The 133,093-nt window shown below is 48.4% G+C and overlaps 5 protein-coding genes across 7 annotated transcripts in view; all 5 read left to right on the plus strand.

Moving 5' to 3' along the window:
• The first annotated feature begins 8,636 nt into the window (after positions 1–8,636).
• On the plus strand, positions 8,637–23,778 carry mknk2b (MAPK interacting serine/threonine kinase 2b). Its single transcript, XM_035412442.1, is given in 15 exon segments — positions 8,637–8,745; positions 9,850–10,061; positions 10,630–10,720; positions 11,189–11,290; positions 11,580–11,677; positions 15,505–15,584; positions 16,238–16,311; positions 16,454–16,558; positions 16,982–17,037; positions 17,575–17,670; positions 21,888–22,082; positions 22,546–22,710; positions 22,825–22,865; positions 23,440–23,527; positions 23,529–23,778. Coding segments are annotated over 14 exon segments (1,434 nt in total). The 5' UTR covers positions 8,637–8,745; positions 9,850–10,010; the 3' UTR covers positions 23,721–23,778.
• Positions 23,779–33,726: 9,948 nt separating this feature from the next.
• Positions 33,727–51,589, plus strand: rexo1 (REX1, RNA exonuclease 1 homolog). Its single transcript, XM_035415610.1, has 16 exons — positions 33,727–34,102; positions 35,735–38,097; positions 38,754–38,855; positions 40,703–40,934; positions 41,859–42,016; positions 42,663–42,800; positions 43,117–43,240; positions 43,625–43,750; positions 44,447–44,584; positions 45,080–45,193; positions 45,673–45,746; positions 46,547–46,657; positions 46,844–46,959; positions 47,731–47,869; positions 48,334–48,454; positions 49,148–51,589. The coding sequence occupies exons 1-16, from the start codon at positions 33,916–33,918 to the stop codon at positions 49,234–49,236; spliced, it is 4,332 nt and encodes a 1,443-aa protein (XP_035271501.1). The 5' UTR covers positions 33,727–33,915; the 3' UTR covers positions 49,237–51,589.
• Positions 51,590–60,861: 9,272 nt separating this feature from the next.
• Positions 60,862–64,735, plus strand: zgc:101100 (uncharacterized protein LOC445169 homolog). Its single transcript, XM_035413264.1, has 4 exons — positions 60,862–61,084; positions 61,710–61,910; positions 63,383–63,558; positions 64,268–64,735. Exons 2-4 carry the CDS (start codon positions 61,733–61,735, stop codon positions 64,733–64,735), a joined length of 822 nt encoding a protein of 273 aa, XP_035269155.1. The 5' UTR covers positions 60,862–61,084; positions 61,710–61,732.
• A 3,227-nt stretch (positions 64,736–67,962) lies between these two features.
• On the plus strand, positions 67,963–116,959 carry csnk1g2b (casein kinase 1, gamma 2b). Of its 2 annotated transcripts, XM_035413777.1 has the most exons (12): positions 67,963–68,140; positions 81,055–81,973; positions 97,367–97,436; positions 105,136–105,284; positions 106,881–107,115; positions 108,254–108,339; positions 109,565–109,649; positions 110,148–110,296; positions 110,735–110,818; positions 112,963–113,064; positions 114,577–114,683; positions 115,700–116,959. In XM_035413777.1, the coding sequence occupies exons 2-12, from the start codon at positions 81,749–81,751 to the stop codon at positions 115,752–115,754; spliced, it is 1,347 nt and encodes a 448-aa protein (XP_035269668.1). In that variant the 5' UTR covers positions 67,963–68,140; positions 81,055–81,748; the 3' UTR covers positions 115,755–116,959. The 2 variants fall into 2 exon arrangements, with proteins under 2 accessions (XP_035269668.1, XP_035269669.1); XM_035413778.1 differs by lacking the exon at positions 112,963–113,064 and having other exon boundaries at positions 67,971–68,140.
• Positions 116,960–119,889: 2,930 nt separating this feature from the next.
• The window catches only part of mfsd12b (major facilitator superfamily domain containing 12b), a 17,725-nt gene continuing 4,521 nt past the window's right edge, over positions 119,890–133,093 (plus strand). Inside the window, exons 1-8 of one of the 2 annotated variants that reach the window (XM_035413776.1) lie at positions 119,890–120,899; positions 122,937–123,147; positions 127,792–127,921; positions 128,705–128,908; positions 129,428–129,520; positions 129,642–129,734; positions 130,928–131,098; positions 132,340–132,431. In XM_035413776.1, coding sequence (XP_035269667.1) covers positions 120,632–120,899; positions 122,937–123,147; positions 127,792–127,921; positions 128,705–128,908; positions 129,428–129,520; positions 129,642–129,734; positions 130,928–131,098; positions 132,340–132,431 — 1,262 coding nt within the window. In that variant the 5' untranslated portion in view covers positions 119,890–120,631. Of the gene's footprint in view, positions 120,900–122,936; positions 123,148–127,791; positions 127,922–128,704; positions 128,909–129,427; positions 129,521–129,641; positions 129,735–130,927; positions 131,099–132,336; positions 132,432–133,093 lie in introns of both variants that reach the window. The other variant, XM_035413775.1, reaches the window with a different exon arrangement.

Consider the following 133,093-nt stretch of genomic DNA (forward strand, 5'->3'; position numbering starts at 1 on the left):
CCTGCCCCTGTGTGCCATTCCTCTCTCTCCCGCCTCAAGTCCTTCGATATATTTTTTTGCTTTTCTTTTTTTTTTCTTTTTTAAATATATATTTGTTTGTTTTATTATTTTGAAAATTCCTAATTCCTGCCGCTTTGATTCTCTCTCCCATTCATTTGTCCTTGTCATCCTTTTTATTGACTGCACATTTTATAAGTTAATAAAGTTGATTTTCTGTTGCCTCTGTGTGCTGCAGGGGTGCATAACGAGCTCTGATTTGTCCTGGGGGTTTCATTCTAACCTAGTGCTCTTAATTACTGAATTAGTCGTTAGATCGGATAACTTGAGCTGTAGCAGAAGACTACAGGAGGCCCCTCTGTGGAAACATTTTACAGTGGTCCAGTTGTAGAAGTGAACCAGCATTGGTGCATACAGATGTTTAGAGGATTGAGCCTGATTAATCGTTTGAAACAAAAACCATAAGCGTGTTGCACACCAGACCTCCAGGAGTGGGGAGATGGCTTGGCTTGCCGGAGTTCACGAAAACATATTGAACAAAACTGCGCATACATTGACAATCCACTAGTTGGCGCAATTAGCACAGCTGTCTGCACTTAACTTCTTGAAGAGCAGGGTTTTTAAAAAATGTTTTAAGTGTTCTAGAACTCCAGCAGTGATTGTTACATCAGCACTGGAATGTTCAGTTAAGAACATTCTAATGCCTTATTTGTGACCTCACGCCTTAAAGGGTTAAGAAGGCTCCGGGGTTGGGGAATAATTCGCCTGAAGTGGGACGCTGCTGGAATGTACACCAATATGCAGGAGAGGGAATTTATGCACAATAATGCATTCCTTTCAGTGTGCCGGGTAAGGCGGCGAGGGCAAAAGAACATCTTGTGACTGCGGCATTCTGGGTTAATGTTTCGAATTGCGCCTGGTTATGAAACAAATTGGCTGATTGGCTGAACTGAATGAGGATTTGTACAGTACGGGAGAGCACAATGCTGCCGTTGTCAAAGCGGTGATGCAACACATAGTCGCCGGGCTTCCGGTGTGAAATCTGGATATTGTCCTGGATTCCAGGACTGTGATGTCTGTCCTGCAGGTTGCGTCTGTGCTCCCAGGAGGGGTAGCGTGCCCCCCTTAAAGCCCTCTGTATGTGGGCCAGTGACTCCCCAAAATAATTTGGACTAAGGAATGCATGAGAAGTCATTTATAATACAGCAATCGGTGTAAAATAATGGAGTGTCTTGTGTTAACTTGAACGCTTCAAAATTGCATTACTTTCTATAATCACCGATGTTTTGCTCGCCCACATGAGCACACGTGTTCTTTCACATTTATGTTCAGCTATGGAGAATTATGACCTGCGATTTGTCCGACCTACGATGATAGCTTTTCCAGCGCCGATCTGCAGTGTCGGAATGTGCCGTTGGAGTCGGCGGCAGTTACTGTCATTCCTTTTGATGTGCAGCAGCAGCTGATGTCATTCAGACGGAATGTGACTCAAACGCTCAGTGATTCAGTTTATCAGTCGAATGTGCAAAACCTGGTGTCCGGTCATCGCGCTGTTTAACTGCAGCTGCTATTGAAGATTCTTCTTCTGCAATCTTATTACAGACAGTGTTTAGCTGTAGCACTAATATACATGTGTTTTTTTGTTTGTTGTTTTTTCAGAACTTGTCTTGCAAATGTAAGGCACTCTTTTGGCATTAGTGAAGAATGGTTAACTGAATTAAACTATTTTACACATTTATTCTGTTCTCTGACAGTGGTCGTGTGGAATAGGTTTGTGACTCACTAAATTATAACTGATGCGGTCACATAGATCTGTTTGTATGCATTGTTGTATGATATTTTCCCTGAGAAGTTGTGTCCTGTAGGTAATAATGTCAGCATATTAAACAATGCTGATGTTAACCCAATGTTCAATGTAAGTGAAGCGAAATTGTTGAGGAAACTAAGCACATGAGGTTTTCCAATGAATTTTTCATAAGAATTCTTATGAAAATAAATTTGAAAAACACCTGAAGAATTGTGAGGAAAATTAATTTACCTTTTACTGTAGATTTGGCATCACACTTTTGAGACAGAGTCACAGAAGTGCCCCCTGCTGGTTGCAGAAATCAACACCATGTGATTTATTCCTGGCATTTGAGTTGTGTAGTTTTTGTGAGTTCCTAAGGCTTTTGTGAGTTCCTAAGGCTCAGAAACTCCCTGTCTACCTCACAACGCTTCTCAGATGGATAATTACTGGTCGTTAGACTGTGTCTCAAAACTTGCTTATTCTTGGAATTTTGCATGTCTCCCAGACCTACTGAGAACAGCTTTCAGTTTTTAATGGGCCATATTCTTGGAAGGACTGGCAGAATAACCTGAAACTGGACCTTATAACTCCAGGGGGTAATTCCAAGACTGTATTTACAAGCAGTGTTGGGAAAACTTCTCCAAAAGTGTAGCTGTACTTCACGCTGAAAGTACTTGAACTTCCGCCAAGCTATCCAGAAGAAAAATGTAGACTACAAAACTGCAATTTCTCAAAAATGAACGTAGGTCAAATGACTTTGTAAAGAACTTTATCTCTCAAAAAAAGAGAGCGATAAATATAATGTTCCCCAGACCTTACATGCGTGAGAGCAATGCCTTCTTTTTGCACATGGGGAGAACCACTATGCATACTCAATAGTAGGCACTGATTTGTACACAATACTGGACACCAAGCCAGTTCTAGTGCCTAGTCTTCTGACTTAAGCATACTCTCAGCCACAGTTTAAGGTCAACTCCCGTTTGATCTGAAAACTTTTATTTTGATTAATTTGGGCTACTCATACAACGTGTATACTCAGTTAGTACTAGGCAAATACGCTGATTTCGGACACGGCACTGATGAGGACTGATCACACGACCAGTCAGGCGTCGGAGAGCTCATTCCAGACCAGGCGCGCGGAAGCGATCCATGAAATGTGCGATATTTGTGAGAGGAAGGAGAGAATGCTGTGAGAAGCTGTTAGCACGTGCGAATAACGCATTTGGCGGCCCTCGTGGGGCGAGGCTTACAATCGAGGGCAACAAGAACTATTTCACACGCATCTCCACACTACGAAAAAAAAAAAAGTAACGACAGGTCAGCCGAAGCTATTAAGGGCAATGCAAAAGTTTCGTACATCGTCCTCCACACTGGCACGAGCTGGGGAGGATCAACGGACAGCCAAGAGCAGTCTGTGTACCCCATTAATGAGCCTTAATACTGAATTTGGTGTGAATTTACTGACGTGAAAAGGTCGTCGTTTGGTGTCATGTTTGGGATGGCTAAGGCCCTTGTACAGTGAAAAGGATTCAACCACACCAAATTAGGCAGTGCTCTTAAGGTGTTTGAAAAGTTGTTTGCTCTTAGACAAAATATAGCTGAACACTACCTCCATGTAGAATCTGAAGTAGGCCTGCCTACAGTCTATCATGCATATGTAGCAACAACAAAAGTGTATTTACATCAAGAAAATAAATGAAATCATATTATAGGTCTAAACAGGTGTAATTTTTTTCACAAAAATAATGAGACCTATCATAAAAGTAGACTATATGATCAATTGCTTAAATCTGCGTCATCCAGTTCAACACGGACAAGCGAGATAGGGATATCGGCTTATGGTAACAAGCTGTTCAACTTTTAAAGAAAAAATATTTTGACTTATTTTCTGAAATTACATTAACGCTTACATGATGGTTTTGTTCATTAAAACTATTTGGTGCCTGCTCTAGTTCATAAGACTGTTACTGGTTTTTAACACCAGTAGTACGCACTACACCCCCATCCCATCCCCCGAGGCCGGAACCCTCCCCTTCCCACCTTGACGCCTGGTGGTACGTGAGGCAGCTGCAGCGCGTGCTGACTGCGAGCGACAATCGTACCGCATCAAAGAACGCTCGCTAGCATTCGAAACGACTGGACGTGAGTCATCAAGAGGACGGCTCGCGTCGCTGCACCGTAGAAGCCTAAAATGCGTCCAACATTTTTAAGAGTTATTGTACAATGTAGAGGTGCCATGTTTGGGATCTAAAATTCCATTGAAACACGGCGTACCGTTCGAAGAGCTGTACCTCAAATAATTTGTCCCGAGTATAGGCGGGAATGCAAACAATGTGACACGTGATTGGTCCTGAACCATTGCACTGTAGAGAAGGAAAAGAATCATCGACAATTCCTCAAGCGATCATTTTCTGTAAGATACATCTGTGCACGGAAAATAAAGAATTTGCAGTGTTGATCTTTTTACCCCCGCACATCCCAGCAGTAACTATTTTCGACCGTTAACCTAAATCCCGATAAATCTGTGTAAAGCGTGTTGTTTTCTATCGGGGCTGACCATCTCAGTGGACTGCGTTAGGAAATCCAAGAACTTAAGTTTCTTTGCCAGCTGTTACAGAAGTCTGAAGTACTAAAATTAATTCTGTAATCTTTTAACAATTTCCCTATTGCCACAAAGGACCCCTTGTTACATTTACCCAAACCTTGGACTTATGTTTTGTAAAATTCCATTGGCAAAAAATAAAATAAATAAATAAATAAATAAAACTGGAAGTAGCCTTATGTAACATGGGCTGACACAAATTGCACAATCTCTGATGCAATTATGAGCGTGAATGCAATCTTTCACACACTGGCTATACCAGAATATGCAGAAAGTGATTGCTTGACTTGATTTGTGTTATATTTTTGAAAGCATGACACAATACAATTTCTAGTGTTTCTGCATTACAAAGCTTTGTTTTTAACACCTCTGAATTGAGATATCTATGCCCGCTTATCCTGAGCAAGGTCGGGGGGTGGGGGGGTGGGAGGGGGGGTGGTGTGCTGGTGCCTATCCCAGCATGCATTGGGTGAGAGGCAGGAATTAATTCAGATATGATGGTGGTAAATGGTGAAAGCTCATAATGGAGGTATGAGAACATGCATTAATATACAACTAGATAAATATGTAGTTGTCAGTTGTTATACTCCACACTATACATGCTGCTAACAGGAGAATGCCATAGTTTTTTTTTTTTTGTTCACTCACAGTAAAATGTCCAGTATTACAACAAGAACTGTTAAGAGTGTAATTAATACTGAAAATTCTACTGTGTATATTAACACCAGTGTGTAGAAACTGCCAATCTCTTCACAATGAAAGGAATTTACCTTGAGCCAAGCTACCCTAAATGCAAAACTACAATTACTCAAAAAAAAAAAATGCAGTTCAAACTACTTTGTAAAAGAATTATCAAAATGTTATCTTTGTCACATTCCCCAGACAGGATGCTCGTGTGAGCAATGCCTTCTTTTTGCAACCACTATACAGCTTGGTGTGAGAACCACTATACAGCTCGGTGGGGAGAACCACTATACAGCTCGGTGTGAGAACCACTATACAGCTCAGTGTGAGAACCACTATACAGCTCAGTGTCAGAACCACTATACAGCTCAGTGTCAGAACCACTATACAGCTCGGTGGGGAGAAATGGTGGTCTTGTGTCGTGAAAAGCTTGGTGGGCAGCCTCCCACCTTGGTGCGATCTTCGGAAGGCAATTGTCGGAATGGTTATTAGTGTCTAATGAAGATCAGTAATATTCTGCATGTGACAGGTGAGACCACAGGGGGAATATGTTCTAAGAAACAGAGGTATGTTTTACCTCTAAACCATAGTAGCAAGTTTTTTTTGTTTTTTAGTTTTTTTTTTCTTCCAGGAACTCACTTGCCGAGAAGCTTGAAGTGGTAAATGTGTGTGTAAATCTGTGACATGTGAACGTGAAAGCTGACTCTAGGGAATGCGTGTGGTCCAGATGCGTCTGAATAGCTTAAGTGATCTTTGCACATACACACACCCCTTTTGCATACTCGGGCATGCAAAACACGGTTCATGCACGTGTACACATGTGCACACACATGCACGAAAACACTGACAGCGTGGGTTACTATGATTGGGCAACCGAAATTGGGGAGAAAAAGGGAAGAAAACCATAAAAAAAGTAGTTGTTGCATCATGTGGAGATTGCGAGCTTTAGTAGTAAGCAGCACTTTGTGTAATGTTTGCCTGCGCCTAAACACCTCTGCTTATGGGCCAGAAAATATCATTAAGACATTATGCCCTTTAACCACAGCCAATAAGAGAACTTATTCACTAGACCAGGGGTGTCCAATCTTATCCAGAAATGGCCGATGTGCAGGTTTTTGTTGTAGCCCAGCACTAAAACACCCGATTCAACTGCTTAACTTCTCGTGGTCTTGAATCAGGACCTTGATAAGTAAAATCTTAGCGCCAGGCTAAAACAAAAATCCTGCACAACACCCCTGCATCAGACCACCAGAAGTTCAGGTTCAAAAAGAGAAGGTGGGAGATTGGGTAGGCCAAATACGTTTCAACATTTCAGCACTGGGTTGGGCAGTGCTTTCGCAACCAAATGTCAGTACACTGAAACACCGTCAGCAGAACCTGAAAAGGCAAGTTTCAGCACCTCGGCATTTTTTTTTTTTTTTTTTTTTGCTAAATCCACGCAGAAACCACAGCAGTAATATGAGCATCTTTCATTCAAATAGGATCATCTTATTTTTCTTCCCACGTTCCCTTGTCATCTGCCTGTAACGAAATAACTAAATAAATAAATATCCCTGCTGCCCTGGGTAAAATCTGGGTGGAAAAATTGCTTCCAATAGAATGTGCTGAGCTTGGCTTCAGTCAGGACACGGAGAAAGGCGACTGCTTCCATCTATTTTTTCCCTTCTGGGACCGCAACGTCATCAAAGGGAGTTATTTCATTAACGCGGTCGTGTGAAATAGTACTTCATGACTTGTGCGTCGCATACTCAGGAGTTTAAAAAAGTCACAGGACAATCATCGGGCCATGGTGCTGTGAAATGAAGCTTTCCTGAGGGGAAAGTGCTTGCTGTTTTCTACCCCTTTTCTCTTAACGGTTTAACTCAAATTTTTCTCGTGTTCACCTGTATGTATTAATCTCTTGTGCAAAGATCATGGCTGGCTTCCTGCTGACAGCACGCCACCCTTAAAGCATTGGCCTTGAGCGTATCCTCGTCTGTAGAAAGGAGTTTTGAGAAATCTGTCTCGGGGTCGATCTGTTCCTCTCCCAGGCTGTTAAAAGACCACAGCAAATAGCACACCCACTCGAGCTGCAGGTTACTTTTGTAATTACATTGCAGGAAAATATGAATATGTATGTACAAGTTATATATTCGGAAGCAGGGGATGTTGGCTTAAGGTTTTCAGCTGGATGTGGAAAGGTTAAAAATATATAATAATAATTGTACAAACACGTCAGATACAATGGTATTGGGAATTTTGTCTCCAGAGGGTTTTAAAAAGTTACCAAAACCTTCATGAACAAGATTTATTCTATGAAATGTTTCATAGAAAGTTATAATATAATATAATATAATATAATATAATATAATATAATATAATATAATATAATATAGCATGTCCAGGGTGTATTCCTACCTCTCGCCCAATGCATGCTGGGATACTCCAGCACCCCCCATGACCCTAACCAGGATAAGCGGCTATAGATAATGTAAAATAATATAATATAATATAATATATAATTAAGTCTTTCTTTGTCTGTCTGACAATGGCCATCACATGTTTTGCAGAGCACAGAAAACGTTATTTGACTAGTGCTTTCGATCAGCAGAATCTACAAAGGCACTATTCAAATGGCCAGCCTGAAGGTAACTACAGTCCTCTTACGGCTGGCCCCATCAATCATTTAGGAGTCCGGCTTTCATCAGGGGGTACTTCAAAGTACTGCAGGCAATCCCTGGCCAAGCTTCATTAACAACAACTATATATAGCTTTCGGCTAATATATATATATAAAAAGAAATCTTAAAAAAAAAATTATATATAGCAACTTAAAACTTATAAGGTGGTCCCCTGGATGCCTTTGAGGCTGGGTGGGGGTCTCTGGATCAGAAAAAGTTGAAATCTCCAGATTTAGAAACAATATGAAAATACATTCTGCATACGTATTAAAACTGTGATGATGCCCAAGTCTATGTCAGCACAGTGCATAGTGTGTAACAGAATAATGAAAACTAACACTCGTGTTCTTCCGTATAAGAGAATCTGCTAAGTGTTTAATGTTTAATGTAATGTCAAGTAACTAAGAATAATGAACAAAGGCTATGCACATTTTAATAATATCTCAGTGGTTTTGTGCAAATTTACATTAATTTATACATTAATTTATAAATATCTGGAAGTATACATCACTATTTTAGAAATAGATAGCAAATGTTTGCTCGGTGCCCATTTGCTCGTTGTTTTAAATGGGTCCCTCGGTGAAAAGAATTGTTCACAAAACAGCATAATAGCATTATATATGGTGTCTTCTGAATCACTTTATTCAAATGTAACGTTAGTTTAAAAAAAAAATTGCTTTTCTTTTCGCTTTCTCAGTCGAGCGAACAAAGATAACTGATTCGTTTTGTTTTTCTTTTTTCCACACAGAACCAACCCCTAACCATACGCCATAACCCACGTGATGAGATATCCGAAACACTTGGATGTTTTGGAGCCGAGTTTACGGTCATGGAGGCGGGCCCAAAGGGAGAGGTAGGCGGGGAAAAGGACAGAGATTATATAAAGGTCTCCCATAGCTCTGGAGCTGCTCCCTCGAACAATAGTTACCCGTCGGACTTTCCCACGCCAACTGCAGCTTCTGAAGCAGTGGGTTCAAACGGCGCTAAGGCTGGAGATTCAAGGATAGCAACGGGGTAAGCAGCTAAGTTACATTTTCTTAAGGCTAGCTATATATACGCGAATCGGGCCAAGCCAACGTCTCGCTATTTATGTCTGGGGTAAACTGCAACGTAGATTCGATGTAGTGCTAATTTGCTGATGTTGGCTAGCTGCTTGCTTGGCAACTTTGCCTTGCTGACACTAGCTGATTCGCAGTATGATTGTTGACTAACGTTAACTGTTTATTTTCAAAGGAATACCTTGTTGGTATAGTTCCCAATTAAATAGCGCGTTGTCTCCCAAACAATACTCAGGAAACATACACACTTAAAATGATAGTTTAGCGTGAGGTAGCTTGCTGATTGGCTGTTTGTAGTTTATACATAGAAACGATTTCGATGTATGATAGGTAGACTAACTAGTCTATATTTATATACGCGTATGTATATATACTTATACGCTTGACATTAGACACATGGACAGCTGCATTTCTGAGCTTAACGTTGTCTAATGGCTAACTATTGTTGGCTTTTTTGTATTATTATTAGCACGTAGCGCTTGCTAACTAGCCTGCTTGCTTTGCGTCATGTGTAGTCCATAGCTATTATGCTAAAGCTAGCTAGTTAGCGTTAGTGAACCACTCGCAGCACAGCTAGCGATGACGTTAAGGCCATGGTACACGTTTTAACCGTGGCTAAATAGGTTCTACTGCCAACGTTGGTGGTGAATTGCACTTTTCGATAAATTGTTGGGATTGTTTTTTTCTGTAGTCTAGATCGGACCCAAAACACGCCTTTGTAAAAATCGTCTCTCAGCTGTCCAAAATGCAAAGGCTCATAATCATACCAGTAAACTCGCTGAGCAGTTTCAGTCGGTAGCGTACGTTTTACTGGCTGATCTTGCCAATGGGGTTAAAAATTAGATCCAAATTTTTAACGGTTGTAGTTGGACATGTCCTGACAAGGCCCTGTTGCATTCACTCATTCAAGTCATTGTGTACCTGACGTCATTGTTTTTTTTTTCCGTATTTGTCAACTTGGGATGTTTCTGTCCAGCGGACTGCGCTGTTTTAGCAAACTTATTTGTTAACATTTATCGTACAGTTTTCTAGAAAGTAACCTTTCCCCTCGTAATTTCAGGGGTCCCGTTTAACACCTCGAACATTCGTCGTCCGGACGTCATCGGGAGCGGTTCTGCTTCTTCGAGATAATTGCATTTTGTCCCGGAGCAAGTGCCGTTTTTGTCACCCACGCCGTCTTCGCCGCTGCACACCCGCCCACCCGTCACGCAAAGCTTAAAAATGGTGCAGAATAAGATCGCCGAGGTCACGGGATTCCATCGCTCGTTCAAGGTAAGCATTCGTTTGCAAGCTTACCTGATTGTGCTCGCTTTGAACTAATGCATGGCATGTGCATAACGGGTCGTTGCGTTTCCTTATGTAGATGACTTGTGAGATGGCTTCGGAATATACTTGCTTGCCAGCGATACAGTTTCATCTCAGAATATACCGGGACACTAGCCCAGTTGGAGTGCCTGGATTTGTGAAATGCGAGAAGGAAATCTCCACAAGCACAATTTATTTTTGTGGCAGTGACATTTCAGTTTACGGGCTTTTGTATTGCATATGTACTTGCAACAGGACATTCGTTTACTCATATGGCCTTAAGCATTTCTGGAACTTCTAATTTATTGTCTAATACTTATGAATAAAATGAGTACATTTTTTAAAGAGTGGTGAGTTGTTTTGAACCCCATGGAAGTCTTTGCGCACGTGTTTCATTGAATCCTGTGTTGATACTCTAGAGGAGAAAGTGTTATAACTGCTTCAGGGCATTTGCAGTGACTTTTATTGTTGCTTTGAAATGGACTTGTGTAATTTTTTGGTGGTAATTTGTACTTGTGTTTACCTGTTTGTTTAGGGTCAGAACCCTTTTGAATCCGATGACTTCTCTAAAACAGACTCTCGTCTCCTTGATCCAACCTTCCGTTTTGACTGCCCCACGCGACCAGGTGAGAGCTCTTTTGCGTTTTGCTTTCAGTGTTTCGCTCTCTTGTCTAGCGGAGTTTCGCCAACGTTTTATCCTTTGAAGATGCGACATGCGAGTTGCGAGTTCGCGCGGCGCCCGGCACAGTTCACCGGAAGCGTTCGCGACCGTTGGTGTGTCTTGCCGTCTGCGCGTGGGGTGATGCGAGGAGCTCGCGGTTCACAGTTCAGCCAGGATTGAGGACTCGATCTGGCATATGTCGCCTGTCACCCACCCCCCACCGTGAGCCTTTGAAGGAGGTGTGCTGAAAGGAGGATTAGCCCGCCGCACAGACTCTGTAGCCTTTTTGTCTGTCGGAGTGGCCCGGAGTAATGACCCGGTTCTCCGCCAGCAGGTTTTCCCCCGGCTTGCTTTTTATAGCAGAGCCTCATAGCGCAGCTGCTCCTGGCCACTGGGCCTGTAAACGTCTGACTGACTTTTCTTTATGTGTCAGACATGCCGTCCAGCCAGCCTATCGACATCCCAGACGCCAAAAAGAGAAACAAGAAGAAGAAGAGGTGCCGGGCGACAGACAGCTTTTCGGGGCGGTTCGAGGGTGAGTCTGGGCCTTGAACCTCCCGCCTGGCACCTCACACTCCCACGTTTAGTGGAGCTGATCTTTCTAGCCATTGAGAAGTACTGTACGGGAGCCAGTTCTCGTCAACGTGTTTGCTGCTTTGATTTTATTGGCTGTTGCGGTCCCTGCTGGTTTTTAATTACTGTTGTACTAGTTCATACTACGGTAGATTTATTATGCCGCACATTTATTTCGCCCCTTAAGTGAAACCGGCTGTGGTATCTGTAGAAAACTCATTTTGGCTTATACATTTTTTTTTATTTTTTAGATGTTTACCGGCTGCAGGAGGAGATTCTAGGAGAAGGGGCTTATGCCAGAGTCCAGACCTGTGTTAACCTCATCACCAACAAGGAGTATGCAGTCAAGGTAAGGTTCACTCCTGTGGTGAAGGTTCCTCTCCTTTTTAAGAGTTCTTCAGTAAAGACCTCGAGGTGAACGAAGTTTGCCGGGGGCTGACGACGCCAAGGGTAATGCAGACCCATGATGTGGCTCAGGTCCGAAATGGCAGGTGACTCGTGTTGCACCCCCCCCCCCCCCCCCACCGCTGCTGCCGTCTGGGTCTAAACTTGTAACTGGTGTGGAGGCACTACATTCCGTTATGTGGTGCACAGTATTCTGGCCTTGTGGTCGTGATTTGTGAACTGAAGAATGTGGGGTTGGCGTGGGGGGGGGCGGGGGAGAGAAGAGTTGTATTGTCATGCTCTTCATCTGTCCGTGCCAGACTGATATTTTTATCAAAATTCTTTGGTGTAACGATTCAATCATCTTCCAAAGCAAACACACGATGAACCTGAAATCTGTAGGGTGTGTATCTTCACGCACACGCACACACACACACACACACACTTGTTTATTGCAGACCTTCAACAGTCGTATGTGTTCTGCGAGCTTCAGACGACAGCTCTTGTTGTCGTTCTGTGGCGCGTGTGCGTGTGCGTGCGCGCTAGCTCAGCAGAGAAACTTCCTCTTAAGTTTTTAAAAAATTTTTTTATTATTATTATTATTTTGTGTTCCTGGTTGGTTCCCCCAAAGCACTGGCCAATCAGAGCTGAGAGCTGATGTCCTTCCCCCCCCCCCCCCCCCCTTCTCCCTTTTTGGACAGTGAGGCATCTAGTAGCAGGTACATGGTGTACTGGCAGCTGTACCAAAAACATGAAGCGAAACCAGCGAAAGTTGGTGGGTGGGGGGAGGGTAATATCCTACAGTGTTTTTACACATTTGTTTTATTCTCTTTTTGGTACTTGCTCTGTGTGCAGTTTTTTCTCCCAGTGGGGTGAAGAGGAGGACACACAGATTTGTGTATTTTGTTTCAGATTTTGTTTTGGATTTTTCTCTTGCCTCATTTTATGTGGCTTCACGCAATTCTTGTGAAACTGTTTTGTTTCTTTCCCCCCCACACAATTTTTTTTGTTTTTTTTTGTTTTTTTGGATGGTGGCAGAAATTGCATTACAGCTCTTTCATGAAAGATTTCTAAAAATAAATGGCTGTTGGGCTGCCATCGCGTTCACTGGAACACGAGAGGAGTGAGTGAGCGGGGTTACGGTCGACTGTAAGCAGTTGGCACCCGCCTGCTGTTTGGCTGCACGTGCCCTTGCCTCTGTTGGCTTAGGGGTCACGTGGTGCCATTTTATTTTTCTTTCTACATTTCCAGTCAAGCTCTCCTGATTTCATTAACCTTCCGTGTTTTTTTCCCCACACGTGCGGGATGTTGTTGGTGATAACACGGTCTGGCTAGAGGCCTGAGATTAGCTTCTGCACTTTCTGGCTCTTTATCTCGCAACGGTGGAATTTTGGAAGTCTGTCTGTCCCTCGCTGCCCTTCCAGAGTTCCCCTGGTTTGGTTACCCTGTGGGGGGGGGGGGGCTGCTTTCCCACAGGGCTGGGCTGTGTGGGACTGTGGTCGGGTGGGGGGGCGGGGCCTGGGTGCTGACTCCGATGGGTCAGTTTGGGTTGTGAGGGGGCTTAGCCCACAGGCCAGATGTCTCTCTCTCTCTCTCTCTCTCTCCCTCCCCCAGCAGGTGGGTCAGGGGGAAAGGGGAGGCTGGAGGGAGGGGGGCGGGGGGGTTGTCACAATAGGAGTTAAAGGTGGTGGGGGGGTGACTTGCCGGCCCCATGTCTGGGGTCGGGGGAGGTGGGGGGCTGTGCATACTGATCATAGCTCCAGTGATTTAAAGACCCTGACTGATTTACAGACCTGCAGTGTGAGTCAGTTGGGGCCTCCCTGTGTCCACACCCCTCACCCACACTGCCCCCCCCCCTCCCCTTCCCCCCAGCCTTCTTTTCAAGCCCAAGTAAGCTGCAGTGGAGATTTATATCCACCAGAGATGCAAGATTGCCCCCCGCCCCCCCGCCCCCCTGCCCCCATCCCCATCCTGTACCAAACACCGTTCTGTCTCCGACAGCAGGGCTGTAAAAAAACACCAGAGCAATCTCACTGCTTCCACGAGGGACAGATCTCCTCATGCCCCCCCCCCAATCCTACTGGGCTGTTTGATTTAGAACCTGCTTCTCAGAAAGGGAATTGCACTGTCTCTATAGCAGCCTGGCCTGTGCTTTAACCCTTTATGGTGTGCGATCACAAAACGTGTGATTGTTTGTCCAGTGCTGATGTCACAATCACTACTGGTGAGTGAAAACGGTGGAGTTCTAGAGTGATGACTTTGAATTTTACAGAAACATTCCAAAAAAACCCTACCTAACCTTCAAAGGGCTAATGCTCTGAACGTAACTGAAGGGCCATCGGGGCTCAGGGTGGGGGGGGGGTTGGGGGGGGGATCAGACGTGTTAAGAGGCGCAGGCAGCAGCCGCGGCCGTTAACTGCTGACTTGGGGATGTGGGTGACACGCAGCGGTAGTGCAGACCAGGGACTCGCTCAGTCCCCTGCTGCTGTCAGCTAATCCCTGCTGTGTATTGTGCACTCTTGCTGGGGCCACTGAAAAAGGGCAGCCTAATACAGCTGCTAGGCCGGACAATGTGCTTCTCAGGCCCTGGGGATTTTGTGGGATATGGGACGGGGTGGGGGAGGGGTGTGGGGCGGGGGGGACACACAAACCTCTGAGTTTATTTATTATCCCCCCCCCCCCGTGTGAGTTCACTGCCATGGACTTCCTGGTCCATGCTTGCTCTGGGCGTGTGCACTGAAGGTCTGGTTTTACTCCAGACAGTTTCCCCGCAGGTGACCAATCGCGTGGCTCCTCGTCCTCGCCCTACGCTGAGCTTTGAGATTAGGAGTGTAGATTGCCCCCCCCTTTGCAGCATAAGCTATATTTAGAGGGACCAAGCCTTAATTTTACACCACAGTCCCGTTCTGCTCTAAGGTTGGGTGGGGGTAGGGGGGAGCCTGTTACTGAAGTAGGTCATGCTACTGTTCCTGGAAACCATTTGGGTTGGAAAAGTGTGCCTGGGGGCAGGCTGGGTAGGTGGGGGGGGAGGTGTAATTTCATACCTAACAGGACAGACAAATTTTCTTTTGGTTGAACCTGAAGGTTGACACCCTGTACTCCACCCCCCCCCCCCCAACTCTCCGGCTGTTCTTTGAGGAAATTTGACATTTAAGATTCCTGAAGAGTTAAGGGTCAGAGTCCGACAACAAGCGCTGTCTGCCAGTACAGGCTACTAGCCTCTGTGTTTATGGTTAGCCATTTCATTCACATGCTCTATTATTGATCTGTTCTTGCACACACACACCAGAATGTTTTACTGCAGCAGTTCTGCTTAAGTAAATTAAGGATGATGTCAGTTCAGCTAGCTTGCTCAAGGCCTACCTGTAACCTCTTCAGTTACAAGCCTAGTTCCCTAACCATTGTGCTACCACAGGTGCATTGTGTTTTTTTTATGTGTCTCAGCCTGTGTCTGAGCCTGACGGTGGCCTGTGTGTGTGTGCCTGTGTGTGAGCCTGACTGTGGCCTGTGTGTCTGAGCCTGTGTCTGCACCTGACTGTATCCTGTGTGTCTGAGCCTGTGTCTGAGCCTGTGTCTGCACCTGACTGTATCCTGTGTGTCTGAGCCTGTGTCTGCGCCTGGCTGTGGCCTGTGTGTCTGAGCCTGTGTCTGCGCCTGGCTGTGGCCTGTGTGTCTGCGCCTGTGTCTGCGCCTGTGTCTGCGCCTGTGTCTGCGCCTGTGTCTGAGCCTGACTGTATCCTGTGTGTCTGAGCCTGTGTCTGAGCCTGACCGTATCCTGTGTGTCTGTTTCAGATCATCAGTAAGAGGCCGGGACACAGCCGAAGCCGCGTCTTCAGGGAGGTGGAGATGCTGTACCAGTGCCAGGGTCACAGGTAGGCTAGCTGTGTGCGTGTGCGTGCGCGTGCGCGTGCGCGTGTGTGTCTGGAACATAAGCTATATGCAAAACTGTGAATTAGACCAGGCTAACGACACTCTTGGACCCCACTTGTACAAATGTCTTTCACAGATAAATGCTGACATTAGCATAACTCGAGCAAGTCCATCTAGCCAATAATAATCACAGGCTGTTCCACAGGTTCCAGTCTGGCACATGGGCATTGTTAAACAGTTATTTAAAAAAAAAAAAACAGGTGTATTATGCAGAGCTAAAGTGACTCTCGAGCAACATTTTGTTCCGATAAATATAGTCCAGTCCAGACTCTGAGTTTGGCTGCTAAACTGCATCCCAGTTATAAATAAACACAGGTTGATGAGCGGTGGTGCTAAGTTGGGACCTGGCGAGAGATTTATATCCGTGAGCATGCGACTGAAATGGCGCACAGTAGCGATTGAGAATCCATTCTGTCATACCGCCATCTATGCGGTGCCCCGGCCGCCATCTTTAAAATGGTTCAAACGAAGTGCCGCGTGCCGTCCTGTTTAGTGTCCGTTTGCCCAAAGTAATGTTTACCACGCCGACTGGTGTGTGAATTCATGTCACGCCATGCATTCATTGTTTTTATTTTACTTTTGTGTCTTGCTACAGAAACATCCTGGAACTGGTCGAGTTCTTTGAGGAAGAAGAGAAGTTTTACCTGGTATTCGAGAAGCTGAGAGGAGGTGAGTTTGTCAGGAGATCTCTCTCGCCCTATCAGATGAGCTGTTCATGCGTGTGTGGACGTTTAAGAGGGGCATCGTCCCCACGGATGAAGGAATTGCGGATGTGTTAGCGGGTAACTGTGAACGCGGCTGTCTCTCGCAGGCTCCATTTTGGCTCACATCCACAAGAGACGGCACTTTAACGAGCAGGAGGCCAGCGTGGTGGTGCAGGACATCGCCAGGGCGCTCGACTTCCTGCACAACAAAGGTGAGCTGGACCCCCCCCCCCCCCCCCCCCCCCCCCCCCCCCCCGCACACAGAACGGGCGATGCTGGCTGACTGAGCGGGGCATTGGAGGTGGGGCGGAAGATTTTTAGGTTTATGTGGTCTCACTTTGGTTTTGTTTTTTATTATTTTATTTTTTTTAAGCAGCTAAGAGGACGGCGTCAGAATCTCTGGCTAATGTAGTAGCCGAGCTAAATGTCGCTGGGGTCCGAGCAAAGACTTCTGGGATTGATTGTGCTCAGTTGTGTAGTTGTTCCTTTTGAATCGGCTGCGTTGGGCCCCGTGTGCCCCCCCCCCCCCCCTCACGCCACTGGCAGGGGGCTGTGCCGTAATTCGGAAGGGGGGGGGGAGAGACGGCGTGTTCTGTCTTTCGTCTTTCTCACGTCCTGTTTCCTGTCTTGCGAAGGAATGGCGCACCGAGACCTCAAGCCAGAGAACATCCTGTGTGAGCAGGAGGACCGGGTGAGAGCTCGATTTCCCGTACCTCCGATTGGTTGTGGGTTTGGGTTTCCGGCTGGGGTGCTGTCTGTGTGCCCTTGAGAGAGAGGTTAACTGAAATACCCAGCTGTATGAATTAATTGCATGTGTAAAAAAAAAAAAAATAAAAAAATGCAGTCTTTGTAAATTGCTGTGGATAAGAGTCTGTTTTTTATGGTAGAAATAAAATGTAAAGTTTGTAGGCATTTTGAGTATTCTGTAGGTATTAGCTTCAGTTTCCCGGGTGCCACAGCCTCACCTTACAGTAACACAGAGCTTATCGGCCTCTCTCCGATTGAAGAAAAATGACTAAGCGGGTGTTTCCGTGTAAACGTTCCGTTATCTTATCCTGCGGATAAGTATCGCTGTAAATGGCCGTGAACTTTGGAATGTGTACTACCTTCACGGTGCACTCGTTTGGAGGTGGAATGCTGTGAATGGTGGTTTGTTTTTTTTGTTGTTTTTTTTGTATATGTGCTCGTGTTGCTGACTGTCGAATGTCTCTTTTGCCGCCATTACCAGATCTCGCCTGTGAAGATCTGTGATTTTGACCTGGGCAGCGGCATCAAGCTGAACAGCGACAGCTCTCCCATCTCCACCCCTGAGCTCCTGACCCCGGTGAGTGTGTGTGTGTGTGTGTGTGTGTATGTGTGTGGGCGCAGGCACGTGTGTGCTAATGTGATGGTGATTCACCTTGTATGGTTGACTCATTAATGGGACTTGGGGGCAAATATTATGGGTACCTGAGAGGGTCCTCAGAAGGAGGCGACACTGTGATTACACACTGATTACACACTGATTACACACGGTCAGTCACACACCTTCGCCTGTTCTCTGGCGTGGGTTAGCCAGGCATGTTTTTTTTTTAACAGTGCCGTTCCTTATCGACGCCCACTGGCTCACGCGGTATAGGGCGAGCCCGGGTGGTATCACCCGGAGGACAGCTCTCCGATTGGCCGAAACTCCGCCCGTATCCGGGGGGGTTCAAGGACGTGGCTTTTTCTTTGCGGCGTTCGTCGCGTTCCTCCTCGTGCGGTACGGGAAGGATTCCGGAATTCCAGTCAAGGCGTCTCACCCCTCGCTCGCTCTCTCTCTCTCTCTCTCTCTCTCTCTCTCTCTCCCTCTCTCGCTCTCTCTCTCTCTCTCTCTCTCTGCTTATCTCCGACTCCTGATCCCGAGGAACTGCGATAGCGGGAGGGGGTTTTTTTTTTTTAATGGTTTTTGCGGTTGTGGGCGCGGGCGGGGTCGTCCGGAGCTTCGGGCTGGTTATTCTGAGACTGGCAGGAGCAGGTGACGCGGACTTGAGCGATCGAGCTCCGGAGGAAAATGGGGGATTTTTTAAACTGGGGGGGGTGAGGTTGGGTGGGGTGGGGTGAGGGGGCCGCTGTGACCCTGCCTGGATTTAGCAGCTGGCTGGAGAGCTATGCTTCGGGGTATTTCTGGGGTGGGAAGTAAAGGGGGCCCAGAGGGCTCACGTGTTTAGTCTGGGGCGGTTTGGGATGCCGGGGGGGGTGGGGGGGGGGGGTGGGGGGGGGCCCACACGCACGTTTGGGTCGTCTTTCTGCACGGCAACAGAACGTGACCTCGGCAACGGAACCGGCCAAAATGCTCTTCCCTAAATTAAGTTTCGGTATTTGGTGAGTGGTCTGCGTGGGGAATTTCGTTGCTGATCCGTGAAAGTACCTAGGTCTTTGAGGTTTTTTTTCTTTTTTAACGTTTCAGGATTAATTTGTCCTGGGATTGTTTTTTTTGTATTGTGCTTTCAGGTGTAACTGGGAGAAAATACGTGTTAACTTCATGAATCGTTTCCATCTGTAGATCTAATGCCCCTCTCCGACCACAGAAAGTCTGACGTCTGCTTACCTGTGCAAAAAAATAAAATAAAATGAATACTTGACAATTGTTTTAGTGAATACTATAACCCTGACGTAGGGGTGTTTCTCTGTGCAGTAGCGCCTTCCAGTTACAATCCTGTTCCTTTATACCGCACAGCCAGTCTCCCAACGGGAACAGGATTGTAACCGGAAGATTGTGGGTTTAATTCCCAGCTCAGACCTCATTGCCCTCGTGTGCTTGGTCAAGGGACCTGAACCGAATCACTGCAGTAAAACATCCAGCGATAAATGTGACTTCCTGTAAACAAAATATAAAATAAGTAATCTTTAAGTTTAAGTGCTGGATAAGATAAGATAAATGGAGACGCTCTTATCCAGTGTGGTCAAAGTTTGGTAACGTGATCAGAGAACGAAAGCTTTTTTATCTTTGAGTTATGGTTTTATTATTATTATTATTATTTAAAAACATGACTCTCAGCCCTTACATCAACATTGGCAGTAACACTGCAGTGTGGCTCGAGCCAGGCTTGTTTGGCTGCCAGTCTCTCGCCGCCCACTCTGTCAGCGAGTTCTGCAAGTCTGCATTTTTCCTTCCCTTCCTCTTTGTTTTCATGTCACAAAGGCTGGCGTTCCAGAGGCCGGAGTCTTCTCCGCACCTCACCTAGCAACTGCGTTCCGATTGGCTGAGGGGGAGGGGCTGACTGGAACTAACCCCTCCCACCCTCTACTCATGTGTCTCTGGGTTTTTAAAAAAAAAAAAAAAAAAATTTTTTTTTTTTTTAAACACAGGATATTTTCTTCTGTTTACATTTCTGTTCTAGCCTGTGGGGCTTGTATTTCTTTGTAAAATGGCTTGTAGTTCCTTGGAAGCCCGTTTAGTGTACACGTGTTGTTGGTGTTAAAGGGTCTTTTGCAGAACCGCTCGTGTTTGTTGGTGGCTTGCTGCTTTTCACAGATCTCACTCCGAGGTGTTTGGGTTTGGGGCGGGGGGGAGGGGCTTCTGAGAAGTGGGTGAACATCCTGCCTGTTTGCTCAGCGGTGTGTGGGTGAGCTGTGGGAACAGCTGTACAGTAGAGCTGCGCGTCGGTGTGTGTGTGCATGTACACGGTGTGTGTGTCTGTGTGTGCGTGGTGTGTGCGCGTGTGGTGTGCGTCTGTGTGTGTGTGTGTGCGCGTGCGGTGTGTGTGTGTGTGTGTGCGCGCATCTCTCTCTCTCTCTCTCTGCGGGGAACTCCGACTCTCTCTGCTGATGCTGCAGGTGTGCTGGGCACAGATCCGGGAATGTGGGGCCTGAGCTCTCTGTGTGTCTCCGGTCACATGAGCCCGTGTGGGCTGCCTGGTCACATGGGGGTGGAAAAGCCCCGGGCTGCGTTTAGCAACGGTCTGTCCCCGTTACCGCCGCGCCGGGCAGGACGGCGCGGGAGACTCGCGCCAGACTGACGCGAGCGCAGACACCGATCCTCAACTCCCTCTCGTCTCCGCAGCAACAGCAGTGTTCTGCAGCCATCGTGATGCCTTTAGGGTTTGAGAGCTGAAACACAACCTTTAACTGCCTAGTTTTCTGTCCTGGACCCTCTGAAGAGTATAGTTCTTATTTTAATTTGAATATATTTTGGAATATATATATATTTATTTTTTTATTTTTTACAGAATTCTTTTTCCAGAATTCAAAGTCTTCTGTGTGGTAGAGCCCCATCACTTTCAGTTACCAGTAGTGGTTGTGACATCAGCCATAGAACGTTCAGTTAAGAACATTCTAAACCACGTTTGTGATGTCACACGTTAGAGGGTTCTAACGTCCTTTGGTCTTTTCTTTTACGTCCTGATTTTTTAGCCTCTGCCATATGTCTGTCTGAGGAGGCCCTGAGTGGATGTGAGCTGAGCTGAGCTGGGTGGGGTGGGGCTGGGTGGCTGGTAGCAGCAGTGTGGAGGTGGGGGGTTGGGAAAGAGGAAGGGGAGGGGAGGGGAGGGGAGGGGAGGGGGGGCCAGCAACAGTGCAGGCTTTGTGCGATTGTCTGAGATTCCTACACTGCGAAATTGCATTACATAAATGTGCAGGGGGGGTGTTGGGGGTGGCGTGGGGGCGGAGCCAAGCGACAGCTGGGCCTGTGGCTGACAATGGAGGCTAGCTGTGCAGACTGAGGGCTGCTGGGGAGAACCGACTCGCTGCTTTTTCTTCTTAAACTTGTTTTAAACCCCTTCTGGAATGTGTCATTTCAGAGGGGGGAGGGGAAAAAAAAGGCTCAGGCTCGCAGTTTATTTAAACCCTGGTAGACGCAGTTATGGCCATGAGTTAGGTTTTTATTTCACTTTTTATTTTGGTATCATGATTGTTTTATCCTGCGCACGTTGCCGGTTATTGGAAGTCCCCTTCGAGATTTGGAAGTTTTTTCGTGATGAAGGGTAACCAAAGACGCTCGCATTTTTGTTGAATTTGCACTTCTCAAACCCCACAGTTTGAGCTTTTCTGGGCTGCGGTGCGACTGCCACAGCTAGTCTCTGGTGTGTAATCGCTGAATTTCTCAAACCCGGGCTGAACCCCCCCCCCCTCCCCTCCTCTCAATAGCTCTAACCGTGACTGTTCTGTGGTGTTTACTCTGGGGCTGAACTGGGATGAACCGGTTTGGGGTCCAGGTTGGACCCCGCGGCGGGCGGGCCGGCGGGTGTGTTCCTGGCGTGCGGGACGCGCTCTGGGGCGCCAGGCGTGTGTTTTGACGCTTGATCCCCCCCCCCCCCCCCCCCGTCCCGGGCGGGGAGGTGCTACTTCGGGCCGTTTTCTGCGAATTCGCGTTCCTGGTCTCCAACGCGTTTTGGCGGCCGCCGTGTGTTTGAGTTGGATCAGACTCTCGCCCGCATTGAGTAACGCCGTTACCCGGCAGCCAGGGGATTATGGGATGGTGGGGCTGTGGGGAGGGCGGTGGGGCATGGGGCTAAGTGCCTGTACATTGGCTGACTTTGTGTTCGTTCTCTCTCTCCTCTCCCCCCCCCCCCCCCCCCCCAGTGCGGCTCGGCGGAGTACATGGCCCCGGAGGTGGTGGAGGCCTTCAGTGAGGAGGCCAGCATGTACGACAAGCGCTGCGACCTGTGGAGTTTGGGGGTGATCCTGTACATCATGCTGAGCGGCTACCCCCCCTTCGTGGGGCGCTGCGGGGGCGACTGCGGCTGGGAGTGGGGGCAGCCCTGCCACGCCTGCCAGGTAGGGCTTCGGTCCCGTCCGAAAACCAGTGCGGGGGGGCGGGGCGGGCGGGGGGGCGGAGGGCGGGGTGCTTTAGCGCACTAGCAAACCCCGCCTTCCGGAACGCTCCGGCACAGACTGGGGCCACAACAGCCCCGCCGGGCTGGAGCTTCACCCAGGGCGGGTCTCAGTCGGCCCGGGACGGGTCTCAGTCCACCCAGGGCGGGTCTCAGTCCACCCGGGACGAAAGCGTCTTACCGTGAGCTAGGAAACGAGAACTAAAACTCAGCACCGTTTGTCTGGAAACATCACATCTGGCATTTACTGTAAAGGGCGCGATGTCCTTTATGTAAACGAGCAGCGTTTGTTTAAAAATGTCTTGCTGGCAGGGTTTAAGTGATGCAGGCTTATTTTAGGGTTCCTTGGGGGGGGTGCACATGCAAGTGTTGTATTTTGAGGCGTTGCGTCCGATCTTCCCCCGCAGAACATGCTGTTCGAGAGCATCCAGGAGGGCAAGTACGAGTTCCCCGAAAAAGACTGGGCGCACATCTCCCCCAGCGCCAAGGACCTCATCTCCAAGCTGCTGGTTCGGGACGCCAAGAACCGCCTGAGCGCGGCCCAGGTGCTGCGGCACCCCTGGGTGCTGGAGGTGAGTTCGGCCGGGACCGTCCCGACCGGGGATGTGTGTGTGTGCCTGTATCGGGCCCTGCTTCACGGGCCGTCCCAGCTAACCCTGTTCCCCTTCCGCCTCTTCTTCTTCCAGGGGGCTCCAAACACCTCCCCAACGTCTATATTGCATCAGAGGTGAGTACGAGCTTTTTGGGATTTGTTAAGTTTGGGGGATGGTCGGGGGTGGGGGGGGGTCACAGATCAATGAAGGCAGTTAGTTTGTCCCAGGGGGTGTGTGTGTGTGTGTGTGTGTGTGTGTGTCTGTCCATTAGCTACTACAGTGCTCTTCTCAACTCAGGAAGCTAGAGCTGGAAAGGGAAGTTCCAGTCGGGATCCTGCAGTCTGATTGGTTCTAGCAGACCGTAGTGACGGTAGTTATGTTGTAGGTCAGAAGCCTGAGTCATCGGCCTCTTACCCGGAGCCCTGCGCGCGTGAGGTCACGCTTCGCCAGAAGCGGCGAATGACCGCTCGTTCGTTAGCGAAGCACGTGCCCGAAATGGGCAGAGCTCGCCCCTCAGCAGAGGCGTAGCCAACCCCAGCCCGGCTAGCGGTGCCGTGAGGGTGTGAGGCTGGTGGTGTATTCAGGGCAGTCTCGTAATGGGAGTCTGATGTGATACAGAGTAACGTTTATAGGGGTGAGTCAGGGGGGGTATATTTGAAACGTGTCCCTTCTCTGCTAACCCCCCCCCCCCCCCCCCGGCTCTCGCAGGAACAGCAGTGTGCGGGACCTGGGCGTGTTCGCGGGGCAGGCGGCCGCCGTGAACCGCGAGCTGGCCGAGCGGGAGGAGCAGGCCAGCGGGGGGGGGGAGCGCGGGGGCGCCCCCGGTGGTCACCGCCGGGTCCTGCTCCTCCGTGCGCCTGTCCCCGCCCTCCGGCTCGCAGCTGGCCAGGCGCAGGCAGCGGAGCAGCCTCCTGAAGGGGGCGCCGGTGTCCGCCTCCGAGCTGCGGCAGCTGCTCGCGCCGCTGGTCATCGTGGGGGACTGCGCCTGAGCCGCCACCGCCGCTGCCGCCAAACCATCGCCTCACGGAGTAACAACCCCCCCGCCCTCATCCCCCTCCCTACCCCCAACCCCCCGCCCTCGTCCCCCTCCCTACCCCCAACCAGCCCGCCAGTCACAAGGCCTGGACCCCCCCTGTACCCCACCCCTCCACCTCTACCCCCCCCATTTGGGCCCTCATCCCCCTCCCTACCCCCAACCCCCCGCCCTCATCCCCCTCCCTACCCCCAACCCCCCACCCTCATCCCCCTCCCTACCCCCAACCAGCCCGGCAGTCACACGCCTGGACCCCCCCTGTACCCCACCCCTCCACCTCTACCCCCCCCCCTGTTTGGGCCCTCATCCTCCTCCCTACCCCCAGCCAGCCCCTGTCTCCCCCCCCCACCCCCCCCATTTGGGCCCTCGTGCTCCTCCCTACCCCCAACCAGCCCAGCAGTCACACGCCTGGACCCCCCCTCTCCACCCCCACCCCCCCTCAGCCTGTCTGTCTGCCTCCTGTTGCTGCAGGTCTACAAAAGCGCATTTGCTTTGACATGCAATGGCAACCGACAGGTCCAGGTTAATGGTTTGTGTCTGGTGGGGGTGTCGGTGGGGGTTGTGGGGGGGTGTAATTTTATTTTGTGCAATTGAAGGGAGTGGGGGGCGGGGGGGAAACGAAGCTCAGACACCAAAGGACTGCCCTGTTTGTGCTGCATCCACATATAACTGGATCCACTGTGAATTTCAAAAAAAACTGAAAACACAAACGCATCAGGAATGTTTTCTTGCTGGTATGTAAATGCCTGAATGCTGCCCCCTATGGGCAGATGCGTACTGGCTTTATGCAATCGCTGCGATGATGAAGGTTATAATTTCAGAACTTACACAGCAGGGAACAGAGGCTGCTGGCAGTGTCCGTTTGCCGTACGGCGATAACTTTTATTATTTTAAATCTTTTGTATTTTTCAAATTTTATTTTGAGTACCCAGTTTGAAAACATGTATCATCTTACAGGAGCTTCTCTTGTTTCCACACAGAGCCTCTCCTTAGACTGGAGAGCAATCGCCTGAGGTACGGCGTGATTAGCCGCGTCGACCGTTCCCATTACCCAATGGGATGGTCTTAAAGTCAATGTGAACGACCACCCCAGCCAATCGCATTGCTGGGCAGCTCCATATTTGGATTGAGCCCGCCTCCCTTACCTTGACGGCTTTATGTGGGGGAACTGGAGGCTCGGGAAGTTCCTGTCGTCTCACCTGGGTGCCCGCGTGCGTCGTCCCGGCAACAAAAGGGGGCCGGGGGCGTAGGTGCCTTGCAGCCTTGGAATTCAAAGCTAGAGACAGTTCCGGGGGGGGGGAGAGGGAGGGGGGCGGCCGGTCGGGTATCGAAAACCAAACGGGGTGAAAGGAAACTGACCTGCATGTGTGTCCTGTAATCGGAGCCAGCCGTTCTCACCGCTGGGGGGGGGGGGGGGGAGGCATTTAGGCATTTGGGCATTTGGGCTCTGTCCTAAGCCCCTGGAGCTGCACATTATTTTACATTTCGTTGAATATTTTTTTAAATTAAGATTAGAATGGCTTTCCCTTTCCAGCCCAGCAGGGCTTTGGCACTTTTTTGGTCCTCCTTCGCCTTGTTTTGGTAAATATTCAAATATTTAGCAAAAATCGGACAAAAAAAAAAGCCAATCTCTAGTGTTTGTTGTTTTTGTTTTAATTTGTAAAAAAATGTAAGTTTCTGTCCCAGCGTTAAGATCCACCCAAGACTCTGGTGTTTGAGTGTGAATCATCATCTTAACAGGTGTCCAACGCCTCCGTTTGTACATTTTGCTTCCTGTCGTACATTTTTTTTTTTTTTTCTCTTCCGTTAACCAGACTAAAACGAGGGGTGGGTTTATTATCTGAAGCCCCGCCCCCTCCTTTGCTGGTACGAATGACATCGTCGGCAATTTGACTGTTGCCAGCCCCTGTAGTGATTTGGCAGGATTGGTGCAACTTTCAAGATTTGTGATTGGCTGGAGCTTGATGTTCTCATTTTTGATGTGGAACTCAAAACATTCCAGTCTGTGGTGAGGCGAGACCAAATCGTGGCATTTGGCCAAATCATAATAATTCTGTGACGTGTGACGTTTAGTCATAATTGAGTCTCAAGGCTAACTGGGCTGGGGGATTCTTCCCGACCATGAAGGTTAATTTATACTGCCCTTTCCTGTGCTGCACATTTTGCAGAAGCTATATAAACAGACATTGTTGCTAGAATTTGCAACCGCATTCATTTGAGGAAGCTGGGGGGGGGAAAAAACTGTTTGACAAAGCAAACTGTGAAACGGGGGAATTGTTCATCCTATATAAAAAAAAAGGAAAAAAAATAGAAAAACATTCCACAAAAACAAAGAAAAAAAAAACTTGTCTTCCAAGGAAAATGTAGCCGTTTGAATATGAAAGAAGTCATCTTTTTAAAGAAAAGTAAAAAAAAAAAAAAAGTTTACTTTTTATGTTTGTGGGTAACTCCAATTCTGACTGTGCCACTGTATGACTGTATGGAGCTTTTATTTAAAAATCTTCATTGTAGAGCGCAGGTGCTGTTCAAGGGGAACACCGGATGTTTCCTTCGATTTTATCTTAAAAGATTTAATTTCTTTTTTTTTTTTTTTAAATATGTTTGCATTCTTGAATTGTGTCCATGTGGTTGTGAAAGTGATATGTTGAGACTATGAGAGGGAGAGAGAGAGAAACTGAGCAAGTGGTTTTTTTAAATTTTTTTAATGATAATGTTGCGCTAGCTGGACAAATGCCAAGGAGGAATAAAAGCTAGTGCGTGTGTTTTTATTATTCTGGGCAAGTAAAGGTTTGGACAGTTTCTTTTTCTCTGGCAAAACGTGCCTCCCAAGAGATTAGAAGAGGGTCTCAACCTATTGCCAAAGAAGAATGTGGGCTGTTTTATTATACGATTGAGCATCTGGTAGGCTAGGCTTGTTTCAGAGTACGTCTTGCTGCGTGGACGCCAGCGTGATTCGTGAACCGTAATCGGGAAGGTGATTTCCAACGGCACCGTTCTCACGCATCCTGTATGTGCGTACTCGGAGGAGAAAAACGAACGGCGTCCTTCTCACCGGTCCGTCTTCACGATGGTGACAGGACGCCGATTGTAATCTTTCTGCAGATGCGTCTTTTGTGGGTTTTTATGTCTTATAGTAAGACTTACTTGAATTACATATGCAGTAGTTTCCTCTCCCTGTGTTTGGGGAAACTAAAACTTGTTCTCAAAAAAAAAAAAAAAAAAAATTTTTTTTTTCAAAACTGAAGCTACACAGAATCAAGGCACAAGAGGGGTTTGGGTGGTCTTTGGTTTTGAAAATACTATTTCATTTTAAGTTCATTAAGTTTTTTTTTTTTTCCCCCACCCCCCAATTTTACCTCACCTGGCCCAGGTGTGCATCCACTGGGGTTCTTAGTGGTGCGGCAAGTAAAAAGATGGCTAGAAGCCACAGAAGTGGCACATCTTCCCTTTACCAATCAGGTTTTTTTTTTTTTTTTTTTTTTGGCCAATGTTGTGGGAACAGGCCAGTTAATTTGTGAAAATTATATGATCTATACCAGACATCTGTGCTTTCCTGCCACACAGCACTGTCAACGGTGTTAGCGTTAGGTATCGGGGAAAAGTAGGGAAGGGTCCACTCTGGCTAAAGGAAAAATCCCAAAACTTGACAAGCCTTTGGTTAACATTTTCTTTTTGTGTGTTGCATCCCTGAGCTGAGAATCTCAGTTGGCCCCTTTTAAAGGTTGCCCCAGTGCACTAGTCCTAGATCATCCAGGAAGTCCACTGGAATGATTTGAAGAGCACTGGTGTTGTGTAAGCAATTGAACTGGAGGGGAGGAATATAGTTTTTTTTTTTTTTTTTTTCATTAATTTAATGTGAATTCTGCCTGTGATACCCGACAGTCTAAAGGCCATTCTTTTTAGAGAGGGTGGGGTCAGCTCCTGCCCTCCCCCTCTCTTTTTTTCCTCCCCAAGCACTGTCAGCCCCGATGCTCCTGTGGGGCAGAATTTTGGAAAATGAAACTTTCTAAAGGCAATGACTTAGAACAAGCACTTTAACTTTACCTTTTGGACTGATGGCAGTTCACTCAGCTAAATTTCATAAGACTGTTGCAGAATTTTGTATTGTTTTTTTTTTTTTCCTTTTTTCTAAAAAACAAATTTAATAAAAATTCTTCAAAAACACACCCATCTGCCTCTTGACGTGTCGTTCTTTTTGAAACCCCTTGGTGTTTGTGTGCCCCCCCCCCCCCCCCCCCCAAAAAAAAACGTGCCCTTCCTGTGGTTGTTCCCGGTGTTTCCGGAGTCAACAGGTGTCTTCACTGAACTTCATCGCGCCTTCCTGCCAGTTCAAATAAACGTGCCATTTTTTTCTCGCCTTTGCCTCAGCATGGTTACGTGCTTGTGATTGGTTGGTTGCCAGTGTCTATTTAAGTATAGCTTGCAATATAGTTTGATTAAATGTGCACAGCAAAGAGTAAATCTTCCTCCAATCAAGGCCTGGCAAACCTCTGAAAGAAGGCGGGAGGGGGGAGGGAGAAGAATTTCTGCTTTTTGTACTTGGTACTGGTACAGTGGAGTTGTAAAAAATCTTGCTGAACGTGTCCTTTTGAATTGGAGCTACTGAGCCGTTTTGCTGAAACGGCAGGCTGATGCAACCCAGTGCAACCTGCAGCCTCAGGGGCTTCGTCGCGGATCCACGGCAGTCTGGAGCGTCATACCTGCGTTTTTCCGCGTGCGCGTGCAAAGCCGAAACTTGCCCCGCGTGACAAATAAACGTTTGAAATGTGGACGCGTTTAGCCGTTAAGACTAACTGCACGCACTTCTGCCGGAGAATTTCTGTTCTAAATATATTGACGGAACGGACAATCGAACGAAGGGAGAAATGAATTCAGAATATTGATGGTGAATTTGGGTGTTTCTTTTCAGTTCACCTCAGTCGTCTGTACGAATTTTACTGCTGTCTGAAAGGTTAAAGTAGGCTATTTACAATAAAGATTTGACTCTGCTCTGGTCCCATGTTGCCTGGTCTCTGGTGACATCACCCATTCTCAGCAGTGGGTGAGCTTTGTTATTCGGCCATTTTATTTCCACACCAATAAATTGCACCGCACGCAATAATACTGTAGAATGTGACTGAGCCGAGAGGATTTCTCTGATGAACGCGACAAAACCGAGACAAGCCGGAACTTAATGTGGTGTTTTGCTCCCTCTGTTGTTTAAAAGCTTGTATAGCTGCTGGAAAGTTGGCACAAATCAAAAAGGACTCCGGGAAGCTCCTCCAGGAAATAAAATCCATGATGCAGGTTAATCTCATAAACCTGACTGAACACCAATAAATCGATACACATAAGCAATTAAATGAGGTGAATGGCACGACTGTATGATGAAAGTAATCTGTTTGCCCTCTAATAACCTGTGTTTCGAGTTAGGCTTAAAAGAAGTACCTATGGCCAGACACAGCCACACAAAAACAAAACCTCATCCACATCCTCTTGCCATTCAAACCCTACGCCTTTTGTGGGCATGCCACTACAATATACTAATGTAGTTCTTGTTCCTTTTTTTAAAAGGTTTGTTTTAACTCTGTACAAATGTTCAAAACCATCACCCATACCTCCTTTTAAAATTTCCCATCAATCACTGACTCATACTTTCATATTCAGAAAATTCCTCTCTGAGTTTTTTCAAAATCCCCTACAATCCCCCAGTCTAGCAACCCGGTCCCTTCCTGTCACAGTTCTGTAGTACTCCTAACTTTCATTCTCCACCGAGGGCTTCAGCAAGGAGAGACAATTATTCGGTTGAGGTGGTTCAAGCATTTCTCAGTTTCTTCCCATTGAACTTGCATGTGAATATTGTCAATAAATACACAGAGTATTTACAAGTGAAGAGGTTCAATCTCAGGGTTACGTCCAGCCATAATATACTAATATAATACCAATAGTACTGAGACAGAGAGTTCTCTCTGTGCAGAGATCATGGAGATCTGGTTTGTTACCTTCTTTCTAGCCAAAATGGTCAGGCTTATAGCTTTTTAACACAGAGTTGTGCACCCCTGCCTTAGATGGTGGACATTCCTGATATAAGCCCCAAGTACTTTTGGTTCATGTGCCCCTGACCAGAGGTGTAAAATCCAGGTTCAAAAAGTAAAAGGATTTTTTTTCCAATCACCTGTATTTGCTCATTAGCACAATCCTTCAACCAGGAGGTAAAACTAATCAGCGAAATCAGCTGGCCCGGTTAATGGGTGGAAGAAACATGTGGCAGGAGTTCTACTTTCTGATCCCTATAGGAACCAGTATCATGAAGCATACTGATGTAGCTGGATAACTGCATTGAGTAAAACCCAGAACTCTCCCAAATCTGGAACATGGACTGAAGTAAAAAGAGCTGTTCCGGGATTTACTCAGTGCAGTCATCCAGCTAATTTGGTAATCTAATTTTATGATACAGGCCCCTGGACTTTCGACCTCTGCCTCTGACCCTACTCTTTTGTGAATAAGATGACTGTAAGGGAGATGACAGTCCCAACTCCGATGCAAGAAACCACGTGGGAATCGGAGATGAGTTTAATGTGCAATGAACTGATGACCAGCACATCCCGTGACTCGACAGAATTAAGTAAAACGTGTGTTGAATTCAGACGCTGATTTGACTATTAACATTATCACAAGTGTATTTGGCTCTATTTATTTTTCATTCAATTCCTGAGTCGAAGAATTATTATGATTTATTTACTGTTTATATCCTTTATATCCGTGTACAAATGTGGGGTTGAGGCCTGGCCAGTGTTTTTCCTCTTTCACTTTATTTATGAACAGCCGGGGACTTCAGCTTTTGATTATTAATCTGATAACCTGCCGCACGTGTAAGTGATTGTATTAACTGATAAAAAAGCACGAGTCAGGCTGCTTTTTCTTCGACATCGAGATGAATGTGTGGTCGCTTTTCCAAATGCTCCAACAGCCAATAATGGTTCGAATTTGCGGTGATGTCGATTTTAATAGTTTGTTATTCCAGATAATCCATAAGGCCATTTGTAAATGCAAATAGGCTGGTAGCTACAAATTCGGAACCGTTTTAATTCGTGGGTTTCGGGGGGGGGAAACATCAAAAGAGCATAGAAAACATGCCGTGTTATAAGTTGAATTAGCTTAACTACAACGATTGTGCGAATCCACTGATCTGCAGTAACGAACTAAGCTGCTATAGTGTTTTGTAACTAACTACTAGGTAGTTTAATTGCTATAGGGCCACGTCTAGTCTAGGCTACTTCGAAGTATGGCGGCAAACGAACGCACCTATTCCAGAATGCCCGAGGCTACATCGGCTCTACGGGTTTGGCCACGTGTCATGCCGGAATCTCACTTGCCTTCAATATTCAGCATCCTCTTTTTGGGGTAAGAATTAAGAAACCGCGAACAATCTGCAGTGTTTTCTCTGATCATTCAAACGGTAGGCTAAACTCATAGGCTGTTGCGGAATTGCTTTAAATTGAAGTTGGCGCTGGACCGCACGTAATTTGCTTGTATGTAATCTGCTCCTTTCCAAATACACCGTTTTGTATTGGTCTTAATTTAATTCGTTCTGGGCGTCACGACGGACATTTGTAGCCTGGACAAACGCGGTCAGTTTTAACTGTAGCCACTAACAAGAAATCTGCATTATGTCCATGAGTGGAATTAAAATGGTCTTACAAAACGGGAACCTTTATGCACTGCCAAAATGACTATGGACGCCATGCGTTCGAGGTTTTTATTTCTGTTAATGCACGTTCTACATTGCCTTAATGGTTTGGGACATCCTAATAAGATTAGTGAAGCCCAAACAGTTGACACATGGAAATGTAACGTAACATCACTTAAATGAGGTTTCCAATAGCGAAGTTGGGAACTGTTAAATAGAAATTTCTGTAATTTCTTCTGGAAATGCGTTAAATTTTCAGCATGTATCCAATTCCGAACTCTTGTCATGTTGGCACCCAACGTAAAGGGATCATGTTGGCCGTTAGTGGACACCAACTGTAAAAGGAGGACATTTGAACGAGTACTAATGTAACTGAAGTTGTGATCATAATTGGGCAATGGTGAATCATTATTTGGTTTATGATGGGGCAAGTTATTGGTCGTCATGTCTCCCTGTTCTATAGAGCAGAGGTTTCCTAACATCAGTCCAGTTTTTCAGTGTCTTTCAATCAGCAGCCAATCAAGGCCTTGACGGAAGTGTGCAGACTTTTTTTTTTTTTTTTTAACCAATCAACTGCTGAGAATAATCACTGGTGCTGAAACGCATGGTATTTGAAAATGCGCCCTGTTTGAACCTGACATCCATTACAAATAGCAGTGTTGAGAAGCCATTTAATCTTATGAATTCTTAAGGCTGATTCAATGATTTTGAAATGTTTTAGTGGTGAAGGGTTTGTGGTGGTTCCATAATGATTGCCTGGATGCCCATAAACAAGGTGAGTGAAGTGTTTAATGCTGTTGAGCAATTGTATACCTTTATTTTTGCCCCATATTAAAGAATTTCTTTCCTGCAGATTTTAATCTTTCAAGAATCCCTTCTGTCCATAGCACTGATGCTAGACCCAAATCCACTCAGATGTGTGGAATATTGTAGAAGGACACCAGAGATGTTCCAAGAGCTCCAAGGATTCCATGTTCTGGGAGAGCAGAAGGCTAGCATTTCAGACTGGTAGACTGGTGCTGTTGCTGCACTTCCTGGTTGTTTGGGGGGGGGGGGGGGGGGAGACTTGTGGCCCTGCATTTTGCTGTGCAACTTTTACATTTCCTTATCACGGTTATCCGTGCCACTAGGGCGGCAGTGTAGTATAATGGATAAGGAGCTGGTCTTGTAACCGAAAGGCTCGATTCCTGGGCAGGACACTGCTGTTGTACCCTTGTGCAAGGTACTTAACCTGCATTGCTTCAGTATATATCCAGCTGTATAAATGGATGCAATGCTATGTAAAATGTTGTACGTTGCTCTGGGTAATGGCGTCTGCTAAATGCCTGTAATGTAATGATTTCAATGTACTTTAGACAAATTTGTGACCATCTATGGAAAGGAAATGGACACTTGGCTCACTGAAGTGAATACATTTTAAATGGATTTAAATGTAATGTTTGAAACCTATATGACGACCCAACATCCACCGCCAGCTTAATCACTAGCAATCTAACTCTTGGAACTGAAGGAAAGAGCTAATTTACTTGTAAAAATTGTGACCAAATGTTGCTTGTGGACAGACCAATGGCCCCCAAAAGGGCTTGAATGGAGTAAGTATTGTGGCAGATGTCTACGATTTGATCTTGGTGTAAACCTCTGTCCAATAAAAACTTCAAAATGTGGCTTCATTTGTCATTCTACCACCCTAGCTACCTGTACACGCTTGGTTCCCTTTCTAACCCGTAGCCTGTGTCATCACTACTTTTGGAAACTTTGAGAATAGTTTTTGGTAAAGGTTACTTGAGCAGCTGTCAGATTTCCTTATCTGTTCAATTTCCATCACACACAGACAATCAGTGCATTGCCATAGTAATTCAACAACACTGCTCCAATGCGCGCAATGGTCATATGACAACAATGACATGCTGAAGTTCCGTCAAATAGACCAAAACTGCACACAGTGCTTCCAGACAATGCATATTTTCAATACAAATGTACTCCGTAGAGCTGAGGCCCATTTCAAAGGAAATAAGCATTTCAATTCTGCTATTACAGCAATAAGTAGCCTAGTTTCCAACGTTTTCTTTTTGACTGAGCTCCTACTCGATGATGTCAAGGCTATACCGCCAAATCTTAAATTGTGTGAAAACACTAGAATGTTCTACTCTACATTACAACACCGTTGTAATCGTTTATTTCGCCAACGGAGTCCGTAGTTTAATATAGGCGAAATTTTGATAACGTACTTGGAACAGGCATCTAGTCTGGGTACCTAATTACGTCATAATTTGCGACAGCTGGGGCCGTCAGCTACTTTTTTTTCTTTACCTCCCATCTGAAACATGGCGACGCTGGGACGCTTGTTATTGTTGTCGTACGTGTAGAAAAGGGTAGACGAAAGCTCCTCGGAACTATTTCAAACCGGGTTACTGATAGAACACGTAGTTCTCGCATCTTTCACTTTTTGTTTCAGCGGTTATGAAAGTGTCCGGCGTGGAGGATGCTGAGATCCACCGGGTTTTTCCGTGGGATTGACTGCCCGTTTTATGCCGAAAACCGTAATGGGAGGACAGACGGAGATGTGTGCAACAGACCCTACTGTCACTTCAGGCACAGCAAACTCAGACGGGCGTCTTGTAGCGCAAACAGTAACCGGAAATCCAAAGAGTCTTGCTCAAAACAAAATGGTGATTTTTCCTTTAAAGTTCATGTGTGTGTTCCCTGCGTCTCAATGCCCGTTTGCAGCGTTCGTTGACCTATTTTTATTGGTAGTTTAGTTTTCTGCAATCTTGGGGAATAAACAATAGCTAGCTAACTACTTTGATGGATGTGTGCAAGGTCTTATTTACTGTAAAAATATTTCGCTTGCGATATAAGACGCTTTAACTAATGCGACCGTTGTTTCAGAATCGCTCATGGTTGCAGTGAGATTTGTGAGTTACTTGCAGCTAATAAAAGTAGTGACACCGTTTGGACTCAAAGTACTGATGGATTGTTTTTATTCGCAGTCTTGGTCCACCTCTGTTTACGATCAGTTCCAGGTCCTGCATTTCTAAGGCCAGCCGTGAATTGATCCTTTAACACTGCCTTTAAATTTTAGATGCCAGAATGTCAGTTGGAGCTTTAAGGAGTCATTTCAGTCACTGTTTCAGCCTGATTCCGCCGAACTACGCAATTTTGAAAAATGTGTCCTGGGTGGGTGGAGTAAGTGTGTCCATTTCGTTTTCATAAAGTATTCGATATGCACAAGAATTTGCACAGCGTAGCTGCACCTGGCTCATGAAAATCGGATAAACCGGTCAATCTAGGCTTTGCAGATCAAATAAATCCAGATTCAGCGATAACATCCTATTTCTAATCTCAAAATGTTTTTCGAAACGTAGTTCAGTGGGTTGTGGAATATAAGAGTTTATGAACAGGCCACCATGTTTCACCGGTTCGTAAAACGTTGGGCTGAAACCAATCTAGCCAATCAGGTGCCAGCAGTGTTCAGTCGTAATTAATCGGGTGAATTTGTGGGCGGCAACAATTTTGGGTTGGATGTCTTGATTGGCATCTACTCAAAGTCGCCGTGACCTCCGAAGAGGTACTCTGATGTTACTATTTGGGCAGGGCCAAATGTAGAAAGTACTTTTCAAACGTCAGGGGAGCACCAAGACGTTTTCTACCAGTTTTTTCTTCTAAATTATATTATTTCAGAAGTGTTGAAATGACGGCATGGATTAAAATGATTTATTATGAAGTAGGCCTGTTTACAGCTAAAACGAAAAAGGAAATAAAACAGATCTCTGATGTAATTATCCTTGAAGTCTTTTTTTTGTCTTCGTTCCAATTCAGGTCTTACTTGACTGTAGAGAGTGATTTTACACAAGTGTGACACGCCCGTTTTCGTGTGTCAGTGAGCAGCGGTTTGAAATGCAGCTCTTACATCGTTGGGACTTATTCCTCAGGGCCAGGTGTAGACCAGACCTCCCAAAAAACATGCAGTGGCACAGATTCCAAAAATGGAGTCCTGAAACCTATACATGTAGCTTCTGGGACAAGTTTACTTCAAAGATGTATATTTCCAAAAGAAAAACCCATTCATCACTTTGACTCAAATTGGGGAATACGTCAACAGGAGTCCAGTGTACAGCGTTTCTGTGTTTATGCATGTAATAGGGTTTTTTCAACTTTAAACAAAAAAAAAAAGTGCCCCTCTCTGTAGTGTTTCTGTGCGATACATTTACCCATTCACTGTTTTGTATTGACTATGTCAAGTAAAAAAAAAGGGAAAGTACGAAACTTGAAAGCAAATGCTGTTTTATTGCTGTTTCTAGAGCTAGCCTATGACCCCTGCAACCCGGAGGTGGTGAGACCGGGAGAGACGAGGAATGGGGAACCCGCGTCAGACCTGTCGAACCCGGCTCCCTTGGACCAGGGCGCCCTGGAGCTGGAACGGGTCAACAGGGCCATTGAGGCCGTGCGCAACGAGGTGGAGCGAGAGCAGAAGAGGCTGTCGCGCATCGGGGACCAAGAGTACGACCCCACCGCCAGCGTCGTCGCCAAGAGGCCCAAGCTGCCCGTCGCCGTGCCCCCCCAGGAGTACAACCCCACCGCCAGCGGCGTCGGCAAAAGGCCCAAGCTGCCTGTCGCCACGCCCCCACAGGAGTACGACCCCAGCGCCGTCGCCGTCACCAAGAGGCCCAAGCTGCCCGTCGCCACGTCCCCCCAGGAGTACAACCCCACCGCCAGCGGCGTCGCCAAGAGGCCCAAGCTGCCCGTCGCCACGCCCCCCCAGGAGTACGACCCCAGCGCCGTCGCCGTCACCAAGAGGCCCAAGCTGCCCGTCGCCGTGCCCCCCCAGGAGTACAACCCCACTGCCAGCGCCGTCACCAAGAGGCCCAAGCTGCCCGTCGCCGTGCCCCCCCAGGAGTACGACCCCAGCGCCGTCGCCGTCACCAAGAGGCCCAAGCTGCCCATCGCCACGTCCCCACTGGAGTACGACCCGGGGAGCTACCAGATGTCCCAGCCCGCCGACTACAACCCCACCCCGCGCTCCAGCAAGTACACCCTGGACTGCGACGGCCAGGGCCCGTCCGCCAGCTCCCTGGAGTACGTGCCCACCGCCGTCACCAAGACGACCGTCAAAAAGTCGGCCCCGCCCGCGCGGACTCCCCGTTCGCCCACTCCCCCGTCCAGCCCTCCGCCCGTCCCCGCCCCAACTTCGTACCTCTCCTCCTCATCCAGGCACAAGTACACGCTGGACAACTCCAAACCGTGCACCGACCTCGAGTACGACCCCCTTTCCAACTACTCGTCCCGGCCCGGGAGCAAGGGATCCAAGGGTGCGGCGGCGGCGGCGGGAAACGCCGGGGCGGGGGGCAGAAAGAGGCTGCTGTCCTCGGGCGCTGGGGGCAAGCAGACCGCGACCGAGGAAGGGTACGTGCCGACTTTTAAGAAGCCCAAACGGCAGGCGGGGGCGCCCGCGGCGGGCGACTCGCAGAAGTACACCGCCAGCTTCTCCGAGTCGGACGACGAGAGCTCTGGGACGGAGTACCGGCCCACCTCCATCAGCCGCCTGCAGCGGAAGAAGGCCGCCGCCGGGTTAGGGGACGGCGGTTTTCGGAAAGGAGGAGAGGGCGCGGCGAAGGAGCGGCGGGCCTCGGAGATCGGGGACGAGGAGGGTCGTTCGCGGGACGACTCGGGAGCCTCCGACGGCTCCGGACCCGGCTCGCTCGACGACCGAACCGCGGCTAAAAAGACCACGGCCCAGAGCGGCCTGAAGAAAGCGAGCGGCGAAGCTTCCAGAAAGAGCGGCGGTCACAAGGAGAAGGGAGGGGACGGGAAAAAGACGGACTCGTCCAAGAAGCCCGGCAAAGAGGAGACCAAGAAGCACGGCAAGACCGAGGGGAGGAAAACGGAGGAGAAGAACAGGGCGAAGGAGAAGAACAGGGCGGAGGAGAAGGGCGTGGACAAGAACAGCAGCAAGGAGGCGAAGAAGGCGAGGAGCGACTCCAAGAAGGACTCTAAAGGCGGGAGGACGGAGAAGCGGAAAGGAGATTCCGGATCCGGGCAGAGGGAGAAAGGGGGAGGAGGAGGCGGAAGTTCCCTCAAGAAGGTCAAGTCTTCGGACAAGCGCGACGGGAAAGAGAGCGCCAAACCCAGGCCGCTGGAGAACGGGAAGCTGGAGAGCGGAGCCGGGGAGAAGGGCAAGAAGCGCCAGGACAGGCCCGATGGCGGTAAGGACCGCCGGGGGAAGGGCGGCGCCAGCGGCGCCGCTGAGGGCAAAGCCAAAAAGGTGGAGAAGAAGCAGAGGTCTCTGACTCACGTGGACCTGTTCGGGGATGAGAGCGCGGAGGAGAAAGAGGCGGAGGAGGAGGAGGAGGAGGAAGACGATGATGATGATGATGAAGGGGATGACGACAGGCAGGGGACGGTCGTGAGGAAGTCGGCGGCCGCTTTCCGCAGGGGAAACTTCGCGAAGAGCAGGAGGAAGGAGTTGACTCCGTCGTCCTCGGACGACAACGACGACGACGACAACGGCGTCGCCTATGACGACTACGGGGACGACGCCGATGCGGACTACAGTCACCTGCAGGTGGACCTGGACTACGAGGAAGACCCCATGGAGGAGTGCCTGCGCATCTTCAACGAGTCCAAAGATGTGAAGACTGAAGACAAGGGGAGGCAGGCCAAGCAGGTACCTTGGTTGACTCTACCGTGGATCTGTACCGCGAGAACCTGGAGTGAGCCGCTGTAGTCCGCTTACTGATCGCAGGGATTCTGTGCTATCAGAATGAGTGTTGGTTCCAGACGGTGCATGTAGGTCCTTTTAATGTAAGCCTGCTAATGAAGTTTAACCTGATAGTGACCTTGGACTTTTCCCATTTGTAGTTCTCTCATGAGTTACTGCATTTTTAAAATCGGATTTAAAAAGTAAAAAAAAAAAAAAAAAAAAACACCATGGATGTCATTCTCCCAGTGCCTCGCATGCAATTGTTTGCCTGTCTTAAATTTCAGACTGGTGTTTGGATGGGTGTGAGGGTACTTGCCGTGAATGTAGTTTGTGTAATATTGTGCCCATAAGATGCTTTGTTTCCCATGCCAATAGTCATAGACCCCGATAAAAAATAGTTAATAGATTTTTTTTTAAATTTTCAACTTGGTTTTTATGGTGTATTTCTATTGGTTTTTACCACCTGGTCCCCAGCTGTCAAGATGTACATTCTTGTGTATTCTTACACATCTTCACCTCTTTGCTTCCCTCTCTTTCTTCTCCTCTTTCCTTTCCTCTCTTTCTTCTCCTCTTTCCTTCCCTCTCTTCCTTTATTTCCTTCTCTCCTTTCCCCCTCCCAGGCCCCTAAAGAGACGGAGGAGGACCCTGGCACAGAGGGCGCTTTGACCACACTCTTCCCTGGGCAGAAGAAGAGAGTCTCGCATTTCATGGCCAAAGGAAATGTGAGTGTGGGGCGATGCTGTGTGAATGGCAGGAAGTGCGCTGCTTGTGATGCGTCACACACGCGTCGCTTCACGGTCCGGTCGCTGCCGCTACCACCGCCAACTTCTCTGAAACATTCAGCCCTGCGTGTCACTGTGTTTGACCACATGCGTGTTTGCGGGTCATGTAAATGACTTGGAACAAATGGTTAAAGAAATACTCACAGGTTTATTACTTTGCTTAACAGATACTTGTTCAAGGTGACTGGCTGGGCCTGGATGCATACATGTGTATATACACACACACACATGCACACCGGTATATACACAAGAGTCAGAACATCTTAAAAAGGGAAGCCAATCTTAATTGAGCACGTACCACCGGAGTGTTGCTGTAGACAGGGAAGCTGTTTGTACACTTGCGCATTTGGCCATGAAGAGAAAATCTCTGACTCAAAACACGATGTCTGTCCGTGCAGGACAGCCCCCAGCTAACACAGAATGTTCTCACAGTGTTGCTGCCATGTTGTGGCAATGTTGTCACGTTGACAAAACATTCCAGTGGCATTGTGAGAACGTTTTGTGTTAGCCCCGGCAGATGGGGGAGGGGGGGTGGGGTGCAGTTTTTGCAAATGCCAGTGGTTCTTCCCTCATGTCTGCACACATTTGCCAGGAATAGTCTGATGATGATGTCTGGGGGAGCAGACACTGTGGGAAAATTGGCCGGTTGAGATCGTTCATTAATTAGGTGGAAATTCTCCCGTCATTCTGCATGTTCTGTTTGGTTAACTTGAACGTGGAGGAAAAGGTCCAGGCTACCTCGTTCCTCACTGAAACAAATGCTACAGAGTAATTGCAGAGATAGGCGGTCAGCTGGTGAGCCTCTCCTCAGAGCATTAAAAGGCTTCATTGTGGTGCTGAGTGGTTATTATGTGATAAAGGAATTCACTTATGACATTTTGCACAGCCCTTTGTCAAATTATGTGCCTACCACAGGCTTAGTGTTTCACAGTGCATGTCCACATACATTGCAAAAGTACAATTACTGTTCAGTGGGTTGCACTTAAATGGCCGTCGTCTTCCGAATCATTACAGTTTGTCTGTTTCTAAATTATTTATACCAGTTGAATGTAGGATAAAGTCGTACATCCTTTTGATATTTTAGATGATCGTTGGATTTAATGTAGAATTTTGGGATATATGCAACAGAATTTCAGATGTATTGTCACATGACTGTAGAAGAACTGCAGAACTGTTTTTCGCAGACTGGTAGCTTCAGTCTATTCAGGTGGCCTCTGATTGCTATGAGCAGGCAGCTGAAGTCATGGCATTGTCTTGCACTCTGCTCAGCCAATGAGGAGCTGCAACAAGGTAAAGCCAGGACATTGTTTCACCACTAGATGGCAGCAAGACGCAGACGACGGTTGACGTACCTTTAAAAGTGCCCGTTTGTGTTCACCTCGAGCCATTTAAATTCAGTTACAGAATGTAAATCATCGATATACAAGGTATTAAAAAAAATCATTAACACACACAACATAACACATCAATGTACAGGAGAACAACAGTCAATGAGAAGGGCCAAAACAAAATTCTACTTCTGCCAACTTTGCAATGTGAGAGCCTCGCAGTCTTGTTCTCTCTTCCCTCCGACGCCACTTTGCTGATCTGAAGTGAGCTCTGATTGGCTGGGAGTGTTTTCTAATGTTGCAGCCCGTGCTCTATAGATGTGGTGACGTTAAGAAGGCGACTTTAGCGTTTTTTTGGACGAAGCCTGTTCGAGCGGGAGTGAGTGGGGCCGAATTTGAGGAATGTTTCGGTGAATGTTTACCCCCCCTCCCCCTGCGCCCCCCCCCCTCGTCTTTCAGGCCGACGCCCCCCCGAAGCCGGTGGTGCGACCGTACCGTCGCCCGACTGCGCAGGAGATCTGCTACCAGCGCATGCAGATCGCGCAGCAGCAGGCTGCGCAGCTGGCCGCCGCGGTCCAGAAGAAGGCCGCCGCCACCGCCGCCGCTGTGACCACGCCCACTTCCAGCTTCCCCGGGGAGAGGAAGAGGGTGGCGCACCGCCCCACCCAATCAGCTCCTGCCCTGAAATCCGGTACGACCCTTTTCCAGGTCCTGGGACGGTGGTGACCAGCCCCTGTATCTGGAGATCTACAGTCCTGTAGGTAGTCACTCCAGCCCTAATTTGGCACACCTGACTCTACTACTTAGCAGCTCAACAGGATCTCTAGCTGTTGAATGAGGTGTGGCTTTGTTTAGGGTTGGAGTGCAAACCTACAGGACAGTAGATCTCCAGGAACAGGGTTGGTTACCACTGTCCTAGAAAATACTTTAAAATCCTGAAAAAAGAAAAAAAAAAAAAGATACTTGGACCGGTACTTCTCTCTAGGGGTTTCGTCATACTTGTTCCTGGTTATGGTTATACACTTTGTTGTACGTCGCTCTGGATAAGAGCGTCTGCCAAATGCCTGTAATGTAATGTAATATTTAAATTATTATGTGAGGGTGTTGGAAGGTGATCAAGTGTTCCGTGGTCCTTAGAATTCTTGAAGAGGGCAGACTGGCGACATGAGAAGAAAGGCGACATGCTGTGCTTCCTGTTTGATGCTACCCCAAATGTCGGTGTGCTGACAGTGCTAACCGTGGTGATAGCTCACTGGTTTACTCATCACACTGAAATATCATTAATGAGTGACGTGCGCCCATTATTCGTGGACACAAAACATTTTGAATCTAATGTCTTAAAGGTGTGTGTCTATAACGCGGCTGCAGGTAGCTTAACGTAGCCCTGATTGTTGCGTCAAAATAAGTCTTTGACAATATGTTTTACCTGAAAAAGTCACTGAAAGATGATTTGAATGGGGGCACTGCCTTTCTGTCTGTCCATCTGTCTGTCCTTCCTCCCTTCCAGCCTTTGGCAGTGCCTGAGCTGGTTCCCGTGCTTCACCATGTAAATGTCTTTTCATGAAAGAGCAGTTTGAGCCGCTTTAGCTGACGTAGTGCTCCTGTGTGCCTGCAGGTGGCGCCGACGCGACGCAGGCCGGCGGTCAGGTGACCCCGCCCAGCCGCGCGGTCTCCTCCCAGCCGTCCGTCAAGGCGCACACGTTCACCGGGATCCTCTCCAAGACCACGTCCACCGTGGCGCAGAAGAGAGTGGCTCACATGCCCACCATGAAGGTGGGGCTCGGCCGTGCACGTGAGCACGTCCACGTGAGCATGTGCACGTCAGCGTGCACGTGAGCACGCGCATGTGCAGCCAGTGGCAGTCCCAGAAAATGCACCCCTGTTCGTCAGTTCTGGGTCCTGTTTCACAAAGTGGTATAACGATTTAGCTAGATAACTGTTCTATTCAAACCAACTCTTCAAACCCTTATGGGCATTTAGTCAATTCACAGATTATCTGAGTGGCTACATATTTAAAAGTTCTGCTCAGATCAGACTTGGAACAAATACAGTTTTTGAATATTTTAAACCTTTAGGGACAGTGAAATCACTGCTTCTCTGTGCAATTGTACAGAGAAGCAATTATTGAGCACATAGTATGGCTCATTGCCAGTATTGTTTATTTTATACAGCCTTCTCTGCTTTGAAGGGCACTGTATGCATTTGGCCCTGTACTGCTTTTTCTGTACAGCCAATCACAGTGATTCAAGTTACTGTGGCTATTTCCTGATTGGCTGTGACCATTTCCTGATTGGCTGTGGCCATTTCCTGATCGGCTGTGTCCATTTCCTGATCGGCTGTGTCCATTTCCTGATTGACTTCTGACCATTTCCTGATTGGCTGTGATCTCTTCCCCCATGTCTCCCTGCTTTGCTCGCAGAGCTCTACTATGAAGCGGCCAATCATTCCCAGCGAATTCGGCGCCAAGGTGCCCACTAACGTGCGCCAGCGGTACCTCAACATCTTCATCGACGAGTGCCTCAAATTCTGCCCCTCCGAAGAGGCCGCCTTCGAGACGGTAAGGGCGCGGTCTGGGCGTTGAGGTTGCTCAGATACAAAAAAACGGGATTTTGCAGACGCTCTTATCCAGAGCGACTTACACAACATTCTACATAGCATATACATTGCATCCTTCTATACAGCTGGGTATATATACTGTAGCAATGCAGGTTAAGTACCTTGCTCAAGGGTAATGCAGCGTTCCTACCCGGGAATCAAACCTGTGACAAGACCATTACCGTCACCCCATTTGCTGAAGTTTGTAAGTGGGGCTGAAGTCTTCCTGACAACTTCAGCGTGCGTGGAGGTTGAGGCGGTGCGTTGTGTCTCTGAAGGCCCTGCAGGAGGAGAAGGTGGTGTACGACCGCAGCAGCAGCAGGAACATCTACCTGAACGTGGCGGTCAACACGCTGAAGAAGCTGCGCAGCAAGAGCGGCTCCAACGCCTCGCCGGCCGCCAGTACGTTACGCTAACACGTTACGCTAACACACAACGCCTCACCCGCCACCAGTACGTTACGCTAGCACGTTACGCTAACACACAATGCCTCACCCACCACCAGTACGTTACGCTAACACGTTACGCTAACACAGAGCCTCGCTCGTCGCCGGTACGTTACGCTAACACGTTACGCTAACACAGAGCCTCGCTCGCTGCCAGTACGTTACGCTAACACGTTACGCTAACACACAACGCCTCACCCGTCGCCGGTACGTTACGCTAACACAGAGCCTCGCTCGTCGCCGGTACGTTACGCTAACACGTTACGCTAACACAGAGCCTCACCCACGGCCAGTACGTTACGCTAACACATTATGCTAATGTCCCCACCCCCCATCACAGAGAGCCCTGCGGTGAGCACCAGTAGGAAGGCCCAATCACACGAGGAGGTTCTTGGGGGGCGTCTAGCGGCCAAGACGAGCTTCACCATCAACCGAGCGGGCAGGCAGAAGGAGGAGGACCTCACCGGTGAGTGACACGCGCTGGCTGCCGTTCATTCGCTGCTGCTCTGTGTAGGTCAGAGAGTGGACCCTACAGACGACGGCCATCAGGGGCATGGTACAACTACTGTACGTCCATCCATTAGCCATACTCTCTTATCCTGGGCATGGTTGCAGGGGGGGTGCTGGAGCCTATCCCAGCATGCATAGGGGCGAGAGGCAGGAATACACCCCTGGACCAGGCGGCCAATCTATCGCAGGGCGCACACCCCATTCACTCACACACTCATACCTAGGGGCCATTTAGAGTCTCCAGTTAGGCTACCTGCATGTCTTTGGACTGTGGGAGGAAACCGGAGTATCGGAGGAACATGCTGAGTCCACTCAGAAAGGCCCCCGTCCGGGATTCGAACCCGGGACCTTCTTGCCATGAGGCCACAGTGCTATCCACTGCTACCTCAAACATCCAAGTAAATATGGAAATATTAAATATGGTTTCCCCAACTCAAACTGGATTTGACTGCCTTTAATCCAGTGATCGGTGGTGTTAATGCATAAGGGCTTTGAATAGCGGTGTGTAATGGTGTGGCTTATGGATAAGAGGCACTCATTAGTGGCTGTGTGCAGGGATACAGTCTGGTGCATTAGCCCAGTGCTGTAAGGCCGTAGTGCAGAAGGGCCTGCTAGCCGAGCTGTGCGCTAACGGCGGCGCGCGTGTTTGCAGGAGCCAGCTTGTACAGGAAGCTGAAGGAGTACGTGATGACCGAGGAGCAGCTGCAGGAGCACAGCTACCCCCGACCGCACCCCGACCGTCCGGGCCGGGCTGTGGTCCACAACGTCCCGGAGAAGAAGAACTTCGACCGTGAGTCTGTTTGCGCACCCTTGTCTTTTTTCGTCTGGGTTCATTGGGGGGTTTCCTGTGTGTCAGGGCTGCCCAACCCTGTTCCTAGAGATCTATCGTCCTGTCGGTTTTCACTCCAACCCTAACAAAGCACACCTCATTCAACAGCTAGAGCAGGGCTGCCGAACCCTGTTCCTAAGGATCTACTGTCCTGTGGGTTTTCATTACAACCCTAACAGTGCCACACCTCACTCAACAGCTAGAGCAGGGCTGCCGAACCCTGTTCCTAAGGATCTACTGTCCTGTGTGTTTTCATTACAACCCTAACAAAGCCACACCTCACTCAACAGCTAGAGTTCCCATTGAGCTAATTAGTCAAATCAGGTGCGCCAGGTTGAAATGAAGACCTGCAGGATGGTAGATCTCCCGGAACTGGGTTTGGCAGCCTTGGTGTGTACTGTAGAGAAGTTTGGCTCTTCCCTACTGACCCCCCCCCCCCCCCGCCCTTCTCCCCAGCGTTCAACAAGGTGTGCTGTCGCTGCGGGGCCGAGTACAAGGTCTCGCCCAACGGGAACTGTGTGAGGAAGGAGGAGTGCAGCCATCACTGGGGCCGCCTGCGTCGGTACAAAGGTGAGTCTCTCATCCGGTTCCGTCCGGTTCAGTTTGGTTCCATCTGGTTTAGTCTGGTTCAGTTCAGTTAATTTCAGTTGTATGGTAGATGGTAATACAGTATGGATGGTAATGCAGTGTGGATGGTAATGCAGTGTGGATAGTAATGCAGTGTGGATGGTAATGCAGTATGGATGGTAATGCAGTGGGAGATGGTAATGTAGTGTGGATGGTAATGCAGTGGTAGATGGTAATGCAGAGGTAGATGATAATGCTGTGTAAATGGTAAAGCAGTGTGGATCGTGATCGAGTGTGGATGGTAGTGCAATATGGATGGTAATGCAGTGTGGATGGTAATGCAGTGGGAGATGGTAATGCAGTGTGGATAGTAATGCAGTGTGGATGGTAATGCAGTGGGAGATGGTAATGTAGTGTGGATGGTAATGCAGTGGGAGATGGTAATGTAGTGTGGATGGTAATGTAGTGTTCTGTGTTCTCAGTTTCAGGGGGCTGGGAGACTCAGTACAACTGCTGTTCTGGAGCAGTGGGTTCTCCGGGTTGCCAGGTTGCTAAGGTAATCCACTCGCCTGTGTCCACACACCTGCCCTGCTTCATTGAATTTCAGTTGATTTCCTGAATTGACTGAATTGAAATATAATTGACCCTGACCCTGAAGATGAATCCAGTGGTCATTTCTTATCCAAGAGAAAATTGGAAACTTTTAAAGCAGTGGTTCCCAACCCTGTTCCTGGAGATCTACCGTCCTGTAGGTTTTCACTCCAACCCCGAACAAAACACACCTCATTCTGATCTGAATGAGCTGCTAATTAGTAGAATCAGATGTGCCAAATTCAAGCTGAAGTGAAAACCTACAGGACAGTAGAGCTCCAGGAACAGGGTTGGGAGCCACTGTTGTAAGTACTGTAATCACACAGTAGGGGGCAGTGTTGCGCTCAGTGTATTACAGTCACTGTAGGTCCGTGACTATGTTTTATTTCTTTATGTCCTCATTTCCGTGTGAGGGGGCAAATGAACAAATTAATACTGTAATTTTCTGAAAAATTGTAAGCACAATTTTGTAAATAAGCAGACATGAGCATTTTCCGCTCACCAATATTTCTGTGCTCATTTATTTCAAGTTTATTTCGGCTAACTTGTTACATTCTTCTTCTTTCTCTGTAGTATTATTTAAATTTTATTTGGATAGCACTTAGAACATTTGGAAGCACACTGGAAACATGAATGGTGTTTTTAATTTTAAAAAAAGTATTATTTATAATCGTTATTATTATTTCAGAGCTTAGTGTAGTCATGTGAGCGCAGCAGCAGTAATTATGAATCCTGAAGGGAAACTGTCTGTCTCCTGTCTCACAGCAACACGTGCAGGACGGTCGTAAGGAGGCCCTGGACAGCTACGTGACGACCTTCGAAAAGCCCCTCCCCCTCGACGGAGACGCTGGCGTCTACGCCCTCGATTGTGAAATGGTCCGTGAGTCCTTTTAGAGTGGAAACACTCGCCCTAAAATCAGCGTTTTTTTAACAGTAATTACAGTCTGTACACCGATGGTACAGTCAAGTGTCTTTCTGCATGTACTGCAGGTCTTTCAGATATGCGTGTGACCCTGGTCTCTCTCTCTCTCCCTCTCTCCCTCTCGCTCTCCCTCACTCCAGTGCTACACAAAGCAGGGTCTGGAGCTGACCAGGGTGACGGTGATCAACTCTGAGCTCAAGGTCATTTACGACACCTTTGTCAAGCCTGAGAGCAAGGTGGTGGATTACAACACGCGGTACGTTGTCTCTGTGTCCTCTCTACAGGACTCTGGAAGAATGTGAATATGAGCAGTGTGGTAGAAACCTGTGGGGAAAACCAGACTGGAGGTGTTGACCAAGATTTTAACATGCGGAGTTTACGTTTAACTTCAACATTTAACATCTCATTTATATCTTTGTCTGTGTGCGTCTTTGTGCGTGTCTGTGTCTGTGTGTGTGCGCGTGTCTGTGCGCGTGTGTGTGCGCGTGTGTGTGCGCGTGTGTATGCGCGTGTGTGTGCGCGTGTGTGTGTGCGTGTGTGTGTGTGTGTATGTGCACATGTGTGTGTGTGTGTCTGGGGCGGCAATGTAGCACAGTGGGTAAGGAACTGGGCTTGTAACCGAAAGGTCATAGGTTCGATTCCTGGATAGGACACTGCTGTTGTACCCTTGAGCAAGGTACTTAACCTGCACTGCTTCAGTATATATCCAGCTGTATAAATGGATACAATGTAAATGCTGTGTAAAAGTAGTGTACGTCGCTCTGGATGTCGGGGGGCGACATAGCTCAGGAGGTAAGACCGCTTGTCTGGCAGTCGGAGGGTTGCCGGTTCAAACCCCGCCCTGGGCATGTTGAAGTGTCCTTGAGCAAGACACCTAACCCCTAACCCCTAACTGCTCTGGCGAATGAGAGGCATCAATTGTAAAGCGCTTTGGATAAAAGCGCTATATAAATGCAGTCCATTTACCATTTACCATTTACCATGGATAAGAGCGTCTGCTAAACGCCTGCGATGTAAACGTCTGCAGATTCTCTGGCGTAACGGAGGAGGATCTGGAGGGCGCTACCATCACCCTGCGGGACGTGCAGGCCGTGCTGCTGAGCATGTTCAGCGCAGACTCCATCCTGATTGGTCACAGCCTGGAGAGCGACCTCTTTGCACTAAAGGTAAGCAGTCAGTTAGGCATTGACCCTGGGGGGGGGGGAGCAGCACCTGCACCTGGACACCTGCCCGATTTTATGGACACGGTCCAAACTGTGGGGTGATGCCAGTTGGGTCAAACGATTATTTGAATAAATGTGTAAGCCTTTCTACAAAGAATTCTGGTGTATTAATTACAAACTGCCAATAAGAGTTTGAACTTTGAACTTCAAAGAGCAGAGCAGCAAAGCTGGGAGTCCATGTTCTCTACAGTATCGGCATATTATTCTCAGGTCTTCTTTTTAAATTCAAACCCAACACAACTGCAATTCTGATATACCTGTAGCAGGTATGCGTGCTGAAAATGTTCCTGGTCTGAAAGTAAACCAACCTGAAGTCTGCCCTAAAGCCCCCCCCCCCCCCCATACTCTCTCTCTCTCTCCCTGTTCTTATCTCTCTCTCCCTCTCCCTGGATCCCCCTCTTCCTCAGCTCATCCACAGCACAGTGGTGGACACGGCTATCGTCTTCCCCCATCGCCTGGGCCTGCCCTATAAGAGAGCCCTGCGCAACCTTATGGCCGACTACCTCAAACGCATCATACAGGACAACGGTGAGGCACTGAGCTCACTGACGCACTGAGCTCACTCTGACACACTGAGCTCACTCTGACACACTGAGCTCACTCTGACACACTGAGCTCACTGACGCACTGAGCTCACTGACGCACTGAGCTCACTCTGACACACTGAGCTCACTGTGACACACTGAGCTCACACTGACACACTGAGCCCTGACACACTGAGCTCTGACACACTGAGCTCACTCTGACACACTGAGCTCACTCTGACGTGAGGAGCTCACTCTGACGCACTGAGCTCACTCTGACACACTGAGCTCACCCTGACGCACTGAGCTCACTGTGACGCACTGAGCTCACTCTGACACACTGAGCCCTGACACACTGAGCTCACTTTTACACACTGAGCTCACTCTGACACACTGAGCTCACTCTGACACACTGAGCTCACTGACACACTGAGCCCTGACACACTGAGCTCACTCTGACACACTGAGCCCTGACGCACTGAGCTCACTCTGACACACTGAGCCCTGACACACTGAGCTCACTCTGACGCACTGAGACTGTGACCATCTCTTCTCATATCCTCTCCTCTCTCCTCCTCTTCCCTTCTCTCCTTCCCTCTCCTCCCCGCTGCCTTCCCCTCCTCTCCTCTCTTCTCTCCTCCTCTCCCCTTCTCTTTTCCCTCTCCTCTCCTCGACCCCCCCTCCTCTCCTCCTGCAGTGGAGGGGCATGACTCTAGTGAGGATGCGAGCGCCTGCATGCAGCTGATGATGTGGAAAATCCGGGAAGACACCAAGGTCAAGAGATGACCTCAGTGCCCCCTAAGCTCCGCCCCCCCCTCCCACCTCTCCTCCTGTACCAGTGCAGAGAGACGGAAAGAGAGCGCAGTGTGGCCGAGCGGGGCCGGGAGGCGTGGCCTAGCGGGGCTGGGAGGCGTGGCCTGCCGGGCTCAGTCTGCCACGCCCTGCCACAGCACTTGAGTTTCACCCGAGTGGAACCATGACGGTGACATGGGGAGAGAGAGGTGGGCAGGGACTGAGAGAGAGGGAGGGAATGAGTGAGAGAGCATGAAAGAGGGAGTGAGTGAAAGGGTGAGAAAGCAAGAAGGAACGATTGAGAGCGAGAGAGTAAGAGCGAGTGAGAGAGAGAGAGTGCGAGGGAGAGTGCGAGAGAGGGAACGAGTGAGAGGGTGAGAGAGAGTGTGAGAGAGGGAACGAATAAGAGAGAGAGAGAGTGTGTGAGAGGGGGAGCGAGAGAGTGGATGAGAGAGAAAATGCGTCCCATCAGGCTGCTGACCAATCCCGGGCCGTTCCAGTCACGCCTGTGATCCCACTTGACCCATGTCATGTGACCTGGTGTGGCCAATCACTGTAGGCTTCTGTTTAAGGAGGGCTTGGATGAAAGAGTGCTTTTTCCGCTCTGTTTATTATTAGGATTATCATCATTATTGTTATAATTTTTTTTTTATCTTCAGCGTTGTTATTGGTGCCTGTTTCTCTTAGTTTCTCAGTCAGCGTGGGTCTCTGTGAGGCAGATGGGCCATGGTGATGTGCCTCCGGTCTCAAATGCACAGCCACAACATGGCGAAACTATGCCAGAGCATTTCTGTTGTTTTGTTTGTATGTTTGTTTGTTTGTTAAGACCCCTGTATCCCTTTGGTGCGAGGGTCTCTCAACAGTATTTTGGGTGTTACTACACTCTCTGAAGAAAGTGTTCCAAAAGGCTGCTCTGCGTCTCCATAGTGGAACCCCCGGTCTAGCTCAAGGGTTCTTTGTCACGCAAGATGGTCCAATCTGGGAGCTTTTGCACTTTTCATATCTACCATAGAGGGTTCCCCTATGGAGACATGCCAAAGAACCCTTTTTTTCCCCCCTAAGAGTTAATACTCCTTTAAATCACATACTTTTCCGTCTGGTCTAGATCATGATAGAAAGCGGTTCTACAGTATTATTTCCTCCTTAGCCATATAGACAAACCCCAGCAGGTGTCGCGGGTGCGACTTATGTCTGGCATTCCCCGTGATTACGGCTGCTGATGATTATTTTCTCCCCGCATTCTTACAGATATAATTACCATCTGTGTTCGACGGACACGGATGAGAATTCTTGGTTTTAATCGGTTTAATTATGATGAAAAGGGGTTCGGTAATACATAGACGTGTTGGTATTGAGGAGTTGAGCATTGGACAAGACTTGAACAGTGGTTATTGTGGGTTTTTTCAGCGTTTTTCATTGTGCCGTTCTCTGGAGACCAGTGAATGACGTCGAACACCCAATGTTATGTCTGACGTCGCGTGCCAGGGTATTGCTGCTGAATACTTGATCGAAGTGTTTTACCCATGTTGCACTAGGGAAAACCTCGCCGTCACTGGGGATGGGGTATGACCGCCTCACTTGAATATTCTTAATAAGCCTGCATTAATTCCCATGGCCCAATATACCGTAGCATCTGAGGAGGCATATCGAAGTCTTTTTATCTTTGTTTCAGTTTAGTAAAAACACTTGTAGGAGGAAACTCCGACCGACGTGTCGGTCTTGTTTGTTTGCAGCACTTGTCGATTCTTCATTTTAATGGTTTAATCACATTAAGGCCTGTTATCAGAAGTGCAGTGCTTTTTCTAGGCAGAATATATTTGTTAGCTTACGCGCGAAGTGACACCGAAACTGTAGCAGAATATGCGGCCACAGACACACGGGGGATTCCTGCGATGGCCTGTCTTACAGAGGTGATATCGCGGGTTTTTCAGCTGAACACTGCGGTGTGACTTGGATCTGTACGGGGCGTTGGGGCGTTGCCTAGGTCCCGGTCTTCTACCGCTTGTCAGCGTCCCTCCGTCTCGTGAATTGCACAGTAATGAGTTGCCCTCATTATTAGTAGAGCAAGTCTAGTCCTTCATTTTTACAGGTGCAGGCGACTCCTTCCTCCTACGAGTAACGACATTTATGCCGTTTCATTTTGATGTTCAATAAAGGCAGGTGTATGATTTGTATTTAATAAATGTTCCCGAGTAACCTGTAAAGTCCATTGTAAAATAGTCACACTAATGATGACAAACGCTCACTATGTAAATATGCTGTAATAAGTTTTTTCTTTTTTGTATGTTTTATTTTCTCTTATATTTTTGTTTCGTTTTTCTATTAAAAACGGAAATGGAGAATAGCATTTCTAAAGTGTTGTTTTTTCGGTGGTAATGAATGATGGAGTTTTAAAGATTCTAAATATTCTCACAGCCGTATGATCTCGCTACTTTGTGGGTGTGTGTGCGCGCGCAGGTACGTGTGCATGTTCTAACTGCTTTCTTCCTACTACTCGGCCATGGTATTTAGTTTAAATCGTCTTTTCTTTGTTAGTTTCTGTATGTGCTACGGTGTCTGAGCGTGTAAAAAAAGAGGAAAATGTTCACAACACTACTTTTCAACAATTGTTTTGTTGAAGCCATGAAAGTTGCAGTGTTTGTCAATCTCCATCTGTTGACCGAGATGCCCTTGAGCTTCTTGCTGAAGTAAAATCATTTAATTTAAATGTTTAATTGTGAGCGCCTCTCCTTTGTTTTGCTGGTAATGTTGAGGCTTTTGGAATCAACTCCTCCTCCGCAGTACCTACAGTTTTGTGTTCGGACAACAAAGACTGCACTAAGTTGGCCGGTATGTGTGTGCGCGCACATCTATCTATCTATCTCTCTTTTGTCTCTCTCTCTCTCTCTCTCTCTCTCTCTCTACATTGTGCTGTTCTTTCGAGCAGGTGTTTAGTCTCGTGATCTGCCTCCTCTCCCAGCAGATGTTTCAATCGTCAAACAAAACAGAACAAAAAAGGACAAAACCGCGGCTCATTATTCCCTCTCTGAAGCGCGGATCCGTGCCTTTGCGCATTGAGCGCGACCCGTCAGCACGCATTTCCCCAGGACGCCCCGCCGACCGCAGGTATTAAAGCGCCGGTTGCCCGGGATCGATACCGGCACAATGTCCAAGGTGGAGAGGGCCGGGAGTATCAAGCGTCTCGGAGATTTTGAGCATGTGGGGCGAAACGGCTTTAGAAGACTTCCTCATTATCAAATTCGATCAGCGGCGCTCCGATCACCTTTGAACTGCCGGGGGTCGCGAGGGGTCGGGGCCACGCACGCGGGAGCAGAGAAAGGACTCCGCACCCCATGCTGGGGTGGTGCAGGAGGGGTGGGGATAACGGGGTACAAATGCGCCCGCCTCCCCCCCCCCCCCCTTCCCCGGCTGAAAAACATCCTCACTGATGCTGTCCTTAGCTCTCCCTGTTGAGATGCTTGCTGTGTTTTATCATTTATTTTATTATATTCCATTATACTATCCATCATGCCATAATGTGTTTGTGAAGTTCTCTGAGAGGTCTGAGAAAGTTAGGTTTAGCAACACGGTTGAAGTTAATTTCAAGCCACATGGTAGATTTGGTTTCATTACGACTTGGCACTAAAGGCACTAAATTGATCAATAAAAGCGATTGATTACAGGTCACCTCACCTATAGCTACTTGGGTCCGAATTGGTTCCTGATTTAACGGTGAAAACAAATGCCATGATTCCCTTGAGCGACACATACGTGCGCACACACTCAAACACACTCTTAGGCATTTTGCAGACACTCTTAGGGAATAATTTATGTGGTACAAAATGGTTTAGCTGTGAAGAGCTAATGCCAAGTCACTAGGGTCAAAACCAATAGTAGCTGTTAATGCATAACTTATGTGGAAATAGTAAATGCATAAACCTACCCTCAAAAAAATGAATAGTTGGATTTACTTAATCAAATCTCATTCAGTATATGTGACTGATTTAGTTTTTGTTCAAGTGCTTAGTGTGTGACAAGTGAAAATTACTTGATCAGTCAAAGTTACATATACTGAGTAAGATTGTGTCCAAACACTGTCCATAAGTAAATCCAACAATTATTATTATTATATAATATTATATTATTATATAAAATGTGTAGAATCATGAAGCTAAGTGCTGCAGTTGGTGTAAGAGGGGCAAACTGACAATGTAGTCCTTCAAGTAGCAGATGTATTTGAGGACACAGTTTCATAGCAGTGGTTGAGCTGGTAAAGCCACAGACACACACACACACACACTTGGCCTTGACCCTATAACCGCAGTCTGGAGCTCAGTGTACAGTCATTAGCCGGGGCCTCTGTCTCTGTCCTGACTTTAAGCCCATCCCCACCGCAAGCCTCTTGTTGGCCAATTAGGCGGCTGATCTCTACTCCGCTTCACACATTGATCGCGGCTCGTGACAGAGGTCCCCTGGTGCGCTGACCTACGCTGGGGGTCTCGGCGGGGGATGGGGGGGGGGGGGAGGGGGGTGTGAGGGTAGAGATAATGTGAGGTTAATTTGTGACTTGGACCCTTGTGGCAAGGGTTGGCATTTTGAAACTGCCTTTCTACTGTACTCAAAAAAAAGGTCTGTGCTTGTAAAATGACCTAAATTTGATCTAATCTGAACTTTAGAGGTGGTGCACAGGCATTTAGAATGGTTTGTATGAAATCATAATGATTACTGGTACTAAAGAATGACGTTTTCATCACCTTTAACACTTATTTTGTTTATTTCAAGTTCACGTGTGTACATGGATATGTCGAGGACACACAGATTCCTGGTGTTGTGAAGTCATTACCTTTGAATTCCTGGCACAGTGCTGGATCCGGTCTGATGTCCTGGGGGTATCTGGGAAATGTAGTGCCGAAACATTCGGTGTGTGAAAATCAACTGTTTGGTACATTGTTAAGAACCAAGAGTGCTCAAAAATAGCAAATAACCTTAGTAGATCATGATAGACCTCGGTAGTGAATGTCCAAAGAATACTTTCAATTCTGAAGAAAAATCTCTTTTCTGTTGTTGAACAAATCAAGACCACTCTCCGGGATGCAGGTATACGTGTGTCACAGACTGAAAGAGAAGACTACACCGGCATAACCGCAGAGTGTTCACCGCAAGATGTAAACCACGAAACGGTCAGGTTAGAGTTTGCTAAAAAGTACATTTTTTAAAAAAACTACAGTGTCCTGGAACAAACTCTTAATGGACAGATGAGATGATCACCTGCCCCAAAGCACCTGCACCTTGATGGCAAGAGACAACCGTGGAGAAGGAAAGGAGCCGCTCGTGACCCAAAGCAAACCAGCTCATCTTCTGAAACAACATGGCGGAGGTAGTGTTGTGACTTGGGCCTGCATGGCTGGCCCTGGAATCTGTCTTCGTGGAAGATGGATGAATTCTGGGGTGCATTTTTTTAAAAATGTTTTAGAAAAAATATAGTATATATATGTGTGTGTGTGTGTGTGTGTGTGTGTGTGTACGTGTATGTATATGTGTGTGTGAGCCCATGGTGCTCTCTGTTCCAGTAGCCAGTGCACTAGAGCTCACAGCAGGAGCCCCAGCTCTCTCTCTCCCTCCCTCTCTCCCTCTCTCTCTCTCCCTGTCCCTCTCCCTCTCCGAAGCTTAGCGGGGCCAGAGCTGACCCCGCTGCTCCCGCTCCCCCCTCTCCTGTGGGTCAGAGGGCAGCCAGCCCCATCGATCTCCCCCAATAAAGAGGTCTTTAGCCCCCTCCCTGCCTTCTAACGCCCCCCCCCCCTTTTCCCCTATCCCGACACAGCAGCCCTGAAAGGCTCCCAATTGTGTTCCCCGTCCCGATCGATCAGGCCAGTGTCCGCGGGGCCTCCCTGAAAAGAGGCTCCACACTGGATAACTGACAACTACAAAGCTCGTCTCTTGACAGGTGCTTGTCAATACAAATTTCCACTATTGATAAGCAATTAAAGACAGAAAAGAGAGAAGGATGGGGAAGGGAGGGGGGGTGAGTGCCTAAGACCTAAACATCTGTTAAACAGGCTCTATAAACAGAACAGATAGGCTACTTTTCAAAAAGAGTAGCGGAGGCCCCCTCTGCCAGAACCCCCCTGCAGCTTCGGCCAATTTAAAGAACATTAAGCAACTTTCAGAGAATGGCAGTTGGAACAGGCTTCTGAATGAAAAGGCCTCTTTTTTTTTCTTTCTTATAAACCAGGGATTTCACCCTCGCACAGAATGACGTGAACTGCAATGTGATGTGGATATGTGTTTTCTAAGTATACCGATAAATACATTTCACAGATTCATATATATAGAAAGATATTGCTAGATCTGAAAGTGGCAATAATTTGTATGTTTTGCCATACATTTTTAAATGCTGCAATACTGATACCTCAGTGATGTTTTATTTCAATGCATGTTTTACTTATGTATTGGCAGCCCAGTTCCAGTTCCAGTTTTTATTTTAATGTATTTTTAAAATCTTATAAATTATCTTTTATGTCTTATAATTCGGGCATGCAGCATGATGGTTAGAGAACTGGGCTTGCTGCTCTAAGGTTGTGGGTGTGGTCCCTAGGTAGGACGCCATATAATGTCATATAAATGGATTGAATGTAAATAATGTAATGTTGTTGCTCTTAATAAGACTATCTGCTAAATGGCAAAAAATATCAAGGTTATATTATCAGTATAAATACTTACTGATTGATAACTCCCTGGTAGGGAGACCATATATTAAAAACTGAAATTGGAAGCCCTGATCCGGCTGGATGCTGAATCAGATCAGCAGGAAAATGAGAGAGATCTGATTCAGAATCAGACTGGTGTTTTTCTTTCTGCACAGGCAGAGCGTGAAATATATTAACTGTCCGTAGACTGGTGTAGATTCATTTGGATGTGACATGTCGGCTGGTAATTAAATTAAAAAACTGAACTGGTAATTCATTGTTTGCTTAGACATTTTGGTTTACTGCCATGCCACAGGTGTTTATATTACCATTTGTCATTTAAAAAAAAGTTTTTAAAAGTCAGCAGACAAAAATTTAAATTGTCTCCCCAGGATGCGGCCAAGGCTAACGTTCTGGTAATCGCTGCAACACTGGGGAGACATAGCTCAGCTCAGAAGGTAAGAGCGGTTGTCTGGCAGTCGGAGGGTTGCCGGTTCGATCCCCTGCCCTGGGCATGTCGAAGTGTCCCTGAGCAAGACACCTAACCCCTAATTGCTCTGGTGAATGCGAGGCATCAATTGTAAAGCGCTTTGGATAAAAGCGCTATATACATGCAGTCCATTTACCATTTACCACTGGGTACGTTTGTGAAGGCCAGCTCTGCAGCCAGGTGTCTCAGTCTTTGGGGAAGGGGTCTTGGACTCCTGTCCTGGATGGGCAGCAGTGTCTGCTGGTCTTCAGTGTGTGTGTGTGTCAGCCCTTAAGTGATTAATACAAGTCACTGATTGGCTAAGGAGTACACATGGCTTGTTCCTATGGCTTCAACTGGCGAGCAGACTGAGATAAAGGACAGAAACCTGCAGACCTCGTGGCTCTTCGGGACCGAAGTTCGACGCCTCTGCGACACCAGAGAGACGATTCTGTGCTTTCTACTGGTAGGGGGTTGGTGGGGGGTGGGGGGTTGGGTGTTGGGGGTTAGAAAAAAGTAAAGCAATCTGTCTTGAGGCTGTTAGGTGGTGTGGGACATCTCCTATTTAGGGCAAAAGCAAAGTGATGCTGTTCTGGGGAGGAGGTGGGGGGGTAAGGGGTGAGGGTTTTGGGGAGGGGCGGTGGTGCAAGCCATGAGATTTTTTTTTTGTGGGGGGAGAAGGGGGGTGGGGGGGGGGGGGTGGTGGTGGTGGCAACACAACCAGCGCCTTTGTGCGTTTCTAATCCCCCCAGCCAACACAGCTTTGGCCAGGTTTCATGATGAAAGTCCCATGAAATAACTACTTCTTTTTTAACCAGTAAATCTCCCCTAATCTCCGCGGGCCGGGGTAGACAAAGACCCCGGGGTTCCAATCCGGGGGCTTTTAATGGGGCTCTGGGGCAGTGCTACAGAGCCTCTTCTAAATGACTTATTTCGGTAGGACACTAATACAGCTTGACAGCCAAGAAACCGAGGGGGCGGGGAACAGAGAGAAAAAAAATTGGGGTGGAAAACAGAAAAACAGAACTTTCCACAATTCTTATTTCTGAGAGGTGTGGTCCGGTCAAATTCACTGGACGACGGGCGATGTGCAGTTTTGGGGGGAGAAAAAAAAGGGGTGGGGAGGGGGGTGGAGGGGGGTGGGGGGGGAGGTAACCATTGTGCACAGTGTGGTTTTCAGAAAGGACTCTAATTTACACAGGCTCACCTGTTGGAGTCCAGGGCTTTTCTGGTTGTAATCTTTTTGATTCTGCTCCCATGGAGAGAAAAGAGAGAGAGAGAGAGGAGAGAAGAGAGAGAGAAGAGAGAGGAGAGAGAGGGAGGAGAGTGAGAGAGAGTGAGAGAGAGAGAGAGGAGAGAAGAGAGAGAGAAGAGAGAAACAGAGGGAGGAGAGAGAGGGAGGAGAGTGAGAGAGAGTGAGAGAGAGGAGAGAGAGAAGAGAGGGGAGAGAGAGAAGAGAGAGCAGAGAGAGAGGGGGGAGAGGAGAGAGAGAGAGAAGAGAGAAACAGAGAGAGGAGAGAGAGGGAGGAGAGTGAGAGAGAGGGAGAGAGAGGAGAGAGAGAAGAGAGAGAGGGAGGACAGACAGGAGAGAGAGAGAGAGGTGGGGGGGGGGGTGTATAATGCATTCACTGAGGTGCTACTAATGCTCCAAAACAATCTTCAATTTCACTCTAATGAACAAAGGCCTCAGTGGAGTTTCACTTTGACCTGAACCCTCCCTCACACACCTGCTTCCAGGTGAGCGCTGGCCTTCACGGGCACTCAATCTGGCTCCGCTTACAGACTTACAAAGCGCTGGTCTAAACCAGAACCTATCCCCCCCATCCCATACCCACCCACCCCCCCCCCCCCCCCCCCCCCAACTTTCCTGAGCTCCACACGTTTTTAACGACGAGCTGGGAAACGGAAAGAACGTAAACATTCATCAATTACTCACTCCGCCCGTTGTTGCCTCTGAGTGGCTGTAGTCATCGATCACTGAACGCAGAAATGTGAAGGGAAAAACATGTAAGAGCTTTCATGACCGGCTTCTGGAACCCCTGCTTTCCAAAGTGGGGGGGGGGGGGGGTCAGGTGACCAAACGACCATGATGATCTACTCACTGACAAACAAAACAAAACAAACAAAATCACTTTAATAAGCAAGTGCGCACTTTTTCAGGCTATAAAAGTGCAGGAAATGAAGGTGATACGTTTCTTATCTCACTTTTTTATGTGTGGAATTTTGGGGAGGGAGGGGGGGGGGGCGATGCTGAATGTTGGACTCTTAGCTTGTTATGCACCTCACTCAGGGCGGGAGACCCACAGTGAAGGAAGAGGATGCTTCATTACATCTCCTGGATGCAAACTGGAGAACATGGGACTGTTGTCTTTCAGGGGGGAGGAGAGCGATGTAAACATGTTTGCTATGAGAGGAGAGTTTAAGATTTCAGGCGTGACGGATTCGGGTCTGATCTCCTTTTGGAGATATGGTTTCATTTCTTTCAACATACCTGAATGTAAGAGGACTAATGCCCTGGAACACAAAAAACAAAAAAACAAAAAACCAAAACTGAAGGTCATATCAGCTCACGTTGACAAAGACCATATTGAGTTTCATAAGTGGGTGTAGAGTGTCTTCAGGCCTGAATCTGATGCTGACTGTTGGGTCAGGGTTACTGGCAGGTGAGCCCTATGGCTGTGTGCTTATGAAGGAATTTAAGAACGGAGAAATTCCTCTCACAAGCTTCCTTACTGACGATGCCTTGTTTCGGCTGAGACTGGCAGTGCCCCCCCTACACTACCCCGCCCCCCCCTTCTTTGCTTGGCTGCCAATCTGGGTGCCTGGGTAGCCCTGTGAAAAAAAGGGGAGGGGGGGGGGAGAATAAACCCTCCCCACACACTCCCCACGACTCTGGGACCGAACTGATACTCGTGGGAAACACAATCCCGCCCGGTGCCTGCTTCTCTCTGGAGCGCCGGGCCAAAGTCTAAACCCCCCGAGCTGCAGCCAACCCGGGGCTTATCTGGGATGATCCCGTCGGTGCAGCTCAGAGATTTTAGCCTGAGCCAGCCAGGGAGACTAGAAGTGCATCTAGACGAATGCGCCGGAGACTGAACAGAGCGTGTGAGTTAAGGTAAAAGTTATTGGTCAGCTCTCCCGACAGGAACGATCGGTGTCGCGCGCTAAACTGTGCGCGCTCTGACGCTCTTTTTGCTCCCGTCAGTAAACATGCACAGAAGCTGGTCTCCGCCCTGATGCTCTGGTGTAAGTAGCGTGCAGACCAGACACTAGATCGGGGGTGGGCAATTCCGGTCCTGGAGGGGGTCAGTGTGTGCGCAGGATTTCCTTTCCAATAATTACCCAGGCCAAATAAGCTAACTGGCTGTGTACACCAACACTGGCTCACGTGTGCATCGCATCACAGTAAAAAGACACAGAACAGCCTTTGGCTGTCATTTATGCACTTATCAAGCAATGTATCTGAAATGTCAGATGGTGTGTTAAAGGCGTAATTTTGTAATTAAAGCCAGAATCTGGCAGGAAAACCAGAAACAGATACATCCCTTGTCGCCGAAACTCAGTAGCTATACTAGATATATACTAACCAGAGAAAGGGCTGTGCAGTGTGGACGCCACCCCTCCAAAGAGACACGCCCGTGGTCGCTTAGTGCTGAAAAAGTGGTTGCTCATGCCGTGATAATTGTTGCGTGTTTGTTGCCATAGTAACCGTGTAGCGCAAACGGCGAGGGAGACTAATCTTACAACTCAAACGGTGTAGGTTAATTTCCCAGGTGACCCACAACGGTTGTAGCCTACACTTACGCCAGGTATTTGACATGAGTTGCCTTGGTAACTATCCGGTTGTATGAACGGGTTGTATTTTCAAAGGAGTGTGCGTTTCATGAATGTAACGACTGATCACACAGAAAGGTCCGACTGAACATGTCAACATCACACAGATAGCAAGAAACATGGGACATTCAGCTCTATGTAATTTGGAGCCCGTATAATTCTTTCTCCTGACTCCAAAACGATTAGATTGTTTGTTTAAATATGATTTCGAACGATGGGATGTTTGAGGAGAGTCCTCAAGATGACCACCCCAATGTCAACTTTGTATTTCTTTCAGTGTATGGGCAAAATAAGGAGCCCGTTAGCCAAACAAATAGCAAAACTAACCCCCCTCAGAGTTAAAAAAATAAATAAATCTGAAATTGTGGGAGTGGGAGAAAGAAGGGAAGGAGGGGAGAGAGAAGCAGGGACAATCAAAGGCTGTTATTTTAATCTCCCTGGCCTCGGAGATTTACGGGCCACATTGTCCTAATTGTTTTAACGGGACGGGAATGAAGCGCGCCCTTATTGAGGGGGGGATCCTTGGCATAATCTCCCAAATTCAATAGTTTCAAAACCTTGAGCCCCGGGACCCCCCTCTTTCTCCCTCATCCCACCTAATCCAGGCTAATACCTTTCTTTCTATTGGCTAATAGATGGGGGAAGCCGGAGTTAATGCTTCTTAAATAGTCGAGGGTGAGAATGGGCCACGAAGAACTTTAATCCCAGCCCGACGGACACAGCATTGAGCGGAGATGGGGGAGGTTGAGGCCTAATTTGCAGGGCTAATGCGGGTGTGGACCGAGCAGAAGCTGGAGTAAAACGCGAAGCTTCTCAGAGCGCGAGGGCGAAACAACCAAATAATCTCCCAAGTATCTGCAAATTCGTTTTTCAGGTAATCTCATTTGATTAACGTGACGTTGATTGGTGTGGTGGTGAACAAAATGGCACAAAATATTTGTTTTTATTTTGTTTGTTTGTTTGTTTTGCACAGATATGGCGCGATAGAATTTTCGCTGGTGTCCCCAATAGGACATGGACTTTATTAATTGTTTCCGATGTTGATATAGCGACGTAGCCTATTTGCGTTGTTGTACAAATTTGTGTATGGTGGTAATTTTTGTAGGCCTGCGCTGACATGTTACGTATTACATATGCTGTTGATGCTGTACTCACATTTTTGAAAACTTATGTTGACTTCTCAACGAAGTGTAAGATAGTGATCGTACTATAATTATTGTCATTATAGCAAACAACAATCATAATATGGATGTTGCATATCGCTTAAGGGTCAATACTACTACTACTACTACTACTAATAATAATAATAATAATGTTTTTATGTTATTGCGTTTGTCTTAGGGTCAGTAGGCTACGTCAAAACAGTGTTTTTCTAATTAGAAGTGTAGTTATCAATGTATTAATCTCAATAAAGTTCTCACTGTATAAGACTTTCTCTGCTTGTACCCTTCAGCTTCCTTTCTGTATTTTGACAAGAAAAATGTGCGTTTGTCTTCCAGAGTTGCCGCGCTGCGACGTCACAATGAATTCCTTGTATTTCTGCGGCGGAGCAAATTGTGCTAACGGCGACTACCCACTGCACGGCGTGAACGCCCTGGCTGTCTTTTACGATTTTCACCACCAGATGGCGGGGCGATACCAAAGTTCCACAGGCAGTCCCCCGTCTGTGCACACGTTCTCCGTTGCCGAGAGACTTGCAGGTAAGATTCACAGTACGGCGAGGGTTGGGATATTTACTTGGATTAATGTTACATTTTTTGTTCGTTGTCTGCGAGCAAAATAAAGATATAAGCTCTGAGGTCAAATACTGGTCATATTTTGTGATGTGGGTTTCTGATCTATTTGTCGGTCCCCCTCCATCCCTCCCACGTTTCCCCTTTGAGAGGCAAGTTAATTAAAACACTATGGGGATATAAAAGTGCAATTACATTGGGATTGTTAAATATTAATATGGACAAGTGTTGATTTTGTGTTACATGGGATTTTTACATATTTGCATGGAAGACCTAAGTCCCCGCTCCCCCTCTCCTCGAACCTCAGATCCCTTGCGGTACCTTGGCATCAGTGAGACAGCTCGTAGCTGCTTTCAGTGGGTGGCACCCCATGACAGCTCTCTCTCTCTCTTTGCTTGAGTGAAACGGGGACGCAGTTTTAGCTCCTGCGCTGATTCCTCAGTCAAAACACGGAGGTGTACCTCTGTGATGTAATCACCAGAGACCTATCAGAGAAGGGGGGAATTGGCTGTAACCCCCACCCCCCCACCCCCCCATCACCACCCCACCCCCCCCATCACCACCACCCCAACTGCCACAAATTTGAATTTGATTGGAGGCTTGGGGAAATCCACCCGCTGTGTTCCCTTTCACTCTTCTCAGCAGAAGAAAAGTGTAAAGTCACAATGTGAGCGTATCGTTAGCGGCAACACCCCACCCCACCCCCCCCCCCCCCCACCTTGTACTGGGACATACTTACACCAAGGGCATAATGTATGGGGGGACAAGGGGCTTACGATCCCCTCCAATATTACAAAACAGGCCAAATAACCCCACTTCCCCCACCCCAATAATATAGCATGATGATGAGAAAAATATTTTCATATAATAGTGCAACTGGAAGAAATTTGCAAATTCACCAGAAATGATAATTTCACAGCTGCTGTTTTCAAAAATTTCTTCTTGGGGGGGAGGGGGAGAGGGGGGGGGGCATGACCTCGGATCCCCCCACTGGGTTGCTGTTCTCTGGGGGTCTATGCATTTCGGCTCCCCCAGTATTCAAACTAAACTGACGTAAACCATGAACAGGGATGCCTGGAGGTCAAGCACTGGGGGGGAGGTGCTGAGAGGGAGGTGCTGGAGTGGAAGGTGCTGAGAAGGAGGTGCTGGGGGGGGTGCTGGGGGGGAAGTGTTGTGAGGAGGTGCTGGGGGAGGTTATGAGAGGGAGGTGCTGGTAGGGAGGCTATGGGGGAAGTGCTGGGGGGAAGTGCTGAGAGGAGGTGCTGGGGGAGGTGCTCGGGGGAGGTGTGGGGGGGTGTTGGGGGAGGTACTGATAGGGAGATGCTGCGGGGGGTGAGAGGGAGGTTCTGAGAGGGTGGTGCTGAAGGGGAGGCGCAGGGGTCGAGGTGCTGGGAGGAGGTGCAGGGGGAGGTGCTCACAGCCTGCTCTCTGTCCCGCAGAGCTGATCTTGGAGGCGCGGTACGGGAACCAGCAGAAGCAGAGGCGCAGTCGCACAGCCTTCAGCGTGGCCCAGCTGCAGGCCCTGGAGAAGGCCTTCCAGCAGACCCAGTACCCCGACGTGGGCATGCGGGAGAGGCTGGCCGTCTGCATCAACCTGCCCGAGGCCCGCATCCAGGTGAGCCCCGGCAACACCGCCCGGCCTGATTGGCTGATCAGAGAGTGAATGAGTAACACCGCCCTGCCTGACTGGCTGATCAGAGAGTGACTGAGTAACACCGCCCCGTCTGACTGGCTGATCAGAGAGTGACTGAATAACACCGCCCTGTCTGACTGGCTAATCAGAAAGTGACTGTGTAACAGGGCCCTGTCTGATTGGCTAATCAGAGAGTGACTGTATAACAGAGCCATGTCTGATTGGCTAATCAGGGAGTGACTGTGTGGAAACAGGGGTGTGTCCAGTGGGGTGACCGGGATAGCACAGGTCACCTCTGGAATATGATAGGATGAGTTGTGCATCTGTGTAAGGGGTGTGATTGTTCCTGATTTTTCGCAATCAATCAGTTAAAACTGAATGTAGACCCTAAATGTCTCAACCAGAGCCAGAGGTGCTTGGGTGTATCATAAGCACACAGACACGGGGAGGTTCCGCTCGCTTTGGCAGCGAATAGCAGGACAGAGTGTTCAGCCACAAAGGCAGATACTAGCGGTGCCAAGGACAGGTCTGAAATATCTGAAAATCAGCATTTCCTGTTAATTCGGGAGGGGGCGGGGAGGGGGGGAATGAGAGTGGTGTTCCTGCTTTTGGGCCGGATTTCAAAAGCGAAGCAGATTTCGGGGGGCGAGGGTTCCTCTCACTCTCTGATTCCCATTGGTCCGCCCTCCAGGTGTGGTTCAAGAACCGGCGGGCCAAGTTCCGGAAGGGCCAGCGGTGCGGCCCGGCCCCCGGGGACCCGGGATCGGACCGGGACCCCCCTCAGAACCCGGGGGGGAAGGAGGAGAAGCGCGGCGGGGACGAAGGAGGGGAACCCGGACCGTCCGCCGGGGGGTCTCCTTTCGGGGGCGTCGGCGCCTGTCCCGCCAGCCCTGGCCCCGGGGTGGACCTCGGGGCCATCCAGCCGTACCCCGCGCCGGTCTCTCCCTTCGCGGGGGGGGACCGCCCCCCCCACTCGCACCGGCACTGCGCGCTGGACGTGCCGCCGGGGGGCCTACGCGCCCCCCCCCTTTTCTGGCCCTTTCTCCGTCAGTACGGCCCGGTCCTGGACCCCGCACCCCCGGGGGGTAAGAACAGCAGTACGCCCCTACACACTGCCAGCCCTGCCATGGCCCTGCCTCTCCCCCACATGGACCTGTAGTGGCACCCCGCCCCCTCCCCCCCCCCAACACCGCCCACCACCCACCCCCCCCTCTAGCAGGCTCCAGAGGCCTTGGCTTGTGCCCTGCTGGAGCAGAGAAGGAGAAGGACTGAGACTGTACTCTCTACTGCTGACTCTCCTCATAGCTGCCGAACTCAAGAGTCACTCTGAGCCTGGGGGGGGAGGGGGGGGGGGCGGGAATCCTCTCACTCCCCCTTTTTCTGCTTCGCCAGGCGATGGCTGGCGGTTCTCACCTTTGATTTTCGGGAAATGAAACATGCTGAAGAGCAGAGGTTTGTGTTTGTTTGTCTCTGGGCGTACAGGGTCTGTGCCAGGGTTTAAGTTTGGACTGTCCCTCCCACACCCCCCCACACACCCCCCCCCCCCCCTCGCCCCACCCCAAGCTTTCTGTTGACGGGAGCAGGTGGCGAGGTGCTTGTGTGAGGCGGAGTTTTTCTGTTTTGCGCCGCTGGCTTTTGGCCCTGCTTGCATCCGGTTGCTTTTTTTTTTTTGCATTGTCAGAACCCTGAGTCCAATTTACAGCTGTCAGTCAGTGGGTGACCCCTCCCTGGCCTCAAGGTCAAACCTAAAGCTGAAAAGCCCATGGCCTGCTGGCTCTCTGTTGCACTGCTGGGTCTGCAACATGAAAACCCGGAGCTCTCAGTGTGGTAGCATGCAAATGCCTGCATGCACACACATATATAAACACCCACACACACACACCCACATGTGTACACACACACACACACCCACATGTGCACACACACACACACACACACACATGTGCGCACACACACACACAAAAGCATGCACACATGCATGAATGCACACACATGCACACACACAGGCACATGCACACACACATACAAACACTCACACACACACACACACATGCGCAGGCACACACACACGCACATACCCACATGTGCACACACACACATACATACACACATGCGCACACACACACACACATGTACACATGCACACACACACACACACGTGCACACACACACACACGCAGAGGTATAAACACTGATGTACATGGGTAATGGATAAAATAAAGCAGAAAGTTCTGAAACAAAGTTTCAGAAGGTTCATTCTAAGTAACGTTTCCGAACCCCATTATTCAACTCCACTGAAATGTGAATGTAAGCATTTTTAATACATTGCAATTGGTGTCTGAACATGGTACATTTCTTCCCTTAACTGAATTCCCGCCCCCCCCCCCCCCCCGTATTAAAGCTTTTTCATGTGCATTTCAACTTAAAATAATTCTTTTTTTGGATGCAAGTGACACTTCAGATAATTGAGCGCTGTTGCGTAACAACAGGACCACATTTAGCCATGTACAGCCAGCGATCATTGTCATGCCAGTCCATATAACAGTGTGTATGTGACACGAAAAGGGACAGGTGTGTCTGACAATGCTGCATGCTGGTTTGACATTTTTGGTTTCTCTACACGTTGTTACCGATTGTAAACATGCAGTAAATTCATTCATTCTCACCTGTCAGCCTCTGTTGAACAAGGGAGGTAGGAATGGCAGGAAGATTCATTTAAACAAAGAAAGAGATAAAAAAATATGCGACAGCGAGGTTGGCAATAGTTGCAAAGCCGATGAAAAGCTGTGAACCAATTGAAAGATTCAATATAAAATCCATAAATCCCTGAGCAAAAGGTTTAGCCACTTGACGTGAAGCAAATGTCAAAGGGGTTTAAGTTTAGGTTTCGATGACATCACCAAACTTAATTGCATTTCAAATCAAAGTTGATTCTCTCTTGGAGCCTGCTTAGATGTCATTTCCCTTGCAAGTGTTCGTTCAATTAGATCCCGCCTTGTCGAAAGCCATCACAGTGGCAAACCAGACCCAAGGGCTGGAGTTGTCTGCATATTCATAATATACTGAATTTACATGATAGATCTCATTGTTTGGTTTCTTCTCATGTTAAACCACGACACGCATGTCTTGGGAAACTGCAGCACGCTGAGGTAATAATAGTCTAAGGTTAATCAAAAAAATGTAGGCCCAAGGTTTCTCTCCTTTCCACTTCTTTGAAAGGCGTATAATAGGACCTGGTTGTTGATCCTTCATCAGTTTGGTCAGAATTACCTCACATTAGTATCAGCCTGGTCGTGCCCAGAATACCAAATGTTTACAAAGCTGAGGAAACCAAGTCACTGGTTTGAGACAAGGGTGTCTTCTGCAGGCCTGTGTCAGGACAGTTTCAGAGAAGAGCAGCCCTTGGTTTTCCAGTAAGTGCCATCATATTTGACCTCACAGGCTCGTCGTTTCGGCTCAGTGATGTAAATATAGAGGTTAATGCAAGGTCATCTCAGTATGACTGTTTGTGATGTGGTGCGGTGGCGTAACAAGTCTGACTCATTTCCTTGTTCCCCTGCCCCCCCCCCCTTGATCGGCTGTGGTGTCAGAACTGTTTATATATGCGCAAATTTGCATGGTTGTGCAAAGCTGTGCACAGACACACACGTGCATCTGCACGCATGTGCACACAAACACACAAAACTTTCAACTGGTCAATTGGAATGCTAGGTCAGTCAAAACTTAATTATGAAAATTGCTTAACAAACTTGGTAATAAACTTCCATTATTCCAAATGACTGTGCAATGAAAAGCATAATAACAAGCTGCTTAGTTATTAAATGGTATCTCTGAACTTTGTTTCTCAAATCTTCGAAGCTTGTGGCTGATTAAACAATCGAATATTTTCTTCATTAAATTCTTATTATTGGTTCAAATATAAATATAAACTGTTTTTAGGACCTGTCAAGGTGACTGCAGGTATATTGTTATTAATGCAGTGTGTTTAACAGGTGCAGCGTTTGATCTGAATATTGACATGTCAACTGAAAGTGTGTTACAAACAGTACAATTTGTGTCTGTTTAAAAAAATTAAAACTCTCCTAATTTAACTACTCTCCAAACCCACCATTGGAGACCAAAGTATAGGAGCGATATTAATGCGCTGTATTTTGTGTATTTCCGTTTCCAAGGGCCACTGTAAATTATCGCTCTTTTACTATTCACAGTTCCGTATTCCGCCCAATCAGTATTCCCAAACCATTACTACGTTGGCTCTGCACGGTAACTCTTCTGATTGTGTAGGCAGCTCCCATAGAACCGCAGTTGTGTAGGTGCGCACGATTTTCTCCAGGGGCGCTTGGATTTTTATATCACTCCCTATTCTCAAATCGAGATACGCCGGTTTTACAGCGTAGAGTCAGCAATGGGAGTTGGGAAGGCGCTTGGTGCTTGCTTGCTGGCTAGCGAGGCTTAAAGAGACAACAGCAAGACAGAGCGAGGGAGAAGGAGATGAAATCACGAGAATAACTGTAAATACCGGCAAAATGGGAATTCGCGCACTTTAGAAGAACACCCCGGACAGGTAACGGCTTTCATGTAATGATCAGCGTTACACGTGTATGCATTTATTGAGACGAAATCAACCGAGACAGCTAAATTAAACGGATTTCGGTTGTGAGGATTAAGGAGTTGCCCAGTAGCTAGCTAGCTAGCTTAATGTTGTGGTTGTGTGTTGAAAACAAACGCAGCTTTTAATTTTAAAATGAGTTGTTTCCCCAAAGCGCATTTTTCGACAGCCTTTTATTAGTGAAAGTTCTTTCGCCAAAAAGCACGATCATCGTTAATTAAATGTTAAAATTTCCTCAATTAATATTTGATTATGTTGAATGTCCAGTTTAAACTTGTTTCAATCGGCAGTGTAGGCTGTGTGTTAGGCCACAAGCATTTTGTCAATAACCGCTAACATTAGCTAGCATGTAAAGAAGAGGAATGCACGGTCGATAGCTTAGCTGACCGGCTTACTGGCTGACTGTAGTAGTTTAGCTAATGTGGGTGTTTATGATATTTCCAAACATTTCCTCGATATTTCCCCGGATTGTATCCGGAATCGACGTTTTTTTTAAAACCGGTCCCGCTAATGAGGTAGCTATCTTACTAGGCCCAACCATTTGAGATTAGCTAAAATACACAGCTAACTAGCTAGACTCTAACTAAAAATAATGGCTGACCATAATAACGTTTACTAGCTGGCGGCTACCGACGGTATTGTGGTTGGCTAGCAAGTTAGTAACTAACCAGTTGGATACCGGCTACTAACGTCGACATATAGCCAACTAGCTAGCTAACATTTATTGGCGGATGTAGCTAGCTAAAGGATATCTGCAAAAGTTAGCAACTGCAACGTTAGTCTTGTTGGCTGGTGAGCAGGCCACCTCGATAATCAGCCAGTCTCCGTAAACTGAAATCGTCCTAACGATAACTAACTAGTCTAGAGTCTAGCCATCTTGCTAAGTTGGATAACACGTTAGTTTTTCTTATTCAAACTAACGATAGCTAACGTCAGGACTAGTTAATTAGCTCCAGTTAGTTGGCTAGTTAACACTTGGATAATCGAAATGGGTTTGTTTGTTCCTTTTGTTTTGTTTAGTGGACCAGTTGATCAACTATCTAACATTTCTCAGCTGCTGCAGGTTAACTTACCTAGACTATATTGGAATATATAGCCAAGGGCAACAATCGTAGATCGCTAGTAATCCAACTAACCAATGTTAGTTAGCTTTATAAATTGGCTAGCCTGTACAGCTACACGACGGTGTAAATGTTAGCAGGTCATGTTAGCGTGGGATTGGGGAACGTGAACAGCGAGCCAGCTATTTAGCAAGCTTATTTGTAGATAGCTAACCGTTGTTAATGTACTACTAGCTAGCTAGGCCGTGCATTTTTCTTGTTATCCAACGTAGACATTAAATTAATAAATTAATTAATACGGTGGCTTCGTTGTGTATGATGTATGGTAATACGTAGCTACGTTAGTTTAACGGCTAACATTAGACTAGAGCTAAGTTTGTTTTTCAAGCCCGTTGCTAGTTTTATTTTCAGAGCCTATTTTCTGCATTTGAGTCTCCAATTCCTGTTGTATTTTTGGTGTGCATAACATTTGAAATCAGCCCACCGATAAATTGTCCCAGCCTGTCAAAATAATCCAGTTGCTCTTGTAAAATATGTTTAGGTCTGGAAAGGCCCGACTCAGTCGGTATGTGATACAGTTAATTGGTAAAGAAGTAGTGTACTATTGCGTACACTCGCAGGATGTCACGGACCAGTTTCTAGGAATGCTGCGCATGAAAAGTTGTGTCTTCACCTTGTTCCATTAAATACACCACTCCCTGATATTTGACAGTTTTGATTCAACATTGCAACAAGTTAGTGCGTCTTTAAAAATAAAAAAAAGTGCTTGTCGAGGTTCCCAGAGCTTGTGGGCCACTCTTCGCCTCGGGACAGTTCTTTCTGTGTTATCTGATACTGAAATGTCCTGACTGTTTTGCATAGTGGTGGTTTACGATTTTGAATTGCTCATGTTGGTTGTTAATGCGTGGAATTTCCAATCCCTTGAGGCCACTGATGACTTTACGTTCAATAAGCATGTTGATAATGTCGGTTAATAATGTACTGTCAGTGACCTCAAATACATGTCAGAAGTGTACGACTACAAGTGGTGGAGGAATTCAATAGACTGGAGGCTCTCATCTTCTGCCAGAGGGCATTGTGGGATTTTGGAGCAGGGCTTCAAAATGGCCATGGAGAAGAAGGCTGGAGCATCCAGCCTGGGCAATTGGTTGTATTAGGAGTGGTTTCCATGGGCATATTTAAGGAAGAAGCGTTCGTGTTTCTTTTCGGAAGTAGAAGAGTGTTTTTGTTGTTGTTTTTTTTAAATTTTTTTTATTTTAAGCGTAATTATCACTCCGACAGTGAGGTGACCCAGTCGAGTTGTTTGTTGTGCTCAAGGGGAAAAACTGACGTGACAAACTGACGAAAGAGAAAATTGAGGCATTTTGTCGCTGTAAAAAGCAGTGTAGTTGGGGTATAAAAGCTTAACGGCTGAATAAAATAACTGTCAACACCTCCCCCCCCCTTCCACCACCTGTTCTTGTCCAAGTTCTTTGCCTTTTCTAAAGCCGCGTTTCCACCGCAGGAACTATACCCCGGAACTAGGAACCTTTTGAGGAACTCAGCGCGTTTCCACCGCAGGAACTAGGGTCTAAATTTAGTTCTGGGGGCTTTGTTTTACCCCCCAAAACGTTCCTGCTCGGGGGGTAGTACTTTCCGAAAGTACAGGAACCTTTTGGGTGGAGCTTGCAGCGCTGAACATTTCTGATTGGTCGAGTACTCGCAGCACTTGTGTTGTATTTATTTTCCGCCATTACCCGCCATGTTTGAAAATATGCCGGCGCAACCCGATTTATTTTCATAATAACTTCAAATCAAACTTGTATGTTATGCAGCGCAGTAGCCTAGTTTTGGTTATAGCCTGCCAACGTCTTGGAATTATGTCTGTTCTTTTCTTGCTTTAGTATTCGTTTTATAAAATGCTAAGCATTCGTGCTGGGACAGCATATTACGTACTAAAACATTCAAACGGATTAATTCGGTTGCTGAATATTTTCTTCCGGATTTTCTTTGTTAGCCCATTGTAATTGAATCAAAACGTTTGATACAGTTATGTGAGGTATGCGGTAGTTCTGCGTAATTCACATTGGTGATACAGTAAAAGCAAACTGGAAATCACCTTCCGCACTTTTTGTCATGGTAAAATAACAGGTTAATTCTAGTAATAGTACCTTTAGCTTTTTCAGACTGCCGTAATTTTACTCTGCCATTCTTCAATTTCACAAAAAGACCAGGAAGACTATGGACTAATTTATGGTGCATGGTTCGCATCTGGAGGGCACACTTCGCTGCTCGGCTAGCAGTAACTCCGAAGGAAAACAAACGGTGGCTGTACCACTACTAATTTAAAATTTCACGCAAGTCCGAGTTTTCGTTCTATTCTTGTCATTTTGCGATTAGCCTATATAGAATTGACGATGAGAAAGTAATCAAACAGCAAATTGTTTACAACGTGTGCATGTTTTCTGCTGTTGTTGCCAGTTATATTGGAAATGTGAATGCATTCTGTCGCTTCGGATGTCAAGACATGAAAGCGAATGTTCCCATGAAAACATAATGAATGTGTTTGAGAGGATATATAAAACAGTTAGGCTACAATCTGACTATTGGTCTGTTATATCCTATTTGTTGCATATTTCAACTACCAACGACAGTTTTGCTTGACAACGGTAAAATATGCCCAAACGGCTGCAGAAGAATATTTCAATTCCATGTGATTAAATCGATAAAAATCAATAAATACAAAAGTAACCATATATAGTCATTGTTGGCAACCCGTTGTATATAAGTGGAATAAACCCCTCCGGGCTGTCCCGGTTATTAGAAAATAATGTAGGCTACTTCGGTGGTAGTATGGTGTTACAGAAGAAATCATATGACAGATGGACCGAGGACAACGTCGCTTTTCCATACGTCAGTGGGCTAATTTGCCTAACCTTCGCGGGACTTTAGACCCCGGTGGAAACGCAGACAGCCATTGGCTGAAGGAACCTTTTAGTTCCTGGTAAAGCAGTTCCTGGGACTGAAAGTTCCGGGTAATTTTGGTGGAAACGCGGCTTAAAATTCCATTTCTCTCATTAAGGTGCTCTGTTGCATTGTGTGCTCATCAGAAGCGCTGTAGTTGATGCCAGTCCAGGTGGCATTGCCCACAGACTCCTGAATATTTGCTGTCTCAGGGAATTTCCACAGCGGTTACCAGCACCATATTATAGATTTTTTTTTTTAAATGAGTAACAGTCAGAGATGGAGATTTTCAGTACTGTCCTTGCGCAGCAGTCTGGCTTGTCATTTGGAGTCCCCCATAAGCCCTTTCATATGTGTGCAGTCATAATTATCAGACGTGCTCTTATAATTTACCGGGATTGTAATGGCATGCATGTTTGTCAGGGCTGTGTTCAGCGGTGTTTAATTTGTAACTTGCATGCGCTAAGATGTGTAACTAATTCAGTTGGCGGGCTCATTTATGATTGACTCCGTATACGGTTGCGCCTGCCCATCTGACTGTATAGTCTACAGTCCAGAATAGTTACCTGGGAACAGTTACCGTGGCAGTGTTGAGTTGCTATTTTGCATTGGAGAGAATGTATAGGTGGGTTGTGCAATAGCCTTACCAAAAAAAGAAAGTTTGGTTTTTAGCCTAGTGTTGTCATTTAATGTACATATGTCTACTCCCAACTAACAACACAACATTCTCACAATATTTCTGCCTCGTAGTGGCAATCTTGTAACATTGACGAGACATTCCAGGAACACGGCGAGGACATTTTGTGTTAGCTGGGCTCGTCTCAATTTGGAGGGCATTTTGATTGATGCTTACGGGGGAACACAAGCACAGGTTTGTCAGCTGGGTGAGTGATAGGTCTGTAAAAAGCGGTAACCCCTCTAGGGGTGCATCGGCTCCTGCCTGTTCCTCCTCCTCCCGAAACCGTAATAGATTCACCCCCCACCCCCCCCCCCCCACCCCTCGGGGTTCCTGTTCCGTACAAATCTCTAAGAATATCCTCCCTGCTCTCCTGAGGGGTGATGTCATCTTCAGTCAAATGAAACGGTCGCACTCAGAACCTCGAAGACGGAATCGAGGGGGAGCGGAGGGGGGGAGGGGGGGGGGAAGGGCTAAAGGCCACGTTTAAGGAAACTTATTTAATTTGTTTACTTTTTAACTCCTCAGAGCGTCTTCCAGCTACTCTGTTAGAGCTGACTTTGCCATAATGGCTGACATCTGTCGTTTTCAGTCTCTGTGCTGACTACCCTCCCCTTCTAATTATCTTGTGTTCAAATGCACGTGAAGCAAATTAACGTGTGCGCACTGTTGGATTTGGATTTTGTCTGTTTAAAGAAAAAAACAACTCTACCACACAGAAGGCCTAACAAACATTTGGGAGAGACCTGAGTTACTCTTTTTTTTTTTTTTTTTCCTCCTCCTCCGGGTGGTAGGACATTTGCTTGCCCTCCTGTGCAGCCCCGCTGTATTTGGGAACAGGAAGCGGTGTAACCCTAAGCCACAGGGAGGGGGGAGGGGGGAGGGGGGAGGGGATGCGTTTTGGCCGCTATCGATCAGCTTAAGTGCATTTCCTGAGGAAAGCGTGGCCGCCTGCCGATACTGCGTACGCGATAGCCGCTACCTGCTCTCCGCTCTCTCCCGCCCGCGATGGCCGCTCTCTCCCGCCCGCGATGGCCGCTCTCTCCCGCGCGCGATGGCCGCTCTCTCTCCCGCGCTCGCTCGGGCCGCTCTCTCCCCCGTGCGTGATGGCCCCTCTCTCCCGCGCGCGGCTGCTGCTCTCTCAGCAGGATCGCCAGGCCCCGGCGGTGGGAGAGGGGAGATGTGAGTGGCAATGCCGAGCCTTGATAGCCCTGATTCACGCTCTGGCTGAGAATGTGCTGTCAGACGCATGGCCACTCACTGGCCTAACGCTCTCTCTGGCCTAACGCTCTCACTGGCCTAACACTCTCACTGGCCTAACGCTCTCACTGGCCTAACACTCTCACTGGCCTAACGCTCTCACTGGCCTAACGCTCTCTCTGGCCTAACGCTGTCTCTGGCCTAACACACTCACTGGCCTAACGCTCTCACTGGCCTAACGCTCTCACTGGCCTAACACTCTCACTGGCCTAACACACTCACTGGCCTAACGCTCTCACTGGCCTAACGCTCTCTCTGGCCTAACACACTCACTGGCCTAACGCTCTCACTGGCCTAACGCTCTCACTGGCCTAACGCTCTCACTGGCCTAACACTCTCACTGGCCTAACACACTCACTGGCCTAACACACTCACTGGCCTAACGCTCTCTCTGGCCTAACACACTCACTGGCCTAACGCTCTCACTGGCCTAACACACTCTCTGGCCTAACGCTCTCACTGGCCTAACACACTCTCTGGCCTAACACACTCACTGGCCTAACACACTCCCTGGCCTAACACACTCACTGACCTAACACACTCACTGACCTAACACACTCACTGGCCTAACACACTCCCTGGCCTAACACACTCACTGACCTAACACACTCACTGACCTAACACACTCACTGACCTAACACACTCACTGACCTAACACACTCACTGGCCTAACACACTCCCTGACCTAACACACTCACTGACCTAACACACTCACTGACCTAACACACTCACTGACCTAACACACTCACTGGCCTAACACACTCACTGACCTAACGCACTCACTGGCCTAACACTCTCACTGGCCTAACACACTCACAGGCCTAACGCTCTCACTGGCCTAACACACTCACAGGCCTAACACACTCACAGGCCTAACACACTCACAGGCCTAACACACTCACTGGCCTAACACTCTCACTGGCTCTTCATCTTAGGCTCAGATCAACATTTTTTAAAGTTGCTTTGAAAGAATGAATTTGAATTCTGTTCTCTGCGTTATAGTGTAGCTGCGTTGCTGTTATAAATCTCTCCATATGAGGGTGTTTGCTGAGCGGTGGTTAATGAAGGTGATAAGAATAAGGATGAATTGGGTTCTTGTTCAGTGTGGAGTGGATGTGGCTGTGCTGGTGGTGAATGGCTGGGGGAGCTGTGTGAGAAAGCCAGCGTGGGTGAGCGACCTCTTAAAAAACAAACATCCTGTGTGTGTGTGTGTGTGTGTGTGTGCGTGTGCGTGTGCGTGTGCATGTGTCTGTGTGTGTGCGCGCGTGTGTGCATGTTTGTATGCCTGTGTGTGTGTGTGTGTGTGTGTGCGCGTGCATGTTTGTGTGTCTGCGTGCGTTTGTGTATCTGTGACTGTGTGTCCATCTATGCATGTGCGTGTGTGCGCATCTGTGTGTGTGTTTGTATGCCTGTGTGTGCATGTTTGTATGCCTGTGTGTGTGTGTGTGTGTGCGCGCATCTGTGTGTGCATGTTTGTATGCCTGTGTGTGTGTGTGTGTGTGTGTCTGTATGTGGAAGTTCACTCTATTTCTGTTTCTCGGTCTCCCCCTCCCCCTGCGCTCTGTAGCGGTGTAGATATTGATCCGGTTCCTTTGTGAAGGTTCACGCCTGGAGTCTGAGGCTTGGCGGGAAGCGGGAGCGCCGCTCGTAGCCGCGGTCGCGGCGGGTCGCGGGTCGCGGTCCCCTTTCCTTCCTGCTGCAGGGTTCTCCGCAGGCGACGCGTCCCCCCCCCCCCCCCCCCCTCGTCCACCATTCGGCCTCGCGCCCCGGCCCGCCGCGGCCAAGCCCCCGCCGCGGCCCGTGATGGAACGCACTACACTACACCCCCCCACCCCCACCCCGACCCCCCCGCGCCTGCCCCGGGCCGGTCTATTTTTAGAGGGGGTGCTGAGGATCCCCCTGATAACGCTTCCTGGAAAGAGGCCGAGGGTGCGCCTCGTCATTCCGTCTGCCCCCCCCCCACCCCTCGTCGTGTGGGGTGTGATTCCCTCGCTGCCCCCCCCCCCAACCCTAACCCCCCCCAATCCCCGTATCGATTATGTCCATAACTTCTCTCCATTAGCTCGTCTGAAAGCAGCGGATCCTGTTGCAGCTTTATCCACGGCGGCTGTTTGGCTTGGTGTGCTGGTGTTGGGGTGCGGTTCGGTCATCTTGCTCAGTGTAAGAGTTCAGCTGGGTACCCCGTGTCGCTGTTTGGCTTGGTCTGCTGGTGTTGGGGTACTGTTCGGGCATCTTGCTCAGTGTAAGACTTCAGCTGGGTACCCCGTGTCGCTGTTTGGCTTGGTGTGCTGGTGTTGGGGCACGGTTCGGGCAAAAGTTCAGCTGGGAGCCACTTGTCGTCGGTCGCTTATCAGATTTCACACCTCCGACACGCTCACAAAAAATATCTGTAGCGGTTAGGCGGTGTTTTTGTGTCTGTGTTAATGTCATTTCTTGTGTACGAGTCAGCTGTGGTTTGTTTTAAGTGTTTTCGTCTTGATAGAATCGCGTTGGGTCCAAAAAAGGCAAATCGGACTGCAGCCAATGAGATGTAAGGACACCGAACAACAGCCAACTAAGTAGAGGCCTGTTTCACTACCTTAAAGACCCTGTGCAATCAAAATTGCCATATTTTTAGTTGTTAAATATAAATAGGGGGTGTCTAGGGTTACCCTAAAAGGGCTGGTGTGGGTGCAGATTTTGTTCTTGCCCAGCTCTAAGACACCTGATTCTGCTTTGCATGGTCTTGGATGAAGACCATGATTAGTTAATTAGGTGAATCGGGTGTCTTGGTGCTGGTTTAAAGTAAAAAAAAACCTCCACACACACCGGCCATTTTTGGATAAGACCAGAGAAAACCTGTCTAGCCCATTTTGTTCAGTTGAGAATAAGAAAAATAAAGAAAAACCCTGTTAGCAGATTTTAGGCTGTCCACTACAGGAGGGTTTGCTCTTGGTCAGTTTGGGACCACAATTCCTGTGGACGTAGTGCCATAAATTTAGGATTATATGTACAGTAAATATGTACAGCCCATATGATTGGGAGAATATGTACAGTGAATATGTACAGCCCATAAGATGAGGTTAATATGTACAGTGAATATGTACAGCCTGTAAGATCGGGAGAATATGTACAGCCTGTAAGATTGGGAGAATATGTACAGTCTGTAAGATCGGGAGAATATGTACAGCCTGTAAGATCGGGAGAATATGTACAGCCTGTAAGATCGGGAGAATATGTACAGCCTGTAAGATTGGGAGAATATGTACAGCCTGTAAGATTGGGAGAATATGTACAGCCTGTAAGATTAGGTTAATATGTACAGTGAATATGTACAGCCTGTAAGATTAGGTTAATATGTACAGTGAATATGTACAGCCTGTAAGATTGTGAGAGTATGTACAGCCGGTAAGATTGGGAGAACATGTACAGCCTGTAAGATTAGGTTAATATGTACAGTGAATATGTACAGCCTGTAAGATTGGGAGTGGCTGTAGGGAAGAGGCCGCTGTGCTGGGTGAGCCTGAGAGACAGTGCGGTGTGAAGCCCTGGAGAGGCTCAGTCACAGGAAGAGCGGGGATCATTATCTTACCCCAAACCGGCGGCCCGTTACCCTGCCCCATCCCGTTACCCTGCCCCATCCCGTTACCCAGCCCCATCCCATTTCCATTTCTAATCACTTCTGGTCACGGCGGATGTTCCGCTTTATTAAAGACATGAGCTCCGTTCCGTTTTAGGAATTCAGCCGGCTCGCTTATCTGGAGCGACTCAGCACGGATTACTCTTTTACGTGCAGTCCATTTGTACGGCTGGACATTTTTTTTTTTACGAATGGCAATTCAGGCTAAGTGCCTTTCTCAGTGTCGCAATGGCAGTGCCCCACCCGGGAATCAAACCTGCAGCCTCTCTTTTACGTGCGCAGTTCCCCCAGCCGCTATACTGCATGTGGAGCAGAGGTGGGCAAGCAGGACCGTGGCATTGTGGGGGATTTGTGCGCTTATTCCATCTGCCCAGTCGTTAGCGTGGCCAGCCAACATTTTTATCAGAATTTACTGGTAAGATCAGGAAATTGTGGAGGATTGTAATATGAAACATTTTACCGTGTACTAATTTACAAGTGGGCAGCATCGACGATTTACACGGTTTACAGTTTGTCGTCCATTTTCTGCGAAGGCCCGCCGATCAACTTTGCATGCAAGCGTATGTCAGATGGCGTCAGCGGCAGTTGGAAGCGGTGAGAAATTAAGGGAATCGGAGTTCAGAGACCGATCGGGTGCTTTCAGGTTCCAACTCCCAGTAAATGCAGACGTGAAACATTCCTGTGGATTTAGCGCACGTTCAAAGCAAGCTTCGTAATAAACTTTATTTGTCTATTGCCTGTCGTGCAGCCGTGCAAAGGGCTTGAGAGGGCTCCAAACGGCACCGTAAAACACTGAGTGACATAAGGACACGCACGCTGGTGAAACAAGGATACAAATGGCCATAAAATACAGCAATAAGACGGTAAATATAAAATGTGCAGAAAATATGAATGAGATGCGAACGGGGTAAAATATGAATGCTCAAAAGATAATATTATGGGGAAAACTAAAATAGCAGAATATTAAAAACTGCAGTAAATTAGCAAATAAAAGAAAGCGCTGAATATCAAATAAAAAGAAGTAGGCTATACTAATCGAAAGCTAGAGTAGATTTTTTTTAATGGCCAGAAAAAAAAGCCTGCCCCTCTCTCTCCATATATATATACATATATATTTATTTGTTTGTGTGTTTCTTTTGCAGCGACTGAGGGAAGTCATTAGGTGGGGTAACCCCTAAATGCAGTTGCTGACGTGTGTGAATTCTGACTCTCGTACACGGTTATCTCATTGAGACTCGGTTGTCGTGAACGAGCTGCATCCTCTGCAGTAGAATACTAGCTGTAAAGTCCTCGGGTTTGCGAGCCTTTGGAAAACGGGGTTTCCTTTCGGGTCCGCTCTCCTGCCCTAATCTAATTATAGCCGTCCCGTTTGAGCGCTGCTTGGAACGCGATCACGTCCGGCGCTGTGTGGAAATGGTTTAAATTACTGGAGAGTTAACTTGGAACGGCCTAAATTTAAATGCGTGAGCCCCTTCCCCTTGCCCCCTTGTTTACAAAGTAAATAATCAGAATACACCCTGGTAGAAGTCCGGACGTTGCGCCACGGTTATATTTATGTATTTCATAGCCAATAATGGATAACGTTTGTTATAATAAGCAGGTTGGTAAAGATTAGTTAGTGCTGGAGTTAAAGTATTCAAATGTGGTTTCCTGTCCGGCTGTTTTAAATGTGAAAGATTGATGTCTTGCCTTTAAAATGAAGTCAATTAATCCACAGCCTGTCAATGCGTTTGTTGATATTTAAATGTAAATTTACAGTGCTTTTGTAACCAGGCCACAGACAAACTGGTCAGCAAATCAGGTCAGAAAATGTTGTTGAGTGACGGGGCTCGCGTCCAATAGCAGAACAGTTTCGAGTTCCGCGCCCAGGAGAGCGAGGGACAGCCGCGCTGCGTTGATGTTTGGGGCGTGACCCTAGCTGCCGATCTCGCTGCACAACTGCCTATTTGGAAGTGCAAATCAGTCCTAAAGCCTGTTATTTGTTTGTAAGAAAAGCATAGTACTTTTTCCAAGTTGTGTGACATTTTAAATCTTTGGAAAGGGTGGAGGAGGCCATTTTGAAGCTTGGTTGGCAGAAGTGGGTGTAGTATTTCAGCCCTCATTGTTTTTGTACAGATAACTTTTTTATTTATTTATTTTTTTTACTTATTGTGGGCATCTTGCCTGATTTTAGATATAAGGCCCATTTATTATTAGCGTTTGTTATTGAAAGCATTTTTTTGGTGCGGGGGTGGAGTGTGCTTTTTTGGGAACAGCCTACAAATATTTTGAAATGGGTAAAACTTTGGTTTTCAGTAGTTCTGTCCCACTGTGTGTATTTAAAAAAAAAAAAAAAAAAAAAAGTACCACTGTGTTCAGCCTTTTTGGGCTGGGGAAATGGCTTGCTAACTGTTACTAGAAACAGTCTATGAGTGCATCTCGCAAGCTATGAAGAGCCCTGTAGTCATAATCTAATAAAAAAAAAAAAAAAAAACATTTTAAAAACTAATATCAGTCTTCTGTTGATCAAAATTGGCAAGTTGGCCATTTGTGTGACTTGTGGTAGATGTAGCAGTTAGAGAACATTGGTATTAGTAATGTTAGATTGAGAACATTGGTGATGTTAAATTGATGCTCAACTGCTCAGAATTTAAATATACATCTTTGCTAGCTAGCCATTTGCCAAGTTCTCACAAACCTTTTTTTCTTTTGGCCCACATCATCATTCAGCAAAATGTTCTGTTCCTACCGAAGGTTGAATAGACTGAAAATTAGGTTTGTAAGTGACACATTGAAGTTGGTGCGATTAGCAGGAAAATTAGCCTATGTGGGAGTTCTTTTATAATTTTTTTTCTCCATTACACTCATCGTTGTTTTTCATGAAGCACCCCAGCGCAAAAACAAGCTTTGCATTTACACAAATCCTATAAAATCCAAGGACATTTTTGATAATCCACGAAACGGAAGTGTTTTATGGAATGGTAGGCTTGTATGGAAGCAACATTGGCCTTCCGTGAATATTACGCCAATGTTTAGCGCCTCCTACTGGATCGGTTGTGATATGGTCACACTGGACTGATATAAATGAGCGGTGAATGCGCTATATCTTTGGTGTGAGCAGTCAGTATGTGGCCAGGTTATCGGCTCATGGTGTTAGTGAAACCACTTAAACTCGGTTCTCATCTCGACACGATGCCCTACCGTGCTGTAAAGGTCGGGGAACTCTGGGGGGGGATTGATGTCAGAACTGTGCGTTCTGAACGCTGTTATTGTTTTGACGTTCACAGATATGACGTTTACCTCACTGTTTCTCTATGTGTGTCTCTTTCAGCCATCCATTAAAAACAGAGAGGTCCTGGAGTCCTGGAATTACCCAGAGGTCATCGCTGCTCGTCGCTGTACGCCACCACCGCCGCCGCTGCTGCTACTACTGCTGCTACCGCCATCCGTCGACTCCGCCCTGCTGACGGGACTCGAGGAATGTCTGCCGCGCTACCACAGGCTGGCCAGGAGGAGGCGATGTGGCGCACGGGCGGGAGCAGCCAGGCGGCGCTGTGGGCCCACTAGCCGAGACCCGCGTGCGTGGCACGTGGCGCGTGGCGTGTGCGTGTTTCCGTGTGTGTGTGCGTGCGTGAGCGAGCGTGTGCGTGTGCGTGCGTGACCGCGCGCTACCTGCTCTGTCTGAGGCAAAGGCATGCTACTCTGACAGAGGGATCCGCTGAAGAAGAGAGGAGCGAGAAGAGAGGAGAAGATCACCCCATCGAGGAGCGCCCGCGGGAAGAAAGACAGACGGAAGGAAGAAGAGAAGGAAAGGATAACCTTCACCTCCACTGCTGCCGCCTTTCGGTTTTTTAAACTTTTTTGTTTTTTTAATGCACTGTTGCGTGCGCGCCTATAGGGGGAGCCCCCTCCTCTGTGTGTAGCGCTCCCTCCCTCCCTCTGCGGCGCCCTCTGCTGGTAGTTTCGGTGGCTGTGATTTGCATGGCAGCGGAGTAACCGTGGAGAGGCCGGGCTACCACAAGCTTATGGATTTTGAGAAGAGAGGGAAGGGAGAGGCCGAGGAGGGAAAGAGGATGTCCAAGGCGGCCGGGAGCCGGACTGGACACGGGGGCCGGGGCACGGGGACCAACTCCGGGGTGCTCATGGTCGGCCCGAACTTCCGCGTGGGGAAGAAGATCGGCTGCGGGAACTTCGGCGAGCTGCGGCTCGGCAAGAACCTCTACACCAACGAATATGTGGCCATCAAACTGGTAAGAGCGCCTGCGGTTGGTTAGCAAAGAAATGCGTATGAGAACGAATGGGTAAGAGCTAGCAGGCTAGCTGGAGAGAAATGAGTGCAAGAATGACTGATTTAGAGCAACTGGGTTAGCTGGAGAGATGTGACAGTTTGACCGGTTAAGAGCGAGCCGGCTAGCTGTTGATCTGAGTCAGATTTGACTGGATAAGAGCGCCCGGGCTAGCTACAGATGTGTGTGAGAATGAGTGATAAGAGCTAGCTGGCTAGCTGGAGAGTTGTGTGAGAATGACTGGTAAGAGCTAGCAGGCTAGCTGGAGTGATGTTTGAGAGTGACTGGTAAGAGCTAGCAGGCTAGCTGGAGTGATGTGTGAGAATGACTGGTAAAAGCTAGCAGGCTAGTTGGAGAAATGTGTGTGAGAATGACTGATAAGAGCTAGCAGGCTAGCTGGAGAGATGTGTGTGAGAATGACTGAAAAGAGCTAGCAGGCTAGCTGGAGTGATGTGTGAGAATGAGTGATAAGAGCTAGCTGGCTAGCTGGAGTGGTGTGTGAGAATGAGTGATAAGAGCTAGCAGGCTAGCTGGAGTGATGTTTGAGAATGACTGGTAAGAGCTAGTAGGCTAGCCGGAGAGATGTGTGTGAGAATGACTGGTAAGAGCTAGCAGGCTAGCTGGAGAAATGTGTGTGAGAATGACTGGTAAGAGCTAGCAGGCTGGCTGGAGAAATGTGTGTGAGAATGACTGGTAAGAGCTAGCAGGCTAGCTGGAGAGATGTGTGAGAATGACTGGTAAGAGCTAGCAGGCTAGCTGGAGAAATGTGTGTGAGAATGACTAGTTAAGAGCGATCAGGCTAGCTGGAGAGATGTCTGATAGAATGACTGGTAAGAGTGCCTGGGCTAGCTGGAGCGATGTGTGTCAGAATGACTGGTAAGAGCTAGCAGGCTAGCTACAGATGTGTGTGAGAATGAGTGATAAGAGCTAGCTGGCTAGCTGGAGAGTTGTGTGAGAATGACTGGTAAGAGCTAGCAGGCTAGCTGGAGTGATGTTTGAGAGTGACTGGTAAGAGCTAGCAGGCTAGCTGGAGTGATGTGTGAGAATGGCTGGTAAAAGCTAGCAGGCTAGTTGGAGAAATGTGTGTGAGAATGACTGATAAGAGCTAGCAGGCTAGCTGGAGAGATGTGTGTGAGAATGACTGAAAAGAGCTAGCAGGCTAGCTGGAGTGATGTGTGAGAATGAGTGATAAGAGCTAGCTGGCTAGCTGGAGTGGTGTGTGAGAATGAGTGATAAGAGCTAGCAGGCTAGCTGGAGTGATGTTTGAGAATGACTGGTAAGAGCTAGTAGGCTAGCCGGAGAGATGTGTGTGAGAATGACTGGTAAGAGCTAGCAGGCTAGCTGGAGAAATGTGTGTGAGAATGACTGGTAAGAGCTAGCAGGCTGGCTGGAGAAATGTGTGTGAGAATGACTGGTAAGAGCTAGCAGGCTAGCTGGAGAGATGTGTGAGAATGACTGGTAAGAGCTAGCAGGCTAGCTGGAGAAATGTGTGTGAGAATGACTAGTTAAGAGCGATCAGGCTAGCTGGAGAGATGTCTGATAGAATGACTGGTAAGAGTGCCTGGGCTAGCTGGAGCGATGTGTGTCAGAATGACTGGTAAGAGCTAGCAGGCTAGCTGGAGCGATGTGTGTGAGAATGACTGGTAAGAGCTAGCAGGCTAGCTGGAGAGATGTGTGAAAATGACTGGTAAGAGCTAACAGGCTAGCTGGAGAAATGTGCGTGCGAATGACTGGTTAAGAGCGACTGGGCCTGCGGGAGAGATGTGTGTGAGAATGTGTGCTTGTAGCCAGGCCTGCAAATCTTGGTTAGCCTGGTGCATTACATACTTATCCAGTGCAACCTGCGTAGATTATGTATTTTTAATAGGGATCAGAGGCTAGCGCACTGGTGTGGCTCATTCATTATTTAAGCATATAATGTCCCATCATGCATCAGGACCTCTATAAAAATGACAGACAAGACTGGGCAATGTTGCTGCAAGAGGACAATGATGTCCTTGTGATCGTTGGGGCTGTTCCTTGGTGTGGCGGCTTCACTAAGCAAGCCCGGGTCAGCCCGCTGATGTTTGGCGGGTAACGGCGCCTATGGTGATGTCACTGCGCCACACCAGGGCTGATGTGGGTGAAAGGGCTCCAGGATCCTGGTGTCGCCCTGCCGTTAATTTAAAATGCGAGACACGACAGACGAGGCGCCGAACGATTTTCCACCTGGGGCAGGAGCAGGAAGTCCAGCCGAGAAACGGCGATGGCGCGGAGCCCTTTTAAACTGCCGTTTTTTGGGCCCCGTGCTTATTCGCATGCCCCCTTCGTACTCTGGCCACCCCCCCCCCCCCTTACTCCCGCAGCCGTGCCCTCAATTTTCTCTTGTCGTGTTTCCATGGGAACGTGAAGGAGAACCTTTCCGACATCCGGAACCTTCCCTTCCGCCCGTGCTCCGCTCGGGGTGACGCGAGAGCTCTGTCCTTTCAGAGCTCTGTTTGTGTAGGCGGGAAAAGAAGGGAAAAAAGAAAAAAAGCCCTCCTTCTCGTCACCGGAGTCTTTAAGCGGGGAGCTCAACGGCGGGATTTTATTTACTTGTTTATTTATTTATTGGTTTGTTTTTTTTAACGGTTGTGTTTTTCCGCCTTCCTGCCTGGAACGAGGCGAGCTGCGTGGGCGTCCCTCTGACTGCCGCTGGTCACCACGGCGACCTTGGACATGGCCGCCCCGGCTGGATGTGCTGACCGCTGTTCTCCCACCGGCCTGAAATATGCCTCCCTTCAGCCACTCTTCAGTCTTCAGGCTCGGTTAAAGACTGAATCGCAGTGCGCTTAATTAACATTCATTCACCGGGGGGGGGGATTGTTTCTGGGGTGGGGGAGGGCAGGGGTGAGAAACAGCGGCTGGCTTGGGCCTGTGCTCGTGAACTGTGATGCATAAAACAAACAAGCGAGACTTGAGGGAACTGAAAATAATTGCACAACACTTGCAGTGTGCGTGCATGAGCGTGTGTGTGTGCACGTGTGTGCTCGTTTTTGTGTGCAAGCATGTGCAAGCTCTGCATTCCAGGACTCTGGGCTCAGGGCTGTTTGATTCAGTGTGAAACAGAAAACAGAACTTGCCACGGAGCGGAGTCTGGTTTTTACAGGGTTGGTTGGTGTGGGCGGGGCTGGGGGGGGCAGGGTCGGGGGGGTTGACGCAGCTGAGCAGCATCCTGAGGAAGCTCTTCTTGGTGACCGCATTGCGACGTACAGGTGTATACGTGAGCAGCCGCCTGTACACAGGAGGTAATTAACTGAATCGACGCGTTTCACAAACTTCCTCTGCATCACATTTGTAGTTCATTCTCCCTCCCCTCCCCCTTCTGTTTTTCTGAAATGACATTTGCACTCTTTATTTAGCAGATGTGGAGTGACACAGTCCTTTTTTTTAAAGCTGCACATTTACTGAAGCATTCGGGTCGAGCAGCAACGTCTGGTCAGGGACTCAAACCCGCAACCTCTGCGTCCCTGGCCGTTCCGCTGCTTTGTCGCCTTTATCGCACACGTGCTGGACTCCTGGAATACCCCTGAGAGCTCAGTTAGCCATGAGTGATTCCCCCCCTGACTGTTTAACATGAATCCCTGGAACTGCGCCCATATCAGTGTTCGGAATTTCCCACACAGAAGAAATGATGGTGGGGGGGGATTTGTGCTGATCTGTGTTGTGCCAAATTAATGTGGCGGGTTGCCTGCACAGACCAGCATAATTCCCCCCACCTCTTCCCCCAAACGCAGTGGGGTGGGGGGGGGGAGCTCTACCATAGCAGTGAATTCCCAACGAACCTGCAGTGCTTGGCCCTCTGAAACAGTACTCTGAATTAAAAATAAATAAAAAATTTAATATTAAAATAGCGCTTCCCGGCATTTGGCGAGGGCTGCCTTTGTGTTTTTGACATGACCCGCGTGCATTAAGCCTGCCCTGATTCACTCAGCAGAGTGTTTACCCAGCGAGGCTCTGGCCTGGATCTCCTCTCGCTCAGCCTGCTGCTGTCTCGCTCTTCCCTGAATTGATCTACTTTAAGGGGGTTAAGGGAGAGCAGTTCCCCCCCAAAGAGCAGTGCCCCAGAGGAAGAGTTAGCACGTACCAGTGATGTCATTCTCAGCAATTTACCGGCATGTAGCGGTAGTAAATATTAGCAGTATTGCTGGGTATTATTTTTTTATTAATTTATTTATTTTCTTATGAATACCCTTAAAGCATCTGCAGTATATTACCAAAATGTATTTTCTAATTTAAATAGTTGTGAAGAAGGATGAATATGCGGGGCTCTGTTCATACTTTGCAAATTAACAAGCATTCGAATGCTAATCCTAGTAGACTAATTGGTTTATATACTCATCTCATGGTCAAATACTTGGAAAAACGAAATGTTCAGTCGCATCCCCAATGAGATTAAAAACAAAATAGTTAATCTTAATTTTGTGTGTTTATAGCTGCACTTACGTTTAGTCTTATGGCTTCTGCTGCTGTACTCTCATTCTAGTTAAGATTCAGGTTAAATTGGTGCTAATGGAAATCGCCAGTGATTAGAATTCAAGCGCAGGCCTGTTTCCACGGCGACTTTGTTTCCGGTGTGTAAATCTGCTCGTGTGAGAAGCGTTGTGGGATTCGGGCGAGCGAGTGAGCGAGCTACCGGCGTAAATATTTAAACGGGTGACCTTTTCGCCTGACCACGTGAGAATACACACCGCCGCTGCGTGGTCTTCTTGAGCCGACCCGCATCCCTGGAGCGCTGTGTTCCTCCTGCCTCCCCCCAGCCCCCCCCAGTACAGCCAGCCTGCACCGCGCCTCTCTGAAATGGCTCTGAGTCTCCCTGTGTGAATGAGGCTGGCTAATACTCATTTTAAATTCTCACATGGTTGGGAAAACCTCAAGTTTACTGGGCTGATGATGGTTATGAAAGGTGTGCAGATTTTGTAATGTTACCTGTGGTAGCCTGCTTTGTGACTGAGCGTATTATATGTTGCACTGTCTTACGGCTTGTGGGGAATTTTAGAAAGAAAAGGAGGGTGAGAATAAGCAGCGAAGATAAGAATCTGCACAGCCACTAGCTAAATGAAATGTGTTTATTTTTTATTTGAGAGGTGTGAGAGGCCTGTGGCGGCCATTTTAACCCTTTGAAGAGTCAGTTTTTTTTGGAATGTTTATTTCAGAATTCTAAGTCAGTGTTCTAGAACTTTCTGTAGTGATCACCGGTAGAGTGATTGTGGCAACAGTGTTAGAATGTTGAGTTCTGAACATTCTTATCATATATTTTTGATCGTACCCCTTAATGCGTTAAACCTGTGTGTAGGCTTTGGCTAGGCAAGACTGAAACTGAGGCCGGGGGGACAGGCAGGGGTGGGGGGGAGGGGGGGACAGGAACCCCGGCTGAGCGGTGTGTGATGGATTTCACCCCAGTTACAGACACACGTTTAACTGTGTGAGAAGTGACTCCTGAAATGTAAGAATTGCCGTAGGAACACAGATCCCCCACTGTCCTCCTAATGTTGACCTGGGCTCTCTTCCAAGTTATTAATGCCCTCTGGAATTTTATTTTTTAAATGTATTTCTTTTTATTTTTTTTTGCTTTTTGAATCAAGTTTTCTGTGTGAATTGCAAACAAGCAGTACTATGTAAGAGTTGAGCAAAAAAGAAAAAGGTAAAATGTTGCTTAAAATAAAGAAATTTTTTTTCTCATGATCAAGTTAAATCTTTCCACCTAAAACCTTTGTAGTGGTAGATTTTGTAGTGGCACGTTTGTAAAGAAGCCACAGCAGAGTGTCTCGTGTGTGAGTGAACTGAGAAGGCCTTTGTTCGTGGCAGTGATTGATAGGCCTATGTTTTCATGCATCATATTCAACGCTGGTTTTCCTGGCCTGAAAATAAATGAAAATTCAGAGTTTATTACCCCCTCCAGCTCAGAGGCTGGGCCACGGTGAGGCGCGGTGAGGGGTGGGGGTGGGGATGGGGGGTTTAGAGGGCAGCTGTATTGCCTAGGGATGAAACGTTTCATTGGCTGGGGTATTCCCCGCTGTATTGCTCAGTGGCGCCCCCTCTGGTCGTCAGTTGGGGGGTGCTGGAGCCTATCCCTTTTCGCATTGGGCGAGAGGCAGGACTACACCCTGGACAGGCCGCCAATCGCAGGGCCACACACAGAATAAACATCTTTTCAGAAATGTATTTATTTATTCATTTTTTTACTGGCAGCAGTGACGCAGTTTGTTTGCAGAAGGCAGTGGTGGTGTGCGCTGACGTTGTTTCTCTCGTGCACTGGAGAGTGAGACTGGAGTGAGAGGCTGGAGTGAGAGGCTGGAGTGAGAGACTGGAGTGAGAGACTGGAGTGAGAGACTGGAGTGAGAGACTGGAGTGTGAGGTTGGAGTACAGTGCAGTGCACTTTTGACTTATTTGGCCACGGCACCATAACGACCGTGCTCTGCACACGTGACACAATAAGATTTAAGGATCACATTCCACGCCGGGTACAGGGCGGTGCGGCAGTTGGAGTTTGTTTCTTGGCCCGCACTTGGCCGGGTCCCAACAGCAGGCGTGGTTTCGGGGGCGGGCTGAGGGCGGTCCCACATGCCACATACGCCCAAATCATTGGTTGGATTGATGTACCCCAAGGCCTGATCCGATTGGCCAAGGCTTTTCCTGTAGGGGAGAGGCGGGGTTAAGTTTGCAGGCTTGCCCCGCCCCCTTCCTGCCGTAGCCCCTCCTCTGTGTGCTGCGACTGCATCGGCTGCATCGGCTGCACGTGGGACGCAGACGGCTGCTGCTGCTCACACGTTTCTGAGGGCGCGGCCGCAAGTTTGCGCGTTCCTGATTGGACGCAAGCGGCTGCTAACGTGGGACGGTCTTACCGCTGGGGTTGCCCTTCCCAGTAAAAGTGTAAATTCTTTTAAAGGAAAATTGGGGATAAAATAGAAATACTTCAAAGAAAAAAAATTGGAGTTGCAAATTAAAAGTAAACAGAGTGAATAAATAGAGCCGTTTGGGGTTCCTGAACTGCCGCACACCCAGTGCCTTTGCATCAGTTTTGCTGCTGCCTGTTTGTGTTTGCCCTGCAGAATCTTTTTCACACACGGTTGACCTTAAAACAAAGCTTGAAACAAACTCTCAACTAAACAGTAGCTGCTGTTGCTGTTGATGTTGTTGCTGTTCTCATTCAGTCAGTCAGTGGCCTGGCCTCCCTCTTCTGTGTACAGTTTAGGAATTACGTCTGAGTTCCTGTTCAGAGTAATATCAGCCACGGGACACCTCGGGTAATTCAATCAGCGCGGAATCCTGTGAGTAACGTCCGCGGGGCGTGAACGCGGAAGGGCCTCAGCGGGGTCAGCGGCGGAAACGGCGGCGGCGGCGGCTTTGATTAGTGAACGCCATCCGTCACCGTCCCGTACGCGTGTGGGGGGGGGGGGGGGGGGGGGGGGGGGGGGGGGGGGGGGGGGGGGGGGGGGTGTGTGTCCCGTGACAGCTGCTATCGAGCGTGGCTCGGGGTTCGCTGTCACCTTTAAACGCGGGCGGGTGTATTTATACATGTTTTATTAGGGGCGGCGTTTAAAGCTGCCCGGGGAAGTGGTGCATTCTGGGAAGGGGGCCTGGTGCTTGTCATCGACAGCGTCTGTACGCTGTACCCGAGCTCTGCTCCTCCGCTCTGCGTGCTTGCCTACACCGTGCACGATCGTTCTTGAACGCGTGTGCGCATTATAGCGGATTTATTTTTATTTTCTTTATTGTGTGTTTTTTTTCTGTGCTCGAGCTTTGAAAAGCCGCTTCCTGGCGTTGTGATTCCATTCTTCTGAAATCCTGGTTCCGTGCAGCGGTGTTGTCAGCGCGGCGTCCCATCTGTCTGGGTATTTTTATCCCCGGTGTTCTGCTATATCTGGCCCTGGCCTCAATTTACCGCTGCCTCACCAGAGCTTTGTTGAGAGAGAGGGGGGGGTGCTGATCTAATCCGGGAATGCTGGGAAATGTAGTTTCCCACTCCCCCAACCTCGCCTACCGTGAACCTCGGGGCCACACCAGGTTGTAACTACGCGTTGCACAAGTCTCCTTCGGTTAGAATGTGCGACTTGTCGCCCTCGTGGTGTGATGGCACGTTTCCCCTGTACGGGAAAGCAACATGCTGGAAATGTACTGAAGTGCATTAAGGTGTTGTGGCATTTCACAAATATATTCACACACGTTTTTCAGTGTATTGCAGGCTGTTCTGTTTCCTCAGGGGTAAATGAGGTTAGTAACGGTGAGAGCCGGGGCTCTGTGCTAGAGGCTGTGCGAGGGGCTCTGTGGTAGGGGCTGGGTGAGGGGCTCTGTGCGAGGGGGCTGTGTGCTGGGGGCTCTGTGCTAGGGGCTGTGTGAGGGACTCTCTGTGAGGGGCTCTGTGCGAGGGGCTCTGTGCTAGGGCTGTGCTAGGGGCTGTGTGAGGGCTCTGTGTTAGGGGCTGTGTGAGGGCTCTGTGCTAGGGCTGTGCTAGGGGCTGTGTGAGGGCTCTGTGTTAGGGGCTGTATGTTAAGGGCTCTGTGCTAGGGGCTGTGTTAGGGGCTGTATGTTAAGGGCTCTGTGCTAGGGGCTGTGTATGAGGGGGCTGTGCTGGGCTCTCTGTGCTAGGCTTTCTGTGCGAGGGGCTCTGTGAGGGCTCTGTGCTAAGGACTGTGTTAGGGGCTCTATGTTAGGGACTCTATGTTAGGGGCTCTGTGCTAGGGGCTGTGTTAGGGGCTCTGTGTTAGGGGCTGTATGTTAGGGACTCTGTGCTAGGGGCTCTATGTTAGGGACTCTATGTTAGGGGCTCTGTGCTAGGGGCTGTGTTAGGGGCTCTGTGTTAGGGATTCTGTGCTAGGCTCTTTGCGCTCTGTTCTTGGGGCTCTGGGATCCCTGTGTGACCTCCAAGCTCCAGCTCTTTGCAGCTGTTCTCTGACCACATGCAGGGGGGGCCTTAGATAACCCCAAACCCCCCCTCCCCCCCAGCATGTGTATCTGCTACCGCTGTCAGGCTGGGCCAGAACAAGCCTGCGTTACTGTCATTGTGTGTGAGAGAGAGAGAGAGAAAGCTCTGCAGAAGAACAGTTCATGTCCCTGTGGGGGGGCGAGGTTGTGAAAGGCTCTTTGTTGTTCTGCCGTACCCGCACACACTGATCTAGTCTTCAGTTCAGCTGGGCACTTTCACACACTAGCACCCGTTAGAGAAAAACCTGCAACTGTACTGAAATTGTGCTGCCGTGAACATTCTGTAAATGTGCTGTTGTTGTGCTGTAAATGTGCTGTAGTTGTGCTGTAAATGTGCTGTAGTTGTGCTGTAGTGAACGTGCTGTATTTGCCCTGTAGTTGTGCTGTAGTTGTGCTGTAAATGTGCTGTAGTTGTGCTGTAGTGAACGTGCTGTAAATGTGCTGTATTTGCCCTGTAGTTGCGCTGTAAATGCGCTGTAGTTGTGCTGTAGTTGTGCGTGCTCAGGGCGCGTCCCACAGCTCAAAGTGTGCATAACAACACACACACACACACACAATCTCACACACACACACACAGTGGAAGTTTGTTTATTCCTGTTGAATCCGCTTTATCTTTCTGTTGCGTGTCAGGCTGGTGATCGGTGTTTGTTTATCTGCACATTGCGGCGTGTGAGCCTCAGTGCTTTCCATGCAGCGCCTGTGTGGCTTCAGATGGGATTCGTGCTGCCTGCAGATAGCGCTGAGCAAAAATGCATATAAAACCGCTTAACTGAACATACCGGTTCCTTCCTCCTCTTGTCTACCCTGTGTGTGTGTGTGTGTGTGTGTCTGTGTGTATAATTATCTCAGCCCAGCAGTCTCACCTGTTTGTGCTTCTCTTCCTCCCTCCATTTCCGTTCTTTCGTTCTTCCTGCTGTCCGTCTCTCTGGCAGTGCCTCCTGCCCTTCAGCTGAACCCGGGGCGGGTCAGTCAAGGTCGCGGTGACCTTGCTGCGACTCGATTAGAAAGTGCCCTTGCGGCACAGATAAACGCCCCCCCCCCCCCCCCCCTCCGCCCCCCCGACCCCCCCGTGGTGCTCACCGAATCCACACAAGGCTTCTGGATCAGGAAGAACGATGTGCTGTTTTTAAAATTTTGTTATTGAAAGTTGACTTGGGAGTTCCCCGTGTCTGTTAACGTAAAGCTAGGGAAGGCTGTTCTGTCATTCACCTCCTGTCTTCCTGATTATTTTTCTCCAGAACGATAAAGATACGGGGGGTGGGGGTGGGTGGAGGGGGTGAGACTGGTGAGCGGGGCTTAAAACTCGTTTTGCCTGCTACGCCCACGGAGCAGGTCTTATCTCAGCCCCAGGATTTCGGTCGAGCAGGCTTTGGGACGGGTGGGGCCCTGACGGAGGGAGAGCTTTCGCTCCGCGACGGACAGTTACCGCCAACAAAGCCGTGCAGATCACTGACGTGCACTTCCTCAAACAGACTTGTTTTTTTTTTTTTTTTTGTTTCTTTCGTCACCTCTGAAGGACTGGAACCGGTCTGGGCCTGTCCTACTTATCAGGGGAAGGGGGGGGAAAGAGACAGGAGGACAGGGGAACGAGGGAGGCGTCGTCCTTCCTGCGCTCCCGCCTCTCCTCTTCCCGCCAGGCTTGGTCGTGTCCAGGCTGTGATTCGCCGAAGATTCGGGGGAAGGGGGGCGGGTGGGGGGGTCGAGATAAAAGGAGATTTCTGTGATGCTGCTTTCCTGGTGGTACGAGCGAATGAAACGGGTTTGAGATGCGGAGGAACAGGCTCCGCCCCCAGCCCTCCTCTTTATTAGGCGAGCCTGTGACGTGTGCAGGGGGGGTGGAGTTAGGGTTAGGTTTAGGGTGTGCGTAGGCTGGAAAGCATGGCTGATGGGTTCAGGAGAGTGCCAGGAGGGATGGGGTAGGAGCGATGAGACGGGATTAGGAGAAGCGCGGTGGTTCCCTGCATTCCCGGTGTTCCCAGTATTTCCCAGTATTCCCTAGTGTTCCGGGCATTCCCAGCGTTCCCCACTATTCCCAGCGTTCCTGGTGTTCGCAGTATTCCCAGCGTTCCCGATGTTCCCAGGCCTTCCTTCCTGCTGCTGGCTCCATCTGGAACCTGAAATGTGATCAGTAATCGGAGATGCGCTGATCACATGCCAGCTGTTCCTCTCCCTCTCACTCCTCCTCATCCTGTCCCACACACACTGGGGGCCTACTATGCTCCTCCCACTCCCACCCACACAGGGCCAGCTACACTACCCCACGTACGTTCAGTTATATGGCTGTAGACCATTCAGCTGCCTGTCTCAATCTTCAGCGTTTCGGTGGGGGGGTGGGGGGATACTATCATGGGTACTGACTGTGACTGTTGCAGAGAGACAGGGAGGGGGTGTGTGCATTCTTTGCACTGTTTCCCCCCCCCCCCCCCTCGTAGGAGCTGAGCTTTACTTTGATACACTCATTGAACGTTCGGAACTTTTATGTAGGCGACCCCCTCCTGAACCAGGTTGCAGCCATGTTGCCCTCCCCCTTCACATTTACCAAACTGGCCCCCCCAGCCCAGTGTGTGTGTTTGAGAGAGTGAAAGTGAGAGCGTGTGTGTGTTTGTTTGAGAGAGTGAAAGTGAGAGCGTGTGTGTGTGTGTGTTTGTTTGAGAGAGTGAAAGTGAGAGTGTGTGTGTGTGTGTTTGAGAGAGTGAAGGTGAGAGCGTGTGTGTGTTTGTTTGTGTGTCCTTTAGAGTCTGGGGTTTATTTATTTATTTATTTATTTAGGATCCCCATTAGCAATACGCAGTGTGCAGCTAATCTGTCTGGGGTCCGAACATAAAATACATACAAGATTACATAGTGAGACATAAAATCAAACAAACAGACAGAATAGTACGAAACAGTAACATTAGAAAAAATGAAATAAAAATAGTAATAAATGAAGGTTGTTTGTGTGTTTCAGAGAGAGCGTGTGAGAGTTTCAGTGAGAGAGAGAGAGTGTGTGTGTTTGTGTGTTTAAGAGAGAGTGAGAGTGTGTGTGTGTGTTTGAGAGAGAGAGTGTGTGTGTGTGTGTTTAAGAGAGAGTGTTTGTGTGTTTGAGAGAGAGAGTGTGTGTGTTTGTATTTTTAAGAGAGAGAGAGAGTGTGTGTGTGTTTGAGAGAGAGAGTGTGTGTGTGTGTGTTTGTGTTTTTAAGAGAGTGAGAGAGTGTGTGTGTGTGTGTGTGTGTGTGTGTGTGTGTGTTTGAGAGAGACTGTGTGTGTTTGAGAGAGAGAGTGTGTGTGTTTGTGTTTTTAAGAGAGAGAGAGAGTGTGTGTGTGTGTGTTTGTGTTTTTAAGAGAGTGAAAGTGTGTGTGTGTGTGTGTGTGTGTGTGTGTGTTTGAGAGAGACTGTGTGTGTTTGAGAGAGAGAGTGTATGTGTTTGTGTTTTTAAGAGAGAGAGAGAGAGTGTGTGTGTGTGTGAGAGAGGCAGTGAGAGTTGTTAAGTGGGAGGCAGCTCTGATGTAATGATGCGATTGGGATCAGATCATCCTGTAATCTGTGCAGAAAGCACTCCAGCGTGGCAGAGCGTGACCAGGAACACCCCCCCCCCCCCCCATCTGCCCCCCCCGCCACCCCCCCCCCCATCTGCCCCCCCCATCTGCCCCCCCGCCGTCCTCACCCTAATGAGATAACACCGGCCTCAGCGCTGCATGTGTATGGGGCGGATGGGGATCACTGAAAGCGTCCTGCTGAATTTCTCTCAGCTGCGTCAAGTCTCTTTTTCTTTTTTCCTCCTCACCTCCTTTTCTAAACCTCATTAATTTTTCAGTGCGGAGAGAATGAATTTGGCTTCATCACGCTATTCCCAGAGCAGAGATGGCATTACCCCCTCTCACCCTCCCCCCCCCCCCCCCGCCGTTTCGCTGATGGGCTCGGCTCAAACGGTCTTACGGGGTTTTTAAATGTGATGGACCCGCTCTGATTTGTACTCTGGACTTGATTCGTAAGCAGTTTTTAAAAATAAAAAAGATAAAAAAATTTTCTCCTCGTATTTCTGCTGTTTAATTAAGTCTGACGGAAGCGATGAAGGCAGAAGGACTTTCGGCTCCACAAGGATATCCCTCCATATGAGATATGCGGATGCTTCCCCCCCCACCGCCCCCCCCAGAGGATAAAGTAGCACTGCAGTGCCGTAAATATGTAGTGACTCTGGAAGCAGCTCCTCCCTTTTTGGCTGGACCGCAACGGCGGGGCCAGCCCTACAAACGCGAATGTCTGTGACTGACTGACTGACTGACTGACTGATGAAGGTACACCATTGGTCGGCCGGATCACGTGTGTTAGGTTTTAACCTGGTCTTGTTTAACCAGGATCTCTCTCTGCCTCATAACTCCCCACTTTGTGTGTCTCACTGCTGATCCAGGAACAGTGTTAAAATGGCAGGTCCTAGGCCCCTCCCCTCAGGGCCTCCAGGTTGCCTGGGTCCCTGATTTGATTGACAGGAGGTTGTTGTGGGAAGGTGGTGTGGAGGTGGCAGCTGTGCTGGAGGGCAGGCGGACACTGAAGGGCCTCCTGGCCTGTGGGACAGCTGCCCCAGACACACACACATACATACACGCGCACGCACGCGCACACACACGCACGCACACACACACACACACACACACACACACACACACACACACACGCATGCACACACAAGCACATGCATGCACGCACACACACCATGCACACACACACATACATACACGCGCACGCACGCACGCACACACACACGCACACACACACACGCACACACACACACACGCACACACACACACACACGCACGTACACACACACATACATACACACGCACGCACGCACGCACGCACAACCACACACACTTGCACACGCACTCACACACACACACGGGACGGTGTTTCGAGACTCGCTGTCCCTCTGAAACGGGCGGTTTCTCCTCCCTTCGCCCCGACCAATCACGTCAAACAGCCACATGCTAATGAGGTGGAGCAGGCGGAGTCATATGTCAGTGATGTCCATGGTCTTCTGTTTTACGCTCAGAAATGTGTGTGTGTGTGTGTGTGTGTGTCATTGCATCAGACATCTGAGGGGTGGAGCTTAGCTGTGCTTTATGACATAAGGCCATCACGTGCGCAGTGTGTGGGCGCTGCATACTTAACCAATCACGTGAGTTTTACCTCATGACAATGCAGTTGCTCAACGTGTTTTTTTTTGTTTTAATTTTAAAGATGGCGTTTTTAGAACGTGTCCTGCCTCTAATGATCTGTCGGACGTCCCCATCCTGCTCTCAGGTTCCTGAGCGGGGCGGTTTTATTAATGTCGTAAAGCGCTTCATGTGGTTTTTATGAGCGTGTAAGTGCTTTAGTATCTCCCCGTGTACAGTGAATAATTGGTACAGTAATTGGCAATTTGAAGTCTGTGCGCTTTCCGTTTTTTAATTTCCTTTTTAAGTGTGGAGTACTGATTCATGGTGGGATCGGAGGGACGTAGCCTGTGCTCAAAGCTGCCCTCCTCATTTGCTGGGACAGGTGAATGGTTTTCAACAGTTTTTCTGCTCAAATTGGGTGTGAATTTAAGTATTTAAAGCTACAGCATCTGCTGGTTTAACTCCAGTGCTGGAGGGCCACAGGGTCTGCAGGTTTAACTCCAGTCCTGGGGGGCTACAGTGTCTGCAGATTTAACTCCGGTCCTGGAGGGCTGCAGGTTTGACTCCAGTCCTGGAGGGCTGCAGGTTTGACTCCAGTCCCGGAGTGGTGCTTGTCTACTGGTTTGACTCCAGTCCTGGAGGGCTGCAGGTTTGACTCCAGTCCCGGAGTGGTGCTTGTCTACTGGTTTAACTCCAGTCCTGGAGGGCTGCAAGTGTAACTCCAGTCCTGGAGGGCTGCAGTTTTGACTCCAGGCCTGGAGGGCCACAGGGCCTGCAGGTTTAACTCCGGTTCTGGAGGGGCGCAGTGTTCACAGATGTTATGAGACTGCGAGAGATGTTGTGTCGTGTTCTGCGCTTGGGCAGTGGCCTGGTCTAATCGCAGCTCTGATTGCAGTTACGTGTGCAGAAATCCCAGCTTAGTTACTATATCCACTTAATCCTCCTCCATTTCATTCATAATTCTAAGAAAGGGAATTTTCATGGTGAGCCTTGATATGTTGGTATTGAGTTTGTTGTCCTCAACCCTGTTTCTGGAGATCTACCGTCCTGTAGGTTTTCCTTCCAACTCAAACAAACCACACCTCATCCAGCAGCTAGAGATCTCATCCGGTTGATAATTATTCGACTCAGGTGTGCCAAATTAGGGTTGGAGTGAACATACAGGACCGTGGATTTCCAGGAATAGGGATGGGCAGCCCTGCTGTAAAGCATTGTACCCTTTTTATTTTGATGTTTGTTCTAAACTTGTTGTTTTTTTTCCTGTCTCTTCTGTTTTGCAGGAACCCATTAAGTCCCGAGCTCCCCAGCTACATTTGGAATATCGGTTTTACAAACAGTTGGGAAATTCAGGTGAGGACCGGAATGGCACCTCAAGCCTTTCCCTCCTACTCTGCATTCAGCAGATACTCTTATCCAAAGCAATTCTGCTTCAGCAGTTCTGTTTTTTAAATGTGGTTTCATTACATTACATTACAGGTATTTAGCAGACGCTCTTATCCAGAGCGACTTGCGCAACTTTTTACACAGCATTTACATTGCATCCATTTATTCAGCTGGATATATATACTGAAGCAATGCAAGTTTACATAACTTAAGGGTACATAGGGTACAAGGGTACAACGGCAGTGTCCTACCCAGGAATTGAACCTGCAACCTTTGGGATACAAGACCAGTTCCCTAACCATTATACTACACTCCCGCCCATTATATATCTAGATATTAGTGGAACAATAAATGTTAAATACCTGACTCAAGAATACTATGACAGTGCCCTACTGTTGAGGCCATGTGTAGTTGTAAATAGCCGTGTCTTGATTTGGTAAATGGGTAAAGGGATTTGAACCTGCAACCGCTTGAGTTAAAGCCCAGCTGCCTAATCATAATGCCACACAGCCGTCCCGTACAGTGGAGAGCTCTGCGGTGGGGGGGGCGGGGTGGGAGGGGTTTTAGTGACAGGTGACTGATCACATGGAGAGCGGAGATTGACGGGCGTAAGGGGTTTAGAGGGGGAGGTGGTGACAGATGCGAAGCACGTGGCGTTGCACGTCTTTCCCACGGCCCTGCTGTGCTCTGCCCCCCGATTGGCTGGGGCTGGCGCTGCAGGACTGAGCTGCTGCGTTTTTTAACCCTTCGTTTATTTAACCTTTAACCAGGAAAAAACCCCCATTGAGATGGAAAATCTCTTTTGCAAGCGGGACCTGACGTGAAACACAAAGTTAGACGAAGACGGTACACAAACACGAGTTACAGTCATCAGATGGCGACTGAGACGGCCGTGGTAACGGTAATTAAAAAGCTGAGCGGAGGTTTAAAAGCAGGAGGGTGTTTCGGGAGTTTGATGGCAGAAACGCGCGATCGTAAGCGTTTCCGTCCCTGTCCTGCAGAGTAAATTTAAACGTTTCTCCGGTTGGGCGTGAGCGGTTGAATTTGGCATGGGGTGAAAGCAGAGCCGTTCCGCGTGAAGGCTGCGTGGGACCCGATGGCGTATCCAGAGTGGCTGCGGCGGCAGGATCCGCTCGCTAAAAATAAAGGCTTCGCTGTTTCCGATTGGCTCAAATTGTGGCTGTGAGAATTGTTTGGAGTGGTGTCGTGGAAATGGCAGAAAGTAGCTTTAAAAAAAAAAAAAAAAAAAAAGACCGGAGATTGAAAAAACTAAAAAAAAAAAAAAGGTCCTTGTTTCCATGATGGCGTGTGCGTGTTGTACTGTTTCTCTGTCAGTTTTCCGCGAAATAAAATCTTGCCTTGAATCGCATTCATCCACAGTGGCCCCATAAATCACCATTACTGTCGTGCCTAATTACTGCACTTGTGTGTTTTGATGCTAGATTATAATCCCATTGTCCTTGATCGTGTAAATGCCCAAACCTGTCCGATCACGCCCCTGTGGATTGTGGGTAATTAATCCCACGGGCCCGGATGAGGTCTGGAAATTAGAGTGAGTGCTGGGTTGTTAACAGCATCTTTAATTGTGTTCCCCCCCTTTTTATGTACGTAATGGTGCGGTCCACCCGGAGATTCCAATGAGACGTGCTCTGTCGGCATTTGGGATCTTCCATCTCTTTGTCAGTATGGGGGGTGGGGTGGGGCAGGCAGACCCTACAGGCCGTTTTAACTGTAATTACCATGAATGTGACTGGGCTGGTGACGGCTGCTCTTTCATCCCTTTGAGCCTTTAATGAGAAGCACCAGCTAGCAGAGAAATCCCCACTGCCTGTTTGATCGCTGGACTGGAGGGTTTTTCTGCCTGTGTGTGTGGGTGAATGCATGTACGTGCCTGTATGTGTGTGTCTGTGCGTGTGTGTCTGTGTCTGTGCGTGCCTGTGTGTGTGTGTGTATGTGTGTGTGTGAGTGTGTATGTGTATGTGTATGTGTATGTGCCTGTGTGTGTGTGTGCCTGTATGTGTGTGTGAGTGTGTATGTGTGTGTGTATGTGCCTGTGTGTGTGTGTTCTGCGCGCGCGTGTGGAGGGCTGTTCTCGGTTATTTATATCTGAGCTCCTCGGGGGGGTCCCCTTAAAGCTCCTCTGCCTGAGCCCAGCGCGGCTTTCTCCCACAATGCACCAGGATGCAGAAGAGGAAGCCCCTCCCCTCCCTTATCTGTCCCCGTGGGCTGACTCTGCAGAAGGAGCTTTATGGGTACTTTGGGACAGACCCCCTGCCCTGTAGTGCAGTCTGGAACAGGCCCACACAGACCCCCTGCCCTGTAGTGCAGTCTGTGGGACGGGCCCACACAGACCCCCTGCCCTGTAGTGCAGTCTGTGGGACGGGCTCACACAGACCCCCTGCCCTGTAGTGCAGTCTGTGGGACGGGCTCACACAGACTCCCTGCCCTGTAGTGCAGTCTGTGGGACGGGCTCACACAGACCCCCTGCCCTGTAGTGCAGTCTGTGGGACGGGCCCACACAGACCCCCTGCCCTGTAGTGCAGTCTGGGACGGGCCCACACAGACCCCCTGCCCTGTAGGGGAACAGATTGTGCTGCTGTCGCTTCCTGTGCTCTGGTCGTTTGAAGTGTAGCTCTGAACTGAATGTGCTTTTAAGGGCCAAGATTACACTCACAGAGAAACGTCATTTCGGAAAAGGGAGCTGGGGAAGAGATGCGTAAATGAATGGACAGCTGCTTGTGTGATGTGGAAGATCCCAAATCACAGAATCCCCCCCCCCCCCGCGTGCACTGGAGCTGGAAGTGCATTAAAACGGTCATGCACTTTTTATGCCACCATTAATTATTTAGCGTGTAGATCCTGCCCGACTGCACCAGCTGCGCATGCGCACACGCACGCACACTGTGTTTTACAGCATCTGTGTGTGCGCATGCATGTGCGCGTGTGGTCGTGTGTGTGTATGTGAGTGTTTATATGTGTGTGTGTGTGTGTGCGCGTGGTTGTGTATGTGAGTGTTTATATGTGTGTGTGTGTGCGTGTGGTTGTGTGTGTCTGTATGTGAGTGTTTATATGTGTGTGTGTGTGTGCGTGGTTGTGTGTGTGTGTATGTGAGTGTTTATATGTGTGTGTGTGTGCGTGGTTGTGTGTGAGTGAAATCTTGCTGCTAGCCTCTGCTCAGTCATTATTTGCAGCAGGTAGCTGCTTTCGGGTTTTTAAGCGATGGCGCTCCCCGTCCCGCTGGCGAGAGGGTGTTTTATTTACGGGGGCGGCTGGCGTGACCCGTCCCGTGCTCTGGTTCCCGCTCGGCCTGGCCGGCGGGTGCGGGTCACATGATCGCGTTTCAGCTTGGCCGAGCCTCCAAAGCGGCAGACTGGTGTAGTCTGTGCCTCGCCTTGTTTCTGCATACACTCTGCTCTGAATCTTTTATACAGGCCCTCTCTCTTTCTCTCTCCCTCCCTCTCACCTCTCTATCTCTCTTCATCTCCTCTCTGACTTCTCTCTGTCTGTTTACTCTCCTTCTTTTCTCTCTCTCTCTCCTTCTTTTCTCTCTCTCTCTCCCTCCCTCTCTCTCTCTCTCTCTATCCCTCACTCTCTCCTTCCCTTCCTCTCTCTCTCCCTCCCTCCCTCCCTCTTTATCTCTCCCTCCTGTCCTCCCTCCCTCTCTCTCCCTCCCTCCCTCCCTCTCTCTCTCTCCCTCCCTCCCTCTCTCTCTCCCTCTCTCTCCCTGTGCCTCCCCCTCTCCCTCATTGTGTGGGGACATTGTGTCCTGCAGTCTCTCTGACTGAGTGGGCCACTCTCTGTGTGGGGACGTTGTGTCCTGCAGTCTCTCTGACTGAGTGGGCCACTCTCTGTGTGTGGACGTTGTGTCCTGCAGTCTCTCTGACTGAGTGGGCCACTCTCTGTGTGGGGACGTTGTGTCCTGCAGTCTCTCTGACTGAGTGGGCCACTCTCTGTGTGGGGACGTTGTGTCCTGCAGTCTCTCTGACTGAGTGGGCCACTCTCTGTGTGGAGACGTTGTGTCCTGCAGTCTCTCTGACTGAGTGGGCCACTCTCTGTGTGGGGACGTTGTGTCCTGCAGTCCTCTCTGACTGAGTGGGCCACTCTCTGTGTGTGGACGTTGTGTCCTGCAGTCTCTCTGACTGAGTGGGCCACTCTCTGTGTGTGGACGTTGTGTCCTGCAGTCTCTCTGACTGAGTGGGCCACTCTCTGTGTGGGGACGTTGTGTCCTGCAGTCTCTCTGACTGAGTGGGCCACTCTCTGTGTGTGGACGTTGTGTCCTGCAGTCTCTCTGACTGAGTGGGCCACTCTCTGTGTGGGGACGTTGTGTCCTGCAGTCTCTCTGACTGAGTGGGCCACTCTCTGTGTGTGGACGTTGTGTCCTGCAGTCTCTCTGACTGAGTGGGCCACTCTCTGTGTGGGGACGTTGTGTCCTGCAGTCTCTCTGACTGAGTGGGCCACTCTCTGTGTGGGGACGTTGTGTCCTGCAGTCTCTCTGACTGAGTGGGCCACTCTCTGTGTGTGGACGTTGTGTCCTGCAGTCTCTCTGACTGAGTGGGCCACTCTCTGTGTGGGGACGTTGTGTCCTGCAGTCTCTCTGACTGAGTGGGCCACTCTCTGTGTGGGGACGTTGTGTCCTGCAGTCTCTCTGACTGAGTGGGCCACTCTCTGTGTGTGGACGTTGTGTCCTGCAGTCTCTCTGACTGAGTGGGCCACTCTCTGTGTGTGGACGTTGTGTCCTGCAGTCTCTCTGACTGAGTGGGCCACTCTCTGTGTGGGGACGTTGTGTCCTGCAGTCTCTCTGACTGAGTGGGCCACTCTCTGTGTGTGGACGTTGTGTCCTGCAGTCTCTCTGACTGAGTGGGCCACTCTCTGTGTGGGGACGTTGTGTCCTGCAGTCTCTCTGACTGAGTGGGCCACTCTCTGTGTGTGGACGTTGTGTCCTGCAGTCTCTCTGACTGAGTGGGCCACTCTCTGTGTGGGGACGTTGTGTCCTGCAGTCTCTCTGACTGAGTGGGCCACTCTCTGTGTGGGGACGTTGTGTCCTGCAGTCTCTCTGACTGAGTGGGCCACTCTCTCTCTCAGCCATAATGAGTGTGATTGTGTCTGCGTCTCTGACTCTTAGCAGGGGAGTGTGGGCCCAAACTGCAGCCCTGGCCTGCGCTGGGCCTTCGGTGTGCTGGAACCAGCGGCTCTGCAGTGCCTTTGCTGTTAATACTGAATCATATGCGCTGAGCAGAACTGCTTTAAAGAGCAACTTATGGAGCCTGAATCATATCGACTGAGCAGAGCTGCTTTAGAGAGCAACTTATGGAGCCTGAATCATATGGGCTGAGCAGAGCTGCTTTAGAGAGCAACTTATGGAGCCTGAATCATATCGACTGAGCAGAGCTGCTTTAGAGAGCAACCCTAATCCCCTTATGGGGCCGTGTCTCCAGCTGTACACTGTTTAGGGTATACATGCATGACTAAGTGGCTGAATACTGTTGGGTAAATTGCCAGCAATGATAACCTTGCGAGACATGGTTTTATGTGACAGTGTGATGAGGTCAGGGGAAAAAAAAAAAAAAAAAAAACTTTGAGAGTTGGACCATCTGGTGAATTTAAGCCTGAGTCCATATGTTGTCTTTGGTACTGTAAGTTAATTTATGCACTAGGTATGCCCTGGTGTCTACCCTCTACTGCTGCAGTTTTGGGAACTTGTTTCCACACAGGATCGTTTAAAAAACACGTTCCAGATGTGTTTGTTTGTAATGGGCTGAAAAATTGCGATGGGCGACAATTCCCCCGCCGATCGCCATTTTGGCTCTAAACGCCTCCACATTAGAATGAATTGGAATTCTGGAAATGGATAGTCGCTGATTGTCCTCGTTGACCGCCATTTTGGCTCAAAGACCGCACAGACCGCCATGTTGGCTCTATACGCAGGGTGAGTCGCAGGTCTGTTGTCCCGTTGTAGCTGTCATTGCTTGCCGCACCCCGAAGCCTGAAGTTCCGGACAGGTGTGCCACACCTGCTCCCCCCCCCCCCCCACAGGAATGACGTAGCGGGGTCAGGTGACGGCCGCAAAGCCCGCTATAATCCGCCAACCTCGCTGCACGACGCTCTCGCTGGGTCTGTGTCAGAGGGTGTTAATGGCCAATCCAAAGCACCGAACGGAGGGGAAACGGAGAGAGAACGAGCCCGGCGTTCGGGAAGAGAGACGGACCCGGTTTTCCCAACGGAAGATGCTAACGCTCCACACGCAGCCGACCGAACGCAGACGAGCTCACTGGTGCGGCGTTTCACATCGCCGGGCTGTGATTCTCTTACGCCGTTAACAGGGTGGGTGGGGGCGCTGGCTGCGGCCCGAGCGGACCGGGTGGGTGGGGGCGCTGGCTGCGGTCCGAGTGGACAGGAGATCGTGTTACAGGAGGTTTCCGGGCAGCAGCAGCAGCTGCGCTTTCTCTCCGCGCTCCCGCGGACGGGAGGGGCGTAGCAGGGCTGATTTGTAGCGGCTGACTCAGAGAGGGGCCGTGTGATTCAGACCTGCGGTCTCTTCCGTTTCACTTCGGTCCACGCTAATGAGCCCAAAATCGCTCCAGTGATTTAGCAACGCACCTTTTTTTTTTGATTCATGAAAGCAAATTGCAGTTGATTTAGGCCTATCTGCAGTTGGCTGAATTGAAACGGGGGTGAGGTGACTTCAGCACAGGTCAGTTTGACCTTAAAGCAGAAGTCAAACTGGTCTGGTGGATAATGACAGCCGGTGATGACCGTGGAGGGGAGCTGTGATGTCACAATGGCGTTTCCCGGCAACGGCGAGATCCCCGAAGGGCAGCCTCCGGATGAGATTGACTTTGTTTCCATGGTAGCGGAGCGGTGATGTCACAGTGGCGTTTCCGAGCAGCGACAAGACCTCCCGAGGTGGGGGGGGGGGGCAGTGTTACCGTGGCAGCCGCGAGCACGACAGAGGGAGCCAATCAGTGCGTGCCTGCGAGCGGTAGCCGCCGCAGAGTTCACCGGGGGACGCCGCAGGACCGCTCACGTCACCCCCGGCTCGGGACGGGGCGTACTGCGCCTCCCGTACTGGCCTCCTCACTGAAAGCCTCTCTTTGGTCCTAAGCACGTTGGCTACAAGGCAGATGGGTCCTTAAAGCAAAAAAAAAATATATATATATATATGTATAAGAAATGTCACAGTGTGCACCAGTAACACAGTAGAGCTTTCACACTTTCGTTCTGTCGTGTGTGCGATGTCTTTTACGAGCAGTGAGCGTGTGTTTATTTGTACAGTAGCGTCTGCCAAAAGGACTCGCTCGGGGAAACTCTGAGGTTTTGCAGTTTGGTGAAAAACACCATCTGTACCCTGATTTCTTCCTTCAGCAGAGGAAGAAATTTCTTCCTTCTTCCTTCTTCCTTCTTCTTCTTTTAGTTTCTGTGGGAAAAGATCATCTGCCCGATGAATGCGATGCAACATAAAACCCTTAGATTACCTTTCCGTTTCATTCAGGTTTCCCCCCTTTTTATTCATCATATGATTTGTTCCTGAAGTGTGGCGCCAAATCTGCTGATTTGATGTGTTTTTTTATTTTTTATTATTTTTTATTTTTTTATTGTGATGACTGGATAAATCCGGATCGGAGTGTGTAGCCGGCGAGTCCCTGACGGAGCTGCTTGTTCTTTGCAGAGGGCGTCCCTCAGGTGTACTACTTCGGTCCGTGCGGGAAGTACAACGCCATGGTCCTGGAGCTGCTGGGGCCCAGCCTGGAGGACCTGTTCGACCTCTGCGACCGCACCTTCTCCCTCAAGACCGTCCTCATGATAGCCATACAGCTGGTGAGGGGCCTGGGACCGCAGCTTTAGGGTTTATTTTAGGGCTGGGGGGGGCGGGAGGGTTGTATACCTTATATTGGGGCGACATAGCTCAGGAGGTAAGACCGATTGTCTGGCAGTCGGAGGGTTGCCAGTTCAAACCCCGCCCTGGGCGTATCTAAGTGTCCGTGAGCAAGACACCTAACCCCTAACCCCTAACTGCTCTGGCGAATGAGAGGCATCAATTGTAAAGCGCTTTGGATAAAAGCGCTATATAAATGCAGTCCATTTACCATTTATATTTAGATATACTGTTATGAATGTGCATAATGGTATGCGGTTTTGAAATACTCTTGTCAAATGGTATTTTATGGTTTTTCATCCAGTGGATATTTAAAATTCGCTCATCGCAGCAGTGTAGTGAGGAATGTGCGATGTGAACTTCAGGCAAGTTGTCTGCTCTGAATGAAACTCGAGCTCAAAAATATAGAAGACCTGCGCAGTGGTGTAGAAAAATGGATGAAATTTGAAGAAGAGGCTTCAGGATAAATACTGATTTATTATCAGATACAAAACTCTCAAATTCACAGTCGCAGACCTTCAGCAGCATGAATAGATGCATGAATAATGGTGCCATGTTTTTTTTTTTTTTAATGAAACCCAGCCCATATCATTTAAAAGGCCTGACATGGTGTTTCAAAAAATATATTTTTCTACAGTTTAAAAAAAAATTTTTTTTTTTTTTTACAGTATTTTCAATTTATTTATCAGATCATTTGTATTGGAAAACCAAATACCATCATACCAGCAATAATTAGGAAATTTGGGGGGGCGGGATCGGGGGGGGGGGGGGAGGGGGGGCGGCGGTAATGCTGACTAGTCGGATGTCTCACCGCTGGGCACACTCACTCCCGGTCCCCAGAGAGCCGGGCTCTGCGCCTTCGCTGCTGACGTAAAAACGCTCACCGGCCGCAGTGTGCCTCGTTAGTGTAGCTAGCGCTCCCGCGCAAACGGAGCCTCAGGCAGGCTGGGACTCTTTCAGCAACAAAAACGGTTCTTGGAGAAAAAAAAAAAATCCTGAATTAATCCCTAAAAATGACATTTAAAAGCCTCGTTGGGGTATGACTGTGATTGTGATTCGGGGGTATGACTGTGATTGTGATTCGGGGGTATGACTGTGATTGTGATTCGGGGGGTATGACTGTGATTGTGATTCGGGGGGTATGACTGTGATTGTGATTCGGGGGTATGACTGTGATTGTGATTCGGGGGGTATGACTGTGATTGTGATTCGGGGGTATGACTGTGATTGTGATTCGGGGGGTATGACTGTGATTGTGATTCGGGGGGTATGACTGTGATTGTGATTCGGGGGGTATGACTGTGATTGTGATTCGGGGGGTATGACTGTGATTGTGATTCGGGGGTATGACTGTGATTGTGATTCGGGGGGTATGACTGTGATTGTGATTCGGGGGGTATGACTGTGATTGTGATTCGGGGGGTATGACTGTGATTGTGATTCGGGGGGTATGACTGTGATTGTGATTCGGGGGGTATGACTGTGATTGTGATTCGGGGTCCCTGAGCGTTCCCGTCCCGTCCTGTCTGTCGTCCCAGATAACGCGGATGGAGTTCGTTCACACCAAAAGCCTGATATACCGGGACGTGAAGCCGGAGAACTTCTTGGTGGGCCGACCGGGGAGCAAGCGGCAGCACACCATCCACATCATCGACTTCGGGCTGGCCAAAGAGTACATCGACCCGGAGACCAAAAAGCACATTCCCTACCGGGAACACAAGAGCCTGACGGGCACCGCGCGCTACATGAGCATCAACACGCACCTGGGGAAAGGTGAGGCTTCTGAGCACCTGAGAACATGAACATCATACACACACCTGGGGAAAGGTGAGGCTTCTGAGCACCGCGCGCTACATGAGCATCAACACGCACCTGGGGAAAGGTGAGGCTTCTGAGCACCTGAGAACATGAACATCATACACACACCTGGGGAAAGGTGAGGCTTCTGAGCACCGCGCGCTACATGAGCATCAACACACACCTGGGGAAAGGTGAGGCTTCTGAGCACCGCGTGATACATGAGCATCAACACACACCTGGGGAAAGGTGAGGCTTCTGAGCACCTGAGAACATGAACATCATACACACACCTGGGGAAAGGTGAGGCTTCTGAGCACCGCGCGATACATGAGCATCAACACACACCTGGGGAAAGGTGAGACTCTTGGGCACCTCAGTATATAAGCATCACACACACCTGTGGAAGTCACTCAGAAATTCCGTTTGAAGCCATAAACTCTTTTGTATTGACGATGCAGCTTTGTGAATGGGTTTGCAGCAGTTTTCTGTTGTGATATACAGGCCATCTGTCTAAACTGTTGATGGCATTATTATCTTTTTTAATGAGTGAATGTATCTGCGCTTGTTTCTGTTTACTGCTGACCACAGCAGTTTCAGCCTCTGCTTTAGGAAAGACAGAGCTCCTGAGGGAGTAGATTTGGATTAGGGGGGACAGGTGTTAAACCTGAAGCTAAAGAGAGAACTCCTGAGTCTCCGTTTTTAAACCCTTTTGAAGAGCAGGTTTTTTGGAATGTTTTTTCAAAATTCTAAGTCGGTGTTCTAGAACTCCGTTGCTTCCGGTTGCCGGCAGCGATTGTGACATCAGCGTTAGAATGTTCAGTTACGAACATTCCAATCGCATATTTTTGTGACCTCTCACCTTTAAAAGGGTTCAACGCTGAATGAGTTTCCTCTTCCTGCCCAGTCTGGATATGGATTCTGCCTCTAGCGGAATGGCGATCTGGCTGTTGTGTGAAGTCACAGTGCAGTGGTCTCTCTCTCAGTCCCTGTCTCGATTGGTGCATGTTATTGCAGCGTAGCTAGGTTCCCGTGGAAACGCGCTTGTCCATTGTTCTGTGTGACGCGTGAAAGCCCATCTGTGTGACCTCACGTGTCTGTCCTTCCTTTGCAGAACAAAGCAGAAGAGACGACCTGGAAGCTCTGGGTCACATGTTCATGTACTTCCTGCGAGGAAGCCTTCCGTGGCAGGGCCTGAAGGTAGGAAGTGACCTCATCACTCAGGGAGCCAATCATCACCTCCTGTACAAATCAAACTGATTCATGGTTCCCGAAGTTAGTTTTGCGGGTTGTGTCCATGTCATAAGTGCATGCACTGATCAAAATAGAAAGACACAAGTGTTTTGGGAAAAACAAAACATTGGATTCTGTTTCCTGACCTGAAGTTTTACCACCTTGCATTGCGGACTTCAACCATGCGGTGCCACCATTATGTTGCGTTGCATTGCGTTATGCTACATTGCAGCCATTTAGCCAATGCTCTTATCCAGAGCGACTTACACAACTTTTACATAGCGTGTATATTGCACCTATTTATACAGCTGGATATATACTGAAGCAATGCAGGTTAAGTACCTTGCCCAAGGGTTCAACGGCAGTGTCCTACTCGGGATATAGGACTGGTCTTGTAACTAGGTTACAAGACCAGTTCCTTACCCATTATACTACACAGCCCAGCCACTCCTTTTATTGATGCCAGCGAGCTTATTGGTTGAATAAAAAAATTTATTTTCTTGCTAGCGGTTCAAGTCCAGCTTTATTACCCCAGAGGGAAATATGCTGTGCGGACAGGGTTAATAAAAACAAACTGTCGTGACGTAAAAGGGGTAAAAGACGAGAAAAGATTCGGCTCTCGCACGCTGCAGCAGTACATGCAGCGCGTGGTCGATGCGTACAGTGGAGATCTAAAGAGATAAAGACACCGCTGCTTGTTTCAGTAAATGTTTGTGAGGTGACAAAAACATCCATTGAAGTTATGTAATGAAAAGGACTTCTATAAAATACAAGTGGCAATATGCAGTAAATGGCAATGTAAAAATATTTGTGGATATAACCTTTCTTTTTTCTCCTCCCTCCCTCCTCCTCTCTCCACAAACCCATTCTTTCCCTTTCTACCCCTTTCCTTCCTGCTCTCTTTCTCTTTCTCCCCCATATTCACCTCACTGTCGCTGCCTCTCCTTCTCCCTCTCTCTCTCCCTCTCCCTCTCTATTGCTCTCCCCTCTCCCTCCCTCCCTTCCTGCTCCATCCTCCGTCCCTCTCTCTCTCCCCTCTCTCCCCTCCGCCCCCCACCCCCTTCGCTCCATTCCTCTCTCTCTCCCCTCTCTCCCCTCCGCCCCCCACCCCACCCCCTTCGCTCCATTCCTCTCTCTCTCCCCTCTCTCCCCTCCGCCCCCCACCCCACCCCCTTCGCTCCGCCCCCTGCAGGCAGACACGCTGAAGGAGCGGTATCAGAAAATAGGCGACACTAAGCGAGCCACGCCCATCGAGGTGCTGTGTGAAAGCTTCCCAGGTGGGTGCCTGCTCCTCCTCCGCGCCTCCTGCTTGCCTCCTCCTCTGCGCCTCCTTCACGCTTGCAACGCACACGTACACCCACGCCCAGCCCGGCGTCACACACAGGGGGCGGGGTCAGGGAGTAAAACCGGCCTGGGGGGTGGGGTGGGGTAAAGAACGCACCCGCACGCCCATTTCCGTGCTCCCAGCGACCCCTCACCCCCGCAGCGAGGGCCTCGTTATGGCGGGTGATGACGCTCGCGCGGATCCCGAAACTCTGTTTAATCTGTGCCTCTCTTTACCCCACGGTGAAGCCTTCCCTGTGAGGTCCTCGCAGTCTGTGGGCTCAGCTCTTAGTAGATCTCACAGCCGACCCAAAGGCACTGCGTGTTCTCTCTGAGCAGATCTGAGCCTGGACGTTACGCACCGGCGCTGGACCTGCGGGTGAAACCAGGGTTTTTATTTCTCATTCTGAGTGGGAAGTCACTGCCGTTATCCTGTCCTTTCCTACCTGCAGAGGAAATGGCCACCTACCTGCGCTACGTGAGGAGACTGGACTTCTTCGAGAAGCCCGACTACGACTACTTGAGGAAGCTCTTCACCGACCTCTTCGACAGGAACGGCTACGTGTTCGACTACGAGTACGACTGGGTGGGCAAGCCGCTGGTGAGCGTCCTCCAGCCCCTGCCCGTCCTCCAGCCCCCCCCCCGCCTGTCCTCCAGCCCCTGCTCGGTCAACGCTTGTCCTTAACTTTCGGTTGTAATTCAAAACGAAAATCTGCGTTTTCTTTCCTTAACAAACAGGTTTTTTTGCGGAATGAGCCTAACCAGGGTAAAGGGAAAACGTGCTGACTGAATGCATGCCTCTGTGTCCACTGTGATGCTAGTCTCAGCTGATTGGCTGAAATCAGCCAGTGATGTCACTTAACTCTCCCAGCTACTGAATACACAAACACCCACACACACACACAGCCAGACACACACACACATGCATACACACACACACACCAAGCCATTGAGACTTTGAAGAGCTGTTGCATTTTGTCGCATTTCGGTAGGGTCTGTATGTCGGTTGACCTCTCCCTTTTTTTGGCCACGCCCACAGCCAACCCCGATTGGCCCCATCCCCAGTGACACGCCCCTTCAGCCCAGCAGCAGAGACAAAGCACAACAGCAGACCAAAAACCAGGTGAGAAACTCCGCCCCTCCCCCCCACCCCACCCCCCTTCCCTCATCCCCATAACCACAGCACTCAAGCATCCAGGTTGCCACGGCGCCAGCCAGCACGCGCACGCCTCATCTTCCAGGTCTTCAGGGTGTCGCCATGGCACCCGTCTCCATCCCCTGTGCCAGAGGGGATACCCGAGCGCAGGTCTCTCCAGGAAGTCCCCGAGCCGGCCTTCCCCGAGCCGGCCTTCCCCGAGCCGGTCTTCCCCACCGGCCTCCTCTCTCATCATCTTCCATCCTCCTGCTGCACTGTTTGGTCAGATCAAGCTCTAAGGCTTTTTCTCCTCCCCCCCCCCGCCCCCCCCTCCACTAACTGACCCGTTTTAGACGCGTTCGATCGCAGGAAAGAAAACAGAAATGTCGTCTTTGAGATCCGTTTCCTCGTCTGCTGTTCGGCCAGTTTGAGCCAGTTTGAGCCAGTTTGAGCCGCCGTGTCCCAGACGACGCTTGGGGGGTGTTCTCGGATTTCGGAAGGGTTCTCCTGCGCGAGTCGCCGGGGTTCGCTGAGCGCCCGTCGCTCCGAGCTCGCGCCGGACGCTCCGCCCGCAACGGCAGCGGCTTTCTGGGAGCGCTAAACCCTCGCCATCCGCCAGCGTTTTTAACCCCCTGCCCCCCCGCCCCCCGCCCACCCCCCCGCCCCCTATTAGCGCTCGCTCGCGTAGCGTTGGTGTTCTGCGCAGGCCAGGCCGGCAGCCGTCGCTCACAAGCTGCAGCGAGCGTGCGGCCCTGCCGATAGAGACGGGCTCCGTGCTCAAACGCGGCGTTGCGTAGTTTCCCGCCGGCGTCCAGACGCACGCAAACGAGCCGCTTCGGATGTCCCCCGAGGGAGGGGGATCGGATTTACCGAAACCCGCGTTTTCGAGACGAGCCGCCCGTGACACGGAGGTAATTCACTCCGGTCTCTGCTGCTCGTCACTGCTCATCCACAGGCGCAGTGTAGAGCGCTGCTCCTTGAACAGCTTCATATCGGGACGCACATTAAAAATGCTTTTTTATTATCAGGGACCCACATTAAGACTGCTTTCTAATATCGGAACCCACATTAGAAATGCTTTTTGATATGGGCACCCAAATTAGGAATACTTGTTAATATTGTGAGATGTATAATAACCCAAGTCAGGAATTTAGTACCTTTTAGGACACGTTAAATACACATACTGCCATAACCTAGTGGACTACAGACTCATTCCAGGACCACCCTCATACACTCCTGACCCGTAGTTTAAGCACTGCTGTACAGTGATGCCGTATACGCAAATAAAACCTGCGTGACCAGCCCAGAATAACGATGCTTTAGACGACGGACAGAGCGAAGCTTCGCACGCGTAGTTCGCCCATTTTCCCGCCTGGCCGCTCGGTCCTGCTGTGGGGATTTCACCGTTGTGTTGAGCCACCTGTAGATGTTTTCATCGTGACGTGTGACCTCATTATGAACGGGGCCAATCGAACGCGAGCTGGCCGCACGGAGCAGGGGTCTGCAGCCCTGGTCCTGGGGTCCGTCTGCTGTCCGTTTCCTCCTTTGAAAACCGCAGCCAGTGCAGACCGGCTGAGGGGAGCCAGACCGTGGCGGTCTGCTCTGATTGGCCGGTTGAGCGCTGCGTAGCGGTGGAATTGGCCAGCTTTAGCGGCCCTCTGGGCCCAGGGTTACAGACCCCTGCCGCGTACGCTGACCAGTCCCCCGCGGGGAAGGCCAGTGAACTCCATGCGCTGTGCGGAGTGAAGGGGAAATGCCAACAGTGTTTTGTGCCACTTCCTTTTCTTTTTTTATTTTATTTACTAGCTTTCATTCTTTCCGCATGTTTTAGTCTGGTTCTGTCTCACTCCTCCTCTCCTCTCCTCTCCTTTCCTTTCCCCTCTTCTTTTAGCCTAGTCTTTATTAACATTTCTGCTTCTGCATGGAAGATGTCTTCTGTAATTTTTTTTTGTTTGTTTGTTTTTCTTTCTTTATTCACTCCCCCCCCCCCCCCCCAAATCCCACCTTCCGTTAAAAACACCCCCCCCCCCCCCCCCCCAAAAAAAAACACCTTTTACCTCCCGCCCCCCCACCCCCTCCACACAACCTCCTCTCATAACCCCCCCCCCCCACCCCCCCTGCTGTTGTGCCAGTCTCCTGAACCCAAAGGAAGCGAATCTCAGCCCACTCCAGTGACCAATAGGGAGCTTCTGGGGTCACATCTCACAGCCGATAGGCTGGGGGGGTCTGTGCAGGTACTGCTTACGCACTGTTCCACACGGCTGTGTCTTACTCTCCCTTTCTCTCTCTCACTCTCTCTCCCTCTCTCACACACTCTCCCTCCCTTTTTCTCTCTTTCTCTCACTCTCTCTCAATTCAATTTCAAAGTCCTTTCAATACAAAGTGCTTTTTTTTCTCTCTCACATTCTCTCCCTTTCTTTTGCTCACTCTCTCACTCTCTCCCTCCCTTTTTCTCACTTTCAGTTTTCTTGTCTTTCTCTCAACATTTCTCCCTTCCGTTCTCTTTCACTCTCACTTTTTCTCTTTTCCTCACTCTTTCTTTTTCTGTCTTTCCCTCCCCCTCTTTCTGCCGTTCTCTCTCTCTCTCTCTCTGCATGGCCCATCAGCTGCATGTCGCTCGCCCACTCAGACTGCTCACACAGGACTGACTGGCTGTACTACGTGTGATAAGAGTGGAGGTGGAGGTGTTTGTGCATATTAGGGGGCCGTTGTGTTTTTCTGTTATTATTATTATTATTATTCTTATTATTATTATTACTACTACTACCTAATGACAGTTGTAATAATATTGATAGCGGTAATATTATGTAAATATTTTTAGACCTCCCCTCCCACTTCCTTTCTCTCTCAGACTGATGTATGTATTTATTTGTTTTGAGGTTGTGTGCACATGTCTGTGTTTGAGTGCCCTCCCTGAGCAGTGCAGCTCTTCCTCTTCCTGCTCTGCCTCTCTGCAGGCCCACTAGGGGGCGCCGCCTCTCTCACCTGTGTCCATAGGTGAATGGGCCCCGCCTCCCTCTGTGGGGATAATCCCCCCCCCCCCCAGCTCAGAGTACAAGACATTCAGTATTAAAACATTAAATATGTTAAATATGCTTTGGAAGGAGCAGTGGTGAATTTAAACAGCAGACCTAACTGTTGCATTAGAGGAAAGGGGGGAAACCTTTATGCACTTGGTGCCATCTAGTGTTTGGTTTGCAGATTGCACCCATTCTAGCATCTGACTCTGGGCCTGACTTAATATGATCTTTATCACGTGCAAAACCTTTCTGCACAGGCGAAACCAATAACGTGGCCAATGATTGGTCATGGTATTTGTTTTTCCCCCAATCACTGATTGCGTTATTGGTCAGGCCCCGACTGATCAGGCTCTCTGTGTGGGACAGTGCAAAGTAAAGGGGTGGCAGTTGACGAACGAAAATGTTTATTCTATTTCTGAAAGACTGGAGAGTCCAGCACGTCCTCTTCTTCACTTACGTAGCTTTCTTTATTGCTGGTGCTGTTTGAACCATTTAAGGTGTGAGGTCACAGATATGTGATTAGAATGTTCTTAACCGAACGTTCTAATGCTGATGTCACGGTCGCCGCTGGCGACCGGAAGCGGTGGGGTTCCAGAACACTGCCACTGCAAAAGCAGCCTGCCCTTCAGGGGGTTTAAAGGCGGGCGGTGTGGAGCGTGTTGCGTGGTTCTCATGGGTCCCTGGCGCTGTTCCCCTGCCCCCCCCCCCCCCCCCCCCCCCCCGCAGGTAATGAGCTCGACGAACGGGGAGCTGAACACGGACGACCCCACTGCCGGACACTCCAACGCCCCCATCACCGCCCCGGCCGAGGTGGAGGTGGCCGACGACACGAAGTACGGGTTCTCGCGCGCTCCGCCCTTCCGCCGTGCGACGTGTCCCGCTGTTTTTCTTTTTCTGTTTTTAATGTGAACCGTCCAATAGCATGGGTTTTTAGTTTGAGCTATCCAATAGCATGGGTTTTTAGTTTGAGCTATCCAATAGCATGGGTTTTTAGCTTGAGCTATCCAATAGCATGGGTTTTTAGCTTGAGCTATCCAATAGCATGGGTTTTTAGCTTGAGCTGTCCAATAGCATGGGTTTTTAGCTTGAGCTATCCAATAGCATGGGTTTTTAGCTTGAGCTATCCAATAGCATGGGTTTTTAGCTTGAGCTATCCAATAGCGGGGGTTTTTAGTTTGAGACACCCAATAGCATGGGTTTTTAGTTTGAGACACCCAATAGCATGGGTTTTTAGTTTGAGACCCCCAATAGCATGGGTTTTTAGTTTGCGCTATCCAATAGCATGGGTTTTTAGCTTGAGCTATCCAATAGCGGGGGTTTTTAGCTTGAGCTATCCAATAGCGGGGGTTTTTAGTTTGAGACACCCAATAGCATGGCTTTTTAGTTTGAGACACCCAATAGTATGGCTTTTTAGTTTGAGACACCCAATAGCATGGGTTTTTAGTTTGAGACACCCAATAGCATGGGTTTTTAGTTTGAGACACCCAATAGCATGGGTTTTTAGTTTGAGACACCCAATAGCATGGGGTTTTAGTTTGAGACACCCAATAGCATGGGTTTTCAGTTTGAGCTATCCAATAGCGGGGGTTTTTAGCTTGAGCTATCCAATAGCATGGGTTTTTAGCTTGAGCTATCCAATAGCGGGGGTTTTTAGCTTGAGCTATCCAATAGCGGGGGTTTTTAGTTTGAGCTGTCCAATAGCGCGGATTTTTTGTTTTGAGCTGTCCAATAGCGCGGATTTTTTGTTTTGAGCAGTCCAGTAGCGGGGTTTTTAGTGTGTACCTTGACTGAATACTGAATACTGCCCGTTTAGCTGCTCAGACGATGTTCTTCTCTTTTCTCCGCTCAGCTGCTGTTGTTTCTTCAAGAGGAGGAAGAGGAAAGCACTTCAGCGGCACAAGTGAGGAAGAGGAAGAGGCCACGTCAAGGAAGAGAACTCGAAACTTTGTGGTCACCGTCGAGTTTTAAACGGAAGCTCACGGACCACCCACCCCCCTCTTTCTGACTTTGCATTGGGGTTGCCCCCCGCCCCCCCCCTCTGGTGACACGCAGGAAGGAACGTTGTTGTCCCTCCCTGATTGGTCAAGTGGGTCAAGCAACAGACTGTGGTTCCTTTTTTTTTTTTTCTTTTTTTTTTTTTTTTAAAAACAAAGAAAAATAAAGAAACTCAAGTACATACCGAAAATGGGGGATGCAGTAAAAAATAAAAAATAAAAAAAAGGAAAAGATAACCGTAACTATGACGCCCGGAATACCGTGGCGTGAACATTTAAAAAAACAAAAAAAAACAAAAACAAAAAAAAAAAAAGATACTGTTTGAAACAGTTGTTGTATCCTAGATTCCATACAGAACATTAAAACTGTACGCCAGCCGTTTGATCTGGACAGAAACGCATGGAGAGGTCGAGTGAAAGAAGCGTGTTCCTTAGATATAGTGCTTATTTGTGGGATCAAGGTGAATGAGAGGGGCGAGAGTGAAGTGTAGTAACGATAACCCAAGAATCAGTGAGAAAAACAGCAGGACACATTTCAGCTAAACCACGTCTGGAGGATTTTTATCTCAGTTCATTGCCCACCCCCCCCCACCCCCACCCCCCACCAGGTTTTGTAAAATCCCTTACGTTGTTTTCAAGGTTGGCTCTCCCTCCGCTGAAACAAGATTTTACTCTCATGTTGTAGTGTTCAGGATTTTTTGTTTTGTTTTTCCTAAAAAAAAAAAAAAAAAAAATTTCTTGTTTGTTTTTTTCTTTTTTTTTTCCCTCCCTGTTACTATGGACTTTGTAGCACAGTCAATGGCCTCAGGTACTGTGGAAGATTGAGAGAAACACTCATTAATTTCTCTTTAAATTGCACTTTGGGAAAAACAGAAAACGGTGGAATTCTGGACTTGAAATACACAAACAAACAGAACTTAATAAAGACTGATCTAGGAAGATTACTATATGAGGCTGATCTCTGTGCAAGGCCGAAATGTCCATTTAAATGAAAAAAAAAAAACTGTCTTTCAATTTTATTTCTCACATCAGAGTAATTTACCAGGAAATCATAGTTTGTGCCTTTCCAAGTAAAATGTTTGAAGCTCCAGTAAATGTCCCGCAATGAACTTTTATCTGGACCATAGTGCAATGGTTTTGTGTGTGTGTGTGTGTGTGTCTGCAAGCTGTGTGTGTCCATACGTGTGCACTTGTGTGTGTGCGCGTACACGTTTGTACAAGCGTGCGTCTGCGCACATGTACGTGCGCGTGCCTCTGTGCGTGCACGTGCGTACGTGCGCGCTCGTCCGGGCTTCTGAGCGCGTGCACTGGCACCCGCCATTCAGTTTGCACTGTTTGCCCTTCTGCTGCCTTCCTCACGACCCCGCCTCCTTCACCACTGCTGCCCCGCCCCTCGCCCCCCCCCCCCCCCCCCCCCCCCCCCCCCCCCCCCGTCCACCTGCCCCGCCCCTCCCCTCCCCTCCTCTGCTAATGACAATCATCCATTTCAGTCACCGGTGTAGCTTTTGCTGCTGTGTCCCACTGCTGTGTCCCCAAAAAAAAGGGGGGGGGGTCCTCCTGGAAGGCAAAATGTGGGATTTTTTTGGCAGCCTGTCGCTCCGTCTCAGCCAGGGTTGGGGTTCAGTTCCGGTTCAGTTCCAGTCGAGCTGGGCGATTTAACCGAAAATTTGATTTTGGATTCCAGCTGTGGGGGGGGGGGGGGTGTCCTGGGACATGAGAGAGAGAGCCTGAATCGGTGGCCCAATCTGAGATACAAAAAAAACTTCAGCTTCAGTTTAACGAGCTCATTACCTCTTACAGCCGACAGAGCTCACCCTTCCCCTGTGGACTGGGATCGATGGATAACACAAAAGCACACTTCTTTATCCCCTCTTTCGTTTTACCGGACACAGTTTGGGGTGGAGCCCCCCCTTCACCCCTGTGTGTATGTGTGTGTACACCTGTACTGTTTTTAGCCAGGGTGTGACTGTAACATGCAGTGTAAGTTTCATCTCCTCCCCCCTGAACTCTTCTGTTGGGTTATACATAAATGAGCTGTCATGATGAGGTGTGTCTTTCCGGATGCCTGGTGCTGTATGGTTGGTGTGGTGTATGTGTCTGCTCTAAATGCTCGCTATGGTAAACACAATGGGATCTTTGCTTCAGTTGACACTGTATTCAGGTACTCTTCCCCAGGACGTCCCGTCCACTTACGACGCCCCCCCCCCCCCACCCCCCCCGTAACTGTCGGCTTTCACGTTCATTTTGAAAACTTGTGTAGGCTATCTCTTATTAATTTGGCTTTTAACAAACATCGAATTCTGAGCTGCGCCTGGTTTTGACCAGTTATATTGGTTTGTTGAACCCAAAATTCAGCCAAGAGAGTGTTAAAAAAAAAAAAAAAAATTATAATAAATTTCCCAGCTGGCTGGACGTAATAACAGGTTTTAGGGGATTCGACTGGTAAACAGAGACACCCAAAGGTGTTCTGCACGTCTGAGGTCTCGGCTGTAATCTGCTGTCTTGGTTGAATCACTGTTCAAGAAACGTATAATTGGCATCCTTCTTGTAGTTCCTGTTTATTAGGCAACATTAATTGCAGAAGAGAATTAATTTTAAATGAAGGGTGTTAACATTTGAAAGTGAATTATCGGGGTTCACTGTCTTTACTGAAGATACCTCACCGACGGAAACTTGGACTTGCTGTTACTGTTAATTTGTTTTGCCACAGTTTGCATATACTTAAAACATTGAACTGCAAGTAGTCTTATAAATCGTGAAATCGATGTACTTCATATTTATTAAAGAGTTTTATTGCTTCTGGATTTGTAGGGGGATTCTTCCCAGTCACATGACCATGCTGAATGTTTTTAAACATTTTCATTGTTCAGTACCTAGCCCTGTATATGAAATAAGGTACGTCTGGTATCGCATGTGAAATATTCTACACTTACTCATACAACATACTGGGCAAAGGAGGAAAAGACCGAAGAAGCGTGTAGGCCAAAGTGTGTTTGTTCTGGGAGTCTAAGCAATATGGCAAGCCGTTTTAGCTTTAATTCATTTCTAGAGGATATCACAAATACAATTCTAACTAATTAGAATGCAAATTCTTGATGTCAGAAATTAATTTGTAACTAGTTATAATTCAAGCGTTTTACCCATTGATTTCAATGGGACCTTTCATCTTTGACATCAAGAATTAAATTTTAACTAGTTAAAATTGGATATTCTAATTAAAACTAGTTAAAATTATATTATTGATATCAAGAATTCCAATTTTAACTAGTTAAAACTGAATTCATGATATCAGAAATATGTATTTTAACTAGTTGAAATTATATTGTTGATATCAGTAATTGATTTTATGATATCAGAAATTGGAATTTTAACTACGTCAAATTCCAACTTCCATTGAAATTAATGAGAGAAACGTTTTAAATCTGACTAGTTAAAGTAGAACCCTGTTGGCTAATGGCGAAACCGCGGGGCCTATCACGTTGACGTGAACCAATCAGCCCCTCGCGTGCCTCTAGAGTTGGTCACAGGCTGAAACTTCGCGCCCTTTGCCAAAGGAAAGGAAGTGGGCAGCGGTTGGGTTCTTCTGCCTTAGCTCATTTCCTTTCGCTGGAAGTATACGTCATTACATTCATTATCTGATTATGATCTTTACAGGTCCTATGAATGAATACAATAGTGGTGATAATGATGATTAATGATGTCAACAGAGACGAACATGAAGATACATATTTTATGGCGCACACTCAAAGATTAAGCGGAGGAAAAAGCTTGGTAGCCTAATGAGAAAAACATGAACCCACCCTCGAGCCACAAAATTCATTAGGCCTATTAGAGAATTCATTCGGTAGCCAAAGAGAATGTTAATATGAAAAGACCAATGCATTGCAATTCTGGCAATAATTATGATGACAACCATAAATTGACGTGTTAACTGGTTGTGCTGTACAACTGTTGAATCTACACACTAAAATGTTCTGTCTTAAATCAACTCTTGCAGTGTAGGCTGCTACGTGTGGTCCCTGTTGGAGTCATATGTACTTTCTTAAAAGTTGAATTGACACTGGACATTTAACCGATTGCGTTTTTCCATTTGCCGACAACACTTGAAAGTCGTGTCGACCAAGTGAGATTCGAGTGAACGGCACCATCAACATTGTGCCCTGTTTATGCACTTTTAATCAATGAACTCGGCTATATAGGCTAGTAAAACAGTCTACCTCGCAGGTGATGTGTTTGTTGACATCGCCTATTCTTACAGGTAAGACTGGATGCGTGGATTTTGTTACAGTGCGAGGTGAGGTGAGACGAAAGACGGAAAGGTGGGCTGGCCTTAGTGGGGCTGGGTTTTGTTCTCATGTTGGCGGTTAGGCAGGTTGCTCACCTTTGACAACGATAACCACGCCTTGCGTTGTAGCTATGCCTTTGAGAGACGCTTCGCTCTCGTTTCTCGCATTTACTTTCCGTTTCCGCGGAACCCGTAAGCTAAATCTGAGAATGAGATCGCCAGGGTGCACTCCAGGCCACATCGCTGCCGGTGGTGAACTCACTCGCATTCAAAACTGCTGCTGTCTTGCGAACATCGGTTTTGAATTGAATCCAAGTTTGTCTTAACCATGGTTAATGGTTATTTGACCAGGGAAGCGGACAGGTGAACGGGCAACATCGTCAACCGTGGGCTACGTGGACAGACAAAAGCACCTGTTCTAGGTCCCTTCACGAATTGTGTAGGCTACAGTAGGCTACAACCGTAAAACACGCGGGCGCGGTTCAAGGCCAATTTATTAACCATGTCGGACGAACGGCTTTCACTGCCGATTTTAAGGCGCCTAAGTTATGCGGTCGGACACTTTTTGAACGATCTTTGCGCATCTATGTGGTTTACCTATTTTTTAGTGTACTACCATTCCGTGCTTGGATTTCGGAGCACCTACACGGGCCTTCTACTTCTTACCGGGCAGATAGCGGACGGTGTCTGCTCTCCCCTACTCGGTCACGAGTCGGACCGGACCCAAGGCTGTGGCACGTACGGAAAAAGAAAGACCTGGCATCTATTTGGTGAATATAATGATGCGAATCGTTATTTTGGCTAGTCAGATGTACTCTATATAGCTGTGACTGTGATGTTGCTTACCAACATTGCGGTGTCTATTGAAATAAATCGAGGATGAAGGAAAAACTGATTGAGGCACGTTTCTGCTGTGTTGATAGGTAAATATCTTGATGGCTATTTATCATTCGTTTATTTATTTATTTATTATTTATTAACCTTTATTTAACCAGGAAAAGTCTCATTGAGATTAAAGATCTCTTTTACAAGAGCGTCCTGGCCAAGACAGGCAGCAGCACAATTAACAGACATTGCAGACATAACAACATATAACAATTTCAGACCTGCCAACCTCAGGAAAATATTCTGAGTACCACAATAGTCAGTGTAACGCTTAGTTCACATACTTTCACACCACTTTGCTTTGCACGCACACACACACACACACACACACACACACAAGCCTTTCTTCATAATTCTAGTTTTGACTGTTAAAGTTATCAGGCAAAATTGTATAATTTGGCCTGATTCTAAAATATCACTTGCACTGCGCTGGGCTATATTATGATATACTTGCAAGTCAAAAGTTTGAGTATACCTGCTTAAAACAATTTTTTCATGATTAATATTTCATTATATGATATGTGTGCTTATACAAACTGATAACCATAAGTGAAAAATGGAAATAATTTATTTTGTATATTGTAACATATGTTTTCATTTTCAAGTATTTACAGAAACTTATGTTGTAATGTAAAAAAAAAACAAAAAAACACGTTGCTTGTTACTTTTCATGGAAGTATTGGGTCGAGGATTTCTGACAACACGTGGTCATTACTGTGAAGGGGACCAGTCGCGATTTGAGTTAATGTGTTCATGGCTATGAATAACTGTTACAAAATTAGTATTGTACCTTATCGGTCCTGTGTTCTGTAGTTGTTCCAATGACCTTTGTTATGCACTTATTGCCTGCTTTGGATAACAGCGTCTGCCAAATAAATGTAATCTAATGTTCTGATCAGTGGTTTTATTAATTAATTATATTACATTACATTAGACATTTGGCAGACGCTCTTATCCAGAGCGTACAACAAAGTGTATAACCATAACCAGGAACAAGTGTGTTGAAGACCCTAGAGGGAAGTACAGTTCCAAGTGCAGGGAACGACCGCGTAGTTTAACTTGGGCCCTGTAGGTTAATCTGATGAACACAAACAAAAACAGCAACAAAGCAGTCTATGCAAATAATGAATTCATTCATTTATTTATTAATTTGGATACCTAGCGTGTCATCATATTTTTCTGTCATCTCGCTTCATCTTAGTTGGTATCCTTAAAAGCAGGAAGCTGTCTGTCTGTCTGTCTGCCTGCCAGCCAGCCTGTGAAGCATTGATGCTGATTTGAGTCGGCAGGATGAGTGCGTTTACCTGACACGGGACGAGATGGACAGTGTCAGCAGTTTCGCGTTTTCCTGCTAAGAGGCCGATGGGATTTCTGGCTGTTGAGGCACCGGTATAGACCAGTCAGTGGCGTACGTGAAGCATTTAACCCTTTGAGCCGGCGTAAGATCACAATGTGCGATTATGGTAAATGGACTGCATTTGTATAGCGCTTTTATCCAAAGCGCTTTACAATTGATGCCTCTCATTCGCCAGAGCAGTTAGGGGTTAGGTGTCTTGCTCAAGGACACTTCGACATGCCCAGGGCGGGGTTTTAACCGGCAGCCCTCCGACTGCCAGACAATCGGTCTTACCTCCTGAGCTATGTTGCCCCAGTTACCGGATTAGAATAGAATGTTCTTAACTGAACATTCTAGGACTGATGCAACAATCGTCACTGCTGACTGAAAGCAGTGGAGTTCTAGAAAAAAAACTTAGAATTTAAAAGAAGAAAGAAAAAACCTCTACTCTTCAAAGGGTTAATTACTGAAGCGCATGTGACACAGCAGAAACTGCCGGCCAATCAGGAATGCAGCCTGAACTTCGGCGTTGCATGGTAACGGTATTTGTGGCGGCTGACATCCCCCTGTGATCTGTGTCTCCTAGGAACGGTCTGCGTGCTCATTTCCTTCCCCTTCACCTTTAACCCGTGTGTGGGCTGTGGCGAGGACACGCCCCAGTGGGCGGAGCTTCTCTACCTCATCCCCTTCGTCATCGTCTCCCAGTTCGGCTGGGCCACCGCCCAGATCTCCCACCTGTCACTCATCCCCGAGCTGGTCTCCTCTGAGCATGCTAAAGCGGAGCTGACTGCATACAGGTAGACTTCAGGGTGGGGGCTCACTGTGTACAGGTAACTGACAGGGTGGGGCTCACTGTGTACAGGTAAATAACAGGGCGGGGCTCACTGTGTACAGGTAAATAACAGGGCGGGGCTCACTGTGTACAGGTAACTGACAGGGTGGGGCTCACTGTGTACAGGTAACTGACAGGGCGGGGCTCACTGTGTACAGGTAACTGACAGGGCGGGGCTCACTGTGTACAGGTAACTGACAGGGCGGGGCTCACTGTGTACAGGTGTTACGGTTGCTCTCAAGCCCCCGCAAACATAAGCGATGCCGACACAAAGGTTTCCCAAAACTAACCAATAACTTTATTTAAATATATATAAGGAATACTAAAATAGCGGCAATACACCAGGTAAAAATCAAGACTCGGCCGTGGTCGAGAGGTAAGGAGAAAAAACTCCCATCTTCTGAGAAGCCGACTCCAGGCTTCTTAAAAGGGCACCGCCACAGGTGCTCACAATTAACGTTAACAAGACACACGCGTGTCCAAACGGCCAGCGCCCCCACCTGAGGCGGAGGGACGTAACACCCCCACCACCAGCTGGGGACACCAGTCCCCAAAACAAAAAATGAACAAGGGGAGACAGACAAAGAAACAATACAGGAACTCTACGCGCGCCGCACGCATGCGACGCCGCAGGAACTCTACGCGCGCCGCACGCATGCGACGCCGCAGGAACTCTACGCGCGCCGCACGCATGCGACGCCGCAGGAACTCTACGCGCGCCGCACGCATGCGACGCCGCAGGAACTCTACGCGCGCCGCACGCATGCGACGCCGCAGGAACTCTACGCACGCATGCGACGCCGCAGGAACTTTTTCACTCGCCAGCCATACAATTAAAGACTATTAGTGAAAGGATGTTCATTAAAAATACTCTACGCGCGCCGCACACAGGCGATGCCGCAGGAACTCTACGCGCGCCGCACGCGTGCGACGCCGCAGGAACTTTTTCACTTGCCAGCCATACAACTGATGTACATCCAGAGGCATCTAGCTGACTGAATCCAAATAGTAAATACTCGAATCCAGACTCAGCCATAGCATAGATGACAATTCAATTAAATACTGGTAGTGAAAGGATGTTCAGTAAAAGCAAGGGACTATTATTCTATAATACCATGTACAAGTACACAGACAGTGGAGCAAACTCAACGTTACATCTCGAGGCTTGAGCAGTTTATCGGACGGTTCCGCAATATAAGGAGTCTAGGACCGAAGCAGAAGCACTACCAGGCTAACACTGTTTCATAGGTGACTTAGTCGATGCGCCTGTCTTAACGACTAATTGTATTTTTATTTTTCCATAGATTGCGTTGTTGCCGTTCTCGTTGTTAGTGTTAATCAGTTTAACCATCAGGGTCCAAGTTGAACTATGCGGTTGTTCCCTGTACTTGGACCGGTACTTCTCTCTAGGGTTTTCGTCATACTTGTTCCTGGTTATGGTTATACACTTTGTTGTACGTCGCTCTGGATAAGAGCGTCTGCCAAATGCCTGTAATGTAATGTAATGTAATGTAACACGAAACGGACGAGGTACGAGACTTAATATTCGGAAAACGACAAATGCACGATAGTCTACTCCACAATAAGAAACGAGAAAGCCATAAACGAGAAGTTAGGAAATCGAAAGACCGTCTGTGCTAAACCAGTCTAACCTGGCAGAACGCTGTAAGCCAAAACACCGTGCTACTCAGTTAGCGAACTGAACAGGGCTATCAAAAAAAAAACCATACCAGTTAAACGAGTCTCTCCTTTTCCCAGCCCAATCGGCCCAGCTGGACGACACAGCTGATACAAATCCAGAGTGATTAAACCAATTAGTGGCGCTATCATTTAACTCTCAACTATTGTAGGCTTTCCCGATCCTACCTAACCAAACAGAAAAAAACTCTAACTCAATAAACTAGTCTTCGGTGGTTTTCTGCGCTCGGGGCGACTTTGAACGCTGAACTCGTGAGCACTGTCAGCAGACCACTTAACTAGTCGACCTCAGTGCCCCGAAGCGTACCCCCGCTCATATTAACCACCAAAAACAAAAAAGGCAAAACAATAAAGTGACAAGTCCCTTGGACCCGCCCGGCGGCTAAGCTAACCGGGCTAAGAACAGAAAATGTAAACTCTAAAGGGTAAAATCCCGGACGAGCCCCCATTTATGTTACGGTTGCTCTCAAGCACCCGCAAACATAAGCGATGCCGACACAAAGGTTTCCCAAAACTAACCAATAACTTTATTTAAATATATATAAGGAATACTAAAATAGCGGCAACACATCAGATAAAATCAAGACCCGGCCGTGGTCGAGAGGTAAGGAGAAAAAACTCCCATCTTCTGAGAAGCCGACTCCAGGCTTCTTAAAAGGGCACCGCCACAGGTGCTCACAATTAACGTTAACAAGACACACGCGTGTCCAAACGGCCAGCGCCCCCACCTGAGGCTCACTGTGTACAGGTAACTGACAGGGTGGGGCTTACTGTGTACAGGTAACCGTCACAGTTGGTGGGTCAGATACAATCTTCTTAGGGAGTACCAGTGCCGGTTTCTCAAACTGAAAAATAGAAAAGTTGTCCATAATATTTTTATTTATGTTATTGATTTAAACAGAGCTCCTCCTGAGATTTTTTTTAAAACTGTTCACATGGTTTGGAAAATACAATGATTTTCACGCAGATATGCGATGCATTTAAAACCAATTTATGCAATTGATGATAATTCAGCTGGGAAAATTGGTAAAGGTAATTCATGGACTATTGAAGGGAAGAGCAGTTCCCTCAGAAAAAGTCACTGGATCACTGGATGACAAGAATGCCTTTTTCTTCACTCCAGGAAGAACAAAATAGGAGTTAATTTGCCTCTACTGGACTGTGAAAGGTGTGCTTGTTTGTATAATGCATCACGTGTGTGGAATGAGTGCTTAAAAGTGAACAGCGGCTGCAGTTACATGCTTTGTAAAAATTTATAATACATATGACATGTAGAATTCGACCATATTAATTTATGATTTATGGATCATAAATTAACATGGTTACTAGTAATCATTTGTTTTTTAATTTGTTGGGTTTTTTTTTTTTTTTTTTGAGAAGTTACATGCATTCACAGTTAATTTGAGGCTGCTACAGAAAAATGCTACAGAAACATCAAACCTGAAATGATGAATGACAAATAGAACCAGAAAGTCCAGCCGGCTGCACGTCCTTTCAGATTATGGAGAGGTGGAATGTACGGTATGAATAGGGCTCATGTATTCTGCACATAACCTGAAGAAAGGAAAACACAGCCGTGTTGGGTGCGCTCTGACAGAAAGCCTTGCTGAATGAATTAAACCTCAAAGCGGGTCAATGTCTGTCCCATGGGAAGTGTAGAAGAAAGGTTCCTCTTCTGATTCACCTGATAGCGATCTCGTCTACTGACTCACCTTATCCAAGAGGTGACAAAACATCCGCGCCATAAATTGAAAAAAACAGTTAGACTTCTAAGGCCTCGCCAGCACAGAGAGTTCCAAACACATCGAACAAAAAATGTCGAATGTGACGCACGCTCGTGCTTTTAAAAATGAAAATAAAGTTTTAATTTAAAGTTTTTTAAAATGAGCGGTGCGTACAATTTGGATCGAGGGACCAGTTCGATTCACTGCTGTGCTGCTGTCTCCTGTTGTCATTTTCTACGGTCTCTCACGCCAGTCTCACCCCCCCCCCCCCCCCCCCCCCCCCCCCCCATCTTGTCGTTGGTGGCGTGAATCGTATCGCTGTGCGGTCACCCCCTGCCTTCTTGGCTATCAACCTTGGGTCAAAGTCTACAGCTTTCTGTGGCTATTTTTCAGAACACCACGTTGGCCCCGTGGAGTGCAGTGATGTTCCTTCAAACAGGCGTCTGTGTGTAGTGATAGACAGGTGTGGAATGCGACTTGGTGCATCCGTGGCTTTGAAACTCAAACGGGTTGTGACCTGTCGCATGGTCATTGCATTGCAGCCATTTAGCAGACGCTCTTATCCAGGGCGACATACACAACTTGTTAAAGAACACTCAAATATTTCAACACAACTCACTAATAAGATAAGATAAGATATACTTTTATTGAACCCCGTGGGGTAATTGGTCATCTGCATTTGACCCATCCTTAGTTACCTAGGAGCAGTGGGCAGCCACAGTGCAGCGCCCGGGGACCAACTCCAGTTCTGAGGCCAGTGCCTTGGTCAAGGGCACCTGCAGGAGCGCACCTAACATGCATGTCTTTGAGTGTGAGAGGAAACCGGAGTACCCGGAGTAAACCCACGCGAACACACGCGAATAAATGCAAGTAGGGGAAAATTTACCCACCCACCGACTCCCCCCACACCACCCCCACCCGAAAAAAACACTCTAATATTGGGGCCTCTGTGTGTTTTTAATGACAGGTATGCCTTCACTGTCATGGCTAATATTGGGGCCTCTGTGTGTTTTTAATGACAGGCATGCCTTCGCTGTCATGGCTAATATTGGGGCCTCTGTGTGTTTTTAATGACAGATATGCGTTCAGTGTCATGGCTAATATTGGGGCCTCTGTGTGTTTTTAATGACAGGTATGCCTTCACTGTCATGGCTAATATTGGGGCCTCTGTGTGTTTTTAATGACAGGCATGCCTTCGCTGTCATGGCTAACATCACAGTGTACGCTTCTGCCTGGCTGCTCTTTCACTTTGAAAGTGGGCGGGACGGCACGTCCATCACAGATGGCCTGGGCCAATCGGATATCCCCATATTCAGGGTAAGACATGCTGTCGTTGGAGAGCTGTGGGACAGGAAGAGCAGGCTGTCATTTATCCATGATATACATATTTTTTAGCGTCTGTTCTAGTTCAGGCTTATCAGCAGTATCTTTGCACACACTGTCAAGCTCATTAAAAAAGACACGTGTGTCTATTTTACTCGTATTGTTTTTCAACTTGGAAACTCTAAAAAAGTTTGTTCAAAATCCCATATGACTAAACCACTAAGTATGTTGGTCAGTGGACATATTTGACCCAGGTCTGGTGCGTGTGCATGTGTTTGTGCATGCATGTGTGTCTGTGCGTGCATGTAAATTATGCCATAAAATAAATATAAGCCAAAAGTATGGCAAAAAACTTACTAACTTCAAAACATACCTTTTTTCACAGATATTGAAAGGTTTCAAAGGTATTAAAAGTGGAGACTAGAGTCATTGCAACATTTACGTTGAATAGAAGGTGTAGTTTCTCTCATACACAGAGTAAAAACTAGGAATCAATTCCGGTGTGTGACTGTGTCCCTTATTTTGCGTGTAGAAAGGTCAGCATTTAGTTATTGAATTTATCTTGTGCTTGCTAAATTGACTCGATTAGCTGATCGGTCACTGTTTTTTCTTTAATATAAAAAGTTGAAATTGTCCTGCAGGTAATTCAGTGAAGCTCAAAGGCTCAGTAAAAAAATCTATACTAAAGACGATAACATCTTTAGGGGGGGGGGGGGTGAGCCAGATGTGTGCTGCATACTGTATACTACGCGTGCCGCAGCATCTCTTTCTCGTCAGAACCTGCTCCTCGTTGTCATGGGGATTGGAGGCGTGTCCTCCCTGCTCTTCCACCTGGGCACTCGGGAGAGGAGCCAGGTGCCGGAGGAGACGGATTCTGCCGATGAGGAACGCCAGCCTTTCGTCATCAGCTCGCAACAGAGCGCCGCGCCCAGGTCCCCGCTGCACTGGAAGCACTGGCTGAGAGAACCTGCTTTTTACCAGGTGAGACTACCAGAAGCACACCTGAATGTCTGAGATGAGAACAGGCCCTTCATCTCATCAAGGCCCAACGTTTACAGTACAGATATGTACACACCAGGTGATACTCACCTGATACCTGTATACATGAACACAACCAGCTGATACTCACCTGATACCTGCATACATGTACACACCAGGTGAAACTCACCTGATACCTGTATACATGTACACACCAGGTGATACTCACCTGATACCTGTATGCATGTACATACCAAGTGATACTCACCTGCATACATGTACACACAAGGTGAAACTCACCTGATACCTGTATACATGTACACACCAGGTGATACTCACCTGATACCTGTATGCATGTACATACCAAGTGATACTCACCTGCATACATGTACACACTAGGTGATACTCACCTGATACCTGTATACGTGGTTAGACTTTCGCACAGTGACGTTTGCGTGACTCTTGGTTAGACTTCTGCACGGTGAGGTTTAGCGTGACTCCTGTTCCCTCACCTGCTCCCAGGTCACCTTCCTGCACCTGTGCACCAGACTGATAGTCAACCTGTCCCAGATCTACATCCCCATGTACCTCATCAACTCCCTGCAGCTGCCCAAGGTGAGTCGCCACGGCGACGACGCGTCCCCGAGCGCGAGCCCGGACGCTGCGCCGCGCGGCCACGCCCGAACGAGGGAACGAGGGAACGCCGGAACGAACGAACTCTTTGTTTTCTCCGCAGACGTACATCGCCTCGGTCCCCCTGCTGATGTGTGTCAGCGGGTTCCTCTCCTCCTCGCTGATGAAACCGCTCAGCAAACCGATCGGCACAGACGTGAGTGTCCTCCTTCGTCAGGCTCGTAAGGTCCTCTGGGCCCGAGCATTACATCACATTACATTACGTTATGTTACATTACATCACATTACATTACGTTATGTTACATTACATCACATTACATTACGTTATGTTACATTACATCACATTACATTACGTTATGTTACATTACATCACATTACATTACGTTATGTTACATTACATCACATTACATTACAGGCATTTAGCAAACGCTCTAGAGCGACTTACGCAACTTTTCTTAGGTAGCATTGACATTGCATCCATTTATACAGCCGGATACATACTGAAGCCATGCAGGTTAAGCACCGTGCTCAAGGGCACAACGGCAGTGTCCCACCCGGGAGTCGAACCTGTGACCCCTGAACATAAACCGCTGTTCGGTACTCCTTCTACCAACAAGCACGGAACCGTCCAGACCCACGGCGCCACTCACTTCCACAGACACATTTCAGCTGGCACCACCTGCGCATGCGTCCTACTAGACGAAGCACCACCTGCGCATGCGTCCCACAAAACGTCCCTCAAAGGTCGTCCGTAGTCAGTGAGTGAGTGAGTGAGTGTGTGAGTGAGTGAGTGATTATGTGTGTGAGTGAGTGAGTGAGTGATTGTGTGCGTGAGTGAGTGAGTGATTGTGTGAGTGAGTGAGTGATTGTGTGTGTGAGTGAGTGAGTGAGTGAGTGATTGTGTGCGTGAGTGAGTGAGTGATTGAGTGAGTGAGTGATTGTGTGCGTGAGTGAGTGAGTGAGTGAGTGATTGTGTGCGTGAGTGAGTGAGTGTGTGAGTGAGTGAGTGAGTGATTGTGTGCGTGAGTGAGTGAGTGAGTGAGTGAGTGAGTGACCATGCATAGCACATGCCGTCAGTTCCTGTGCGCCGGGGGAAAAAAAAAAAGCTCAAAAGTGTGTAGACCAGTCTCCAGCTGGACATGGTGATTTGAGCCAACTCAACCACTGACCTGTGGCATAATGCTGACTAACACATGCAAGATGTATAGATTATGCAAGATATATAATTTACATATAAATTTTTTGGCAGGTACAGTACAGTAGTCATGGATGCCAAAGGAAGTACAAATATTACACTAATCTGTGAGAAATTTCTGTGTACGTATTGTATGTCGACCAACATGCATCTTATGTGCTCCTTTAAATTAAGTTAACCCCCCCCTCTGGTAGATGACCTATTTTGTAGGCCTCCTGCTCGTCAATGGATTTTCCTACTGGATCTTGATGTCCCGGGAGATTGGCCCGGTCATCTATGGGCCTGCGGTGCTCCTGGGGTCCGGGTCAGCCATCATTCTGATGACGTCATTGTCCATGACTGCCAAGCTCATCGGTGATCAAACGGTAGGAACTTCCTGTCTGTGATAGGGCTTCCTGTCTGTGTTGGGGCTTCCTGTCTGTGATAGGGCTTCCTGTCTGTGTTGGGACTTCCTGTCTGTGATAGGGCTTCCTGTCTGCGTTGGGGCTTCCTGTCTGTGTTGGGGCTTCCTGTCTGTGTTGGGACTTCCTGTTTGTGCTAGAGCTTCCTGTCTGTGTTGGGGCTTCCTGTCTGTGTTGGAGCTTCCTGTCTGTGATAGGGCTTCCTGTCTGTGTTGGGACTTCCTGTCTGTGATAGGGCTTCCTGTCTGTGTTGGGACTTCCTGTCTGTGATAGGGCTTCCTGTCTGTGTTGGGGCTTCCTGTCTGTGTTGGGGCTTCCTGTCTGTGATAGGGCTTCCTGTCTGTGTTGGGGCTTCCTGTCTGTGATAGGGCTTCCTGTCTGTGTTGGGGCTTCCTGTCTGTGATAGGGCTTCCTGTCTGTGTTGGAGCTTCCTGTCTGTGATAGGGGTTCCTGTCTGTGTTGGGACTTCCTGTTTGTGCTAGAGCTTCCTGTCTGTGTTGGGGTTTCCTGTCTGTGTTGGAGCTTCACTGCAGGTAAATTTGGTTTACCTGCAGTGATCCGTGTATGCTTGCATAATGCAGCATTTTTTCTGCATCGCTGGTGAGGCCTGGGCTGACGATCTTTCAGTTTGAGTAAAAAATAATAAAGCAGAACTACAGAATAAAGAAAATTCCACACACAGGTGAAAATGAGGCGATGGTGAGTTGCTCAATCATATCAGGAAGTACCAGTATTTCATGAAATGGGCCAGCTTGTCACATAGTGGAGGGAGGGATTTATGGGCGTGGTCCAAGCCCAGGTAAAAGGTGAGTCTCACCTGGTGTGTACATGTATACAGGTATCAGGTGAGTCTCACCTGGTGTGTACATGTATGCAGGTATCAGGTGAGTCTCACCTGGTGTGTACATGTATGAAGTTGTGAGGTATCACCTGGTGTGTACATGTATACTGTATACAGATATCTGGTGACTATCACCTGGTGTCTACCTGTATACAGGTATCAGGTGAGTATCACCTGGTGTCTACATGTACACAGTTATCAGGTGAGTCTCACCTGGTGTGTACATGTATACAGGTATCAGGTGAGTATCACCTGGTGTGTATATATCTGTACTGTAAACGATGAAGGGCCTGTTCTCATCATCAGATATTCAGGTGTGCTTTTTGAGTAAGTTTGTCCTCCCTGCGTTTTTGATTGACAGCAGAGTGGGGCCTTTGTGTACGGGGCGATGGGCTTCGTGGACAAGGTGGGCAGCGGGGTCGGCGTGATCATCATCCAAAGCCTGCAGCCCTGCCAGTGAGTGCCACCAGAGGATTAAGTATCCGCTCCGTAGCACAACACCGGGCACCTTATGTTCCAGACAGAATTATTGTTTTCGGTTCTTACGCATAACCACGCCAGAAGAAGTGCAAGTGAATCCTGCGTGCACTTCCTCTCCAGGGCAGACTTGCCCGAGACTTTCAGCTCACTTGACCCACGCGTGACTGAGAAGGTTGCACTTCTGAGACATTTTGAGTTTGATCACGTCTGTGACGTGCTGTAGCTAAAATAGGCGTGTTCTCGAGGCCACGCAGTCCAAAAAGACAGCAAATTTCAGTCAAAAAGCAGAAGTATAGGTTTTTTTTGTTTTTTTGTGTTCTACTTCTTCATCTTTTTGCAAAGTTAGAGAACTGGTTTTAAATGCATCATGGAAAATGAATGTGTATGTATCCATTATCTATACCTGCTTATCCTGGGCATGTGCGCGTGAGTGTGTGTGCGCAGTGTGTGTGCATGTGTGCACGTGTGTTTGTGTGTGTGCGTGCGTGTGTGTGCATGTGTATGTGTGTGTGTGCATGTGTATGCGTGTGTGTGCATGTGTATGCGTGTGTGTGCATGTGTATGTGTGTGTGTGCATGTGTATGCATGTGTGTGCATGTGTATGTGTGTTTGCGTGCGTGCGGGCATGTGTGTGTGTG

Source organism: Anguilla anguilla, chromosome 4, assembly GCF_013347855.1.
Source record: "Anguilla anguilla isolate fAngAng1 chromosome 4, fAngAng1.pri, whole genome shotgun sequence".
Classification (NCBI taxonomy): Eukaryota; Metazoa; Chordata; class Actinopteri; order Anguilliformes; family Anguillidae; genus Anguilla; species Anguilla anguilla.

What these genes read in the sequence shown, in the direction of transcription:
- rexo1 (XM_035415610.1), top strand. Translation starts at nt 33,916, where the DNA reads ATGCTGAGATCCACCGGGTTTTTCCGTGGGATTGACTGCCCGTTTTAT. An exon ending in CTCACATGCCCACCATGAAG is followed by an intron (nt 42,017 to 42,662) that starts GTGGGGCTCGGC and finishes CTTTGCTCGCAG; the next exon opens with AGCTCTACTATGAAGCGGCC. An exon ending in CGGGTTGCCAGGTTGCTAAG is followed by an intron (nt 45,747 to 46,546) that starts GTAATCCACTCG and finishes CCTGTCTCACAG; the next exon opens with CAACACGTGCAGGACGGTCG.
- zgc:101100 (XM_035413264.1), top strand. Translation starts at nt 61,733, where the DNA reads ATGAATTCCTTGTATTTCTGCGGCGGAGCAAATTGTGCTAACGGCGAC. An exon ending in CGTTGCCGAGAGACTTGCAG is followed by an intron (nt 61,911 to 63,382) that starts GTAAGATTCACA and finishes TCTGTCCCGCAG; the next exon opens with AGCTGATCTTGGAGGCGCGG. An exon ending in TGCCCGAGGCCCGCATCCAG is followed by an intron (nt 63,559 to 64,267) that starts GTGAGCCCCGGC and finishes TCCGCCCTCCAG; the next exon opens with GTGTGGTTCAAGAACCGGCG.
- csnk1g2b (XM_035413777.1), top strand. Translation starts at nt 81,749, where the DNA reads ATGGATTTTGAGAAGAGAGGGAAGGGAGAGGCCGAGGAGGGAAAGAGG. An exon ending in AATATGTGGCCATCAAACTG is followed by an intron (nt 81,974 to 97,366) that starts GTAAGAGCGCCT and finishes TCTGTTTTGCAG; the next exon opens with GAACCCATTAAGTCCCGAGC. An exon ending in CAACACGCACCTGGGGAAAG is followed by an intron (nt 107,116 to 108,253) that starts GTGAGGCTTCTG and finishes CTTCCTTTGCAG; the next exon opens with AACAAAGCAGAAGAGACGAC.